Source organism: Melospiza georgiana, chromosome 2 (genome assembly GCF_028018845.1).
Source record: "Melospiza georgiana isolate bMelGeo1 chromosome 2, bMelGeo1.pri, whole genome shotgun sequence".
Taxonomy (NCBI): domain Eukaryota; kingdom Metazoa; phylum Chordata; class Aves; order Passeriformes; family Passerellidae; genus Melospiza; species Melospiza georgiana.
The window spans coordinates 61,203,757-61,330,096 of NC_080431.1; the positions used below are offsets into that span (position 1 = coordinate 61,203,757).

At 42.4% G+C, this 126,340-nt stretch overlaps 2 protein-coding genes across 4 annotated transcripts; one reads left to right on the top strand and one right to left on the bottom strand.

Moving 5' to 3' along the window:
- Positions 1–17,503: 17,503 nt before the first annotated feature.
- Positions 17,504–33,515, bottom strand: POLR1D (RNA polymerase I and III subunit D). Its single transcript, XM_058019158.1, has 3 exons — positions 33,395–33,515; positions 26,786–26,860; positions 17,504–18,851 (listed from the first exon to the last, which is right to left on the bottom strand). Exons 1-3 carry the CDS (start codon positions 33,418–33,420, stop codon positions 18,566–18,568), a joined length of 387 nt encoding a protein of 128 aa, XP_057875141.1. The 5' UTR covers positions 33,421–33,515; the 3' UTR covers positions 17,504–18,565.
- A 531-nt stretch (positions 33,516–34,046) lies between these two features.
- Positions 34,047–93,454, top strand: LNX2 (ligand of numb-protein X 2). Of its 3 annotated transcripts, none has more exons than XM_058045430.1 (10): positions 34,047–34,195; positions 66,483–66,995; positions 74,759–74,997; positions 76,322–76,521; positions 80,028–80,399; positions 81,903–82,049; positions 84,243–84,420; positions 86,134–86,365; positions 88,091–88,249; positions 91,062–93,454. In XM_058045430.1, the coding sequence occupies exons 2-10, from the start codon at positions 66,595–66,597 to the stop codon at positions 91,195–91,197; spliced, it is 2,064 nt and encodes a 687-aa protein (XP_057901413.1). In that variant the 5' UTR covers positions 34,047–34,195; positions 66,483–66,594; the 3' UTR covers positions 91,198–93,454. The 3 variants fall into 3 exon arrangements, with proteins under 3 accessions (XP_057901413.1, XP_057901412.1, XP_057901414.1); XM_058045429.1 differs by lacking the exon at positions 34,047–34,195 and adding an exon at positions 55,693–55,823; XM_058045431.1 differs by lacking the exon at positions 34,047–34,195 and adding an exon at positions 58,619–59,087.
- Positions 93,455–126,340: the final 32,886 nt, after the last annotated feature.

Sequence of the window (126,340 nt, forward strand, 5' to 3'; positions counted from 1 at the left end):
ATTGCAAAAGCAAATTTGTTGTTTCTGCTGGAATCCTAAGAAGGTCTCTGGCAAAACAGGGAATGTTTGTTCAAATATCTAGCAAGGAGAGCTGCAGACTGAGCTGGACTCTGACTAACATTCCCTTCCTGCTCAGCAGAGATTCCTGCTGCACCAGGGCTCAGCCTGGGGCCTGCACGCCTTGTGCAGGCAAAATAGAGAGCCCAGCAAGGACAGTAATAATGGCAGCAAGACCAGAAAGGTGATAGACAAGGAAAGAACTGGAGTTGCTCTATTGTAAGTCTGGGATTATCGGAAAATATTTTTCAAATACATCAGGACCTGCAGCAAATGAGCAGAATGCTCTTGCTGCCCATACAGGACAAGAAGTAACCAACTCAGGCGCAGTGTAGGGGTTCCCATGAGACACTTGGAACACTTGCTAGCAGTGTGAGCAGTGAGGGACTGGAGCTGTCCTGGAGAGGTGTGTGCTGTCCAGCAGCTTGTGGAATACTCCATCTGACAGGTAAGGGTGGTCGCGTCTTATGGTGATGGCTTGTACTAGAAGACTCCTTGAAATACCCTCCAGCCTTATTTTTGTAACCTTTCAGAGTGAATCTGCTTTGATGACTCCAGCTCTCTGAATATCTTTGGTTTTATTCTGTAGAGTCACCTCACACCCTATGTAAGGATGTCTGCAAGGATTCATCCCTCTGAAAACAAAATAGTGTCAAGAATAGGTCTCTAGTATGTGGCAACAACTCAGCTAAATGCAGTAGGTTTGCAACTTCTTGTCCCAAGTCTGAATTTGATTTTTGTGAGCCAATAGAAAAAGTGTTATAGAATTGATAAAGGGAAATAATCTCAAAAAAACTAAATTATTTTAATGGGAGAAAAATCACGCTAAACAGCTCTGCAGTTACAGTTAAAATTCAACAGAAAGTTAATTCATTAGTAAAGCCACTCAAGCTTGACTAATAGCAGTCTGAGCCAGGAAACCTAGTGATTTAAAGTAAACCCTTAGCTGCATGCATAACTTGATGCATATGATGCCAGCTGCAGAAATTGTCATTTCAAACCTCGCTCTGGGTTGGCACAATGGGAACAAATAGCTCTCAGCTGCAGGTGAAGCCTACCAGACCTTTCTCCTCAATCTTTGTATAGTGTCAGTTCTTCTTAAAAAACAGCCATTAAATTATCGCCATTGTCTTGGGGGAATGGTGATTGATGCCTCTTCTTTTATGCTAACTCAGCTTGTCTCTCTGCTCTAAATGGTCTTGTCTTTGCCATGGGTGTTGGTAGCACATCATTAGGGTTTGGTACTGGCTCTCAGCTCGGCAAACAAGGCTGTCAGATGAGGAGGCCATGCAGGATAACACAACTCTCCTCAGCTCTTCAGTGCAGAAGGCCACAGGCTCCCACCCGATGGGGCTCAGGCAGAGCATTTTGCAGGGAATGTCCTTCCCACTGTGAATGTTTAGGTGACAAGGTAAAATACCAAGGCTTTGTGCTCCCGTGGTATCACTTCGGTGTCATCCCAGCGGTCACCTGGAAGGATGCACACGGCAGAGTGGGAGCTGCAGGAACTCCCATGATAGCAGCGGAGACAAACCCAACCATTTCGGGTGTCTATGTTGGCATGCAAGTGGTGTTGCTCTGTAGTTGTGCTGGAAATGTGAGCTGCTCCCAGGTGTGCTGGTGCCCTGCAGAGGATGGCTGTGCTTGTGCACAGCTGATGCTGCTGGTGAAAGTCAGCCATACACCTGCAGAGGAGAGGTGAACAGAGAGGGGAGAACAAGGAGAAAGAGAAAGCTCCAGAGGTCTGTAAGGACAAAAAGCCTGAAGTGCAAACACTGGTACAAGCCCCCAGCAAGCACAGAGGTACTGGTGGCTGTCCCTGTGACCCTGGGTGCTTTGTGCCATGCTGGATTCCCCAGGAAACACAACATGGTTCCAGAGGTGACCCTGACATTTCTGTGGGCTGCCATGGTCAAGACCAACCTCCCTGCCACACCCCTGTGCTGGGCCTGGGCCTGGGCCTGGGCCTGGGCCTGGGACTGAGCTGGGAGTCTGGCCTGCCAGCACTGCACTTCTGCATGAAGAGTTTTCAGTCTGAGCTATGATTTCAGATCAAGTAGTTTTGCTGCGTCTTTCTACAAAGCAAGAGTAACTGTGGTGCACTCACCAGGTGACTTCTGAGAGCAAATTTCTATGGAGGTGTGGGACAATCTCTCTTGACAAGGAGTTTAGGGGGGGCAGGGAGGACAAAGGTAGGAGTGTTTGAGGATACTTTCACTGTGGGAAAAAAATCTTTCTTTTAAGACTATAAATCTTGCAATTAAAGAGCCAGGCTTTACACCTCTCTGGTCCCACGTGTAGCATCACCCTTCACTCACTGGTCCTGTTCCCCCTTTTCATCCCTTACTCATTTTGGTCGCAAGTTCTTCAAGGAGCAAAAGTTTCTTGCAACATATCTGAATCAGCATAACATGCCTCTAGTGCTCACTGCAGGTAATCAGAATAAAATGAGCCTTAAACGCTTTATTTTTTCCTTTCTGCTCCTCAAACAGCCATAGTTTGAATTAACTGTAATCTTCACAGTTCATAGGCTTCAGACTTCCAAGTAAAGACAGCAAGTATTAAAATAAAGAGGACACATCAAAATTGTTACTTAAATTGATAAAAAATCTTAGTCTATCACTTGCACATCCTACCTGGGATGTGTGTGAGGCTCGCCCATGTTTCTGTCCTTTAGAGATGTGCAGCCTGAGCTCAGGGGTTGTTACCAGGGCTCATATTTTTAAGCAGCCTGACTCAGGAGGCAGGAGGCAGCCTATGTGTGCTGCAGCCACCGGAGCATCCAGTAGGTGTCACATGGACAAAATCTCTTTCTCTGTGAACCTTGTTTGAGCCAAAGCTACCCACAGGACTAGTGAGACTGGGACTACTACTAGTGAGATTACTATGGTGTTCAAGACATAAAACAACCCTCTACACAGTGCATAATGTAGTTTCCATTTATCTCAATTTTTATCCTTTTTCATTTTTCTTTTTAGGAAGAAGAGAGATTGAAAACATTTCTCTTGTGCATTGGCTATTGGGTGCAGCTCAGGTCTCTGCATCACAAGAAGGATGTGGTAAAGTCAGAAGACAGAAAAAGACAATGAAAATGACTCTGGTGTGAAGCAGCCAATTTATGTGGAGACACTAAAGAGGCTCCTTGGTTTAGAGGGGAGAGGGCTGAGGGGTTATGTACAAAGTTCACCAAACCACAAATGTGATTGGTAAGGCAAACTTGGAACTGCTGTTCAGTCAGTCCCTTAATCCCAGAGAGTGCTCAAGGAAACTTGAGAAGTTCAATTTAAAGCAGAGATCAGTGCATGGCTGGTAGCAAATATCTGGAAATGGTGTCCAGGGAGGCTGCAAAGCTGAGTAGTACCAGCAGGTTCCCAACTGGATTAGACACACCTGGGAACACCAGGCTCTTCAGCTGGGATTCAGGATGTGTGCAGGTACCTCCCACTAACATCCCATCATCTCTGGGGCTGGGGGTTCCACAGCAAGTGACAAAAACCCTGTGCTCTCCCTCACAGGAGCTCCTACTGCCCACAACAAAGGAGGAGCAGATGGGTGGGTGAGGGATGACCCTGACCCTGACCAGATGACTCTGCCCTGACCCACTACGGTGTGTATCAAGTTCAGCTTCTGCAGTTTTCTTCCCCAAAGGGTTCTTGCTCTCCCAGAGCCCAAGGAAAGCTCTCTCTGCAAAGGGGACCACCTTGGACTGGCAGGAAAGGGGAGCATGCCATGGCCTAGAAGGTTCTCACATCTCTCAATGTGGTCCTGGAGCTACTTTTATTCTGCTCTGGTGGTCAGAAACTATATTCCTTTAATAGAAACATTGTTTTAGAGTGACCCTGTTTATAGTCAACTCCAAACAGATTTTTGCAAATGTTTTCCAAAACACAAAATAATCAGTCTTCTTTGGTGGCATTCAACTCCTTCTTCATCTCATTCCTTTCCAGAAATGTGAGGGCAATATGGTTTCTTAGGATATTCATGGACACAGAGTCTGGCAAACATGTTCCTCCATGAAGAGTCACAGTAGGAGGGATCATCTGGTAAATCTTCAAAGCTCCAGGAATTGCCCAATTGGACATGAGAAAATAGTGTCTCTAAGTTACCAGCTATGACCCAGTCACAAAATAAAAAAAAATCTTGGAAATGTGCAAAGCAATAGACAAGGAATCTGCAGACAATCCAGAGACTGCCCAGTGCTGAGCAGAACGCTATGGGGGAATAATTAAGGCAAACAAAATCCTTTTACAGATAATTTTGCAACAAGAAAATGTCAAATAAACCAGCTCTGTTCAGGACCCCTGTTCTAAATTTTAGAATTTTGATTTTGTACAAAATCAAAATAATAGAAAATAATGGCTCAAAGGGCTGTTTTACATTTGGTTTGGTGGGTCTTTTCCTTAAGTTTGCAATTGCTTCTTTAGAATGAATACTATGTCCTTGGAAGATTTCTGGGAACTACAGAATTCAATCAAAAATTATAGAAACCTTCCTTCGTACCTCCAATTTTCCAGCTAGCTTTTCTGTAAGATGATGTCCTGCCATTAGCCAACACCAAAGACTTTCGATGTGCTGTGTCTGCTTCTTCCTTTCATCTTTGAGATGATGAGATACGTAAAATCATAATTCCGTGAACCTAGAAAGAGAAGCAGAGCCTACACTTTTTTACAGACCTATAGCTACAGGAAGGGTATTTAACCTGCTCCTGGACTTGCTTTTGAACCCTTAAACTCATCAGCGGTCCCATATGAGCTGCTGTGTTTACTGAGTTGATTCATTTTACGGACTAGAGCACTGGTTTTGCATCAGGAGCTGGATGCATCCTGCTGGAAGCTCCTCAGAAAGCATTTTAACTTCTTCAAAGCTCCTGAGAGCATTGCTACTCCAAGTGGCCATGAAGACTTCTAGCTGTTCAGAGGGAAAGAGGGAAAATGGTGGGTGTTGGGATGGCCAAACTTTGGCTGAGCAGGAATCCAAACATAGCACAGGCTATCATCTCTCTGCTCTTTCCTTTTGCTCTCTTCCTCCTCTTTCCCCTCTTCTTATACTCAGAAGATATGTCCCTCATCTCCAAAGGCACCAATCCCCTCAGCCTTTAAGGTGAGTGGGGACCCTCTTGGTGAGGAGCTGTTTTCCCTGGTCCATGGGCCTAGTGCCTTGCCTGTGAGAGCCCTGGAAAAGTCAGGTTTCTCCACCAGGTTTTCTTGGTTTACTCCAATTGGATTATGGGGACTCCTGCCCTGTCATCACTGCTCCTCTGTTCTGCTTTGTGTTCATAGGGCTGAGCCTCCAGTCACATAACCCAATACCTCTAGGCAGCTGAATCTCCTTCCCAATGCCAGTCATGAAAACAATTTGTTTCTGGAAAGTTGTGCCACCAAATACTTGGATCTTGCACGATAACTTTTACTGACATTATAAAACTGCAGATCTTCTTAAGGCAAGTTGTTTTTGAAGATCTGTGTGGCCTGTCATTTGACTAAAGTTCACTCTCATGTTTGCAATTTATTTTTATGTCACTCCACTCTTCCCTTTGTAAATAAACCATGAACCTCTGCCAGGCAAGCAAGGTGACTGGTCCAATCCAGATTCACAATGGCATTCCAGGGGAAAGACAGGGACCTTGGCTTCTGCTCCTGACCCCATCCCCTGCCTCTGGACTGCCCCTGCCAGTTTACAGTCAGTCTCCCCCTTCTCAAACCCACAACATCAACTGGGTCAGCCACATGCAGAAACATCTCTGGGTCCTTCTTACTAGGGCTGAGTGAACCTCCAGGTTTTTGTTTGGTGTCTGAGTCCATGTTGAAGCCTAAACTGAGACTTAAACCTATGCTTATTCTCTAAAGGCCTTAGGTTTTATGCTGTGTTTCCAGGCAGACCAAACACTAGGCATAAAATTTGATCTCCAAATGCAGAAGGTTTATTTCCTGTTACAGTAAAAGCTGATCACTTCTTTCTCCCTGATAGTGTGGTTGACCCTGAGCATGTCAAGAGTCTAACGTAAAGCAACAAATCTCATCCCCGCCTGTCTGTGTGCTAAAGAGTTTTAAATATTATTTATCTGCCCCTGAACTTTGCTATGCCCTGTTGAACAGATGACTGGGGGCAAGAAAAAAATGGCCAGTGGGACTGTCTGCAAGCTCCAACTTTTTTTGTCCTCATTTAAGAGAGGGAAAGCTCTGATGAATTCCATCAAAGCTCTTGAAAAAACTGGACAAAACTGCCACTCCAGCTATAGCCCACACTTCAAATGGCCGTGAGATGGCCTTTTCTGTACGTTACATAGTTCAAGGAGGCAGTGAAGTGCTCAGTGGAAGATTTTGTATGGGAACTTTAACTTCCCATTCCATTTGACTTTTGGTCTTTAAAATACAGGTCAAATCAATGAATTTAATGAAGGCCGTGGAACACAAAGGCTTTGCCTTGCATTTTGACCTAGATAAAGGAGAGTCAGTCCAGGTCAAAAGGCTTTAGCAGCACTTTAAGTGGTTAGTACACAAATGTGACAGAGTGTTTAGACTCTCGGAGACTTGCAAGACCCAGTGACAAGCCGTTAAAAGTATTTGAAATAGCTGCCTGAATGAACTTTGATAAGGTACCGCTATTGTCTTCCATTGTCTCTTTCTTTTCATACCAAAACACCCCCAAAAGAACAAGAGTCAATGAATGTATAATGCAGTCCCACTTTTACTGGATTTGGGGCTTCTTTTGGCCCTTTGGACTTTTTTTGTGAACGGTTTATGCCATTTTCATTCATTTCCTCACATTAAGCCTTTCTCAGAGGCCAGTGATTAATGTGACTTGTCAGTAAGAGCTTTTAAAGTGCAATGATACTTTCAGAAGCTATAACATGTCAATCGAATCTAAGATTAAGAACAAATTAAGAATAAATTTACTCTCAGTGAACCTTCTTGAGGGATGGAGCTACCCTATGGGAAGATGGTGGTGGCACTTTCCAGCTCTTACCTCTCAGATCCAGACATCTGAGGCACAGCTAGCTCAGAGCAGCAGACCTGTATGTTAAATTCTGGATTCATACCTATCCCCTTTTTTTTTTGTGATTAAACAACTTGGTGAGACCATCAGGCACTTAACACACGTTCACACACTCTATGCCGGCATCTAAGTTAGGTGTTTGAAGTCAGCTTGTTGGTAAAGTTAAGTTTCCATCATCAAAAATAAGTATATTTCAGTGGTGGAAAGTGTACTGACAGAAAGCACTGGATCTGCCAGATCTGCCAGAAAGCAAATCTCCATTTAAATATGTAATTATTCTTCATTAGCAGAAAGCATTTGTCCAAAGAAAACTGGTAAAATGTGTAACAGTTCATTATGCAGAACCAAATTTGTCTAGAAAGACCAAAATCCTAGTTAATTTGTGCAAGGCAGAAAGGTTCAGTTTTGTTTTGCTTTTCAATTTTGTTGTAAAAAGTCTGCTTCTTGAAAGCTTTCCAGGCCAGAGATCAGGTTCCCCCTTTATAATAGGAGCTATTAATGCCTGAAATGGGCCACTCTAAAGAACCACATGTCCGTTTCACATGGTTTGATAGCTCCAAGATTTTGCTCACTGTGCTTTTGGGACTTTTCTCAGTATTCTCTATAGTGAGATTTTTATTGTATTTTACTCTTTTGTCTGGTTTTTGTGTTAGAAATTTTTCCCTTATTCATTGACCAGCAACTTTCTGTCACCCATCTTTGACTTTTCTTCTTACATCTGCATTAAAGCTGTCATTTACTTATGCTTTTTCCCCTCTCTCCATATTTGGCAGCAAAAGCCTTCATCAGCTTTTATCCCTTTTTGTTCACATTATGACATAACCTGCACAAAGTGGCACAGCTCCCCAATTCTTGTATATAAAATTTGCAACATTTTTTGAGACGGGTCAATGCCCATTTTTGGGATCCTTTTCTTTATCTGAGTACCGTGTTAAAACTTTTTGCAGATGTGAGCTATTCAGGAGCAGCCTGCGGCTGCATGCAGAGATGGGGAAAAGAAGAAAAGGCCTTCCTATTTTGTGATTGCCATAGTAACTCAAACATTGCCAGGGTGTTTGTCGGTTTGGTAGGGCACAGCCAGGGAATTTTATTTCCTGTGCAATCAAGCCCTCTACTGGAGATCATGGCTTGTATGACACAGGGTTACAGAGAGGACAGTGGGCTTGTTAGGCCTGGGATTAAGCATTTCACTTTAAAATAATACCCATTTGTATCCATTTTGTTCAACATAACAACAGCTGCTGGCCTTGGGATGACAGGCTTGCCTTTTTAACCGGAGTCTCGTATGACATTTATGAATGAGACAGACTCCATTCATTTTCACTTTGGATTCACACTGGTTATTTTTGGTTTTTTTGATTCTTCCTTTCTTTAGCCATGTGGTCATAGTCAACATTGTTCCTGCAATTACATTTGTGGTTTATGAGAGGGCAAAGTCTAGCCTTATTCAGGGTGTCAAACTGTGACTTTCATCTGTGGGGAAACAGGTTAAAAAATAAAGGAGAAAGAAGTGAAGAAAGCATTTTATGTCAGTATAGTGCAAGCTTTCTATTAAACCAATAATACAGATGGAGAAAGAAACCTTCAGGTGTAGATTTTCTTCAGATCTGTACAGGAACCGCAGACTGCAGGCAGAAAAGGTTTCTGTCTCTTTTCCGGGTCCTCTTGTTGCTCCAAGAACTTCCCAAGTGTCCAGACTGTGACAGACACCACTACTCCCTGCATGCTGCGCTTTGCATGCACCCACCCATGCCACTCTTTACACCTATCAGACCATTAAAAAAGCTCTCGCCCTCCTCCCCTCCTCCCCTCCCTCCCTCCCTCCCTCCCCTCTCCTTTTCTCTCTCTCCCCCTCTCCCTCCCTCCCCCATAGTGAGCTTCAAATTTTTTATTCCTGAATCATAAGAGAGGTTCCAAACTAGGTAGGACCACAAAGTTTCCTTCAGTGCTGGCGACTGAGGGAACAAAGAGGAAAACCACTTTGATGACACCAGAGGGGCTACAGTCTGACTTAGACAGATTAAGCACTTGCTTGAGCTGATGTAGAATGAATAACAAAGAAAAGAGTGTACATTAAGATGATGGAGTGGCTGATCTTCTGAAGCTTCTATTTTCCATGATCTACCTGCTTTCAGATTGAAAAGTTGAAGATTAATATTCAGCTATTCCCCTGAAGCAAACAGGATTGTAGCTCATTGCTATTTCTTTAAATATGCTTAAAAACCTGGATCCAGATCCCTCAGTCCACAGTACCTTAGAAGCCTGACCATGCACATTACCCATTAACTCACAGAAAACCTTCCTCAAGGCCAGCTTTCCTCTGCATCACCCTGCTCCACTTTCTGCACTGAGGTGGCAAAGTTAACATGGAGATTCCTGAAGAGGCTGCCCAACATGTCCAGCCCTGCTGATGTGCTGCCCACCACTGGGGCTGCAGTCCATGGATGGGGCTGCAGTCCATGACCTGCCCTCTGAGTGCCCACGGCCCACAAACCAATACTGTGACCACCTGTAACTAATCACACACAACAAGGCAGAACATCTGGAAATACCATCTCTTGGACTGAGAGCAAGACCCATCTACACTGCAACCCCAATTCTGCCCTGAGATCAGTCCAGTGATCTCAAAAAGGCTCATATGCATATCTTCCTTCCCAGAGGAAGACTTTCTTCATTAGCATAAAGCTGTCCACATTCTGTGCTCTTGTGGCCTCTATATTTTACCAATAAATCAGATTTCCCATTTCATCTCTCTCTTCCTCCAAGCCTAAAAAGCAATCCCACTGAGAGAGCCACCATTAGTAAAACAAAAATCTTTATGTTAGCATAATTGATGATCATAGTATTCTTTAAATACTTTCCCATTTCCACTACCAGGAATTCTTCCTGTCCCATTACAGCAGGTACAAAATATTAGGGAGTTGGCATGCTTTTATGATGTTCATTACCTACAACAGTGAAATCAGTCACACTGTTGCCAGTAAGCAGTTGAACCAATAACAAATCATCACAGTGTGATGCTTGGAGATACTCATAACTCCTTGGAGATATTCACAAGTCTTCTGGACATAGTCCTGGTCAACGAGCTTTGGGTGGCCCTGCTTGAGGAGGTGGTTTGGACCAAGTGACCTTCAGAGATACCTTCCAACTTCACCCCCTCTGTGATGCTAGGCTGAATGCTGAGTGTCATAATAATGCTAAAAACTCTTTATGATATTGATGAACTAATGTAAATAGCCTTCAGTAAGGAAAGGTAGCAAAAATAAGCAAAGGATATTGAACTTAAAGGATAAAATAGACTACAAAACAGCTTCACTTCAGACTTGCACCAGCATAAATTCACAGTTATTCGTTGGTTTATGGATTTACACAGATGTAAAAAAAGGAATCCAGACCAAGTCTGGTAGTTCTGAAATAAGGTGTCTTAAAGGTAAGTTAAGTACAGCAATACATGGAAAACCATTTTTGTGGAAAACTTCACTTGGAAGCCATTTCACACCTTGCTTAGTTACATTATTTGTAGAAGAATTTACCTGCTTTTCCCCCCACAAGATGCTTAATTTATAAACTTTACAAGACCAAGCAACTCAGAATATTGTATCTTTATTCAGCTGTTTCCATCATGGTCAGACCTATAAACACAGCTCTGGTTTAATGGGATCATGGTCGTTCTTGCAAGGGAGTTGTGACTCACTAGGCAGCAACTTTGCCCATCTTACAGCATAGGAATTAGGATGGTAGAGGTACACATTTGCCTTTAGGTTAGAAATATTAAACTTCAGGGAGTGGCGACCTCTGAAATAGAGAGGTTATATGCCTTTTATATGAATTCCCAAATTTACCTACATAAAATACCTACTCAATTCCAGAACTAAATGATAGGAAAAGCTTACTGAAATAGCACAACACATGGTGTAATCTGGTTCTAGGAAGAACATTGATGTGTCTCAGAGCTTGTTTGCAAGGTTTACACATCTTTCTCACTACAGTTGTCACATTAAGGTTGTTATATAACAGCTAAAATACACCTCTGAACTGGGAAAATCAGTAGACTGCTATTGTAGCTCAGATATTTTGAACTTAGCAGAGCTTAGAAGCTACTTCCATGTTTTTATCCTTTGCAGAGAGAAGCTTGCTGAGGGATTTAACTGAACCTCAGTACAATTCTTCTCTGTGTTATTGCTTCACCAGGTACTTTAACATGATATAAGCACAATGAAAGCTGAACAAAACCTGCAGCCAACTCCTCCTCAGCAAGGTACACCGTGTACAGCTCCATTGCTGCTGCTGATGGAAAAGCATGCACAGAGCAGATGCCTAATGGCACAGGAGAGAGGAAAAGAGCTTGTGCTAGCCATGGCACGGCTGTAGTTGGCTCTGGCCCTGGAAGGGTTAAATGCTTTGTGGTGAGGTAGGACAAACTTCACTTAAACTCAATTCTGTGGCCAGTCCGATTGTTTTGACACCTGCACTATGTGAGGGATGGCATGGTCTCCTTTGTGGTGCATAATGACACATCTTCATTATTGTTCTAATACTCTGAAAAAAAAAAATCCCTAATCTTTCTGTGGTGCCAGTGACTGTAACAATGCCGGGACGTTTTATTTTCCTGCTTGCTCTCTCTTTCCCTCAGCCCGCTATTGTTGCCATAGCCACGATGGTGCAGTACTGCTGGTTCGGGGAAGTTTCTGTACTGTACCGCCCTGAGCTTATTGTTTAAATCTGTATTATTCAACTGTTCTGAAGATTTACATTTTTAATGGCTCATTTATGTAATCCCATAAATAAAGTAGCAGAAAAGCATCCCACACAAATGAGTGAATTGGGGTTTGAAAAAAGCTGCTGAAGCAGGTCACTCAGGGTCTCAGCTGCGGGGCCTTGATTGGTATCAGCGATATAACCACTGTGGCAATGGACTTAAGACCACCCAGTCAGCCCCAAAATGGTGCATTACCAGGGAATAGTGGAATAGTGCTATAGTTCAATCTCCCCTATTTAGCAGGGAGCAGAGTTCTGCTGCAAAAACCATTTCAGCCTCAGCCTCATTTACCTTATAGCTTTGACAGCTGCACCTCTCCCGCCTTAAAGTTTAGATGATTAGCTTTTCCCTCCTTGCAGCTGATGGCGATGCGGTTTTTTTTCTTAGCCAGTATATTCCTGAAGGCTGATAAATTCTCTCTGAAGAGCCTGTGAATTCAAGCACCTGTCTGAAGAATTTGTTTTACAAACTGAGCACTGAGATGGAGATACTTTCTAACAATTCTAAGCTTCTGTCCAGGGCTCCCCTTGCTGGCTCCCTCCACACACACAAATCTTTCATGAACTGTAAACCCTCTGAGCAGGGCAAGTCTATTTAATTAGTTGTGCTAATAAAAAGATGGGGAAGATATTTTGTTTCCAGTCAGTTCTCACCCTTGAAAGTTGATTTTTGGTTGTAATCTCACAGAGCAGCCTCGGGGCTGCTGTGCATTTGGGATGCTCTGCCTTGGGGCATCCGCTGTGGCTCCCGAAGCATCCTGCTCTCCAGGACAGGTACCAGCAGCTGCCTGCATGGCTGGCACCTCGCACCCTTACACTACTGGGCTGAGTCAGTAGGAGAAACCCACCTAATCCCAGATTGTGACCCTGGCACAGCTTTGGGCGCACCAAAGCCCCGGCCCAGAGGGTGCCAGGCTCAGCGTGGGCAGCTTGCCTGGGGCTGCCCCATTTAGGGTGCTACAGCCAGGCAGACGTGAGGTGGCATTCCAGGGGCTGCAGGATGAACTGATGTCACTGAGAGAGGTGGTCCTCAGCACACGTCCTCATCATGGGACAGCCTGGGCTTCAGGGGAGCTCACATCACAGCAAGACTGGGTAGCTGGGGCAGGGGGACAAGCCTGACAAATGGACAATGGACTGGCACTCCTTGTCACCCCAAGAGCTCTCCTGGGGACCCCAGTTGGCACAGCACACGTGGAGAACAGTTTGCTCTCCTATCCCCTCCAGGTGGACACCCCTACATCCGCAGCAGGGAAGCTTGGCAGAGGCACAGACTGAGGCCCTGCCACGGGCACACCCACCCCTAGGGCCGGCCATTGCCCACCCCCCAAATGGTACCGACAGGTAACAGTGGGCACCATCCTTCCCCTGGCAGCCAGGCCCCATCCTCACCGTGCTGCTCCCACACATTCCCTCCTCCAGGAGAGCTGTGGGAGCGCACGGCTGTGAACACAATGCCAACCTGGCTCTTCCCAGGGCATTCAGGACAAGTGCCAGCCCAGGCACAGGCTGGAGGACAGACAAGCACCACACAGAGCTGCAGTGCTGTGACCTTGTGTCCAGCACCCCACCTGCAATACCTGGCCTGCTCAGACACACCAACGTTTCCCTTCACAAGCACAAGCATTCCAAATGCAAAGAACAAGGTGTTATCTCTAATTCCACAGCGAAGCAGCTCTTCACAGAGGTGTATGCCTGCAGGAAGCTCTGCCGGCAGATAAACTGCAGCGATCCACAGATGAGGGGCAGACAGACAATAGCCCTTCCTCAGTTTACCTGCTGGATCTTGTTCTGCCTGGCTGCATGGAGCGGAGTCAAAGGAAGCTGTTCGGAGGCAGGGAGCAGGCAGCAACACAAAGGCAGGGAGAATACCAGCCAGCCCAAAGGAACAGTGGGGAAGCTGGTAATTGGGCCATGTGTGTTTGGCTTTCGCCAGGCTAGCAGGTTTGTTTTTCCCAGGCTGGAGCCTAGGCTGAAAGAGACACGAAATTATTAAAGAACTCAACCTAGAAAGTATAAAAAAAAAGGAAAAAATGTTAGCAGCAACGGCTGGAGGTGAATCTCAAGTAACGGGACTGCAGTGGGGGCTCACCATTCCTTTCCAAGGGCATAGATGCCTGGGAAAATATTTTCAATGGGCAAAGAAAAATGAAGTTTAGATAAAATTCATTCCAGTTGACTTTTATTGCTAGTTTAACTCACTTCTTAGCTGGGAGCTTACTCCTGCTACAGAAAGGTAGAGCTGTGCCTTCCTGGTCCCTTTCTTGTCACAAGAAATTTCCTGCAGAGATCCGGGTCTAAATGAGACCTGTTGATGAGGCAGATGCAGAGGCACCCTCAGATATTCCCCCACAATGGGGCTGATCCTCAGTCCTTTTGCCAGGCAGACATTGCAAGGAGCTGTGCATCTACCTGCAGGTCTGCAGCACTTCTGGCAGGCAGGATGTGTGCAGGAGCTCAGTGCAGCAGAACTTCCCTGATACACACCAGCTGTGGGTTTACTCATTGACACAGCACCAGCCACTTCCCTAGGAGCCTGGGCTTTCTCACAGAGATTTACCTAACTAGACTGACTCAGGTGCTTGCCATGAAGGAGGTCTTTCCAGTAGCCATGCCCCACACAGCATCTTGCTGGCGTCCTCAGGGAGGGAGGTGGAGAGGCAGAACATGGGAAACTTCACCTTCCTCTCCTTGGGGCATCCCCCAACTTAGTAAATGGACACTAGGAGAAAAAGAAAGGGGTAAACTCAAACTTTTCTAGACAAAACATATTCTGTTCTCCAGGGACTTAGCAAGTGCCTCTCTGCATGGAGGGGTTCAGAGAGGTACTGACCATGCAGCACTGCCTGGAGGAGCAATGGCAGGTAGGGAAAACTGCATCTGAATATAATACACAGAATCAAGACAAGGTAACAGCTCATGTAGGGCCTTGGTTTTCCTTCATGTGTTATACTCCTTTCTTAATACTATTATTTTTTGACTTAAAAACCACTTCATTACTAGTAATTGTCAGTTGTTGCTTGTCTTGATGGATTAGTTGCTTGCTGGCATTTTTCTTTGAGAAATTTTAAATGACAAGCATTAGGCAAACTTTCATCCCTCATGTGGTTCTTCAAGAGACATGAGCAATTCTTTACCAGGAAAAGCTGGAGAATTCAGAAGGCAGAGTCTCAAGCTGAGCAGAATGCCCACTCAAGTTTCCCAAAATCAGACTTGGTTTTAGTTACACAACTGATATTGAGATGAGTGGTCATATTGCTGCTGCAGCACCTTCTGCAGGCAAAATTTTAATGCTTTCTTTTAATCGGAGCTATGTGCTCTTTAATATTTACTCTTGATTATTTCCTATTGACAGTCACTAAAACAAAGTGTATATTAATGCAGACAGGAGTTTCATTCATAGATGGTGAGCTACAACAGGATTATTTGCGAGTGCAAAGATCACTCACATGAATAAAGATTTGGTGGATCAGTGACTCCACTGGTAAAATGACTAAAATCCTTCTTCAAACACAATCCAGATATGTTTTCTTGCTACTTATCCAAACAAGTCTGCTTTTGTGCTGTTCCAGCTTAATTAACTGAAAGCACATAATTATTAGTGAGAGCTTCGACAGGACAGGAGAGGAAACATGCTTCTTGGTGATCAACTTGCAGCCACAACAAAAAAGAACCCAAACCAGCTCTGTGCAGAAAAAGCAACCCCCTCCTGCTACATTATTCCATTGATCTACAAACATTTACATCTCCTTTGTTAACTAGTTTTCTGTAGAAATTTCATGATCACTAAGGAACAGTCTTTCAACTGCACCTCAAGAAACTTCTGGTTTAGAGTGATGCAGTCTAAAAAAGAGGCTGTGTTTTTGCCCTTAAGTTGTGTTACACATGAAATCTGTCAAGCTTTTCTTGGACGTTCAAGATTCATTGTAAATAATTCAAATTGGATTTACAAAAGAGAGGAGGCTGTACAATGAATGCAAGAACTGCATGTTACTATCTCTCTGACAGTCAAAACTAACAAAAGCATTTCACGAAGGCTAAATAAAATTTTTTGTCCTCTTTCACATTGTTTTGTGATCTACATTCAGTACCAGATTGACAAAAATGAACATTTGGAGGATTTCTATCTAACATAATAATAAAATCTAAAGAACAAATAGTTCTGGCTATGGCAAGAGAATAGTCTCACCTGAATAAACTTTATCCACATAATGTGCACTGAAACTAAACACAGACAACACTGGTAGGTCACACATTAACAAGAAACACCTGCGAAATATCGCTGCAGCAACACTAAGGTAAGGTGCCTTCTCTTCCCATGGGAGTAACTAGGGAAGCTGAGACCAAGAACATACTATTTATTTACATATTTTTTTAAGGACAAGACACTTCTACAAGTAAAAAGTGCACAGCAGTTAGCAACACATTTGGAAAACTCATGTACAACTCCTAATTTTCAGGGTTAAATCCTATCTTTAGGTAGCCTTATAAACATGATGCTGGGGCTGCACAATATGAGCAACTGCAGACAAAATACAAAACTGGCTTTGTGCACCCAAATTCTTATTTAAAAAAATCACCGTGCTCCTTTCCAAGTTTACCTATTCTGTGATTCTATAAAGAGTTGCCTTAAGAACAGTTAATGAGCAGTGGAGGATTTTGTTTTTATTAAGTACACTTACAAAAGCATTATAAGATGGAATTAACCAATGCAAGATTAATAATTAGTCTGTATTCTGTAAGTCAGAAAAATGTGGAATTGAATTTGAACCTACCACCACCACCAGCGATGAAAAGCTTTCTCCAGTTATCAGTGCAGGTCATGTCAGATCCTTTAGCTGAGCATTTCCAGTGTGCAAGCATTATCAGCAATCCAGACTAATTCTGAGAGCATGCTATAATCAGTTTCCCTACCTGAAAGCCTGGCATAAATTAATACAGCATCAACAACAGCCCTTATCCCAAAGTGGTGTTTGAAGGCCTGAGAGTTGAAATCTCTCAGGACAGCATATACCAGCACAAGCCAGACCAGCAAGAATTCACAAAATTTTTTTCTGTGGATCATCTCCAGGCCAAATTCTGACCAATGGTGAGATGAATTCTCTGCTTCAAAGTCATATCCATTCAGCAGTGTCACTGCAGCAGAACTCAGCCAGTGTTATAGCTGCTGTCCTTCCAAAATGGATTATTAAGGAGTGCACAATAGTGATTGTACTCAGCAGAATAAGAACTGCAAACACCATCTGTTTATTTACACTGAAGACAGTCCTTGTATTCTCCAAAGATACTACCTTTTCATTAATCCCACTTAAATAACTGTAAATTTTCTGAAAGGCTAAGAGGTCTAATTTAGTGCTGTGGGTCTCGCAGGGAAATCGAGGATCTGTGCATAACTCCTCTGGGGAAATGTCCAAGTATCCCACTTCATTGGATATGCTGACCCTGCCAGTGTCCAGCGGGCTCAGCGGCAGTATTTGCGCCTTCCCGCTGCTCAGAAGAGCAATTCCCAGCTCCCGCAGCAGAATCCAGCGGAGCCGCCCCGCTTTGTCCCTCGGGAGCTCGGGAGAGCCGGCCCGGTGCCGCGGCGAGGCGCGCACTCGCCTATAGGTGGCGCTGTTGCCCCGGCTCACCGCGGAGCCCCCGTCCCGGGTAAGAAACCATTAATTGCAGTAATTCCGCAGGGCACTCGCAATGAACGTCTCCGATTTTATTGTCAACACACTCAAAAACAAACCTATGCTGAAAACAATTATTTCTGAGAACAGCAAAATACAAAATATTTTACGTAGAGGTTTGTTAATGTAACACAAAGAGAAGTGAGACGTAGAAGACGCCAATGGGTATCATTTGTGCTCATGGTCACAAGAACTGTACCACTACAGAATTGTCACATAGGCTTGGAAAGTGAGCATTTGACAGTTTAAGCATCACCTCTGTATTTCTAGAATTACATATTTACTTGGAAACTTTCTAGCAGTAGACAGGAAAGATGAAAATTTTGTCTTCAGGGTTTGTTTTGAAAGCACCATGACAACAGACTGTTCCAACTACTTCCTTACAGAGGGAAGTCTAAACAGAGACAATTATTGCAGTTGTAGCTTTTTAGGGGTAATGTTTATTGTTATCTATGATAGGTTTGTGAATACATTAACAAGCAAAATCAGTATTTCCCAGCAGTCCCTCTTGGAAAGCAAAACCAGCATCACCCAATTTTAATTTGTTCTTTTTATATTAAAGACAGCAATCTCTTATATTCTATACAAAATGCATATGCTTGGCCAGGCACTGACCAGCTTTCTCTTTTTCTAGATTCTAATCCAAATAAGCAAAACTTCTTTATTGGTTAGCAGCAAAGAAGTTCTGCAAACTTCACACAATAAATAGAATTCTGCTTGATTTAAATTTATTTCCAAAAGAGTGACATGACTAAATGATTTGTATTAGACAGTGACACATGTATCACACTCCATCACCAAGACCCTAGGCTTAGTCAGAAGGGGAGAGAGGAACAGAGTAAGGGAATGTCTGTTCTAAAACAACTGAAAGTTTTATGCTGTACTTTGCTTTTCTCTTAAAGGTCCCAAAGAAAAGTTTCTAAAGCTACCTCAAGGTTACTTCTCACACAGGCAACTTGGTTGAAAACTCAAGTTTGAACATCAACTCTTCTTGAAAAACTGAGACACCTCTGTTTTCCTACACTCAGTGACATTCCTGACTTGCAACAACACATACTTGTCTCTCTCCTCTCCTCTCCTCATCGCTTGCTCGATCGCTTTTCATGTTTATCCTTGGTGTGCTGGTTCCTGCTTTGGTGCCTTGGAGGAGAGTAGCTGATCCTCCTTCTGGATTGAAAGCTGGGTGTGTACGGGTGAATTCTGCGTTTCTTTGGTTTTTCTTCTTTCCTGCTTTTGCTTGGCTCAGACTCCTTATCATCTTCCTTTTGCTCACGCTCTTGGTCTTGTTCTTTTTGAGATGGCAACGTGTTTTTGATGGTATTAATAAGAAATCTTTTATTTGTACCAGCAAGAGGACATTTCAACCTGTAAAGACATGCAAAAGTCATCAAAAGACAAGGTAAAAACATCCCAAGACAAGTCTGAGATTTTAACTTCAGTGATTTTAAGACAGGTTTGTGATTTTGGCTTTCCTTGCATGCCACCTAGTGTAAACTCTCAGTACAGAAAAATAAGTTCCAAATCATCACCATTCTTTTGTCTTACTCTTTATGGGAAGAAAATTATTTTACTTCAAAATTCACATGATTTTCTCAAGGTAGTGTGTGTAGGGGGAAGCAAAGGATACCAATATATTTTAAAGTTGATGGTGCCTAACTTAGGTATTCAGAAATCAAACATTTAGTAACATACCCTAAGTCAAATCAGAATGCCTTACAGAGATCATGATCTTTTAAAGTCAGCATTATCTAGTGAACTGCAATATTCAGAAAGTAAGATACACATGCATGAGGAACCCAAATAGCTGTAGCATAAACATATACATGAGACATACCAATTTAAACTTATACTTAGCAACCACCAAAGTGTTTTATTTCTTTTTCTTAAATAATAAAGATACTTATCCAACTACTTTCTGCTTTGTTTTTACTTTCTCCTCTTGCAGCTTAACACTTTTGCACATAATTTATCAGCTAGTTTTAGGAAACAAGTATTGTAAATTTCATTTATTTTGCGGCTATCAACTGTACTCTACTTATTCCCAATTTATCACCTGTTAAATAATGGAACAAGAAAAAACAAGCTTAAATACATTCCTATAGAAAGCAGAAATCACTCTGAAGAGTTTGTTTATAGTTGGACTCACTGTGGTGTTTATCTTCACAGTTTTGAGACAAGTTACAGGATTCCTTTTAAAAAATCAGAGCTGTTAGAGATCACAGCAACTTACTGAATCAATCAGTCATGGAATCCTAACACCACAAAGTTAAGATCATCTACTTGAATATTTTGTGTAAGTGTAGAAATGATACCCAAACTACTCAAAAACCTTTGACACCTCTAAACCATCAGAACTATCAGAACAACAAGCAAACTACAACAAAGATCACGTATGATCATTTAGCACATTTCATGACTCAACTGGACATGCAATTTACCATGTGGTTTGGTTCAGGTCTACCTACTAAGCATTACTGATAATTGTTCTTGTGCTAAATCCTTCAAGAGCTTAGGAGAGCAATTTTAGAAGTATACAGCCGTGCTGTTTTAATTCCACTAGGTATTTTCTGATACACTTTACTGCATAGAATTTTAGAATTTTCTAAACTTTCTTCATATAAATCGACACTATTTTTCTCAAATCCTGGTTTTAAATAAGTAAGATCTTTAATCTAGTATATCTCTTTTGTAAATTAGATAAATAAATGTCAGTAGAACAGGGTTTCTGTTTGAAGCTACACAAGATGAACATGGTGCTGAACAAGTCATGGCACAGGTTACACTCAAGACATAACAGAAACCAGCCAAAATTAAAGTCCTTTGTATGTCTTATGACTGCATTAAACTATTGTACCTCAGCATTTCCTACCAAGGAGGGCAGCCTTCTCTAGGCTGCATCCAGGCAAAATCCATTTCACATTTGTTCTTCCTCTTGCCTTTTCTTAAGAAATGCACTGATTTAAGCACTAATATATAGTGCTAGAATGAGACAGTCAATTTAACCTAAATAAATCCATCTGGCTGAAGCATTTATTTCTTTTTGACACTAAGAGTGCTGCCTGAGCTATACTAAGAATGAAAATTGATGAGAAATGCTGGACTTGAGAGTCAGCTAAGAGATGTCATTAGTTTACTATCATATTGTGATTAAAGTGAGCCACCAGGCTTTCATGGAGCAGCAGTAAGTCATGGCACTGAAGAAAAGCATTAGTTCTTAGTTTTATTGACTTCAGACTTCAACAAAGCACATGTTGCCTCTAAATCTTCAAGCAAGCAAGATGTATGGTGTGTGCTATATTACACACACAGAGCACAAGTTCACAAATAGCCATGGTATATATGGAACTGTGAAGACTGAAAGTGAACTTTGATATCTTTGAGATCATCTCTAATGGTGAGGAAATTGCCATCTCCAAAGGCCAGGCTTGGGTTTGCTGTAGGGCCTGATCCTGCAGTGCTCAATTCACAAACAGGTTTGCCCTCAGGTGAGTTCAGGAGGGCTGGGAGGCAATCTCAGCCTGGGCATGGCGGAACACAATGCTGCTGTGACCAGCAAACAGTGCCACAGAACTGATTTGAGAAGCTTTGCTTTTAAACAAACAAACCAACCAACCAGCAAAAACCAAACAAGTTAAAAGAACATTAAAGTTCTGAAGTGAAATCTGCCCCAAGCAGGGCTGCAGGCATGTGTGAGGCAAGGACACAAACTGCAGTGCTAGAGCCTTCCTGTCTATCACACTCCAGTTCTGTAGCAGTCTTCACCCATTTTAAGGTTCGCTTTCTGCTCCGCATGCTCCAAAAGCTAGAGCAAGCTATTCTCTCAGACAGAATCTTGCCTCCCTCCACAAATAAATCTCACACCACTCAAAATCTCTCCACTATATAATAACCAAGACAATGCAACACAATGATATTGCCCTTTAAGAAAAAATTAAATCACTCATTGTTAATGTAGGTCAAATATTAACCCTATTTTTGACCCTTTAAGTCAATTTCTGTGCAGTAACACAGAATTTCCAACCAGTGCCTGCCATCCCATGCAGCAGTGCAGTTCAGCACAGAAATGTACTATACAAGTTCCTAACAGTAAAAACATGCTGACACCCTTTAAGACACAAGAGCACAATGCCATGTGCCAGTCTTGTCTCTGCGGAGTAACTGGACACGCCAAACAGGATTGGCGCAGTCAGCCTTACCATACAGATTAAACCCCATCTTTCTAAGAAAAAAAGTTCTCTACGGATGAACTGACAAGTACATTTCTACCATTTCCAAACTGCCATGGAAAAGATAGTATTTCATTAGAAGAGTGACTGAAGAGGGAGGGGAAACGGCTAGAGGTTGTTTTGCCAAACCAAGTAATCTGTGTTGTTACCCTGTTATGGGGGACCTTACAAAAGAGGATGCCTCAGAGGACACTGAAAGTTTTGAAATACGGTCTTGGCAGCCAGGTGCAGCTGGCAAGACTTTGTAGGATCATAGAATCTGGTTTGGAAGGGACCTTAAATATTGTCAAGTTCCAACACCTTTCACTAGATCAGGTTGCTCAGAGCTCCATCCAACCTGGCCTTAAACACTTCCAGAGACAAGACATCCAGAGCTTCTCTGGGCAATCTGTTCCAGTGACAGCTTGAGTTAGGATGTTCCCTGATTACAAGATTTAAACATATTTTTTTCAATCTCTATCTGTACCCTGTTTCTCCTCCTCCTCATATTCAAATGAAAGCTGAGGGGAATCTATTGCAGTGTTCCTGCACACAACACCCATTCAAAGACAAGATGCAACACAGCACTTCACAGTTTCAGTAGCATCATCATTTTGTATTCTGCTGTACTTCTAACAGATTTGGTATTGAACAGAAAGCTATCTACAGGAATGAAAGCAATTTTAGGATTGCTTTACACAAAATAGACTTTAAAATAATGTAATGCTTCCAATTTTTTTTAATTGTAATTTCATCTGCTCTTACAATGCAGAGCTGAACAAACCATCCAAAAATATCATGTTTTCCAGTTCTTACTTTACATAAGCTTTTCAAATAAGATGAGAAGCAACATTCAATTTAGCTTTGGCTCATGTTATCAGCATCTCCGAAGATCAGACCTATACATTGGAAAAAAAGGCATCTAGAACTTTTTTCACACAGTCACTTTTGTGGCATTTTAACTGCCTTTTTTAGTTAAAGCAGAACAACTGCTTAAAATGGGACCTAACTTCACTGCTATAAAGAAAGTCATGAATTACGTACATAGAACCAAGAGAAACACTTCAAAGAAGCTGAATGTTTGGCTTTATTTTAATTAGAAACAATGGAAACTCCCAAATACCCTATTTAATCTATGTCCAATAGCCTCTGATGAAACAAATTTATCTAAGCATTTCAAATATTCTTCGACTATTTGTCCAAAACTCCTCACCCTGGATCCAACTGATCCTTCAAATGTTAGCTTCCAGACAACTGCTCTGCTGTCTTTTCTCATCTCAGAAGTTCCAGCACTACAGCATCATCACTAGGATTCAACCACAGATTCTGCTCTGTTCTGATTAACATTTCCAGGATTAAGACACCTTCAGAAGAGGGTTCTTCCTTACCCTTCTCTCACACATTTCCTTATTTGTGATTAGCTGTACTAATGCTTGAGCCAGACACATTAGCAGCAGGATCTACATCATGTGTTATCATAAGGATTCAGGAGACCCCCCATCCCCCAACAAGAATCACCCCAGCCACAGAGTACGTACAGAAGGAACACTGCAGGAACTAGAAATACTGCACTGCTGAATGAAATCTACAAATAAGAATATCTGGCATTTCTTGGATTCATTCACCACGGACCTACATACTGCCTATCTGAGCAGTCCTGAGAGTATGGAGGGCAGTGAGCTGAGATTCTTAACCAACTAAGAGATCATGCAGCCCTCCAGCAGTACTGACAGTTGCTCCATGTCCAGAGAGCCTCAAATAATTTCCCTTCCCGAACAAAGTCTTGGCAAATATCACTGCCAACGTCCCTGCTGGTTACATGTGCCAAACTGGGGCAAGCCTTTCTTCCACGAGCCTCTAAGGTTGCAGCACCTGCCCATGTCATCCACATTAAACTTGTAAGACAATGTGAAACCAGCAACACATTCCCAAACTAGAAGAAATATTAACGATACTGCCCTGTATTTCAAGGTTCAGTCTTTGTATGAGACTGGGCTGCAGGTTGATGGCTTTGTGCATTTTTTTTTGTACCTGTCAGCTAAGCTGGTTTGGATACTTGTATTTTAGGCTCCAGCAACCATCATCTATCTCAAATTATGAGACAGCAAAAGGTTAGGCAGGGGTTCTTGGGGAACTTTTTCGAACAGTGTACCTGAGCTATGGAGAACTAATCACTCTGGACAGTAAAAGAGCCATGGCTTGAACCTGAGAGCAGTCCCAAAACAGTGCTGAGAGGCTTGCTGAAGGCTTTGCTGCCATCAATACTCACCAGGAGACACTACTCCTTTGTAATGGTATGCACAATATAGTCACCCCACCCAGAAATGCCACTTCTCCACATACCTCCCTTTGACCAACTTCTGTAAATGCCACTGACTCCAGAAATGTATTTCCCAGTATTCAACAGCTGCTGGAGAGCAACATAAACTGGAATCAGTGAAGTATGAGCAGTAGCAGCCTCTGCTTCTCCTTACCCAAAGACAGATGGCAGAACAAATCTTTTCTTCATAGGTTGAGCTGCTTCAACTTTCCAGTGCCAATGCAGGACTGATGGCCTTACACTAGATGTCTCCAGGGTGTGTGCATCTCTTCTCCAGGACTCCTCTGACAAAGGGCTGAGGAATCCCAGAAGTCCTCATGAAACACACCTGTAAGCATTTTGAGTTTGGCAAGGAAGGAAGGTTTTGTGTTTCACCTGTTAGCACCGTGCTTTTAGACAAGCTGGTGATGACCTTGTCTTTGCTTCCATCAGTTATGATTTCCTCAATCTGGTCTACTAGTAACACATTTTCATGAGCTAACTGCTCTGCTAATTTCATTTGCTCATTTCATTCCCAGAGCTCTGAGCAGAATTTACTTTCTTCTCAGTAGTTTACACCTTGCAAGGTTACATCTCAGTCCTGGATGTAATCTCTGAAGCCCTTCAGGATCAGTAACACTTGACAGCATTTTGCTGGAGTGTGATATTCAACTGAGCATAGTTAAGTTTTCTTCCAAATATCTTACCCATTATATCTCCCATGTGTTTGTGCAATACTTAGCTGTCGGGCCAGTTCAGAAGCACCAGAACTGCATAACAGGGCACAAAAAAATATTGAAGAGGTGACAGCAGTGGCAGCTTCTGTTCTGTCTGTTGTGTCTGCAGAACTGGACAGCAAAGACTTATTGCCTTTGGGGGGGCTTTATACTTTTCTTTCAGCCACATACTAGCTTATGCCAAACCCTACAGCAGTAGATTTGTCAACAAAAGGGATTACTACCAGTCTCTCTAAGGATAGATTCAGTGAGATAAAAATCCCTGAAGATGCAATACGTACAAAGAAATCATCTCTAAGAATATGATCTCCTGAGATGCAGAAGAACTACCTTGAAGAAGGTACTACTGAGCATATTCAGAAACAAAGATATTCAGCAAATCACTTCCTAGGCGCTGGGTATGGGCCCCTGAGGGACACAGGGCACTGTAGGGATGGATCCTTTGTTTGATCCAGTACAGCTGCTCACTCAGTACCTCTGCAGTGGAAAGCACTTCAATAGACTCAGTTCAGGGTATCACCATGCCAAGCCCTGAGTCAAGAGTCAAGAGTCTTCTTCTGTCTTGACAGTCCTTTCCTCCTACAACTTTAGCAGAACCCTGACCTAGCCAGACACCATTAATCTGAACCTGCTCTGAACAACAGGACACCCTTGCCTATCCCATTCCCTGGTAGGCCCTGGGCATCAGGTTTCAGCAAACTGCATTCTGAGCTGATTATCATAGCCAGCTGAACAGGACCACTATCCTCTTACAAACAAGGAATAAGAAGAAGCCACATTCAGGAGCAGATGCCCATACACTCTCCTGGCAGGTATTCCAGACTGCACAAGTGGCAGCAAAATTGTACAGGGGCACCTGAGTATCTCCCTGCTGAAATCTTTGGTTTCCATATCTGGAATCAACTTGCAAATTCAGAGTAACTGGATGCAGACATCACTTGATGGTGCTAACTGTGTGCACTGGGTTACCTGGCCACATGGCTAGGCTGGCAGGGTCAAAGCACGGTGGATCAGTACAGCTACAGCCACTCTAGGGGATTAAACCAATTAAGCTGTTTTAACAGAAAGGGAATGAACTGCATCCCTAGAAGAAATACTGAGTAAAACGTACACAAAATCCCAAACCTGTTTGAAAACATAAAGGAGTAACTATTTTTTTTTTTCAGCAAGACACTATATCAATCTCTTCAGAGCTATTAAAACAAACAGACAACTGAGCTGAGACCTTAATGAACAGGGCAGGCTTATCTCTTTGTACTGTTGATGGAGGAACACTAACCTTTTCTACAAGTGCATTTAGTGCACTCAACTGGTGCACTACTTGTGTGAATGTTCCTAGATCCAATGGTTCTTATTAAAGTCATATACATTATTTTATGATGAATGACCCTCCTCAGCATGTTATTACTTCTCTAACTGCAATTACATGCATTACATTCCGTGTCAATCTAGCTGTAAAATCTGGAATACTGCATTGAAGAATTAATGTTGTATTTAAGATTTAAATACTGTGATTTTTTCCCAGTTACTATACAAATAAGCCCATGGGTTTTAGGTTTTTTTAGTATTAAAAAGTAACCCTCTTCCAAAACTGGATTATACTTTGGAGTTCATTGAGTTCATTTTGGCTAAAATTTACATATTAATTGTCTAGTAAAGGATAGTTTGTTGTTTTATTAATATAAGGCTTTAGCTTTCTTTGTCAGGTTATGAATTCTTTTCACTTAAAACAGAGTAACCCAGTAATATGCGGCTGCTATGTAAGTACATGCACAAAGACTCATGAGATTCCAACCCAAACTTTGCAATTCCATCTATCATAAGAACATATTCCCTATTTTCCAATTGCTTCGTCTTCAACACATTCAGACAAGCAATTTCCTGCAGACAGAATTTACCTGAACTTCTTTCTTATTTAGACTGGAATTTTTGCCCAAATATGTAGATGAGTACAAATTATTTAAACATGAAACACATAAAAAGGTAGAGACTTCTGTCACACATTAAAGACAAGATTTATTTTGGCATCACAATTCATCTCCTCCTGGCACAACTTACCAACCCATAGCTCCCATGGTTTCAGCTCTGGTTCTCCCACGTTTTGCCTCTTTAAGTAATTCTTCCACAGCCTTCCTGAGTAAGAGAAAAAGGAAAAGGTCACCACTTGTGGAACACAAGAACTTGCCACTTTATGCACTTAGGCAAATAAAACAGATAGCTTTATTCACTGTAGTGAATTAAGCAATAAAGAAGCTACCAAAATCACCTTGACTTTTAAGATAATTCAAATTCCTATGCACCAAGATTAAAAGAAACATCCTGAAATATTAAAACCAACTAAAGGTGTTGCAAATACAAAAACTGTAACACTGAATGAAAAACAGGGCTTGGGGCACTTCAAATCCCTTTTAAGCATACTTCTGCCTGTGAGCACAAGCTGGGTCCTATCATACCACAGGCACTCATGGAAAAGGAGTATCTCCCAGGTACCTTCTCCAAAATGGCAAGTTCAGCCATCAGCAACCTCACCAGCTACTGGCGCCTTCCCAGGTAAGAGAAGCAGCGGGTGTGGGATGGCTGCTTGCAAGAACACCAAAAAAGGGGTGCAAAACACAGGCTGTAGCACTGGAATATGAGAGATGTTGCATACACAGGCCTTAATGAAATTACAGCTTTTTTTTTTTTTTTTCTCCAGACCTCAGAATTTGCTATCTGAGCATCCTGAGCTAGGTCACAGCGATCACAGTAGGAACACAGGGCTTTTATAGAAGCTTGTCCTGAGCCTTCAAACAGCAATGTCAGACAAAGGTGAGGAAGGAGGGGAAGAAAGTGTCTGACTTTTAATTACCAGTTACCAAACTTGGTGATTCTCTCTTTAAGAAACCTGACTGAAAGACTAAAAGCCTGTCATTATTATTGTACTACAAAATCTGTAACAATTTCTAATTGAAATAAGAAACCAAATAATCTGAGCTACAAAGCACTAATAAAGCCCACACATAGGTATTTTAAACAGCTATGATTCAGTTTTAGGGAAAACATCATAAAAAATTAATATGGTGAGACCAATTCTATTAACTTAGGCAGGAATTACATGCCTTTAAGTATTTGAGACTTTTTTTTGTTCTATCAAAGCTCAGACTGACTTGGCATCCACCTTAGCAGCCTTCTAGTTCCACACCTTCATTATCAACCATTGTTTCCTAATACTCTTCTTTCAACATTGCCCTTATTCACTGCAGCTTTACAAAGCCCTTTCAGCTTGCACAGACAAATGAAATGCAATGCCCATGTCCTCTCTGAAATAATGTTTCCACTCACTGAACTTATATCCTCTACACAAGCAAGCCAAAAGCTACGCAAACAAGTTTTTAAAATTTGCTTTTATAGGCCTCGTGGGACTCCACATTCCTCAGTCTCTTCATTTTTACAGCTTGGTTACAATACAAACAGTTCCATGGCTGCCAGCTTCAATTCTAAAGGCAGCAGCATGAGCAAAGGGAATGCAGCATGTAACTTTCACATGAGAACCATCCAAACACTGGGAGACTGATAGGAGAGAAAATTAGGGACAGGGGCACATTTAAAGAACTCTGTCATCATTCTGACATGTTTTATAGCAAGCACCACTTAAAACTTGCTGTGGTAATTATTTTTGGGCAATCAAGTTGCAGAATTGCAGTAACATGAAGGTACAAGCAGTGATATTTTTATCTTCAAGAGTATGTTACAAGACCTATTTACATTTCTGAGAGATTAGAGTTTTTCCTCTCTCTGTATTCCAAGGTTACAGGCAAAGCTCCCATTGCATATATCTTAATAACCAGCATCGTATATGCATGTGTCCAAATAACAGAATAATTCCTAGTCAGGCAAAATGAAAAGTATTTTCTATTCCTCAGTCAGGGGAAGAGCTTCATAATTATTTTCCAAAAGGTCAAATGGATAGACTGAAAAAATGAATAATTGGGATTAAAGAGGTATGTCTGACAGTTACAGGCAATGAAAGCACCCTGTTATTACAGAGACCACCCATGGTTTGTGATTGCAGATGACTGTCAGGAGAAGACAGATGATGCTGGATCTGACAGCCGAGAGGCCAGAGAGCCACAGCTCCATGTGCAGGTCCAACCAGTAGCAAGGCTGAAAACCAGCTCCCAGGAGCAGATGTACACACCAGGCACATACACTGCTGGCCACATCCATCACAGACAGACACACAGTTTGCTCAGACCCACAGCTTCATCCTGCTTCTCTCCAGCTGGATATGGGAGGCCCCAAATCTTCAGCCCAACTGCACTGCCCGTACAGACCATCACACAGGGCTGACTGGGACACCCTGGGCCCCAGCACCCAACCCCACTTCACTCTCGCCTGTAGAGACACACCAGCACACGCACACATCTCACCCCTAACCCTACAGTCTATTCAGCAGCTGGGCAGGACTCCCTGGGGTCCCAACAGCTAGCTCCTCCTGCCTCACGCTCCAGCTCTCTCCCTACTCACCCACTTACCAGCTATTCCAGCTTGATCTCCACCAACAGCCACACGGTCCCTCACACACCCATACTTGCTCCAGTACGACAGCACACATAAACACATGGTCCCCAATCCCATTTCAAGGGCTTACATTTGGTTTACTCACTCTGTGACATGTCCCCAGTTGCCAGCACCCAGGCCTCCAGCCCAGGTCCAAGCCCAGCTGCTGGCATCCAAACCTTCACATGTTCCAGCAGCTAGCACCATGGACATATGGTCCCTCCAACCCACAGTCTGACTGTAGCTGCTAGCACTAGGATGTCCCTGTCCCCTCAAACAGTCCTTCACCCAAGACAGAGTTAGAAAGGAATTTAACAGAAGACAGGACAGACTGCGATGATTAGGCACAGGGCATGGCCAGACCAGAGTACCAACCAGCAGCCTATACACACATGACCAGAACTTTTTATTCCCTTGTTCCTTTATTTTCCCACTCTCACTTCTCCCCACATCACTAGAACTTCCTGCTTTCCCTGTCCTTGGTTTCTCCCCTACACATCCCACATCACAAACAAGTGACTGAAGACACTGACAGTGTTATTTAAAATTAAATCTCATGTGCTGGTCCTATCTGCTCACCCTTACGAAGAAAACTGATGAAAATGAAAGTCAGGAATAAAACCCAGGGCACAACTACAAGGTGAAGAATGAAAAGAAGCACAATACACCACAAGCTTCCTGACATTTGCTGAAAGACATCCCACATTGGGGATGTGAATGCTCTCATTCTTTGCTGATCAGGTTTTGTACCTATTTAAGTATTCTACTTGCCAAGTCTTGTGAGTGCTATTTGCAGCACATTTCTGTGCTGATATTCTCACCAGCCTGAGTAGTGAACGTAGCACTCCATTTCAAACATCAATCTTAGCTTGCAGACCACTTTTTTCTTTTTTTTTTTTTTTTTCACCAGGGGTAAGGAATACTGAATCCTGACACTTGACTTTAATAGTTAAAATCAATAGTAAAAACCATTAATTTTCTCCAAGGCACAAAGCTTGCTTGTTAAAAAGTGTGGCTGGGCTGCCCATGCAGCAAAAATATTAGATTATTGATTCTCAACTCAACTACAGGCCTCTTGTTACAGAATTATAGCATTCTTTGTGATTCAGAGCACCATCTCCTTCGGAAATAATCCCAAGTAAATGATGCTCTAAATAAGCTTGGCAGGTATTTCTAATAAAGTATGATATCCAAGGCTGTGAAATATTTGTAGCTACTGAGAGACAGAATGGATTATGGAAGGATATGGACACACAGTATAACAAAGCCACTTCCTCTGTACTTGAAGAGAAATGATGCATCTTCTGTGCTTCAAACACACAGAACCACAATGACAATACTTTAGGAAGCAGAGGGGGAAGAAATATTTCATTTTTTACATAAGAATGAAAATGGTGACCTCCATAATATGAGTGTATATTTAGTTGAAATATACTAGGAAAGTCACTTACAGGTGCTTGCAGAGGAAACAAACTGAGCAGCTCCTATTAGCTAATTCACAACTTTTCCCACCTCCTTCTTGGCTCATAACTTCAAATACCATTAATCATATGTTAACATAATTTAGAATTTTCTTAAGAATCACATGGAACCTTAAGGCTCAGGGTCTTCACTGATGTACCAGCAAGTTCCCAGGGGAAAATCTCAGTTCATACTTCCATCAATGGTTATTGGGTAAGATGGAGCAGAAGTAGTAGTTCAGTAGAATGTAGCAAATATTACTGTTTTACACATCTGTGGTATTTACAGCTTTTAGAGTTTTAAAATCCACAGAATGCAACAGTCACATGGGAACTTAAAAGTTAGTATTCAGCTTCTAGGAAAACCTCACTTCATATTAAAGTGAGGAAAACATCAAAAGCAAGATCAAGTGAGAGTCAGACACAGTAAAATTGAAAAATATTATCAGGCAATGTGGCAGTAAGGATAAAATAAAAGAAGCTAGATGAAGGGACTTCTCCCTAGATAGTAACAAAAATATAGGGCGACTGACTTAACAGATCACTTTTTAGAATACTGGGACACAAAATTCATTTCTGACCTGAAAAGTGCACAAAAATACTACATTTCTTTTTCCCTCATGGTAAATTAAATAAAAACCACATGTATAAAAACCTTAAGTTTTTATTTAAGATCTGTGCATTGCAGGACAAGCCTGAGTTCAGAGACAGACTACTAAAAGTATTCCACATAAACCCATTTTTAAATGCTAAAAATCCACCTAAAGTAGTTAACACAGTGGCTACAGAACAGAAATGCTATTATTTGTATGTTAACCCATATTATAAACGCATATTATAAAACCCTTAAAATTTATAAGCCTAAACTACCATTGCTACACTACTCACAGGAGAATATGATCAGTAAGTTATTGAATATGAATCTAAGGCATAATGTTTCTAACCCAAAGGACAAAGAAAGGTCTGTGTTAGGCTGGAAGGGCTCTGTACTGAAGACTGCACAGGGAAGCACTATTTGGAGAGAGTAATGCCAAAGCACACCCTCTAAATGCACAGAGCACAAGCTCAATTCAGGGTGCTACCACCAAATCGAGCTGGTATGAAAATTTAAGGTGTGGAAAAGTAACTAATGATAGGTGGATCCAGGACAGGAAGAGCTAATTGTCAAGTGCACTGCATTGTGGTTGTAATGTGTTTGGGGCCGACTAAACACCCTTTGAGGTGCACAGTGACACGGACTGGTGACACCAAACAGCTAAACCCTGCTGTGTCACTTTGTTAAGTGACACTGAGCTTATTATCTACCACGGGGCCACAGAACAGGAGTAGCAAATCCCAACTTGGACTGAGCCTTCGAGGAAGGGTAAAGCTTTGAATGTAGTTCCTGGGAAGAAGAGCATCAGTCAGGAGGTGACTGTGGAGGAGTCAGCTACAGCTGGTGAGGTCAGCTATGCCCTGAATGCCCAGAGAACCCCCGGTCCCCAGCATGGCAACAGCAACCACCAGTCAGCATGGAAGAACAGCGGCATAGTTTCAACTCGCCATGAATAAAAAAGGTTTAAGTTTGGAATGGCAGCAGTACAAATAACATTCATGCATACACAGAAAGAAGCTTTAATTATTAAACTGATGATCTGAAAGCAGAAGTAGCTCTGGAAGAATTAAAAGCCTCTTAGAAAGCATTAAGCTCTCTAGCCCTTCCACTGTCTCAGTACTATTGCTTTTGGCACATTTCAAATACCTGCTAGATTTAAACAGAAGTTATTTTCAGTAAGCATTCCCAGATATGGTTTCCTAGAAGTTAAAGGAGAGAACCATGAGGAGAACAGTTCAGTATGCCTCTGGTCATCACTTCACTGTAACAGTTGTTTTAAACAGCCATAAGGAAAGTGAACAACCCAGAAATAAGCAAGCAAAAAAAAAAAATTCCCATCACACAAATAGGACTATTTTGCAGAACATTTGTGACATAAACATCAAAAGTCTATTCCTAAAACAAAAGCAAGAGAGGCCTACTTTGAGTATCCAAATACAGAAATCAATGTTTTATTCCTCAGTGTTTGCTTGGGAGCAACTCAAAACATGCAGCAAGAAGAATTCACTGATCCCAGCGAAATGCCAAGCAGAAAACAATTTCATTTTTTGACAAAATAACTGCCAAGCATTTTGTATTTTTTTTGATACAAAAATACAATTCTAACAACTGGTCAACGGGCACATATTCAGCACTGAAAAATGAAATTCCTAACAACATAAGGTGTTCTGGGATTTTTATAATTTATTTTGCCAAGTACACAACAAGATCAAATTGTAATAAGGAGTGAACCACCCAAGACCTTCCAATCTCGATTCTAAGCGACAGCAGCACGCAGCCAAAGTTGTGTGCGGAAGACGCGGCCGAAGCAGCTCCAGGCCGCGCACCGTGACCGCACACGCACGGCAGGGGCTGGCTGGGGACAGCGGGCACAGCCCGGCGGAGCTCGGGCCCGCTCTGCGGCGCGGTCGGGCCGGGAGGAGCCGCCCCCGGCCCCGGCCCCGGCCCCAGCCCCAGCCCGGCGCTGCCCGGGCCTCGCGGCGCGGGAGGCGCTGCCGGGCCTGAGCAGCGCAGCAGCCCCGCAGAGGCCGCTCGCTCTCGGGACCGCTCCCCGCGCTGTCGCTCGTCCCTCACCTCTCCAGCTCCGGGTCCTCCTCCATGGCTACCCCACTGTCCCCCGCTGCGGCTCCTCAGGGGCCGGCCGGCGCCATCATCCGCTGTCGGCCGGGCGGGGCGGGGCAGCGGGGCGGGCGTAGGGGCCGGCGAGGACCCCGGCGGGAGGAGCCGGGGCGGTGCGAGCCGCGTCCCGCCACACCCCGCGGGGCACCTGCGGTACCGGCGGTCGCGCCCCCGCCAAAAGGAGAGCGGGGGCGGTGGGCTCCCTAGCGGGCAGGGTCCCCTTGCACCTAAACAGGGCGGGGGAAGCAGGCACGGGGCGGTGACTGAGTGCCGGGAGGGCGGGAGCGCCGCTGGGGCTCTTAGTCACGGAGCCGCCCGGGGTTTGTTCCTCGGGCACGGCCGCAGGGCTCGGGCAGGCGGGGACAGGTCCGCGGGCAGTCCCGGGCGAGCAGCGCCCCACCAGGCCCCTCCTCCGCGCCAGCCCCGCCCGCGCTCCCCACCGCTCCGGGCTCCGCGCAGCCGATCAGGCGAGCGGCGGGGACACCCCGGCCCGGGGCTCCGCCGCGTCCCGCCCCGGCCCCGCTGCCATAGGCTGCGGTTCGCCCGGCCCCGCGCCCGGGGCCGCCGCCGGAGTGGCGGAGCGCCGCTGTCACTTGGGCCGCGCCGCTGCCCGCGGCGGGGGGCGGAGGCGGGAGCGCCGGCCCGGCCCGGCGAGACACGTTCTCCAAGTGCTGCTGCCCGGAGTTTGCTTCCCTTAAGGCGGGGCGGGCGCAGCCGGCGCGGCTGAGGAGGAGAGCGCTGCGCGGAGCCGGCGCGGTGAGTAACTTCCCTGCCCCGCGCCGTGCGGGCGGCTCAGCCCCGCTCAGCCTCCCTCGGTGGCAGCGGCGCGGGGTCCCCGCGGGGGCGGCGGCGCCGGGCTGAGCCGCTCTGCGCGGGCAACAAGTACGGGAGCGGGGCCGGGCCCCGGAGCCGCCGTGCGGGGCTGAGGCGGGAGCCTGGGAGCAGCGTCCCCGCCCTGGAGCCCCCGGCTCGGCGGCGCCTGCCCCTGCAGCGCGGCTCTGCGAGGCTGAGCTGTGGGCTCGGCTGCTGGAGACCCACTCGGAAAGCGCCTGGTTCTGGGTCCCCCGATGCACCTATGCTGCTCTCGTGTGGCTTCATTAAAGAAGCTCTTTTCTGGCAAGGAGTCAGATTACTGCGTGCGGGGGAGGCAGAGGAACAGCTGCGAGCGAACCCCTGCTGCAGGAGCGGGTTTCAGGTTGTGTGTTTTACAGCTGCGCCAGAGGAACTCGGGGCTGCCTGCGAAATGCCGCTGGAGCCCGTGTGGTTCGCAGCTATTTCCAAACGTTCCGTCTAGCCCTCGGAGCTCTGAGCCACGCTCCCTGGTTTCTCCCATCGATTGTTAGCTCTTAGCACTGAAACGTGGTTAGAAAACTTTTAGCCTTTTATATTCCTAACAAGGCATACTTTAAAATTGTCATTGCACTTTCCGGAATCGCACTTGGTCAGCTAACGGAGGAAGCCGTTCCTGGAGCTCTGGTAGGGCTCAATCTGGTAGTCTCTGGTGACTTTTCTTACCGTGTTCATAATGCGTAGTGCTGATTGCTTGCTTCTCTAGAAATCTATTAAGTACTTCTGAGCTTCCTTTAATTCCTCTTTTAATGACATGATTTAGGGGTTTGGGTTTTGTTTGTGTGCAGAGTAAAAAATGGCTGTGAAGGATTAGTTTTGGACTACATTTGATAGTCTTTGGAAATAAATTTCCAATCATAAATACTTTTGAACTTCTGTTCAAAATAGGAACTGGTCTGAGCTGCACTCTCATTAAATAAACGCTTTGAATTCCTGATTTTATTTTTTTATTCCTCTACCCTCTTCTTCTGGCTTTGTAATGCTTTATTCTAAGCTGCAATCCAGCAGCAGATCAAGGAGGCTTAGGAAGAAACATCAGATGGTTTTGGTTAGTGTCCCTACCACTTGGAAAATAAACATGTTAGTACCATATGCTGCCCTGAGTTTATTAAAACAAATTTCCTCAAAATGGAAACAAGTTATATCAGTGTACTTGCTAGAACTGTAAGACCTAATAGGAGTCCTTTTTAATTACTCTTTTTTTTCTAATTATCACATCACTGAGTAAGAAATCCTCTCCCCTAAACACAGTACAATATAAAATTACTAACTCCGGAGTCAGCAGGCTGCAAAGAACACTATTGTGCCCAAGTAGATTTTTTAAAATAAAAAAAGGTTGTAATACGTTTTAAAGTACTTGTACTGTTGCAATTCTAAAATGTATGGATATTAAAACTCATAATTTTCCCATGAGTTTGCAGTACTGAATTTCTGACTGTACTCACCCTTTACTTTGCTTGGTGACTTCAGCAAGAGGGAGCCCAGGGCCTTGGACTCGGGTCTGAGATTTGCTAAGGTAGTATCTTTTCCTAACACTGCACCTGAATTTTCTGTTACCAAAACAACAAAAAATGTGACGCTTTAGGGACAAAACTTTGCAAGAGGAATGTAAGCCGGTGATTGGGTGGAAAAATACTGTTCTCTTGAGACGGGTTAAAAAATAAGCTTACTAAAACTTGTCCTGCCGTAAAGGGTGGCTTTGACATTGCAACATTTGGCGTTTGTTTGTTGTGCAATCCCACGGAAGCACTGATTACCTCAGTGAAAGTTTCTTTTTTTGTAAGCCTTTACCCATACTGAGTGTCTCAATCTTGGTATATATTTATGGGCCTGCATTACTAAAAAACAGCAGAAGTTCGTTAGCTACTAGTTAAAACTGTATATCTGCAAATATGCCAAAATATCCTCCTCTTCTTTCATCTCCTTTTTTTGTACTTCTAAAAAATGTTAACATATTTGAAAGCAACTGAGAAGAAGTTATACCAGCAATATCAAAGTGAAATGTGTAAAGATGTAATGTGTACCAGATAATTAATATAAATTATTGCCTTGCATTAGCAAAATGCTGCTTCCTTAAAGAGCTACTAGACATGGACAGCTGTAACTAATAAGAAAACATCATTCCTTTGGTGTTAAAATGCTCCCTGGTGTAAAAGGCACCAGGGGAAGCTGGTTGCTTATTTGACATGCCAGTGACTTGTCTCTGATATTTGAAAATTCTTTGTTGATTTCGTTGTTAAAAGCATTTTTAATGTGACACCATTGAATTGCATGCTGTTAAATTGCTTTATTAGGTCAGTGGAGTTTGTCCTTTAGAAATTGTAGTGCCTTTTGAAGAAGAAAATGTTTTTAAGTGTTAGTATTAAGTTATATAATTGATAGGTCTAGATTTCTATGGAGCAATAAAAATTAATAATATTGTGGAGTGGATGTTTTTGGTTCTAATTCTGTAGATATTTGTGCTTTCATATGCCTAATTTTAAACATCCAGGTATTTCTTTTGGAATGACAGGGTCTGTTCTTAGGCTTAATGATAAGCCTACATGTAAATGTTTTTGAGGTTGAGATTTATGTTAGCAAAACTCACTAATTTTGCTGGGCTGAAGCTGTCATGTGTTTTCACACTCTGTATCCTGCATGAGATAGTGTAGGTGGCTGATGGGACTGGGCTGCCCCTTGGCATGTGTGGAGATGCCCCCAGCCCTGCTGGTGTGTTACAGGGCATATCAGTGCTGTACCCGAGCTGGCTTCATCCATGCAATGAGCTCTGCAGTACTACAGACGTGTCCTTTATTTCTGAAGCACTTTGGTGGTACCAGAGATGTCAGTCCCTTATGTTCCCATAGAGAGTTATTTCAGCTGATGTCAGTTTAGCAAGTAATTTGTGGGCTGGAACAGGAGTGGAATCTCTTGCAGAGTCTCTCCTGCTGAGATCTGTGTTAGGTGGTGAACACAAAAGCCAAAGTGTGCAGCTGTTTGATATAAAGTCACATAACTTGTGAGCAGACAACATTTCAAATTGCTTTGCATTTTTTCCATTCATATAGTGGGAACTATTTTTTGACATGGAAACTTGGGGTAACATAGCTCAATATTTGCAGTCTCATTTTGCTTCAAGTAAGCAAGTTGATATTGCTCTGGAGTTGTGGCATGTGGTTAAGAATGTCTAGAATTTTCATACTGTCATAACAATAAACCAGATTAAATAGGGTAGGAAAGTAATTATTAGATTATAAATGAGTCAGATCAAAGTTATATGGAAGGTAATTTTACCCAGGAGGAGTTGGTTCACTTTGGGCTGGAGTGATAGATGTTCTATTTTACCTGGCTGTTTTTCTTTTGTTCCACAGAAAGGAATCATTGAGTCATCACAGAATGGCTGGAGTAGAAAGGGACCTTACAGATCATGTAGTTTCAGTCTCCCTAGGAAGGAACACCTGCCACTAGACCAGGTTCCTCAAAGCCTCATTTTGAAGGAGGTGATCTTTGACTATTAACCAGCTTTTTTGGGCTCCTCTTCCCTTGAGGACGCAATCCCATGGTGCTCAACCAAGCAGATCCCTGGAGAGGCCAGTCTGCTTTTCTGGAGCCCAGGGTGCTGAGCCTGCTGTGCTCCCTGCTCACTGCCTTAAGGTCCTCAAATGCCACCATTCCAATGTCACTGCGGCCAAGGCTCCCCACTAGTTTCACATTCTGTACCAGACCCTCTTTGTTGGTGATAACAAGGTTCAGCATAGCACCTCTTCTTGTTGGCGCTTCTGTCATTTGGAAGAGGAAGTGTGTTCATATTTAATTGGAGAGATTTGACACATTTAACCACTTTTCATGGACTATACAAAGTTTTTCAGAAGAACAAAATGCAATTTGCTTAAGTAGTATATCCAATATATGAACTAATCCAATTTTAAAATGATGTAAATGGTAGTAATAAGTAGTTCTAGACAATGAAACAGAAGGAACTATGACTGCTCTTCCTTTTTCTAGCAGTAGAGCACAATGGAAAGTGGTCCATGTTAAAGGAGAACCCATAAGTGTCTGGGCAAAGGGAGGGACCCAGTAGTTGCAGAAAGACAAACCAGGACCTTTGGGTTGTGTTGCCTGGAGTGGTGTAGTGCTGTCGGATATTATTCTGCACAGTGGGGAAAAATGAGCTACATGGTTCCTGCTTCTGCTTTGTACATTCCTTGCAGTGGGAGTGATTTTGAAGTGCAGTACAGGCTGTGTTCCCCAGCCCCCAAGATCACACTGCTGCTGCGTGTTCCCATGACCTTCTCCAGAGAGGTTGCACAAGCCCAGTGGAACATGTCGGCACGCCTGTGTTGTATGTTCCCAGGGGCTGGCTCTTTAGAAGACAACTGGGAGAAGGCACAGTTTATTATTGGGTTCAAGTCAGTGTTCTTGAATGCTGACATTTTTATTGACTCTTGCAGCTGTACTCGTTGTGTAGTTTTTTATGTTCTTAACATGTAATTTTTGCTTGAATCTGAGATCTCTGCCACAGACAGCCCTCTCTTACTGCAGTATCATTGTCAAAAACTGTGACCTCAAAAGACCAAAGAATACCTGTGATGGAGGATTTTAAGCTCTTACCTTCCTGTGGCCTTCTTTGTTCTTCAGATTGGTGCTAATCCTTGTTTCAGAGTTCATAGATAGGAGGAAGAAAGCTGATACAGCAGAGGTCTTTTGGCACAACAGAAGAAAACTGAAATTCAACCAAAGCTGATGGAGGCTGACTTGTGTACCAAAATCAGTTTGTGGAAAGCTATTTTCTGTGGTTGCTGTCTTGTGCTAGGACAAACTGTTGTGTTCTGCTGCAGGAATGTTATGTTTGCTCTGAAAGGCTTTGGAAGGACCAACCCAGGAGGCTTCTATTGTGATACAAAGCAATGTTGCAGAATCCAGGTGTTGTGATTTTTCTGGACATTGAGTTTTGGTTGGCATTCCCAAACAAGATCTTAATTTAAAAAAGCAAACAAAAAAAAGCTTGGCTGGTATCAGTGAGCCACCTTTGTTAGTGCATTTTACTTTGTCATGAAGTGAAAGCGCTTTTGTCTACATACCTCGTAGTCCCTACATGAAATGAGCTGTGGCATAGTGGCAGTAGAATGGAGCCTGTGGTGGAGGTTTCTGTGGCTGTGGCCATGTCATCCAAATAATTCCTCTAACTGACCAGCAAAACCAAAAAGCCAAGAAGAAAGCCAATAACCCCTGCAAGGCTCTTAAACTGACCACATTCTGACTTCAACACAGCTGGTTCTTCCAGTGCCACCAGTAACAGCCTGCATAGAACAGCATGTTCAAAGTCCATCCTAGGGCCAAGTAGCCTCCATCTAGAGTAAGTCACATTCCAAGGAGCAAGCTGGAGACCTTAAAGTCTGCATGTGCCTCATGGAGAGTGCACTGAATATCTGTGATAGATTAAATACTTAAGTATGCATCTTATTAAGTTGCCTCTACATGTTTGGAGGTTAAAAGTTAGAGAAAATAGCCAAACCAGCTACCACTATCGCTGTTTCATGCAGAGGAGGATTCTTTATTGTTAATTCCAAGTTCATGCGTTTATTTACCAATGGCCCACCCTTCTTTGTCTTCTTCCCTCTTCTTACTTGGTCTATTGCCCTGGCCCATGTCATTTTCTCTTGTGTTGCTTTTTTTTCAATCGAGTTGTTTAACACTTGTTTATAACCAGAATGAATTAACTGTGAGTGAAAGCTGGTCAATGCATCACAAGACCATATAGATTCTGATGTGTTGTGTAAGCATTCTGGTCATGTTGGAGAGTTTGCCATGAACCCTGTCCTGATGGAACAGCTCTGAGTACCCTTGGCGCAGTGCATGTGCCCCCCAGGGGCTGCCCCAACTCTGAACTGAAGTAACTTGTTTTTTAAACTTCTCGAAAAACATTTGCAGTCAAGCTTTTTCCGGAGCAGGTTGATGAGGGTTTCCTAATGTCTGGCCTCTTTTTCCTGTTTTTATGTCTTGTTTGTTCTAGAGCAGTTTTCTCAGCCTTTTATTGTTATTGACAGAAGCTAATGAAGGCTCACCCAGTTCCTGCCTTTATGTTAATTAAAAATTAGTACCAGTCAATTCCTGGTCTATTTTTACAATTAGTCCATTGTTAAACTGTCATTTCAACTTCAAATGAAAATTGAAGGTTTAAAATTCACAGGGTTTCCTGCCTAGTATTAAAACAGTATTGAATGCCTTCAGATTTTGGGTTTGCTTTCTAACTATTTTAGTCCCTTTTAGACACTAAAGGTAAGGCTAGACTCATTCAGATTCGATTAGGCTAAAAATACTTGTGGATCTGCCATGCATTTCATGCAAATATCTTAAAACTGTGTATAGGTTAGGTCTGTACATGCACGTAAGAAAGCTTCAAAAGAATTCAGTGACAGCTCCCAAATGTTTCTTTTTTTGAAATCACCAATGAAAAAGGTATCTTTCTACTTTGTCTGGCAAAGTAACTACTCTTCATTCCTGCTATCGGGGGGTTTGCTCAGCATGTCTGTTCAGCACTGATACTTTTATATTCTGTAGCTGGAAGGGACATGAACTGAATTGGACTTCACCACATGCGCAGCCACAAGTATACCTATCGTAGTGTATTTATACAGTGTTGGAATGATCCTGCATAAAAAATCTATAAGGATTTACTTGTGAGGAGGCCTTTTTTCCCCACTTTGAAATCCATTTTGACTGTAGCTGCTGACTTTCTATTGAATGTGGCTCTACTGCTTTTTTGCAGGGAAAATAACTTTGCGGTGAGGCGAAAGTGAAGGTGATTCAGTGGTGGTAAAAAGGAGAATCAGCAGCACAGCTTGTCTGAGCACTTGACCTGAGCTGTCTTGCCGTGTAAGCAGAAAAAGAGAATCTGTGGGAAAATTAACACTAAAGTGAGTGGTAACACAAGATTTTGGGTTACTGGAGTGTGAAATGAAAACTGTTAACAGTCCTTTCTTCCGCAGTAAGGGATGTGTGCCATTGACCAGAGAAACGCTGTAGAAGTGTAATGCTTTGCTAACTCATATTTTGAAAAGTTTGGAAAGCTGTGAAGCCAGGAAATGTCCAGAAGTGTTGTGCTGTTACGAAGGTGGAGATACTTGACTAGGAAATTTTGAGTACAGCTTGGCTTGCTTCTTTGCCTTCTACAAACAATCACATGTCAGTTTCACAACAGGTGAAGCCTTTAAGTAAGCTTCAAGTTCAGTGAAAGCAATTTATTCCACAGTGATGTCACTATTGTGCTGAGATTTTTATTTTTGCCTCAGATTGTCAAAGAGGAGAGAGTTATGTTTTAGCTGATACTGACTTTGAGGATAAAGAGCATGGTTTGTTCTAATGTGTTCTTATAGGTGAGTCTGTCCGTACCCGAAAACCTGCTAAGCAGGTTAAGTTGATAGTCAGGAGAGAAGAGACTTCACTACAATGCACCCATGTGTGTTAGCAGCAATTGCTATCCTGCATATATAATTTTTCAGGTGATGTATCACATGTAGAGTGCTATTTTGCCATCCCTGTAGCTTGACCGTACAATTGAATCCACAGCAGTGACTCCATAGGGCTCGTCATGGGCATGAGAGTCCTTTTGCTTCTGCTCCTAAGGAAGACACTGAATTCAGCTCAGTTATGATGATAAGGTTACAACAGAGCATCCCTGATGGGCTTTCTTTGCTAAGGCTCCATCTAATCGATGCTTGTGCAGATCTGATTAACATTCTGCTTGTCATTGAACTGTACGTGCGGGTGTATATATATAAAATTAATTTCTGTACGTGAAGAAGTAAAACAGCATAAAAAGGGAAAAAACAAGGGAAAGAACTGTGCTTTCTCTTTTCGTTCTTTTCAGATCTTAGAAATTCTGCCAGATTTAGCTCTAACATTAAGTATTTTTATGGAAGAATGGAAAAGAAATACAAATTATTGATGCATGCAAAGCCATGGACATTAGTGAAAGACATTATAGGAATATGATATAGGATGTTTTTACCAATTGAATTATTGTTCAATTCTGTAGTTTTTACTTTTTAGCTGTCAGTAGTTACAGCAGTGAGGAACTTCAATCATGCACTGTTTAAATAGGAGAGCAGTACTGTTAATTGTCAACACTGATTATAGAAAATGTCAGGAACAGTTTATGGGTTTCTTTGTGGGAATTTTCATATAAATTACCACACCAAAACTTCAGAACACAGTAAATGGGTGATGGAAAAAGAGTAACCTTTGTAAGATAAAAGGAGTTATTTTCTTAATTTTCCAGCTGATGAGTAAACATGAAAGGAAAGGCACCAAATTGCTTTTGCTATCATGATATATTTTTCTCAGTCTACAGGTTGTTCTGTCCTTCTTTAATATTAAAGTTAGTTTTTTGACATAAAATTATCCTGCTTCTCAAATTTGAAACAAATTGGAAGCAATTAATAAGTGAAATAATCAAGCAGTCATTTAATCAGAGTTAAAACTCTATGTAAATATATTTACGTATTTATCTATGAAATTGCATTTAAGTATAGTGATAACAGTCTTTATTAGAAAGAGTGCTCTGATTTAACACAAATTGTCAAGGATTAGGATTTAATAATGAATTAATTACTGTTTCCTGTTTGAGGGGTGACATATTTTCCCCAAAGATTTTGCTTTTAGTACTACCATCTTTTTCCCCAGATGTTCTCGAATACATTCTGCATTGTTTTAAAACAACTCTAATCTTTAATACGATTATCTGTAAATTTCCTTTGTTTACTGAGGGATTTTTTCAGATTATCAAATCATTTTATATACAAATCCTCCTTTCCTTGGTGCATACCGAAACTCTCTGTGGCGCACCCAAGGCAATGCCCCAAATGAAACCAACTGACATCAATTATTGGTGATTACTCTGCCTGCTGGGAAGTGAAATCAAGTCTCAATTCAGGATTTGTTTCAAACACAGGGTAATGAGAGCAGGTGCAGGGAGACGCTGGAGCGTGTGCATTGATTTGCAGGGTAAGCATAGGCAGGTGATTTATGAGTACATGGGGTTGAGAAGAGAAAATGGTTACAGCCAGAGTTGTCATTGCTTCTGGAGAACTTGGGTGACATATTTTCCTGGTACCAACACACCAAAATGAGAGGAGCTGTTCTTTCTCATCACGGTGGTAATGTTGTGTTACACTGGGGCATGTGATAGCACTTAACAGAAGGGCAGAGCCCCTCTGTCCCTCTTCATCCCACCTAAATATGGCCTGATTTAATTTGCTCTGGCTCCATCAGGCTTCACAAGCTGTAACTGTACTCCCTATTTCTCATGCACCAATAACTGTCTTTCACTGGGGTTTCCTAAGTGTGAAATCAAGTAACTTAGCAGTGGAAGTGTGCTTAAGCATCCTTTATGCCCCTCCCTTTTGTGTCTGTCCTTTGTGTGGGATTGAGTTGCGGGGGGAAAAAGATTCAGAACAGAAACCAGCAACTGAGTCACGACAGAGGTTCAGGAGAAGTGAGGGAAAACTGAAAGGCAGTGGATAAGCTATAGCATGGCACTTCTTATTTTTCTAAATTACCTCCATGTAATTGTAGGCATAGTTTACATGTAATTTTTGACATAGTCTTTTTAATGCAACAGTTGCTGCAACTACATCATTTGTAAAATCCTTATTGCCTGTGAGGTTTAGAAGGAGCTGGAAATACTGCCTGAGCTACAAGACAGCTTAGAGACAGCTGAAAACTGTATTATCCTTTGGGGAAAATAAGTCTGCTTGATTTGTTTCTGGAGGACAAATAATGAGTGCGCATTTGGGTCCAGCCAGATTTCCCGCACCACAGCTTCTTTCCAGTGCTGGCAGTTCCTTATGGGGCTGCCTGGGTTCCCCTGTAAAGCATTCACTCTTGCATGTTGTTTTGGTAAGCTGTTTTTCAGGCTTTTAGAACAACAGACAAAAGAAGGGAAATACATGTTTTCAAAATGCATTCAAAACTAAGTGTGGAATTTCTTGGGACAGAGCAAGCTGTGCAGAAACATAAGCATTTTTCATGTTTGAGGTTGTCAGAATCTGTTGTAGGAAAAAAGGTCAGATATCAATACAAGAGTCTGATATTTCCCCTTCAGGACTGCCCCTCCATTTTCTGGATTCAGGAGTTCCAACTCCAGATGTTAGGCAGGAGTAAGAAGTAAGCGAAAAAGGATGCATCTTCGAAGGACAAAGCAGTGCAGTGAGAGCTTCCCTTGTTGGCAAAAGCCTGAGTAAGCAGGTGGGGCTGGCAGCGTGCCCTGAAGGTTAATGCAGTCGGTCACCAAGCTGGAGGGGAAGGTGAAGCCCTCACTTGTGCCCAGCTTCTCAAGAAAGGTCCTCTGAGTAGACTTCTGCTGCCTCTCATTTCACCTTGGGTGCTGGGAGAAAGAAATGGTAGCTAGGACCGAGACAGGGCAAGGCTAAAAAAAGCCCACCCAAAAATCAATGTATATAGTATTGATGGCATTTAGAACCGTGTTGGTTTCTTTCTTTCTTTCTTTGGTGAGCTCCAAGCAGCAGCAGCAGGGCCAGCGTTTCGTTTCTGCAGCTGAGCTGCCCCAGTGGGCTCAGGGGCTGCTGTCTGCCCACCCAGCCAGCCCAGCTGCCTGTTGTGCTGGCTGGGGTTTTATGGTGCCCCTGAGGCTATTCCTGGATGACAAGTCTGTATTAGAGAAATATTTTCTTTAGTGCTAATGCAGGAGCAGTCTAGCTGAGCACAGACAGCGGTATTGTTAATTTTCCAGGCTGTTGCTACCTTACTCTCAGCCGTCCCTAGACATCCTCACCATTTTATGTTTCCTCTCTAATGGCATGAGCCAGGATGTCATAATATTCAAAATCAAATGTACCAGAAAATATAATAAATTAGAGTTGGGCTAGCAAAGTAATTGAAGAATAAACTGAATTTAAACCGAACAGGATTGTGTTATGAACTGATTGCTATTCACAAAATGCACCAGAGGAGTGTGACTTCATGTAGATTTACTATTGATGGCAGCGTTTCCTAGATGGCTATTGGCAATAAAGAAATGAAAACGGTGTGAACTTTTGGGTTAGTACCAGAACATAACAATGCAGTAAAGGAAAAGTACCGTTCTCGTCACACTGCAAAGTGATCCTGGAAGAAAAATTTTCCTGTGTTTTATTTATTTATGTAAGACATTTATGTGTATTTAGAAATCCTTGAGTTTATAAAAAGGGAATACAGGCCTTGGCATGGACATAACTGAATTTTTTCCCCAACTCTTGATGTAATTCTTCTGTAAGAAAATACTTAGAAAATGTAGCAGTAGAGTGGATCCTCCTCAATTCCAAAAATTGAGTTTAAGGATGTTTGATGTCCTTAAGGAATTGTAAAATTGTTTGCCCAGACAGTTTTACAGCAGATAGAAAATTCTACTCATAGAAAAATACACGGACTATTTTCTATTTCACTAAACCGGGTAATGTACATACATAAGGCATTTTAAAAATAACCCTTCAGCTGTGATGCTAGTAGAGACGTAGGGAGATGGCATAAGATCTGGATTTGTGAGCTACAAGTTATCTGAGCTGCGCCCTGTGTTCTTCTGTTCTCTGGAAATGTGAAATGAGATAGAGCTAGTGAAAGGCACCCTGAGGGTTGCTGGTACAGCCAGAAGCCACGGGAAAGCCAGTGCAGGTGGAAGCAGTCAGCAGCAGGTACGTGCTAAAGCATAGCGAGTGCTGTCTGAGCTGCTGGGTTGAGGAGTCTGCGTGGGCTGTGCGAGAGCCAGCCCCGTGCTGAGCAGGCCTGTTGATGTTGAGGCAGTCAGACTGCTGGTGTGCAGAGAAACTGAAAAACCATGCTGGACAATACTTTATTTTCTACTTATTCTTGTTTTGAGAACACAAAAGAAATTTTGTAAGGATGAGATTTTTGGGAGCAATGATCCAAGCTCAAGGCAAGACTCGTCTGCTTTCAGAATTATGTGCTGTGGTGGAATACCAGCAAATGGAAGGGCTGTTCAGTGGTAGAAACTGAACGAGCCTTTGGTGGCAGTGGGGACAGATGGGAAAAAGGCAATATTACTGCACCAAAAGAATTAATTTTGTAATAATAAGCAATATGATTTGTTTAATTGAGCTCTTCTAAGTTTAAAGGTTTAAGTTGTGTTTAAATGTGAAATGGCATTGTTTATTTTCATTATTCTTGTAAAATTTAAATAATGTTCTCTACCAGGAATGGTAATGAAATCCATTTGATTTTTAAACTAATACCACAGAATGGTAAAAAAAAAAGCAGCTCTTGTGAGTTAAATACTTGAATATATACAGTAAGGTTTAGCATTATTAAACTAATTCAAAATGCTGTTAAATCCCTTGATTTAAATTACTTTACTGTGCCATGACCTGATGGAATTAGAAATTAATCCAGAAGATGCAATTAATAGACTACTTATATCTCTCATGTAATACTTAAAATTAATTATTTTTCTATGTGTTTTCTATTTTGATCACTTAAGTTATTTCCTTGCATCCATCCCATATCCTGTAGAAGTAGGCGGAGGGATCACCTCCGGAGGGAGGACAGACATCTGCTGTCTGTCCTTCTGGGCTGACCGGCGAAATAGGTAGGGCCAGTTTCATAAACAAGCTGCCAACAACCTTGGCTCTCTCTTCAAACTTGTGTAGGAGAGAACTTGGGAGAATGCTGTTATAAAGGAAAAAATAATCTTCCTAACAGTAGGGGGCAAATAGGCAGCATTTAACCCACTTTAAAAGGAGCAGGCAGTACAGGAATTCCTACAGGAAGGTTTTGAGGAAGGTAGCCTTCAAGATCTGGTATTTCTGCTTGCTGCAATGAGAAGTTCTGATATTTTGTGAAAAATTAAGAGTTCTTCTGTGCTAGTGAGGACTCCCTGTTAATTTCCATCTGTCCTGCATCCCAGGTGACTTTTGGTGAGTTAACAAAACACTGCTTATCTTTGAGAGCTTTCCCCAGTGGAGCGCAACACTTGTAACAAGTGTTGTCTGATTAAGGTTTTTTCTAGCTGTGGTCAGCCCCTTTCCTAATGCTTTTTACTTTTGTTGACTTAGCACATGGAGTCTGTGTGCTATGGGTGGGCTCTTACTGCAGTAAGAACACCGGAGAAACTTTGAGTGCATTTGTTAGGGAGAAGTATGATAGGTAAATGGAGTTCTTTCAGAGACTTGTGGAGCATGGTTTACTTTCAAAATATGCTGGTGGTATGGAAGAAGGTAATTATTTTTTATGAAGTTCATTTCAGTAGTAAACACTAGAAACAACTCAGTTTGAGCAGTCCAGATTGTTTTGGAAGCTGCAGGCAGTTGAATGATGTATTAGAATTTAAGCAGTGTATTTTTATAACATTTAGAAGCAGAAAATCTAAACCATTTTCAGAGGGTGATTGCATCCTGAAAACATGGACCAGTTATCACGATTAACCATTGGAAAACACTGTTGTGCTCAATCCTGTAGTAATGTGCCCAAAAGTCCTTTGAGGACCAAAAGGAGTAGTAACAAGAACCCAAAGGTGCTGTGCTGGGGTATGGGGCAGTACCTGGGACCTGCCAGTTTCTGATGTGAATGCTTTCAGTTAACATGTGAAAGCTGGAAGGACTTTGAAAAGAAAATGTTTAGAAAAAAATATTAGAGGATGCTTTATGGTATTTATTTAAGAACTCTTCTTTCCTCATCTTATTGGTAAGTAAACCATAGTGCATAAATGTAATGGAAACTTTCATAATTTAAAAAATATGTTTATGTATCTGGTGGCATCACTGATGGGCAGCTAATCAATCCAGTTAGATATGGCTGGTAACAGTTTGCTACAGAGTGAGTAAATATCATAAATACCTAATGATGGGAAACTCAAGAACAATCAACATGATCATCTAATACTACTATGTAAAGATTTCACTCTTGGATCCAGAATTGCAAAGTGTGTATTTAATGTGTACACATGAACTAATCACTTCAGGTAGTTCCAGTGTGCAGTGATGCTGTTTGGATCAACCTTTCATGCTGCAATTTCTGTTGAGGAATGCTTTTTCTGTATTGGATGGGCAGGGAGACAATGTTATGTAAAGTCATTGATGTCATGGCATGGTGGCTGATAAAGCGGACAGGTGGGATGAGAGATCTGAGACTGATGTGCAAGACATCCATCCTTGTGCACCCTGCTGCTGGGGTGGTGTTGGACTGCTCAGGATCATTGTGTGGTGTGTTGTTCAATGCTTTAGGGACAGCCTTTTAAAAATCTGGCAAGTCAGCTTTGCCATGGAGACTTCTATGCCTGAAGAATCTTTTCAGTCTGTTATTTTAAATTATGCATGCCCCAAAGCAAGTATAAGTCATAAAATCAGAAAATACCAGGGTGGAAGGGACCTCAAGGATCATCTTGTCCAACCTTTCTTGACAAAAGCACAGGCTAGACAAGATGGTGCAGCACCTTCTCCAGATGCATTTTGAAAGTGTCCAGCATTTGGGAATCCATCATTTCCCTGGGGACATTATTCCAAGGGCTGATTGTTCTCATTGTGAAAAACATTCCTTTTTTGTCCAATCAGAATCTTCACAGAGGTAACTTGTACCCATAAGCCCTCATATTTTCCATATGTCTCCTTGTAGAATAGGAGTCTCCAGCTTCTTTCTAGCTACCATCTAAATACTGGAACATGTTGATAAAGTCTCCCCTAAGCCTTTCCTCAAGGCTGAACAAACCCAGTTCTCTCAGCCTCTCCTCATATGGCAGACTTTGCACTCCTTTGATCATCTTTCCCCTCTCTGGGCCTTCTCCCATTTCTCCACATCTCTTTTGAACACTTCTAAGTGTGTCCATTAGATAGGGAGATGAACAGCTCATAAATTCAGATGTTGCTCTGTTTCATGTTCAGTCAAATAGACTTTGATGGTTTTAATGTAGCAGCACAAAGGCATTTTGAGTTTTGTGAATGTAAAAAGGAATATTAATTCCAGCTTTATCCCTGAAAAGTTCAATGAAAAAAACAGGGAAGAGCCTTTCACATGTTTCACTGTGTTCTTTTCCTACCTTGGTAAGAGCTGCTTCTCTTTTTCCTTTACAAAGAATGTAGTAGCTGAAAGGAAACTTTCTTCATGTGAAAGAAAAGAACGAAAATGAGAAAATGAGTTTAGAAGATCATCAGCAGAAATATTTCATGGGGTTCACAGAGGGTCTCTGTACAAAAATGGGAGAACTACAGATATGAACCAAGTCCCTGAATGAGGCAATGGTTTGTTTGAAATGGCATACCAGTAAAATTCTTTTTTTTTTTCCTCTCACCTCTTGTACATTTCTGAAGAGGACATAGAAAAAGCCCATCAGGAAGTTCATAAAGGTCAAAACCTTTATGATTGTCAGCAACTTGGAAAGTATTGGGTAAAGGCAGTAAATAAGTGGGGTATACAGTGACTGTATCGTGGGCAGTATGTTGTTCTGTTGCACCTTACTAAGTTAAAATGTCATGAGTTGAAAATGTGTTTCCTCATATTTACGCACAACATAGACCTGCACAATTGCTCAGCTAAACAAACAGGACATTTTCAATTATAAGGTGCCATTACCTTTGTGTGTTCTTGTCATTTATGAAATCAGTGGGTGGTTAATTAAATTGCTCCTTTGGACTCTCCTGAAGGCTGTGTATTAATTATATTTTAGTGGTAGTGTGCACATTTCTCAACTTTTTAATGAGGGTAGAAGTTGTTTACCTCTTCCTTTGTGAATGCTTTTTTTTTTTTAGGTTGGTGTAATACGGGGTTTTGTGGTAGCTTTTTTTCTTTCTTTCCCATAAATCTCATTATTCAGCTGCTCTTTGCAATCATGTGGCATGCCTTAGTTTAAATGAAATCTTAAAATGTTAAATTTCATGTTGCAAAGCACTACTAAAGCTGCAGAGTCTGTGTGTTAAACTCCACGTTGTTGGAGGGAACAGGTTCAACACTCAGGAGAACAGGCTCCCTTCAGCCACTCAGGTCTTTTGAAAGCAGTTCTGGGGCTCACACCCAGAATTCTTGTTCAGCATGTTGGCTGAGCAGGCAGATTTCAGCTTCCTCCTCCTTTCCTCCGTAGAAGGAGCAGCACTGATGCTTGTGAGTGCAGAGGGAGGCTTGTGGTGGCAGTGCTGGGTTGGGGAGCAGCTGTTGTGTGGCAGGGTAAGGGCTGTGCTTACACCCCCTTCCTTTGCTGTGTGGTGTTTCTCCATGCTGTTCCATACAGCTGAGATCCTCGTGGTAAAAATCGTGCTGTCCTAGCAAATGCCATTTCCAGCTATGACTTTAATCAATGACACGTGTGCTGAAGGAAGCCCATGTAGGTGTAGTGCTGATGTGCTCACAGAGGATCACAGTAGCTGGGATTGGTTTGTGTTGGTTGGTTCTTCAGTTGAAATGGGGTGTACAAGTAGGTGTAAAAACCCAAAGAAAACGCCGCTAGCCTAGCAGAAGTATCATTGACATTGTCATTTTAATGCTGTTGGAAATGTCTCTAGCAGAGGTCAAAAGTTTTTTTAGTGCCATGCCTTTGAAATACCATCGCAGATTTTATCTCATGGGAAGGAGCAGAATGGGCCTCACTTCTGACTGGACAATTTATTTAACTGGTCTGATGGTCTCACCAGGGGTGATGTCTCATCTAGGCCATGCAGCTCTTCCATGAAGCAAAATGACATAAGTCCTCTTCATTATGCTGTTTATCCAAGCCTGTTTGTTTAAAGCCACACCAAGCCAAGAAGAGGCAGGAAAAACAGATTTGTTGCTTTTTCATAGGGATGATTTACTTTGCAGTGATATTTTCTCAAGTGGAGGACATTATAAAGGCCACCCTGAAGTCTTCTGAAGTATCCACTGAGACCTCAAACTGAACCCTTTGCTGCTGGAGAATGCTCTTCTACTGCTCATTTATCATGGTGCTTGTAGATTCGGAGGGTTTTTTTCATCTACTTCATGGAACTAAGTGAAGGAAGAGGACAGTCTTTAGGGATAATTGTGGTTATCACATTTAGCTGGTTGTCGACTCTCCTGTGTGTAATTTGTGTAATGTCCAATATAAGGGAAAAATAATACTAAAGTATTCAATTTGTAAGTGGAGTTACTAGACTTTATAAAAGCTGCTGTGGAAGATAGTTGTAGTTTGTGGCTCTGCAAATAAGCATGGTTTTATAGTATTCAAAAAGCCAGAAACTTAGTTAATTTGAAAGAAAACCATAATAATATTTCCCCTCCTTTTTAATCAACAAAAGTAAAGCAATTTCAGGGTGTAAAACGGACTTTCTGTGTTGAGTACACCTCTAGTATTGAGATACTGAATTATATATGGAAATTGAGACTTTGTCAGAAAGTATGTGCAGTTTTGAAAACAGTCTCGGTATTCCACTTTGATTTTTTTCTTTAAAAAAGCAAAATTTTCTGAAATAGAGGAGTGGAAGAAAGAAGAAGGATGTTACATAATCCACTTGGTTGTTTTTCTTGCAAACATTTTGTTGCTTTACATAATATTTATAGCATATAGAACGACAGGGACTGGAAATGTCCCATGTGTGTTGTAAAGCCACTGTACACGCAGAGTTACTGTAAGGATTCCTGCACAAGTCATTCCTCTGTTCTGTGGGGTGTGCTTGCAAAACTGTGAGGTGCTACGGGGAGTAGCAAGGTTTCATTATGCATTCACAAGAAATGGCTGGCAACATATTAGGCTGCAGTTAATTTTAATGTTGAGTTTAGATTTTGAAAAGGACACGGTGTGAGAGTGCGCCTGCAGATCTTCTACATTGGCTGCTGCTCTGGTTAGTGTTTGCTGAGCCACAGCTGTTGGGGCTTCACTCATATTCGTGTGAGGTTAGGTGATTAATTTACTGCTTTAAGGAAATCAAACCCTGAGAGCTGCTTAGTGGCTTTAGGAGGAACTGGTCCTGTTTTAATTACCCATTGGTGAATTAATTTGTGTATACCAGCATGCCGACAGCCTTTTTCCTTGGAGTTCCCTGTTACCGTGTGATATCCCCTCCTCCAGGAGATCAACAGTATATTCTTCTTTTCCTGTTGGCAGGTGTTGTGTGTTGCCTCCTCTGGGATGGAAGGCTAAGAAATGTAGACTAAAAGGATGATGAAGGGAAGGGGCTGTCGTGCTCTGTGTTGCAGGTTTTGTAACAGATCCTGGGTTCTGGCTGCCAGGGAATTGTACCGGGGTGTTTCCAAGGCTCTGCTCGGCATTTTAAGGATGCTCCTCTTCAGAGGCTGGGTGCCGAGTCCTTAACTGCAGGTTAGACCCTGTGATGAGAATGACAAACAAGAAATGAGTGGGATGCTTTTGATTTGGCTTGCTTCAAATGCATAGGCTATTCATACACGAAGTGGAAAGTGAGTCTCTTTTAAATTAGCTGGTTTGTGCTTTTTGATTATTTTTTAAAAATTTCTTTTTCCTAGGCTTTTTCCTAAATTATGTGGTTCTCTGGTATGTTTTGGTTTTTGTTTTTTTTTTAACAGGCTGGTGCTTTGCAAAATGCTGCGGTCAGGAATCTGGATTTCACTTGACTAAATACAAAGGCTCTTTCTGGTGATTTGTATGTATGTGTGCGAATTTTTTAAGATTAAAAAAAATTATAGCTAGTGCAGTTTTAAAATTGAATTTTAAATACACATTTCATGCATTACGTGAGGTAATACAAAGATAAAGAGTATTTTTGTAGTCAGAATGTGAGAAGAAGTGAAATAAAATGAAACATTTATGCAGATACAAGCAGAGGTCTGTGTACCTTCTGCCTGAAATTAAACCAACGTCCTCCTTTCTCATGGCTATTTGTATTATTTATAATTGCATGAGATGTGTATCGAGAGGGTCCCTGGGAAATAAGCTCTTAAATGTGAAAGCTCTTTGGTCTCCTAGGATACGTATGTAGTAATAGTTGTGCAGTTATCCATAAGGTTTTCCATTGGGCATCCTAGAAACCCTGTAAACTTCCAGGTAGCCTTTATTAACCACCTTGCAAAAAAAGGTTGCTCATTTTGCTAGGCACCGTGCAGAGCATGCAAACTTTAAGTAACACAAGTCCTTTGATTAAGACTTTTTTAAAAATTAGGAAGGGATGACATACTTCTGGAAAACAGAATGGCAAACTAAAGATCATTCAGGCATTTGCTCCTTCTATTTTCACTAAATCTGTTTGCCTTTGGGATTTGTTGATGTCTACGAATTTTGAAAAAACTTCATTTAATGTTTTCAAGTGGAAATGTTTGTCTGAAAGAGTAACTCTCATTTTGCTGTTTTTCCAGGATTTGAGGAGGGGAAGTAAGGGAAGAGAAAAATGGGGGAGCAATTAGGGTGTCAGGTCCGGCTGTCAAGCATTGTTTTTTTTAAGTGAAGATTGGAAATTGTTGGAGAGGTTCAGTCATTTTGTTGGTGACTTTTCTTACTCCAAGTATACTGTGTATAAATGTTAAACCTAATTATTTGGGATAAGGTTTTATAGCAACTTCATTGCACACTTTGGCCCCCAGTTTTCCACTAACTAGGAATCTCTAAGCCAAAGCACCCCCTTGGTTGCATTTGAAAGTTTGAAGGGAGTCAGGAGGCCAGTGGAAAACAGGGGTCACCAGCCAGCCAGAGCCTCAGCAGATGTGCTGTTCTCCAAATTTCTCATCTAGAAAAATCCCACACCTTTTATTATATATAGGAAAGCTGCAGTGATTTATTTTCATGTACTCAGTGGAAACAAAAAGAGTCTTTGTAAACCCTTTCTGGTTTAGATTCCATTTAGTAATAAGGTTTGGCTAAAGCTAAAGCAACAGAACATACTTTAACAACAAAGTATCAGTTCAGAATTTAACTTAATATTCAGTTAAACTGGTCTGTGTGGACAAGCACTAAATCTGAGTTCATACATTTCTAGTCCTGAAGTTTACAAAGGGAAATATATGCAAATTACTCCCTTCAGCCAATGTATGGTATATTATTGTAGTAGCTTTCCAGTGTAACTTCTTGGTTCCATGAGCAGTTTTATCTTTTCCATCTTAAAATTCTTCAGCTAGCATAGCCTTTACACAACTCTGTCATCTCTGTATCTTTTATTTACAGTGTCATGTTGCCTGGGATATTATCTATTATCTTATCCCATATGACTGATATTAAAAGTCAGTGTTGCTTGTAGTTGAGTCTCCTGCTCTTAAAGCAGGTTGTCTCATTATTGAATGAAACTCTCATCATGTTCTTGCCTGGACTTCTGGTTTTCACGTTGCACACAGAAAGGACAGGATAAAGGCTTTTCATTACTGTGTTTGGCCTCCTCTTGGTTCATTAAATTGAAATTACTAGTTTTTTCACTCTGAAAATCAGTGGAAATCAAGGCTGTTCTCTTACTGCAGTGTTAAACAGTTCTTCACTGATGTGTGAAAAGTTTAGTTTCTGACCCAAATGCCTGAGCCTAGGTGGAAACTGGTAACTGTAGAGCAAACTATTGTTTGCTCTACACTAGACCCTGTTCCTCTGAGTCACTGCACCACTCTGAGCTTGATGGTAAGTTTGAGTTACTTCTTAAAAGCTCTGGATTTTACAAACAGGAAGTTTGCAGTTACTTCTGAGTAACTCATTGAATCCTTGTTGCTGCTGATAGGAACAAAAAAGCTTGGAAGTCTGCTATTTCCAGATACCCAGTTGCATGCTAGGCTTGTTGTGTGAAGATATCCTGGCCTTATAAACACAGCAGCTACTGCACCTGCCTCTGTACGAAGGGTAGGCAGGTGTCTACTGCCCCTCTGGTCCTTGTGTTGCATTTCTGACATCCTACAGTCTTTGTGCACAGTACTGCTCCCTTTTTGAGGAAAAGAAATAAATCCCATGGGAATGTGCATCCTCATCTTGGAGACACCGTAATACTTTGGGATTGGTTGCACAGCTCCCAGTGGAGCGGGAGTGCTGTCTGGGGTGGTTTCTAGCTTTTGGACAATGTAGCAATAAGAAAAAAAACTTATAAAGTTTAAAAAAATGTTTCATGTAAGTATCTGGCATAAAACATGTGAACGTGTTTAGTATGAGTTGGGAGTTTAAAAAAAAGTATGGAAATAAAAGGTGGTTTGAATTTTTTATGTCTGTGAACCTAGCCTAACTTGTTGAGAAGTGCTTGGTTTGGGAAAATGAGAATTGTGGTTAGGGAGTGCAAAGAAGATGGATACTCCAGAGGGTGAGTCGTCTGCCTTTTAAAGACCTTTTTCCAAAAGCACCGCTAATGAAGTAATATCCTTCAAAGCAAGACTGGTATTTTAAAAGCTAGCTCTTAAGGGTTGAATACATAGAATAAATGAGGAAGCAAAAATTGTATCATCCCCCACAGATGCAAAATTTCAGCCTGCTGAGAAGAGATTGGACAGGGAGGAGGAGGAGGAGAAGGTTGGCTCCTTCCCGATGTAGCATGTTTTTGTCAGTCTCTCTTGCTGCATCCATTTTGACTGTGGGTAGAGAAAAGTGGTGCCTGAAGTTAGGAATCTGAACTCTTCAGCACACTACTCCTTTACCACTGTCTTCCCAAAACGTGGTGACTTGGAATTCCTTGCTGATGTGAGTAAATGTCTTGTATGTATTGTACAAATTCATTGTTAACTATCTTAAGTGATTTGCATTTTTCTTTCATAATTTCATGTCTTTGGTTTTTTTAACAACTTGGGGTTTGTCTGCCAGATGAGCGTAGCAGTTGGACTCCTGATACCTCCCCACCCTAGCAAACTTCTGAGCTTTGCCCCTGTTTGCTTGTAGCCTTCTGTGAAGACTTAACTCTCTTTTATTGAGCAATTTTTTTCTCGTTTATTTCTTGATTTATAGTTCTATTAATGTATCTCTTCTCTATAATCTCTGCATATGGCTATCAATTTGATGTTTTACATAGATGCTGCCAGTTCCTTGTTTTTAGTGTCATTTTTTTCTTTAGTTTTATTTTTTGCTACTCACTTAGAAGATAATTTTAATTTTTTACCTTTCTTTAGGAATATTACCTTTTCGTAAAGAGAACAAGATTACTGAGGAAAATGGACAGAAATGCTGTAACAGCAGCTCAGCTTTCCCTCTTCCACATTATTCATTCTGCAGAGGGGAGTTAGGAGATTGCTGTTTAACATTTAGCCCCTGTCACTCGTGTGAGAATACATAGCAGGGCCGGCTGGCCTGCTGTGTGTGTGCGCTGCTATGCAGCTTTGCTAAGATTTCTCACTTGAATCTTAAAGAACGGTTTCTCAATAGTGTTACAACTGAGGTAGTGGTACAACTGAGGGCACTAACAGGAGTCAGAAAATGTGCTAAAGCAGCCAAACTCTGCACCTCAGGCAGGTAAAGAGATGCACCCTAGAAGCTTCCCTATGTAATAGCTAGTGAAATTCTATTTTTTAACGTGTGTGTGTATATATATATATATATAACATGCAATCAGCCAAGCTAACAGGGAATGTGAAACAAAATGCTGGCAAACATGGTTAGGGAGTAGGGAAGTGTTTTTAGAAAAAAATGCCTGTTTTTTTCATTCAATAACTGTTGTCTCTACTCTTTCTTGGTGGCTGTTTAATTACAGGGGCTGAAGTGGAGAATATATGATTCCTACAGCAGGACTAAAACAAATGCAGTCTTTGCTTCCGTATTACTTGTCTGTCAAATATGTATAACCAGACTGGATTTTACATAGTCAACTCAATGTCCACTTCCTTTTCTGAATCCTGTCTGGAGGCCTCAGATCAAGCAGTAGTCTACACTGTATGTAAAGACCTGTTTACATGCAAAGTATTTAAATGGGCTTTATTTAAGATAATGTTTGTATATATTAAGACTACAACTTCTAGATCTAACATGTTCTTATTATGTAAATTTTGCTGATGTGTGGAGCCATTTATTTTCAGTATCTGTACAGAGTACATCTGTTGCAGTATGACAGGTAGCCTAATTGGAAGGTCTCAGTGTAAAGGTTTTAATTTATGAAAAGCATCCTACAAAATAATATGAGGGTATTTTGCACAAGTCATGTTCTGCCTTTTTTATGTCCCCAAAGCTGGGTCAGGCAGCTGGCTCTGAAAAGAATCTTTTTTCACGTATCAGAAGGAAAGTTTCTCCTGGAAATTAACTGGAAATCAAGTTAGGTACAGCAGTAAAGTGAAATGTCTTCAGCAGACTCAATAGGGAGAGGCACAGCCATCATCCTGAAGTGTTAAGAATCAAATTGTCTTTATTGTGGAGTTAATTCAAGTGTCGGCTAGTGCATGGCATCCTAACATAATTCCCAGGCACGAGTAGAGACTGCTCAGCTAGGGCAGTGAATGAGTCACCTGCTTGCCAGGGGGTGGCCAGTGCCAGCCCAGCTTTCCCTGATCCTGGCTGTGCTGGGCTGCAGACCAAGTGGGGCAGTTGTGGTGGGGAGTCGGTCACTCTGCAGGCATTACCCCTGCTCATGGGCAAGTTGTAATTAGGCCTGTGTGTAGGTAGCCTCAGTTCAATACTCTCGACTATGGGCTCAAGAAGGCTGTTGTTTTCCTCTTTCCTTTGAGAGTTCTGATGTGGTGATACTTGTTTTATTTCATTAGGGAGAAAATAAGCAGTCTCTAGGCAGGGCAGACTGGTTTAAAGGGTTGCCTTAGCTCACCAAGTGGTGTTGCTTAGCTGCTGGGGTTTGGCAGGTCGAGGCTGAAAATTGAAGCTGCAAGCTCCAGACCAAGTCTAGACCATTCTCTCTGCTCTTTCTGCTGAACTTTTAAGTTTCTTTCTCTGGCCATGGGTTGTCATGGGTTCTTTGCAGGCCATGGGCACTCACTCCTGCAGAGGTCTCTGCCTCCTTTCCTGTGGGAGGAGGACAATGTATAGCTTACCATTTATCTGAGCTGTCTCTAAACCATGTCCTCTTGGCTCTGTCTTGCACAGATCTTAGAAATGCTTGTTTTCAAAGAGACCGGAGGTTTTTGTTAGCTTAGGAGGTAGCTTCATTTTATTCACTCTATGTCTAAGCTAAAAAACTGCTTAGTAACAGCATAGTTTACCTTTGAAAATAGCTTTCCCCATCACTCAAGTTGTGATTGATGGGGGAAACCAGCTGTAACCAGTTACGCAAGGTGGCATATGCCTGAAGGAAGAGATGGGATGGTGTTTCTCTCTGAAAATAGTTAAGTCCTACAATTTAACTATTCAGAAAGTTCTTTTATCCTTTCCATCCCTCCACCTCCAGCTTCTCTCTGTCATCAAAGCCATTTCATGATTAATCCCAGTGCCGTCTCCCTGAATTTCCTCCGTGCACACCCGTAGGGATGGGGGTTGGTTATAAAGAAGTGCGGGAAAAGGGAGCATAGCTCTTGGATTCCTTTATTTCCTTTGAATCGCTACTGCTCCTTAAAATTTGAATTAATCAAATCAAATTCTCTCTGTACATATCCAGGAATGAGCTACGTTTAATCTAGTTAAGTGTATTCTGTTCATCCACAAAAGTCCCTGTTTCAGGGCAAAGTGCATAGGGGAGGGCTTTCCAGAAGGTTTAGCATCTTGATGGACAGCTTTCTGCTGCCTTCATCTCTCCCAGCAGAAAGGGTGGCACATATGGCAAGGGCTGGTGGACAGATTGCGCGGCAGAAAATATCCATGGCGGATAAGCAAATGTTTTACTCTTTCTTGCTCTTCTCCTCTGCTCCATCAGTGAGAAGAAAGCCTCACTAATTGTCTTCTTGTCTTTTTGACTGTTGGGGTACTTTTTTCACTTCCACTGGATATAAAGGCCCACCTGTTACAGCAGCAGAAATTAAATACTGCTTTCCTTATTCTTTTTGTGCTAGGAAGGAAATTTGTCTTCAGGTCTCCTGGCAGGTAAGTCTGTGTTTTTTCACTTCTATTTAATTATGTTTCTTTATATTTACTTTTTCACTGCTGCAAAAATCCAGAAACAAGTTTAGGTACTTGTAAGGTTCTTCTAGGTTTTTTTAATGCACTTAGGCCTAAAACCTGCTCTATTGTTGAGAGTCCTGGGAGCATCCTTCACTCCCCAGGTGCTTGTCCTGTGTTGTTCCTAGCATGGGGTGATTTCTGACACAAAGCGGGGTTAGCCCCCAGAAGCAGGCACTTCACTTTCCACTTAACAGAACATTTAGTGTACGTACAGAAAATAGATCTTGCAAACTCTAAAATGAGCTCCTACCTTTTGTCTTACGAAGCATGATGGCAGGGAAAGGCAAATACTTGAGCAACACTTTTATAGGGTGGGTAGCAGTGCCTGCTGAAGAGATGGTGCAAGTTCAAGTTCTTTCATGGTGTTTGTGCTCCCTGCAGACCAGGACATCTGACTAGCCATCCAAACCTGGGTGGCTCTAATCTAGCTTGGCTTGTGTGTCATATTTCCTCCTTTTTCAGCGTTGCTCTTGTTCAGTAGGACTATGCAAAATTTAGTCTGTAGATGTGTAGCTGTATCTTTGTTTGAGATTCATACTTGTCTCCTTTTCTTCTATGCTGAGATGATTTATTGGATATAGCTCTGTATTTTCTGTAAAGAATGGGTATTTCATTGTAGGAACCTCCGTAGAGTCACAGTCCTTATCTTTCCTGTCTCATTTGAGACCAATTTGACTAAAGTAAAGCTATTTTAATCTCCTGGTCCCAAAATAGAAGCCGTTCCATTTGTGCCATAGAAGATGGCTGCAGCAGGATTTTTGCCTGCTGGAGCAAAACCTTCTGCCCACTTGTTTTATCTCTGGGCACCGAGTCCCGCTTTCATCCTGTCATCCCCTGATGTCGAGCAGCCCTGGCTTTGAGGTGGTGGTTTTGGGAGGTGGGTGTCATCCGTCATCTCTCTTAAGGATGGTCAGTCTTGTGCTGCCCCTCGGTTTCCCCCTTCCAGACGTGCCTTTGGTAGCTGAGGTCCCCTGGAGCTCTGCAGGTGGCTGTGGGGCAGAGGGGAGCACAGGCAGTGCTGCTGCGGTCCCGCAGCCTGGCAGCGTCTCACGCCCCTGTGCAGCAGGGACCCTTAACGCTGTGATGGTAATTAAAGCCCGTAGCCCCCAGTTGCCACAGAAACGCAGTGCTCCACAAATACAAAACACAACTTACGGTCCTGTTCATTTTCCCAAATGCTCCTTATTTGTCAGATTTAACCAGGGTTTCATGTCTCGTCCTTGAAAAACGCTGGACTGTGAAAATACCCAGCAAGGGAGTTTGTGTGCACTTTTTTTTTGAGGAATTGCATATAAAAATCCTCACCCCTGGGGCAGGGAAGGACAATCATCACCTGTGACCTCTTGCCTTTGCAGTGATGGTGCCACATCAACACCTGGTGTAAGGATGACTCCTTGTCTGTGAGGGCATTCCTTTGATGGAACAAAAAGACCAGCACAGAGGCAAAAAATAATCCCTGGAGAGATGGTTTTACTGCAAGCCCAGCGTTGCCTGGTTGTGGTTCAGTGAAACAAAGTCACCATTCAGGCACAATATTATTTAGTTTGTATATAAAAATTGCAGTCATTCTGCTGAACAACTTAAAAACATGGAAGAGGTTGCTCATCAGCACAAAAAATAGGTGTGTTGGGTAATCGGCATATGGGGCTGCAGCGATAGCAGAAATTGCTGTGCCCTGTCCATCTCTTGTAGATTTTTGACTCGGAGCTGCCAGGTGCCATGTTTTGTCATAACTTTAATTTGTTTGCATTTTCAAAAGAGGAGGAGTCTAACAGGATTATTGCCTCATAAACTTGGACAGGTATTGAATCGGGGTCTGGTGTTTGAAGGCAGTGCAGCCTTTGGATATCGGTATAATTTATGTGGATTTTGTTAAGTCAATACATGTTGCTAGTACTACTTCACTTGTTTTCTATATGGCTTTAATATTAAAGCAGAGATTGTATCTAATGAGCTAGGTCATGCTTATTGGGAGATGGGAAATAGCACTTTTCCCCTATAGTGATGTTTGCTAGCTTTTTATTCTCATTATGTTTTTTTATTAATTTCTTGTGTCTTTTATTCTTTCACTTAAGCTAGGGTCTGCTTTGAGAACCGTTACAAGTCATCAGCCTGATGCTGTAATTCCTGTGAAGAATACTGCACTGGGAACTAAGAACTAATGTTTAATTAATGTTATGATGTGGTTTTAAGCAATGGGTTTAACCACTGTCTAGTTTTTCTTTCCTGGGGCTTATGTCAAACACTCCTGACTGCTCAGAGATCCTGTTCACAGCCATGGCATTTGAATAAAGCAGGGGAATTTGAAAATTATGAGACCCTTCTTAGCTAGCTTAGGCAATCAGGGACTATTGTCCATGGAGAACAGATTGTGGAAATCCTGTGACATTTTAAAATTAAGCCAGCCTTTCCTGAAATCCAAGATGGATGACTGTGCTGTTGTTCAGAGTTATTGATTAGTGTGTGTTAGATATTACCCCTCAAGGTCAAATCTGCCAGGCCAGGACTGCCTGAATTTAGGGTCACATGAAATCTTCTGAATAGCTGTTACAATTTTTTCCATATGCTCCCTTGCCACACTGGAGAGGAATAATGAAGGGTTATATACTGAGGTGTGCCTGTGATTCCTGAAGCAAAATTTTGGGATCTCATCTCCTCTGAGATGAAGAGAAGAAGCAACCAATACCCAGTGGCCTTTAATCAAAGGGAAAATACAGGTGGACAATTTTTCACTTGCTGCTGGTTTAGATTACACAGAAGAAATTAATCATTGATTCAGTGGTTAGATAGATCTCAGTGCAAATGCATCCCCCTGGTTAGAGAGTTCTGGTTAGAGGTGCAGAACTGAGATTTGCATCCCAGCCATTTTGGGATACAGAGACAATAGAGTCCTCCAAAGAAACACAGGTGTCATTCATCTCAGGGTGTTCTTTTGACATTTGCTTTTGCTTGAGAAAATTGAATAGGCAGTTGTAAACAAAATAAAAAATTGGGATGTATTAAAGGTCATTTTAAAAGAGATTAATTGTTAAGATGGATATTTTGCATAGTTGCTTACTTCTGGGGTATACTTGGGTTTTAGGTAAAATTTTGAACAGTCAGTTAATGGGCTGTAAATCTCTAGGATTTTAATAAGATAATTTAGAAATAGATTGCTTAAATCTCTGAGAGCATTAATTGCAAAATACATGTTTCCATTAACTTCAAACTGGAACTAGTGTTAACTATTTGTGACTTATGTAAAGACAACTACAGCTGAAAGGTTAACTTACTGCTAGTTCCAGTTTGCTTGTGATTTTCTTTTTTTTTTTAATACCACCCTTCAGACAGAAGGAATAATGTTATGAAATCTGATGTAGGTATAAAGCCTGACATCTAATGCTTTTGTAAAAATGTGTTGAGCTTCTCCAGAGAATGTTCGTTGCATCAATAAATGAGAACAAGAGGAGACCTAAGGATAAGGCTATCCTTTTCAGTCTAAAATCACTCTTGTGCCAACTCCACTTAAAAAACTAAAATAAAAATTTGCACATAAAATTTGCAGTTGGGTGTCCAGTCTTGCCCAGTTCCCAAGTGGATTGTAATTTAAAACTGAAAGCAGGGCAGCACCTGCACTATTTGACTGTTTTAATGAAGTCCTGGGAAAATTATTTTCTAGGAAATTATATGACTTGAATAACAGGCCTGGCTGGCTCTTTTACCCACTTCATATTTTTTATAATTCTGGTTATTTTTCCTGTTTGCAGCTTTCCTGGGCTGTTATCATCCTGTGGAGCTGGTTATCTTCTGTGATAGGAGACAGAAAATAATATAAGGGATGCAGAAAGAGGGTTGAAGTAGGGTATTATAAATGGCAGTGCTCTGGTATTGTGGATTTCAGGGATATAGTGCTTTACATCAGGGAAATTTAGACCTGACCTATCATCCCAGCTGTTGCTCAGACCACAAACTCTGTGTTTGTGAGCTTTGTAAATAAACTGACATTTTGCACTGGGAACAGATGGTAAACTGTCTTGAGGTCAATAATTAGGCAGCTACTGTATATGATCAATAAAAATCGTGGTGATTGTTTCCTCAGTCAGGGAACGGGCTTGCCCCAGGTAGAGCACAGCAATGTGAAAGTAAAGAAATCTTGATTTTTTTTAATTTTTTTTTCAGGTGGTGTCTTTATTTAGGTATTTATTTTTGTTGGTTTAGGGTTTTCTTTGTGGTGGCAGTGAGATTTTTCTTTTCTTCTGAATCTTCATTCTGTAATGCACTATCCCTTTCTTCCGCAGCTCTGCTGGCAGAGGGGTGTGGAAGGGTGGTCACATTAGCTGCAGAAGAGGTGGTGGGCGTAGCTTATATGGCATTTATTGATGATTTGAGTTACCAGGGCAGTGGCAGCACTGAGGCAATGTCAGCTGCCCAGGAAGAGCCTGTCTCCGGCCCTCTGCAGCAAAGCACATCCTGGGTTTGTCCCTGCACCAGCAGCATTCAGACCCTGGGATGGGTCAGCCATAGGAACAGGTGTGTCTGCTCACCTCCTGCAGTGGTGGCAATGGAGTGACTGCCTGTGTCAAGCTCTTGTGATTACAGTAAACAGATCCTGTCTCTGGGTATACCTTTCCTAAGACAGAAGGCTTGCAATTGTAATTTTTTGCATGGCAGTGAATGCCTGGTTGCTCTTCTCTGATTTTACATTTTGTTCAAAATTTAAAGGAACTTGTTAAAATTTTTAACACAAAAAAGGATTAATTTCAACGTCCTGAAAGAGAGGTGCAGATTTGTTTGATCATAGCCAGTTATAGATGTCAAACTGTCTCATGGGCATATTTACTGTATGACGCTGACTCATGCTGTGTCACAGACTGCCATGTGAGTTACATGGACTTCAAGGGATAGAAATTCTAGAAGCCTTCAAGGAGATCAATTTGGGATGGTCACACTCAGGATTCCTGACTGGATCTCCATTACAGTAGTGCACAGAATGATGTTGGGTTTTTTCATAGCCTCAATGATGGTCTTCGACATGCTCATGGTGGGAAGTGGAGGGGCAAGTACCACTATCCACAGGACTCAAGGAAACAGCGTGAAGCGGAGGCAGGGCATGTTTAGGTTGGATATCAAGAAAGTTTCTCACCCAGAGGATGAATGAGCACTACAGTGGTATCCCCAGGGAAATGATCACAGCACCAAGGCTTACAGAGTTCAAGAATGCTTTGGGCAAATGCTCTCAGGCACATGGTGTGACTCTTGGGGTGTCCTGTGCAGGGCCAGGAGTTGAACTTGATGATCCTGATGGATCCCTTCCAACTCAGAATATTTTGTGATTCTGCATATCAGGACTTGGTTCTTTCTTGGGTTTTTGGTTGGTTGGAGAAGGAGGAAGAGTCTTGGTTGTAGTCAGTAGTAGGTACAGGTCTACACTTTGGGCAGCACACATACAGTGGTTTTTGCTGCCTGTTCTGTGTGTCACTTTGCTGTGCAGGGCCTGTTGGTGTTGCAGGTACCCCCAAGTTCAATACAACTTGTGCCATGTGTTCCTCCCCTGCCTTGACTGACAAAGTAATTTGGTAAAGTCACAATTCAATGCTGTGTTTTTCTAGAACATTTATCTGGTTTATTTTGCATTACATAAAGACCAGCCATTAGATGGGTCTCATCCCTTCTGCGTTAATCCAGCGGCATGAATGCAGCGAGAGAGAGCTCTGGTCTGAGCACGAGGGCCCTGTGCGCTGCTCTCCTTATCTGCTCTCCAATCTTTGAGCTCTTACATAATATATTTAAGACTGTTTTTTGACTAATCTCTTTTGGGGTCTCATTTTGCATTCTTACTCTCCAGCAACAAAGAGCTGCTATGCTCTTCCCTTGTGAAATCCTTTCCAGAAGGTGCACATTATCTACTACAAGACAGGGCAACGATGAGCATCAATTTCCATGGCAGAATAGAAGCCTGGATTACAAATTACTATTTAATCCTTTTTACGTCAAAGGATATAATAATCCTTGTAAAATGTGCTCTAAGTCTTGTGCTCGGCTGTGTGAGGTTAAGGGGCAAAAATCAAAATAGGGAATCTCGTAAAAAGTAAGATATGAGGAAATGTGTGTGTTCAACATGAACTTTAGAATTTGTTTAGAACTACATTTCAGCAGTCAGAAATAAAGATGATGGGCTGATACCTAGACTGCTGGTTTTCATTTTTCTCTATCTTTTCTACTACTTTGCTAGAAAACAGTCTCTGTCCTGAGTGTTGCTTGCTGAATTGCAGTAAAGAATTTAGGTACAAGATAAGCATTGCTCTAATTTGATTTTTTTATCCCCCCACAAGTAAGAACATTTACCAAAACTAACAAATATGGAAGTGCCTTAAGACTGTGAGAAAATCTCTTTTATTTTCTAAATCATCATGGTATGTGCGTCAAGCAGTGTGATTCTATAAGGGAGAGAAGGGTAAATAAGGTTGGGAGGGATAAGGATTTAGTGTTTAAAATTGCAGACTGATGGCTGCACAACTTCCTGCCCAAGCAGCTATTTTAAGAGGGGCAAAGTTTAATAACATAAAAAGTTTAGAAAATAAATCCCATGGTGACAGACCTAGAGTCTTTTCTTGCCACACTCAGTGTGCTATAACTTTGTTAGGTAAAAAGCAAAACAAGTTAAGTTGTTTGAAACCAGTAATTTCATATGGTTAGTATTCCATATTTTTATTATTGGCCTCTGTACTAAATCAGATGGGGCATACTGGATAGAATCTGTCCTTCTTACTGTGTAACAATCCACAGAGGAAACCTAGAAGTAAGGTTTGCAATATTTGCAATATTACTAATGGAATGAACTGGGCTAAGCTGTTTGCTGTTTTTTTCAGTGCAGTGTATTTAGAACATTACTAATAACCTAATAATCTGTATAGTCAAAATCCAGAAAACCGAGTAGGACCAGATTAAAAATGTTATCTCATACTAAAGAACACAATTATTTGATCATATGACCGTCATTCCACGATAGGGTATTTTTTTTGCCAAATGCTAATTGCATGCTTCTAGTGTGACAATGCATAATGTGGTGTCCTTGCTGTCATAAAATGGTCATCTTGCAGGTGAAGACACTGCACTGCACCAGCTCTTATGAAGCCATAAAATGTTTTGTGTTATAAAAGAATTCGTATTTGTAGATTTTTCGTTGTTGTTCTTTTCTTTGACAAACTTACAGAAAACAGAAATATTCCCCTGATCTGTCTTGTTGTTGTATTTTGGGAAATCCAGAATGAAATGTTTTGAAGAGAACTTCCATATTTCCTGCAAAATGAATAATTTCTATTTCTTTATTTGTTGCAGAAAATGACTGAAGAGCATATATAAGTAACCCTGGAAGAAGTTGCTGCTCTGTGAGCTTTACATGAGCATCCCCATCCTATGAGAAGGATCTGTCAGCCTTCTTAGCTGTAAAATGGGGACTGCAGGTGACGACATGGCTGCAGTGGAGCAGAATGCCTCTTTGAACCCTCTGTGCTTTGAGTGTGGCCAGCAGCACTGGACAAGGGAGAACCATCTCTACAACTACCAGAACGAAGTGGATGATGACTTGGTGTGCCACATTTGCCTTCAGCCCTTGTTGCAGCCGTTGGACACTCCCTGTGGACACACTTTCTGCTACAAGTGCCTAAGGAACTTTCTGCAGGAGAAGGATTTCTGCCCACTGGATCGAAAAAGACTCCATTTTAAACTCTGCAAAAAATCCAGCATCCTTGTTCATAAACTGTTAGACAAGCTTTCTGTTTTGTGCCCCTTCTCTTCTGTGTGTCAGGAAGTGATGCAGCGATGTGACCTCGCGGCACATCTTAAAAACAGGTGAGCGCTGCAGGTGCTTGTGTTGCACTTTCCCTACACGCTTCTTTGTGGCCAGTTTGTGTAGCAGTAGAAATTGTGGGCGGGAGAGGGGGAGAGAGTTGGTGGTGGCTTTTAAATTCACAGCAGAAGACCCTAGAAAATGGGTCAGTCAGTCTGTAGCTGTGCACAGCAATGCACTGGATTACCCCTTTTTCGTGCACCACACCAGAAAATAGTGAAGTCTGCTTGGTGGTAGCCATGGGGACAATGACGTGGATCATTAGAGGTCTGAAGAAAATTATTTATCAAAAAAATAAAATACTGTGTCAGTTGTTTACAGTAGAGGGAAAAAGGCTGAGGGAGTGGGAAAATTAGAAATGTGCAAACTGTCTGCAGTAGGAACAAAGGAGATTGAGTTCAGATTTTAGGGGAAAAAGCTTTATAACAGTCTGGCACCGGCATAGCTTGGTTAGGGAGCAGGTGTCCATTCCCCATTTTTAGAAGTGTTTATGAACACATTAAACAAACTTTCATCAGGAGCAGTAACATCAGAATTGATTCTGCTTTGAGATAGGCAGATGGACATGGTATCTCTCAGGATTGATAGACCTTCTCTGCCTGCCCTCAGTCCAGTCCAGGGACACTGGTGACCACCCAGACAGATTCATTTGAGAGGTGCGTGGACCTGCTCTGTGGACTTGTTTCCAAGTCTTGGTCTTTGTACCTTTGGAGACTCTTGCAGACCATCTTTGCATGGAGAGTGGTGTTGCAGAGGAGATTGGGAGAGTGTGTGTGGTGCAGGTGTGCCTGCAGGCAAGTGCTCTGCCAAGAAGGGGAAAAGGGCAGAGACCCCTGCCTTGGCAACTATTTGTTCACACTCATATTTCCAGTGTGCCCTCTTCCTTTTTCCACACATCCTGAAGGCTTCTGGGGATTCAGAGGCTGGGAGGACTGTGGGCGTGCAGAGCATGCCGCAGCCCTGTGAACTGTGGTGAGTATGGAGCTGCCTGGCTGGTTTTGGTTGTGGTAGTATGGTGTCCATGTCAGGGAGGCACAGGGGCTAATTAGGAGCCTTTCTCTCTAGGTTTTTATCATCTTCTTTTTTGTAAATTCTCCATATAGCTTCCATGTTAGTTTAAGCACTTGCTTGTGGTGAGTAGTTTCTGATCTATACGATGACTTGAGGGTGTTGAGGAGGCCTAACTGTTTTATGATTGTTTTATTAAAAGGCAAAATTTAACTGATTCGATTTTAATAAAATGCAAAATGCTATCAAGACTACTGCTAAATATCTAATTCATCTTCTTCTTTCCCACTGTCATATCCCTCACCTTTTCAGTCCTTTTTCCTTAGCTGACATAGTTTTGAATGATATTAGAGCTGTTTAGAACGGGGTCATGCAATTTATTTGTACATAGAACACTATGTATGTACTTTTTAAGTACACATAAAAAATCCATTTACTTCATGCACAGGGTTATTATGGAATTCAAGTGATCTGAGTCACAAGCTTTTTCTGTTTGTCGGCTGGAAAAAGCTTTCAGTTGCAGAAGGCTGCTCATTTTCAATTCCTTCTGTTCTCTTGGTTATCTTGGCTGATATGCATTTTGAATATATGGTGATTTACAGTTTTCAATTAAGTTTATTTGCAAACATCTGAACCACCTATAAATTACCATTGCTGGCATAAATGATGGCAGCAACTGCATAGTTTGAATTTAATTCTATATGGATTAATGAATCCAGTAAACTTCTACTACTGATCATTACATTTAGGAAAGAAATACAAAATTGAGTATTGTTTTAATTGTCAGCTTTGATTAATATAAACCAGTCACAAAAAGCCTTTACATGAGATGGTTTGTGTTTCTGAAGAAAGCAGTATGGTTGGTTAATTTTCACTGTCTAAAACCCTTCACACTAGGGTTTTCCAGTGGTTTTTTATTAGCTTCATTTGAGCATAAAAGCTGGAAGAAAATGTCGTTGTATTCACCAGGTGCCTCAGAGTGTAAGGAGAATTACTGTAAGATGCTCCCACAAGGAGATGAGAGGCATCAGACACAAACCTGATTACTTCACAGTCACTAATTGCACTGCATGATACCTCATTGCACAAAGAAAATATTCTTGATTTCTCAAACTCTTGAGTTTCATTACATTCCTTGCAAACTTGGTTTTTAAAGTTAAACACAGTGCATATAATATGATTTAAAGGGAAGAACCATATGAGTCATGTACTGTTTTTCAGTCACTTGGAATAGAAAATTTGCTAGTGTTTGGTAAAATAAGTGTCAGTTTCATTCCCTGGAGTTGTTTAAGGAAAGACTGGTTGTGGCACTCAATGCCATGGTCTAGTTGACATGGTGATGTTTTGTCATGGATTAGACTCTATGGTCCCAAAAGTTTCTTCCAACCTAGTTAATACTATGTTTCTGTGATTTCTAAATATGAAAGGTATATTTATGAGAAGAAAATCTGACAAAAAGTTAATGAGATTTTCTGTGTATGATTTTAATTGAGTTAATTCTTCTGGGTTATTCAGAAGTGAAAGAAGTCTATTGTATTATAATGAGAGGGTTGAGTATTGTGTTTCTTGCTTTTTAGTTGGGCTTTAGCTGTTGCCTCCAGTATTTCCCTATGGTAGCTTAAGTTACCAATGTGGATGAAGACATTTTTCCAACTGGGTAACATTGCAGATAATTTTATGTCAAATTAAGTTTGACCTTTATATGGGATTGCATTTTTTTGGAATTGAAGAAACAATTGAGCTATTCACTGGGTGTCGCTCAGCATGCTTAATATATGGATTTAGAGTAACAAAATCCATGGGAAGACAAGTTGTAAATATACAGAGCTTCATCATTCAAAATCGTGGCAATCCCAGTTATTTGGTGTTTATGACAGTGCTGGTGAGCCCTGTTCTTCCCACGCTCTCCCATGTTGGCACTGTCCATGCCTGGCACTTCAGAGCACCAGAAGTGAAGGGGATCTATGGGATTTAACCCTCTTTTGAATAAGTGGATAGGCAACAAATTCATAGTCTTTACATGCCATATGGACTCCAGCCATTGCTGGAAAGGCAAACAATCTCTCTCTGGTTGTCCTGTGCTCTGAAGCCGCTTGACTCCTTGTAAACTTCTGACATTGTTGGCTGGGAGAGAGAATTATGCAACAAAACCACTCTTATTTTGGCTTAGTCTTCTCTGATTCCCAAACCTAGATAACTCCTGGTGCCTCATTTTCCCCGCTTTTTTTTCCTTTTTTTTTCTTTTTTCCTGTCAAAAAAGAAACTAAGACCCAGACACTTAACTTTCCAAAGCCAGACTGGGTTTTACTTCGAATTGCAGCTGTAAATCTTACCAGAATTACTGCTTAAGGTCACTTTGCTGGCAAAGTTTTATGAGCAATAGCAAAGGCACTTGGATTGCTTCTTTGCTTAAATACAGCTCCTGCTTGGGAAATGATTTAGTGCAGCTGGTTTGAGGTTATTTAGTGTGTTTGCTTTTATCAAACCTCTAGACTGTACAGAAGCTGATGGCATAGGTTACAATGAATTCTTTCTTTTCAGTAGTCAGTGAGCAAATGTGTTTTTCAAGCTCCTACTGTTATTTCTCAGAAATACCCTGTAAACTACATCTTAATTTTGTATGAAAGCTCTTTTTATCAGCAGAGAGGGATTGCTGCTAGTGTTCCAAGAAGTCAGCTTTTAAATGAGAAATCCAGCAGACTTGGCTGTAAAAAAACCACAACAAAAACCCACCAAACAAAAAGATCCATTTTTCTTCTCTCTCTGATATGAATTAAGAAAAATTGAAGGTAAAAGCTATACTTTGTCACCGTCCAGAACTGAGCAGAAGCTGGTACTGAGGAGGGTAGAGGAAGAAGCTGAATATAAGCAGAAGCTGATTTCACATTGCTAGAATAACTGCCCTTCAATCTTCCCATTAAGTAACATCACTCTGTTGCTTCAGCTGGGTAGTTGTACTATCACAGAATAGTTTGAGTTTGAATCTTGCTCTTGAGCACCTTGATTCATTAAAGAAATTAAAGAATTTCTAAAAATTCTTAAAATAGTCCTCCCTTTGTTTTTGCTCCTAGACAAGATGTTCTGGCTTTATAGGTAGGTATGAAATACCATTTCTCTAAGTTTGAATTCAGCCCTTATTTATGCAATTTGTTTTATGAGATGTTTTTATGAGTAAAGGAATCCTATCTTTAAAGCTTGTTTCGATCATGAGATGCCCATCTTTGTCCATAACATGTTACAAGATTTAGTCCAAAATGCTCTTTATCCCACATATTTGGTGTTAGTGAAAGTGTGCACCTCTGGAGATTTATTGGCACTTAAATGTTACAACTGCTGTATGGTTTTGCTGTTTGTGAATAATACATTCTTACTGCCAACAAATATCTTTTTATGTTGCAAGTGGAAAGAAAAAATCTCCGTATAGATGTGCTTGAGTACCAATACAAGGCTTTGCTGCTTGGTAGGTGGCAAGCTGTGTTTAAAGACCTAGGAGCTGGCATTCCATGAATTAATGTCTCCATTAGACTGCTACTTCCCTGGCAATGCAGTTGCACTGTCCTAGACTGAAATTCAGAGTCTATTACAATTACTGGTTAATTGGGGGGGAAGTCTGTGGGGTTTTGCCCTTTTTTGCCTCATACAGTGCTGCACAAAAGGGATTCCACTGAACTGAGTAGGTGTGCTGTTTAGATTTCTTGGTACTAGGTTTTGAAATTATAATTAAACATCATTGGCCAAAATAAACCTCAAATCTATTTGTATTTTGTGTGATGACTTTCATCAGCTGCCAGGTAATGATGGGAGAATGTGCTGTGTGAGGGAGGGTGGAGGAGGACCTGGCTGTGGTTTAGGAGGCTTTGACAGAAATAGGACACTTCCAGGGATGAGTTTTGTGCTGTCCTGGTTTGACACAGCTTTAAAAAGCCCAAAACTCTTAAGGTGTGCTTTGCCACCTGGTGCAGGTCCTTTGGGCTCCTCAGGCCTTGTGAGATGGCTGAGTCAGTCAGCAACAGTGCAGTGGTTTGTAGGAGATACCTAAGGAAGTGTCTGGCTCACACAAGTAGTCCAGTAAGGATGGACTCTGCTGTCAGGCTCAGAGGGATTGATGCATGGTTCTGTGGCAGTGTTGGTTTTCAGCTGTTCATTTACCTCTTTGCTGAGAAATCACCACTTCTATAGCACAGCAGTTCAGGGACAGCAAGGACACACAGCTTGGGGTGGTTTTGTCCTAAATTCTGGAGAATCACTGCGGGAGAGCATGTCTGTCAGAGCTCCCAGCAGACAAAAGGTTTTCTCTGCAAGAGCATTTACCCCTTGCTGTGTTGCTGCAGAAGTGAGTGATGTTGGAAATTGCTCCTTTTTTTTCCCCTGTTGCCAGCGTTAAGATTTGAGGAACCATGAAGCTAACCCATCAAGTTAAATTATATTAGAAATACTGAGGGAAGTGATAGCATCTTTCCTTTTCTTGATCTCTTGGGGCCATTGTTTTGAGGTTTGCATTGTGAAATGATCAATGATAGAAATTTCCTGCTGATTTTCACATGTAATTGTGTGTCTCTGGCCACCAGACAGATATATTGGCTGATCTGTCCCACTATACCAGTGGTTTTCTGTAGTAAATACTGTCTGGGCAAAGCCAAGAAATAGGGTTATGTTCCATCTTTAAAATAAGAGAAACGTTTTCACAAAGCAAAACCTTTCAAAAAATTTTCATCTTTGGTGCTTACACTTTCTTAACTTTGAAGAAGAAAATGACCAGCAGTTGCTTTGGGAAAAGCCCCAAGGAATTATTTCTAAAATGCATCATGTCATAATATGAACTGTCTCTAATGTATGTTTTTGTGCATATTTCAGGGCATATTTGGGTTACCTTTTTCTACTCTTCTAAACATGGAGAACGCAAAGGGGGACATGAGACAAGGGGAGAACACATGGTGAACTCCTCTGGGGAAGCCTTATAGCCTTTAGATACCTTTCAGTATCTAAAAGGGATATAAGAGCTGGAGAGGGATTTTTTGTAAGGGCATGTAGTGATAGGCTAAGGGAAATAGCTTTAAACAGAAAAAGGATAGATTTAGGTTAAATAATAGGATGAAATTCTGTACCATAAAGGTGGTGAGGCACTGGAAGAAGTTTCCTGGAAAAGCTGTGGATGCCCCATCACTGAAGGTGTTTAAGGCCAGGCAGGATGGGGCCCTGAGCAACCTGGTCTAGTAGAAGGTGTTCCCCGCCCATGGCATGGGGTTTAAGTTACACGATCTCTAAGATCCCTTCCAACCACAGCCACTCTATCATTCTATGTATATAATTTAAAAAAAAAAAGATATTTTCATATATATATATATCTAATGTTATGTATGTATAACATGGCTGAGGGGTCACAAAAGCTTTATCAATGTTCTTTGGATCTGAAAACTTAAAAATCCATGCTGAAGCAGTCTTAACAATATAATTACCAAATTACTTTTACAGAATGTCAGAATAGAATTGTGATTCTCAAAACATTCTGCTTTAATAAATTAGGATGTCATTAGGCTTCTGCTGTCTTTTATTCTGTTAACACATTTCTTCTCTTGCAAGAATAAATAATTTCTTCTTTGGTTATAGCAATCTGCAAAGTTCCCAAATGCTGAATCCTTCCAAAAACATGGTTCCTTTTTTTCTGACACTGCTACAGTATCAGTAGGCAGTATGAGCATTTTTGGGTGGTCAGTGGCTTCAGAAGCAGGAACTTTAAGGATGTCAAATTCTATAAGATGTGATTTATTAGACACTGGCAAAACTGTCCCTGAGACAGATGTAAGATTGGTGTCCACGTCTAATTATGTGCACATAAATGCAAGATGATTCAATAAATGAAGACTTTCCATAAATTTGCAACATTGCGGCCCTTTTTTTGCAATGAACTATTGTAGGCTTTTAAACATAAGCAAAAAAAATATTGCATTAAGAGTAATGGAAACTTTAAAAACCGAGTTTGTAGTGAAAAGCATCAAATACTGTTGCATAAGGGAAACAAAAATTGCACCTCCTATGTCAGAAGTCAGAAAGAAAAAACAGGAGACAGGATGGAGATGAGAACACCTTCTGTTGGCCCAAGAGACAAGTGATGAACAGAGCTGTTGTGCTAAACCTCTCATACAGACTTCTAGAGAAGCAGAATTTTATTTTGGTATTATAACAGTTAGATTGCAATTTAGGGAAAATTTTCATCTCTTTCCTCCTTTGAATAAGCCCAGGAAACTATGATGCTTACTTCTTTTGGCTTACTAAGGGGAAAGAAGATGGTTTCAGTAGGTCTCGAGTTATGTCTTGGAACAGGCTTCTTATATACATTTTTTTTGACCATCTTTCCAGCAAGTTATTTTCCAGAAACTAAAATGTACAGAATCCACCTTCTAGTGGAAGTTGTCCCTGTCCATGGTAGAGGGCTTGGAACTAGATGATCTTTAAGGCCCTTTCCAACACAGACCATTGTGTGATAACAAAATAAGTCCACATTCAGAAGGTGTTACAGCACATTGAGTTCATGGCCAAAAAACTACCTAGTAGAAGTTTTGTGAAGAAAGCAGTATTTGGGTTTTGTCCACTAAAACATATTTTGGCCTTAATATTCAGTGTGTTTAATATTTTTTTAATGCTGTGTTTAAAGCTATGGCTTTGAAGAAGACTGATTTAACCCAAGGAAATACTTGGGCATTTTGTGCTACAAACAGGGCTGCAGGCTTGAAGCATAATATCAGTGTTGTCTTTACAGGTGTCCTGGGGCTTCTCATCGGAGACTTGCTCTGGAGAGAAGGAAAACGAGCAAGGTGCAAGCAGAAGCAGAGGGTGAGAGTGGTGTGGGTGGGCAGGAGCAGCCCAGCAGTTTGTCTCCGGACGCTGATCAGGGAATAGTGCCAGCCGAGCCAAGCTTTACCTCGCCCGCCCTGCCCGCCTGGACAGACGAGCCCGGCATCGACAATCCGCCTTTTGAGGAGAACACAGCAGCAGACAGTATGTCATCACTTATCCTCCCAAGTCTCTTGTATCATATGTGGAAACATTAGTGGTGTCAGAGCTTGAACGTGCATCTTCATCTTTGGCTCTTGTCTTTTGCAATTTCTGGAGAAATATTAGTGTATTTTGATTATGTGCAAGTTTACAACTGGGATAAAGTCACAGGAAGGAAAGAGATATCTCCGAGTGTGTGCCAGCTACTGTGGTGCTGTATCATCATTTATTATGTCAGGGTGCAGTAGTTCATGTTAATCTGCTAGTGGGACTGGCCTCACAAGTGAGATGGAAGGAGTGTAGTTTCTATAAGATTACAAAAGTTGTTTTCTAAGATGAGATTTGTTTTTCCCCCCAACTGGATCAGCAGCCTTCTCACACACAGAGTGCTGTCGTACTTTAGCAGAAAGGCAGCTGAGTTACTCCTGCATTTGTCTGCACCGAATGAGCTGTAACACCTTTAGCATCTGGGATTTTACAGAGGAAGTGCTCAGCCTTACCACAGAGAAAGGTGGTCCTGTCCCCTTTCTTCTCCTCTATATTTGCCACCCTTTAGCATTCTCCTTTTTCCTCTTTAGTTGTCTCCATGTTTGCTTCAGAAATGGGCTCCTTCAGTTGACCCAGTAACTCAATAGCAGCTCCTCATGCAATTGCAAGACAAAGAGGTTATGGGCTAACCCTTAAAATATATTTTTATTGTCGCCCCCATTTTTTAAGATTTTCTAAGCCTTCTGATGTTGACGTTCTTGTAACAAACTTTCTCACACACTTTCTGTAAATAACTCACTGTTTTGCATTCTTTTATGGAGGAGGAAAAATTTGTTGGACTGTTGGTTTGTCCAGTGTCATTGGAGAGGTGGCACTGTCACCCTCCAATCCACTGTCAGTTTTTGAAAGCTATAAATGCTGGAGTCAGAAAATAAACTTCCCTTTTTTCTTCACCTGGAGAGCAGCGGTGTGCACTTGTGTTCTTTTGTGTCCTATAGTGATGCATTTTTATCATCATCACCAAAAGCAAAGCCCCAGGTGACCCAATGCAGGACATGAAGTTGATTATAAAGGATGGGATCCAAAGGGTTGAGAATATCCTATTCCAATCCAAATGACCCCATTTCAGGAAGCATGGATGCTACTAAGTCACTAGCTGCTTTCTAACAAGCTAGGGGTTTCAACAAGTAGTGGAACTGATCCATTTGCACTGGTTTAGTTTTTTTGTTCAACTGCTGCTTTGTGGCCGGTCTACATTATATTTTGATGATTTATTTTATTGGAAGTGAATGAAATAGAAAAGATATTAATTGTCTTTCTTTTTAAAAATAATTGGCAGCAAATCAACAGCCACCTACCTTGCCTGAAGGAGAGATCACTACTATTGAAATTCATCGGTCCAATCCTTATATTGAATTGGGAATTAGCATAGTGGGTGGCAATGAAACACCTTTGATCAACATTGTCATTCAAGAGGTTTATCGAGATGGGATCATTGCCAGAGATGGAAGACTTCTTGCTGGAGACCAAATACTTCAAGTATGGAACCTAATTACCTATTCTGTCTGCTTGCTTTCTGTTCACTCCTTGCAGAATTGTTGTTAAAATGAGATGGAAGATTTTCCTTGTCAGACTATGTTATGTCAATGTTAGCTTTGCAATTATCAGTTGGAAAGCAAATTAATATTCAGAGCAGAGCGTGTTGTTCTAGCACTTTTGGCTGTCATGCTTTATGTTGTTTGTCGGACCAGTCCCTGGAATTATCTTCCCTCTCTGGCATCTGTTGTCAACATTTAAAATACAAGTTTATTTTTCTGTTTTTAAATGTTGTGGGACTTAGTCCTTATTTCAGCTTTACTCATGCATTCCAAAGGAGCCCAAGGTTATTTCTGGCTAGCAAGTTGGCATAACTTGTCCTATGTAAGAAGCAATTTGTGGATTGTAAGGCTGCCTTCGTCTAAACTGTTATTTTAATGTTGTCTTCCAAAAGCTGAGGCAGTTGACCAGCATCTTTCACTATGTATAAAAGACTCAGTGTTAGACTTTAATGGAAGGATTTAAAGCAAGATGCTCTAAGCATTTAAAGAAAAAAATGAACAAAATGTAAGTTGGTTTTGATTGTGTATTTTTGTTTTGGTTTTAAGTAATTAACCACCGACAATAGAAAAAAATCAAGTTCTATTAATTTTGAAGTTTTAGTTTTTATATTAGGGGAAGGGGTTTTTCATACAACACTAAAGTAACTGAGTGCTACATAAACAGAACAGTCACCCAGCTTCTATTTTTAATCCTTCCACCTGAAACAAATATATTATCATCAATTCAAAGTTACTTCAGTAGAAATGTTTGCTTTTGATCTGGCAGCCTAAGATCAACCCAAATGTAATTGTAAGCCTTCTTCATTTCACTGTTTTGAAATCAAGCTGATAGGAGTAGCTTAAATACAGTAGTTACCCTTGGAATAAAATTAGTTTGCACTTCAGAAAATAAAGTCCCTTTTGAGAAATGTGCCTTTTTCAGCTCTTGGAGTGTAAGCATAGTTGCTGGCCAAGAAAACAACCCAAGAGCTTTCCAAGATGTTTCCTTTTCAACAAGTAATTGCAGACACTGATTGAATGCTGCCTCATTTATTTTTATTCTGAGGGCTCTACTTGTTTGGCAGAATAGGGAGCTTGAGTTCCAATGAAGCTTTGGAAATTCCTGCTGTTTGGGCAGGTGTCAGTTACAGTTTCCAAAGCCATAAATGGCAGTGAATTGACTGTAAATAGGAATTTACTAGCTGCAGTGAGTCTTCCCCTATCAACAGCCTGGCAGTGGGGCTGTCAGATGCTAAGTGGGTGTCCATGAGAGTCCTTCTCTCATGCCAAGGGAGAGATGCAGAGGGTAAAACCTAAATTTTGAGGGGAGATAGAATATCTTTATTTGAATTTGCCTGTGCAGGTGCTGAGCTGTTGTATTAAAATGATCAGGTCCAATCTCCGCCATCTGTAATTAGGTGCACTTAGGTGCAGCTCAGCATGTACACTTCGGTGGGATATTTCTGAAAATGTTTTCCAGGGCTTTTATGAGCTGTAAAGGTCTAAAAGAAAGAGCCAGAAAGGGCTGTGAGATGAAACTCAGCATTTTCTTGCCTAGTCAAACAAGAAGTATTACCCTTTTAAGAGCTGTGGGAACAGCATTTAGTAACAGCTACATAAAAGCTTGTGTTGTCTGCAAGGTGCAGATAGGTGCCTAACAATTTCAAAGTGCTCTACAAATTGTCTTTTTTGTGCTGGACTGTGACTGTAATTCATGTGAAGCATGTCCTAATGAGAATCTCTTTCCCCAAGAAGTGCCGAGGCTGTTTTGTTCTGAAATTTTAAACTGCCTTATAGAGAGAAGAATTACATTTTATTGCATATATTCTTCTGTGCCCTTTGAGTGCTCACATATTTTACGTATTTACTTTAGCTAGCTACAGTTAAAAATAAAAATAGATTTAATTTAAGGGCTCTGATGGATGGGCCCTAGTGGTTTTTGCAGGAGGCAGCTCTAAGTGTTATTTCTTCTAGTTATGCTTGTTTTCCCTCTGCCCAAGGTTACAGGCTGTCTCAGGGCAGTGGCAGAGCACCACCATGGTTCTGTCTGAGCTCGTGGTGCTGCCAGCAGCAGTGGCTTTGGGCTGGAGGTGTCTCAGGGAGGGTGCAGTCCTCCTTCACCCTCAGAAACTACCACAGCCAAGTGGCTCAGCACAGGCTTCTGGGAGCCCCTCAGCTCAGATGTGTAATGTAAATGTGGCAGCTGCTGTACATAGATTGCTTTGTATATTTTTATAATTTTAATATTACTGTTAGATGGTGAGAAGGTGCATGTTTGGTTTTACTTACTTAGGTTGCAATGGGGACTATTAAAAGGCTTAGGTAAGGCATGTCAATCAGTATAGACCGTTTGGTGATAGCTTCTATCTGGGGCAGGGGTTCCTCCACCAAGGCTAAGGATGAAATTCTAATGTTAACTTTGATTCCTTTCTTACAAAAGGAGACAAACACAGCTTTCGTGCTGAATTTTTGTCATACTCCTCTTATCTACCAAATCTCATTGTACTGTCAGTTCTTATTTTTACAGTGCAAGAAATGACTGAAGATTACTGATCTCTGTATGAGTGGGCTGTATAACAAACACTGTTCTTTATTTTAGGTAGAGAAAATTTAATCTGTTTTTCATTTACAACTGAATTTTGGGTGATACAGGTTATAAGTCTGAAGCTCTGGCCTACTTGAAATCTGTGGAAAATCTAAGTTCATGCTAAGACTTGAGAATTAGTCCAACTACATTTTTTTGCTGTGTTAATGAACCAAATTCATTATTCTTGACTTCAGTTTTTTAAAAATGTTTTTTCACATTATGGAAGTAATGCATATTGTAAGACACAGGCTTCCTGCAGAGATTTGGATCCATTCTTTTTATAGCTATTATTTTGCAGTTTTAAGTGATGCTGGGCTTGAAATTGAAAGCACATGCCATGTTCTTGTCCGGGAAAACAAACAATGTAAAGAAGACAAGTGTAGGAGACAAGGAGAGCAAAAACCTTGGCCTGTGATGGCAGAGGGCATTCACTACTGGGGACATGTCACCTTTTTGGGAGAAGGCCTAAAATACTGCTAGGGGAAGCTTAGATGGGGTATTAGGAAAAATCTCTTCACAAAAGGGTTATTAAGCACTGGAGCAGGCTGTCCAGGGAAGTGGTGGAGTCACCATCCCTGGAGATGTTTAAAAGGCATGTGGATGTAGAACTTGGAGACGTGGTTTAGCGGTGGAGTTGGCAGTGCTGGATTAAGACGTGGGCTTGATGATGTTGAGGATCTTTTCCAACCTAAAAAGAAATTTGTAGATTGAACATCCATTGTGAGTTTGCTGGAAAGAATGGAAGATAAGAGAGGAAGCCTAGTAAAGTCAGACATGTAGGTTGCTCCAAGGCTGGTTTTGCAGTGAGCGAATTGACTTTGGGAAGGACTTAACTAAACATGGGAAAACATCCTCGTGACTTCTTTTGCTGTGGTTGGCAGGTGAACAGCTTTGACATCAGCAACGTGTCCCACAACCACGCGCGGGCCGTGCTGTCGCAGCCGTGCTCGGTGCTGCAGCTGACGGTGCTGCGGGAGCGGCGGTTCGGCAGCCGCGCGCACGGCCACGCCGACGCGCCGGGCTCCGCGCGCGAGGACAGCTTCCAGGTGACCCTGCACAAGCGCGACTCCAGCGAGCAGCTCGGCATCAAGCTGGTGCGCAGGACGGACGAGCCGGGGGTGTTCATCCTCGACCTCCTGGAAGGGGGCTTGGCCGCCCAGGACGGCCGGCTCTGCAGCAACGACCGCGTGCTGGCCATTAATGGGCACGACCTGAAGCACGGCACGCCCGAGCTCGCTGCTCAGGTCATACAGGTAATTCGCTCTCCCTGCCTGAGCCCCTGGCTTGGCTTTATTTCTAGAGTCTGTTCCCGGGCAGAACAGCTTGTGAGAGGCCTAAAAGCCTGTGTCAATGTAATTTGCGGTGATTTATGTTTTGAAAGTAAGAGTGAAGAACAGCACCTGCTTTGGCACCTACCAGATGAACTTCACCTCCTCAGAAGTGAAAAATGCATTAGTCTTCCCTGGAATGCAGCCTGAAGGTTAGAAGACAGCTTGTGTAGCAAGGAGAATAGCCTATTGTAGCATACTGCTTAGGGGAGAAGAAAAAAAAGAGGATTATTATTATTCTATTTATGTATGTATTGTATTTTAATCTCTCAGTAAGCTCTATAGAAGTGGACTTTGCTTTTTATTGATTTTCCTGTGCATGGAATTGAGTTAAAACAAGAAAGTAATTTGTCAGATGTTAGAGTCAACGGGTAGCAGCTGGGAAGTCAAATAGAGGTTTTCCATGAGTTCTGCATGGTGCAAATAATTTTCTGAGTGTTCACAATAGGGTTATTTCCAATGTCTGGTTATGTCCTGGACACAAATACTACCCAAAGCTCGTTGCAGCGTGACATATGACCCATCTGTGTCGCCACAGGAAAACCTTCATTCCATGCCTTTCTCCCAGTCTGTAAGGAAACAGATGCAGCACTTTGCTATTTCCTGCTGATGGGAGGTTGGTAAAAATACCTTTTTTTTTAGGAAAGTTGGAATATACCAGTAGTATATTCCTGCAGTCTAGGGCAGTCACCTTTGCTTAAAGTACCACAGAGGCAACTCTGTTACAAAGGAGTAGTAAATACTTGTTTCAGGAATAATTTCAAGTGTTTTCCTTGCAGTGAAATTAAAATAACAGTGATCTTGGAAATTGTATTTTCAGTTCCCCAACTTTTGTATACAGTGATTGGAATTTAGCACTAGGTAACTTTTACCTTTTGAGGTGTGGCTTTGCTGCAATAAAAAGAGCTGATGTTTTATTAACATCTAATAAATGGGTCTCCCAGTATTCCCCAAAATCCAGAATACTATGGTTATGCTCATGGATAACATCTTTCTTGCAGTTGTCTTGGGGAAGTACCAGAGGTGTTCAGAGCTTTTGATCAAAAGCTGCAGATCTTGGTGCTATCACATAGGCATTTCATCCATTTATTGCTATGTGTTACTGGAGTTCACAGAGGCTGCAAATGGAATGGGGTGAATTTTAATGTTTGGAGCTTTGTAACACAGAGTGAGAAATGGTCCTTTGGACAAAGGATTTTTAGCTGATGTAAAGACAACATCAGAGGTGAAGGAGGAATGTTAATTTCCCCTCCGTTTTGGGGGGAATTGCAATATGAAGCAAGTAAAGTAGTGTGCAGTCTAAAAAGGAACTGGAAAACAAGGTCTGCTGTTGTCTTGTTTCACATTCTGTCATATGTTTTCCTCCCTTTCTAATAATCAGTATCCTCTCAAACTTGATGAGATTTGATGATGTAATGTATTCAACAGGCAAGCGGGGAGAGAGTGAACTTGATCATCTCTAGACCCCTGAAGTCACAGACAGTCAGCATTATCCGAGACACTGGGACTCACAACAGCAGCTCACACCAGCACCAGTCCCAGCAGCTGTTTCACAGCAGACCTAACTCACATAAGGTTGGTTCTTCTCCTTCTGAAAGGAAAAAATACTGGTTTACTCATGTGCTGGTGTGGGTAGCAAGGCAAAGCTAGAAAAAAGGGTTATATTATTTTTTATTGTATTAATAAAAAAATGATGATAACTTCCAAGTTCTCAAGTCCTGCATCATGTGTGGTGTAGGAACAAAAGATGCACAACAGGTTTTCAGTATGTTTTTGGATTTGCTGACTACAGTGAAAGAAGCAAGTTCCATGAGTTCATACAGCTGTAATTGTTAGACCTTGTCTAAGCCAGTGGCTGATACTCCTGCATGGGAAGGGCTGTCATTCAATACTGTTGTACTTTCTGTTGCTCTGTGCTGGCTGCAGCCAGGAAAGATGTGAGGTGCCCACCGTCCAGCTTATAAAGAGCATGTTGGAGGGATGTGTCATCTCCTTCATGAATCATCAGTCCTGGCTGCAAGGCTGCTGAGTCTCAAGCAGGGAGAGAAAGGCAATATGAAGAGACTTTCATGAAGCTAGTACTATTTGGAAGACATGCTAAAAAACAGAGCCTGTGCTTGAGATGTCCTTGTAATTAGAAAAATGCAACTTCTCACTCTTAAGAAGTTGATTTTGTGAAATAATGGTGATACTGACCATGTCAACAAATCCACCTTTCCACCAGTCCACTGTATTTGCTTTACTATTTAGCATCATATACTTCTGTTGGGACAACTAACATGCGTTGATAGGATTTTCTTTTAAAAGTGGGGATCATTTCAGAAGAGAACAAATGAGGCTTCAGGAAGGTTGTTTTCCTCCTGAGGGATAAAGGTGAGGCTCCTGAATACCATGGCTACAGCACTGGGCCATACCCACGCAGTGATTAGTTTGTTGATGTCAGAGCTTGAGGCAAGTTTGCATGTGCCAGCATGAGCTCTGCTCTTACCACAGTTGATCCAAAGTTGGATGAGTAGATTTCCCTCACAGATCAATGCCATTTGTGGGCTCTTTTAAAACTGGAAGTCCCATGTAACAGCAAGTGAATGCTTCTGGTATTTTGTATCGTTTATCTTTCTCTCATTAACCTGCAGTTGGCTTTGAAGCCTTGTGGCTTTAAATATGTTTGTATGATTGTGTGGCAGCAGCCAGTCCTGAAGCCAGAGAAATGAACTGTCTTCATAAGCTGTGATGCGTTTACATATAGCTGCTTCCATGATTAATGTGTATGTGAGGAGCAGAGCCAGTCAGGAGCACATGGCATTGGAGGTCAAAGAAGACACTGTTGTCATTTTCCAAGAGAAGGCAGGAGAGTATATACATATATGCATTTTGAAGAATATCCCAGGTTATTTCTTTCATTATTTTGGATTCCTTGCAAGTATTCTGTCAATTTAAGATGCTACTACAAGTGTATATGCAGTAGTTTGAATCTTTTACTTAATAACCTGAGGGAAAGGCTTTGACAAATAAAATTTACTTTGATTTAGATTTAGATCTTTTTTTATTGATCAGAACTGAATACAGGCTGAACTTCATCATTCAATTGTTGGAAAATTTAATATAGGATCTCTTCTTGTTTCAAGCTTGAGTCTTCATTATAATCATTAGGGAGGCTGCCCAAGGTACCCATTACAAGCCATTAGTATCAATTGGCCTTAGTTTGTGCTCTGGGGGTTCTACATACCAGCTGCAAAAGAGAACATGATGCATAAGGGCTTTAAAGAGTCTCTTACTGTCATCATGAAAACACGTTTTCATTTCTTAAGAGCTTCTTTGTAGTTCTGGGACATATTCTACTGACAAATGAAGTAATACTGATGTTCACCAAGACTTTAAAAGATGTTTATCTGGTTTGTCTCCAGACTTTTGACCATATGGTTTTGTAGTGCAGCCCTAAAATTTAGCCTCTTCCAGTGTAGGATATAAACAAAAACTAGAGTGGGATTTCAAGATAGGCCTTTATAAGCTTTCTATCTGTGTTTAAGTATCTACATCCAGGGGGTTTTTGTTAGTGAATTGGGGTCTTTTTTGGAGGAATCGGGGATTTGACCCAGAAGAAATCCAGCCAAAGCTGGTTTCTGGTACTTTGTCATTTTAAACTGTTCCATTAACGTGCCAAAGTGTGGCTTTGGTGTGTTATTTAGTTGATTTGTTCTGGTTTTCAGTTTTGGTTTGCTTGGTTTTTCTTCCTTAGTTTTAACAATGTTATTTTTCCTTATTGAACAGGATCTCTCCCAGTGTGTTACATGCCAAGAAAAGCACATTACTGTGAAAAAAGAGCCACATGAATCTCTGGGAATGACAGTGGCAGGAGGCAGAGGCAGCAAAAGTGGCGAACTGCCCATCTTTGTGACAAGTGTGCAGCCTCACGGGTGCTTGGCGAGAGACGGCAGGATTAAACGAGGTGGGGTTTGCTTCCCTGGTGGCAGGGCTGCCTCTGGTTGCTTTTTGATCACTGTGTTCTCTGGAATCAGGTGGTGTCAAAAAATCTTGTCACGGATGTAGGAAAATGCTTATGGATGCTTTCCTTTGTGATTTAATAATGGAAATACAGTATTTCATGTTGCACTTTCACCTTTTATGGGAAGGGGATTTTTACAGCATGATAGCAGGGGAAGTGGATAAGATCAGGAAATGTATGGTTAAATTCTTTAAAGCTGATGGTATTCCCCTGAGCTGAGGGTCTGCTGTGATGCAGACACATCCTGTTTTCATGTGTGATTTAGTGGGTTGTACCACATCTCTATCCAAGGAATCTCTGCTCCCTGGTGTAATACCTGAACAGCAGAGAAGCTCTGCTGACAGGCTACAGCTCACCCACATAAAATTTGCCCCAAAAGAAGCTTCATTAGTGTTAATCCTGGTTCCCAAAAGCTTTCTTATCCTCTGGGACATCATGAGTTTGCTGGTCTTTGGGGGTGCTGTAACACCTGTCCTTGTTCCCTGGCTTTGTAAAAGAGAGTAAGGAGGCAGAGGTTAGGCTCAGCATAGATGAAGGCAGTCCTGCATAATGGATAGCAAAGCATTTGATGATTAAAATGTATTATGTCATATGTGAATCAGAGACTGCCTTTGGGATCTCTGTGATTCACAGTTCACAGAATTACAGAATGTTTCAGGAAAGAAATTTAGGGAAAAACTTCACAGATTGTACATTTAAAAGAACAGTGTGGGAGCATCTTTCTATGTTTCTGAGAAAGGGAGATTTACACCCACACACCAGCAGGTATGCTTTCTTTTTCTGTACTACTATGAAAAACACACTTGATAGAACAATCGCTATTGTTCTTTCATTGTGTAACGTTAAAGTGGCCGCAGAAGCTACTGGGAGGAAAAGCCTTTCAAAAACTGAGTCTCATATCAAATGTGACCCAGGTGTTTGCACTTTTGCTCTGTTTTTTGTGGCTTTCATTGATGAGACGTTGTTTGAAAAAGGAGTCTGTCACTGGATAGTTAATAACGTTCTTGTTTACATCCTGGGGCTTTTTAAAAAACATAAAACTGAAATTGTGGAAATCTTTTTCTGGCTTTGATATTTTCCAGTTTAGCTTTGTAGAGATGCTTCTTTTCTTTCTTTGAATTAACTGAGTTTTGTACCAAACTTTCCAGTAGTTTTTGAATTCAATTTTCTTCTCCCAAGTGACAAGTTATTAAAACCAGATGAATTAAAGCACTCTGTGGAACCTCACCTGTCTCCAATAATTGGTTACTTTGAGGTGCCTGCATTGTTCCTGCCATCATTCTTCCTTCACTTTTGAAGTTAGGGTGAGCCCAAGATCCTCATGTGGAAACAGTTGTGTCATGGCATCTGCAGTAGCAGTCGCAGCCAAGCTGATGAGGTACTTAAGTAATTTCTATTTCAGATTCTCAGGGCATTATACATAGGAGTCACAGTATTTGGTGTGTATGTGGAAATAAATTACACTGATTCAATTTGATAGAAGCTCAATACATTAAAGTTTCAAACTGACAATATAAAGGCTTCAGAGCTCCTAGTCTGTTAGTTCAGACTGTCTCAGGTCCAAAGATTGTAGTATGGAGTGAGACCCTGGCCTGGGAGGTGTGTGGGTGGGCAGGACTGTCAGACTGATGTGCTCTCCCTCGTGGCTTTGCACAGGTGATGTGCTGCTGAACATCAACGGGATTGATCTCACCAACCTGAGTCACAGCGAGGCCGTGGCCATGCTGAAGGCTAGTGCTGCCTCTTCAGTAGTTGCCCTGAAAGCCCTGGAAGTCCAGATTGTGGAGGAACAGCCCCAGGCTGATGAGGAACAATTGAGTACCATCAGTGAAAATGAATACGATGCCAGCTGGTCACCATCCTGGGTCATGTGGCTGGGACTTCCAAGGTACGGAATTAATTGGTTAAGTACTTATTTAGGTGCTTCGAGCTAAGTCCTGCAAGAGACATAAAGAGGCAGAGACCTGCATAGTTGCAGCACATCTGCCCTTATTTCTACCTGGCCATCTCAGCTGTATTCAGTTGGCAGTGTGCTTAGAAAGTGGGCTGTGAACAGGAGCAATGTTTCCTTAGCAAACTCGAAGATGAATAGACTGGTTTTATCCCTTCACAAATCGTAGTAACTACCCATGTGGAGTCTTCTGTTCAGACAGAATTAATATTTTTTTATTGTTTTATTGTACTGTGACTTTCTGTAGAATATCTAAAATCAGAGAAATTACTAATAAAACCACCAAGTATATATCCAACTGTCTCTTTGCTAATCTGCTACCCAAGTTCATGAGGCCAAATACTTCAGAATATTGCATCAGATTTTGGCCATTCTGACAGACTCTTGACATGTCCTCTGCCAAGACTGTAGCTGTGTAACTATAGGCTCACAGTGGTTTTTTTTTCAAGAGTCCACTACCATCTCTGCCAAACACAAAAACTCTTAGAGATTTGCAGCAAGCTCCCTCCCCTTAGCTACTCTGCAATCTGCTAGACATCACTTCATTTGTACTCCTCACTCTCTCGAGGCTGCAGCTGTAATCTCATTCTGGCATCATTGTTATCAAGAAGAATTCCTTCTGCAGCTAGTAGAGTTGTTAACTTTAGTCAGGGCATGCAGGTTAATTCCTTTCCCTCTGATGGATTTACCAGATCTGTACTTCAAGTGTAAAATCACAACACAAACCTGACTGAGAGTAGAATGCAGCTGAAGATAACAGAGCCATGCATTGGCCCTACAGAGGTTTCACTTTTTCTGAGTTTAACTGTCAATTAATTTATCTTCTAATTAAGTATTAATGAGTAATCTCAATAAATGGCTCTCAGTTTTGGTAAATATACTTCCTTTTCATGCTTTAGCAGCAGTTTCTTTCCTACCTAGTGGTTTATTTCTTTCATGCTACAGATGCCATGTGTGCTCCTAACATTATGCTATGCATTGTGCTTTAAAGCAGTGCCAAACAACCGTAAAGAACTTGGTATCTTCTTACTGAAAAGTTAATTTCTATGTCTGTTTATTTTTTAAGTTACAGTCATTGCCAACTTTACTGGCGAGAATTAATTTTCACTAGGGCTGATAACATATAGTTAGTGAAGTGTGATCTGAATTATTTACATTCTTTGTAATAAAATGGTTAGTCATTTATATTTTTATTACTGGTGATGAATCAGTACAGAGGTAATGAAGATTGTGCATGGGTTTTTAATTTTTACTTAAAGTAGTAAAAGCTTAAATTGGATAGGGGTGGAAGACAAATGCTCTGCATTTTTGACTTGCAGACTGAACACATCAGGTATTGATTTTCCACCCACATTGTTGCCACCTGTGGAATCCATAAAATGCAGTTCTGTTACTGTCAGTTTGAAGAGTTAACTAAGTGTTTAAGTAATTATTCTAACACTGCATTACTTCTTTTAAAGCACTTTTCTGTCTCAAGATTGTGGGATTTTTTGGTAATTGGTTTGAATATTGCAAAATTACTTTGGGAACAGAGGTCTAATCACCTCCCTCCCCTTCTCTGCCACACTCAGCTCAGTGGTAATGGTGAGATAGCAGCTGTTGTGCCTACTGTGGAACCATACATGGCTTTTTCTCTTGTTGTCCTGTGCTTCCATTCGGCAGCTGCCTGCACAGCTGCCATGACGTGGTGCTGCGGCGGAGCAACCTGGGCAGCTGGGGCTTCAGCATCGTCGGGGGCTACGAGGAGAACCACACCAACCAGCCCTTCTTCATTAAAACCATTGTTCTGGGAACTCCTGCCTACTTCGACGGGAGATTAAAGTAAGCCAAAGTAGCAATGGGAGAAATAATAAAAATAGTAATAAAAGCAACAATAAGGAGCCACTTTTAAATAGTTATGTGCAACTAATTGCTTAAGGAGATGCATCTTGGGCTGCTGGACCATGCAGCTCTGTAGTGCATTTCCCTCCCTGATGAGTGGGATGCAGGGAGGTAACAGGGTGTCTCTGTTGGGGAAGGGGCACCTCAGAGGAGATGGCACCTCCTGTGATCTTCCTCAGTTGTGCTGCTGATGTCACCTGCTGTCTCCCTGTTGAACTCCACATTAGGCCAAGAGAATGTGCACTGTAAATGTGCAGAACTAGCTAGTTTTTGTCTTCCTATAAAACAGCTAAAAGTTAGAGTTTCACTTCTGCAAAGTGGGCAAAACTGCTTTATGCTTTCACATAGCCTTCTGAAGCCACTGGAAACTGATACTGAAGATGGGTGCTGCTACTTTAATAGAAGGGCAAGAAAGTACATGATAAAGACTTCTGAAAAGATTAAGGACCCAAGTTCCCATGGCATTACCCTGTCATTAGCTGGCAGGAAAGTCACTGATAAATGAAGCGAGTTCAGCAGAAGCCCCTGAGATGGTGGAGCTGGAGCACTTGCCCCACAAGGAGAAGGCTTCAGGGGCAGCCAGCAGCCCCTTCCAGTACTTACCTGCACATTGTCAAGGAGACAGGGCCCAGTGGTGCAGGGTGAGAGGATGAGTGACAACAGGCACAAATTGAACTAAAGACCTTGAGGTTGGTTATGAGAAGAAACTATTTCCCCATGAGGATGGTCAGGCAATGGCATAAGTTGCATGGTCTCTGCCCTAGGAGGTTTCTGTGACTACTGGGTAAAGCCCTGGGAGTCCTGGTCACAGCTTACAGCTGACCTTGCTTGCAGTAGAAGGTTGGGCTGTAGAGCTCCTGAGGTCCCTTCTGACCTTAAAGATTGTATGATTTTGCTTACACATTACATTTGGATGCAGATCCCAGGTTTGGTATCCAGATATACATCTTAGCCTCATGTACGATTAGTTCAGAACTAGGACGTAAAATTCCCATTAAGGGTTGTTCTCTTGTTCATAAACTTGATTTTTTGTGAAGGTGGTAGTCAAGAATATACAACTTGAAGTTTCATGGCATGATTTTTACATGCAGATTTTCTTACAAAGTGTCTTAAGAAAAGAATGTACTTATGCCTAGAGCCTTGACAGTAATTGATTTTTCAGTTCAGTGACTAAATAAATAAATGAAAAAATAACTTGGCTGAACATAAAATTACTTTTTTTTTTTAAACTGTGGAACAGTTTGGATTAAATTAAAGATCTCAGTTCAACTCAAATTATTTCAGATTAGAGACTTAATAACTAGAAGTCTTTACACAAGTGGAAGTTCAAGCATCATTCCTAAGAAGAGTGGAAGATTCATTATGGTCACATTTACCCCCTTGTAACCTATGGAAAATATGCTGTTGTGTGATAATGTGACGTAGTTCTCTCTTTTCAAATGTCTGTTCTACTGAAAATATGGACTTAAAAATGGGCCATCTGCAAGGGAGAGCCCCTTCGAACCTGCACCTGGAGTTATTGTGGGACAGGTCTCTTCTAAAGCTGTTCCATTTTGTTTAAATTATCTAAATGTTAGGCTGGAGAGGAAGGGAATAAATAACTTCACAGTTCAATAGTTTAGACAGTTTTCTGCTTACATGATCTGTCTGGTGTGATTTTATAGAAGGCAAAATGGCTTCCTTGGAAAGGCTGTGGGAGTGAGATGTCATGCAGTGAACTGTAGCACTTTGGGTTTGGGTGATGGGGTTCCTTGGTTCAGGAGAGAAGGACTTTTGAGTGCACATTTGACTGGTGTTGGTAACTCTGCTCCCTCTTCCTCTGCTCTGCCCTAGGGAAAGTTCAGGAGAGCTTCTTTTTGCCACCCATATTGGTGCCTTCAATACTTGAGAGGATCAGTTTCAGGAAAAGTCCTGTTTGATCTCCAAGTCACATTTGACTACTTTGGGGAATGTCACAGACTCAAGTTGCAAAGCAGAGGTGTCTAGAGAAGGAACATGCTCGAAACAGAAAGAAATAAGTTGGTTTTTTGAAGTTTCTCTTGAGGTTTTAAAAACCAGAACTTAACCCTTTGAGGTCATTTTTCTCAGGGCCAGCAAATGGCACCCTCACAAATTCTGTTACCCAATCCAAAATGCAGAGATGCTGCAATTGAACCATCTGCTGAGGGACATTTCAAGCCAAATGGTTATATTTGACAAAATCATAAGCCACTGAAAACAAGGTTCTTAGTTGGAATGTGGTTGGTTGGTAACCGTAATATCTTTACTTACACCTCCTACAGTAAAGGCATGTTTGGTGTAAATGTGTTATAATCCACACAAACAAACAGAAGTGCTTCTGTCATGCACATGGTATCTCATTTCTCTTGACTCCATTAGGTCTTCCCAAATGTCTCTTCTCATGTTTCTGTACAGGTCAGTTCTTAATGCAGAAGCATATTGGTATTAGAATGGAAATAGAGTGATTTGGGAATTTCCAAGATGAGTTTCAGATTAATCCTTGAACAGTTGGAAGTTGGAAGGGACCTTTAAAAAGTTATCTTGTCCAACACTCCTGGAATGGGCAGGGGCATCATTCAGTAGTAGGACAGACTTCAAATTGAACTGCTTTGGGAACTTTAGTGACACTTCCAGCCTGATGCAAAGGAGCAAAGTACTACCACCCCAGCAGTGCAGTGCTGTTTGTTGGTGTGTGCTAATTACTGCAGAGCAGGTCTCATAATGTGTTCTTCTTTCTTCTTGTGTTTTTTAGGTGTGGTGATATGATTGTTGCTGTAAACGGACTATCCACGGTTGGAATGAGTCATTCTGCACTCGTTCCCATGCTGAAGGAGCAGAGGAACAAAGTGACTTTAACAGTGATTTGCTGGCCTGGAAGCCTCATATAGAGTTGTGAATCAATTTGGTTCAAGCAGCATCTTTTTCTAGATAGCTGGCACAAAAATCTCCTCTTTTTTCCCCCTATTGATACAGCTGGTTAAAAGCAGGGCCAAAACTGCTGTATGTTCCTTTTTTACAGGCCTCTCAGACTTACTCTACCTGTTCTGCCATCCTGAAATAGCTATTCCTGTTTGCTATGTCTATTGCTGACACAAATGCAGATATATTCGAGCTCACAGAGAAACCCCCACTGCACCATGGCTGTCACTGAGCTTTTCCCATCAGGCTTGTAGGGTCTGCAGAAGGACTTAGCTGTTCTTTGGGTTTCTCTGCAAAGTCCTCAAGTTGTGTTGTGATATATAAATGTAATATTCATGTGCCCTCTCTTCCTGGCAAAGAGAACATGTGTCAGTACCAGAATGACACATCTGTCTGCTGCTGTGAACCAAAACCTGTTTCCAAAGGTTACATCTCTTCATTTTGTAAACCTTTCTGGTTTGATCCCACATATTTTGGACTGATTCAAGTATTCCATCTTACTCATCACAAATCAGTTGGTCCCCCAAATTTTTCTTACTAGGCATCAGTGTTCATAGAAAAGTAGGAAAAAAGCCTGATATTACTAGAATTTTTATAAAGTGCAATAATTGGACTTTTTGTTAGGAAACTTTAATATATTACAGAGTTTGTACCCTACACAAGAAATACGGAAGTGATTCCCGTTGCAGTGCTGGCAAGGATTCGTGTGCCCAAGGTCTCCTTTGAGTGAATGGCTTGCAGTGCTTTACAAATGAATGTTTTGCTATGTCAGAGAATTTTGATGAACATTTTTATGAGGATCATTTTTACCGTTTCTATTGTAGTTGTCAGCTCTCTTTATTCAAGTGTGGAAACAATACTTTGACTAGTACTTTCTAAATGAGAGAATTATTTCCAGGGAAAAAAGCAAGCTATTAAGAAACCATATGTTATGGTTTACAGGTGAGCAGGCTAGAAGGAAAGCTCTTTGATTTCAAGTCCAACTGCAAAGTAAGCTGCAAAGTTCACTCTTACGGTCACCTCTTGACAAATGTGCAAATGCCTTGATATCAATTGCTGAAAAGAGCTCTTTTGCATTTCAGGATATTTTTTTTCCCTTTAGAGAGCACCTGCTATTAAGTTTTCAGTAATACTGTTTGTCTTGGATTGTATTTAATATTTTTACAAACCAACCTGTAACTTCTCGACTTTGCCTTTCCATGATATTTGCAGGCTAAGCACCCACTTGTTTTAGAAAAGAGGGGTGGAGCACAGAAAGAAATGTGCTGACCTGGAGCTAACCCTGTGTGTTGTCAGTGTTCTCAATATTTGAAAAGAGCTTCATTTATAAACCAGGTTCCCAGCCTGAACTGATTTTATGAATGACCTCTGTATTGTATTATTAATTACCAGAGAATGTATTTGAGCGTCACAGCATATTTCAATTGTGAAGCATGAACTTTATTTTCAAACTCAGCTGGTGTAATATCGGGGCATATTATCGCATGTCATCAATTCCAGTAGCTTTGTTTTCAAAAGAAATAAAGTTACTCTTTTGCAAAAACAAAAAAAAAAAAAAAAAAACCAAAAAAAAAGGACAAAAAAAAAAAAAGCTAAGAATCTCATATGGTTTTATTCCTCTATGTAATGTATACTATTGGTTTAATTTCATAATATTAAAATACAAAAGAATGTCCTCTCCAGTATATTACTGTAGTGAGAATCCTTGTTTCTGAAGCAAACACCAAATTTATTTGATACTCTGACTAATCAGTCAGAAAAAACCAGTTTTCTCCCATCCCCAGATGGTGTTTAACTGTATGCTTTGCCCTTATGCAGACTTTTTTGTGAAGTACATCTTAGTGTGTAGGCTTTAGGGAAGTTTTTGACATATGTACTAGATTTAGTGGTTTTTATTTTAAAAATTACACTTTTCATTCAAAATCCTGAAAAAAATATTTTTAGATTTTTTTTTTCCTTTTATATGTTAAATGTAGCAAAAGCATGGGTTAGCTTAAACTGTGCAGTTTTGTTTCTGTGTGCTGTAGCTTTTGATCAGAATATCTAAGCGATAAAACTTCAGAATAAATTCACTTCCTGAATCCTCTTTCCCCTTTCTCTTGTAGCAGCATAGTTGGGTTTGGTTTTCTGTGCCTTCTGTTTTAAATTATTTCAATTTTTTTTTTCCAAATATTGCTATCTAATTGTATGGTATTAATGAAGGATGAATGAAAATAAAAGTTCATTCTACACATTGTAATAACTCAGAAGTGTTGTCTCACTCTTTGCAAAAGATACGGGGAGCTCAGTGCAGACTTGTTTAAAGATAATTTTTTCTCTCCTGTGATTTATCATAAATTAGAGTTGGTGAATGTACCATAAAGGCCTGAGGGTATGCTCACCCTGCCAGGGTGACATACCAGCTGTTTAACCATTAATCCCAGCACTGAGAAGTGTTTCTGAAGTGGAGGTAAGGTCTGTGCTTTATGGTACTTTGCCACAAGTAGCGTTTCCTCTTTCCCCCTCCAAGGCAGCTGGTACTGATCAGCTGGAGGGTGTTTTCACAGCACAGACTTGATGCAAGGAGACAGTCTTGCTGGAAACATCAGTTCTACAGCTGAAACTTGAGCCTCCTGGTTATCAGTTCCCATCTCCATCTCCTGCAGGCAAGGATGCTCTATCCTTAGATGTCTGCAATGCTAGACTGAGTCTAAAAACAATTTCTCAGTGATTTGCAGTAAAGATGCCCAGACTCTGTGTTGCTGCTCCTTGCAGTAGTTATGAAGAGTTGAGTTCCTTTAAAAGAGAGCCATGAGAAGAAACCTGCCATATCTGCCAGTAGATTTTGAGGTCTGGTGTTTCTTGTAAGGTAGGAGCCAGACCATCAGAGTTTTGGTTTTACAGACAGATAATTGAGTTCATTGCTGCAGGGGGAGGTGCACAGAGCTTGTGTAAGGTGGTGGACTTGGTCATCTGTGTGCTGGCACTTCATGGAAGAAACGCCTTTTCCAAACAACCCTGGGGATCCCCAGCTAAGAATGTGAAAGAGCTTATTCTGGATCACAGCATGCCAGTAAAGTGAAATGTAGAAAGCTTGTTTGCCATGCTGAACTTTCTCCTTACAGTCATGAACAACTGAGGGGAAAATCAATGCCACAGAAAAATGCAAAATATATAGTAAGAATATATTTTAAAATTCTGTAATAGATCTGGGGTGGATATGATGAAAATCTGAGCTTGGTTCTCAGAATGTGACCCAGACAACATCAGAAGCAAGGCAAATTCCTTTTTTAAAAAAAAAAAACTTACTTTTTACTTCTGAGGCAATTTTAATGGCTCATAAACATGCGGTAACAAACTAAGGTAGGAAGTCCTGATGACTTAAAAGGTATGTGTATGCCAGGCAGGACAAGGGAAAAGGTGGTGTAATGCCAAGGAAGGTCAGTGAACATCCTCATCCCAGCTGTCTCAGGCAGCTTCTAGGTGAGCTTAGGTACCTAAAAAGAGGTTCTTTGCAGATACATAGAGAAAGGAGAGACCTTGCCACACCTGAAATAAATTGTCTTGCTAGTGAAGAACAATTCTTAAATTACATGTTGCTCAGAGGATGAGAAGGTTTTAGACTTTATACTTCTGGGACAATTCAAATAACATTATATGAATAAGAACTCTTACTCTTAACTAAATGTTGATGTTGCCCTTCTGTTTGTTGCCTTACCTCACATGGCTGAGTCTCCTGAATAGCAGCAGAGTATGGATGCAACACCCATGTCAGTGATGCATTGCAGCTGACAGAGTGGTCATGAAATCCCTTCTGCAGAGTCACACAGGAAACTCAGAAATCAAATCAGTTCAAGAGTGGTTACAGACAGCCTGCTCAGTGTCAGCTGTGGCATCCACTGGGCCTGGAGCTGATTAGGAGAAGGAATATGGTTGGGTTTGGGGGTTGTTTGTGTTGTTGAGCTATGCTGGTAAAGGCTGGCTGGGGGAGTCTCTGGGTTGTAAGCACAGCCAAACAAACAGCATGCTCCTCACTGGGCAAAGCCAAGTTTGTGTGCAGAAGGAGGGATGAGGGCCAAGCGCTCCCATCACAAGCTGGGGAGGAATTGGGCATGAAATAGAAGGGCAGAGCCTGCTCTGACTCTAAAGGGCAAATACCACATCTAGGAGGGGCTGCCCCTCTTTGTTCTCCTTCACAAGTAGTAGCCTTGACTTCCAGACCTTTCCTACCCTGGCTTAGCCACAGCAACCAGGTGTAGAGACCCTGTAGAGACCGTGGCTGATGTTCAGAGAGAAGAGGGTATTGCTTTGAGGCCACTTTGCATCCCACAGCAGCCTGCTGTGGTGGCAAATACCAGCTCCACCTCCATGGGAGCTGGTGGTCCTGGTGGTGACCTGGGGGTTTTGGGGGGCCTTGGAGGGAGGTGCTCTGCAGAACAACCACCCCCCACTTCTAAGGTGCAGGGGTTCATACAAACACATCAGGAGCACTCTCTAATTTAGCTGTTCTTGCTAACCCTATGGATCCACAGCACACGGAATAACCTCTGCTGAGCAGGGGGCTTGTCTGCCAAATCTCTTTTTACCCCAAAGCATAGTACATGGTGATGCAAAACCACCAGGCAGCAACACCAAAAATGCCTTTTTTCTGCCCATCAGCAGGCAGCTATTGAGCCTTAGGGCAAGCCTGGGCTTCTGGTTCCACAGCCCTTTCTCAGTGAACAGCTCCACTAAAGCCAAACAAGCTGGGTTTGCAGTTTGGACACAGCTTTGTAGGGCAAGGAATTAAGTACACAATTAAGGAATCAATTTGGTATTTTGTATGATCTGGAACAAACCAAAGTGCTGGTTGCTTTGCTCCCAGGTTTTGCTATAAAGTGATTGTGGAAAGCTACGGAAGAGAAGCCTTTTAATCAGATTAGAATAGATAAAGAGTATAACCCCTTGGTTATACAATTGAGCTTTCTAATCATATTAAACTTTAATTCTGGCATCAGTGCCATATTGGAACAACAATAGCAAAAAGCTGTAAGCATAAAATATTACAGATCCTTAAACATATTACAAAATGTCATCCACTAAAGTTAAAAAATGCTATCGTGTTTGGGGAAATGTGCCAGCTGAAAAAAAAACCAACACCCGCGAGGCTGAAGTCCTGTGTACATGTGCAGATTAAATGCAGCACAGCAGAGGCAAGGCTTGACCTTTTTGTTTCTTACATTTCTATTAATTAAATTGCTTCCCAAGCAGCTACTTCTGTTGTGGCTATTACCCACCTTAGCCCTCATCTACCAAGGTTCTAAGTACACTTAACTCTTTTTGCAATCAGTTAAAGTGTCCCCTGTTGCAGGATGCAGCAAGAGGTGGCTCCTCTTTACTGGCAAAACCCCTGGAAAGAAACATCTTCAGCTCTCTTGCCCCTCCACTGCTGCAGCCAGTGCTCAGCATCCAGCAGTGCTTAAAGCCAGAGAGGACTGAAGCCAAGAGCCAAAGGAAAGGGATGTTAATGCATTTCAAATGCCTGATTTAAGTGGGTTGATTTTCTGGCATCTCTGTGTTCATACAGATCTGAATTTCCTCTGTGAGTCAGGTTTGTGAGTACAAAGGACCTGCTTGGAGTCATGGTCTTGCTCTGAACCCCTGCCCGTGGCTGTGAGTCCTGCCAGGACACCTCCGGGCCGCAGCCGCCTTGAGGAGTCCTGGCAGATGATTGTGGCTGTGCCTCCTTGAGCAAAACAGCCAAGGAAAACTGAAGGTTTTCCTTTCTTCTTCCCTCCAGCTGGAGTTGCCTCTTCCCCCAGACGTGCCAGAGGTGCTGTGCGGTTTGTTTTGATTGAGCAGAGTCAGGGTGCCAAAGACCTCAAATTTCAACCAGGCGGTCCCTTCTGGCTGTGTGTGAGTGTGGCTGGCAGGCCTGGCAGCTTGGCACGGGGTGGTGGCTGAGAGGGCAGCCAGGACAGGCCCGGAGCCACTGCAGCCCTCATGCCATCCTGTGGAGCTGGTCAGGGATCCAGGGTTAGCTCTCCAGACGCAGCAGGTTTTCTCCTGTTTTCACCCCAGGGTGAAAACCACACCAACCCATCTGTGGTTTTCACCTTGGTGTGAAATTTCATTCTGCTGAATATTTTGCACCTCACAGAGTCTTTCTCATCCTTAAACCAAATAGCATTTAGCTTCAGATATTTCTTCCCAAACTTTCCACCATTTTTTCTGGCCCTTTTGCGTATTTCCTGACCACTGTCCCCCTGCAGCCCCTACAACTGCTGCTTCCCTTCAACATCCCCTGGCTGATTCTCTACAACTACCTCAAGTGCTGTTTTCTCCAAGGCATCTTCCAGCCCACTAGTGCCTCCTCCAGGCTCCCAGGGTATCCCTGCCTCATCCTCTGACACCTGGCACACAGGGAGGTGTAAAGGCTGCTCTGAGCTGGGGGTTCAGGGTGGCACCAGGACAACTGCTGGATTTTCTGTTCCCCATCTGGGGCAAGACTGGTTCTTGGAGCTGGTTCTACCACAGCTGGTTCTTGGAGAGGTCCCCCACCTCTGGAGCCCACCCCAGCACCCCACACACCAATGGGCCCAGGCTGGCAGGCAGGGCCCACTCTCTAACAGCCTGGGAAGTTTGGCTCTTTGTGTTTCTTTGTCATTGGTGCCCTGGTAATTATGCACCTTATGAAGATATCTGATGTAATCATACCCTTCTAAAAATGCCTCGGATTAAAAGCTTTTCCTGGGTCTTTAGGTGATGGGCCTGCAATTACAGCAAATGAACTGCATTTTAGTGTTCCATTGAAATTAATAACAGTGGTTCTTCAGTTGACTCTGTGAGTAGTTAATGGAACAAACGGGACGCTCCACTACAATGAGGGTTTTAAAGCTATTTGAGAGAGATTCTGTGTTTCAAATAGGAAAATAATTCTCACGATGCAAAATCACTTTGTGTTTGCATCTTTGAGAAATAATGGCTCTGTGTAGCTTTGAGATGCAACTATTTATCAATAATTGTTTCAATGTGCCCTTCCATCCTTTGCTGCACTGGAAAAGAATGACCTGCAGAGAACTCTGGAAAAAGAAAAACAAGTCAAGGAATTAATGATGCAGAAAGGAGCTCTAGCCTGGGCTGAGCTCCGTGAGGGGGTTTTGCCATAAACCTTGAAAAACAGATTTGTGTGAGTTCGTGCAAGGCAGAACAACAAATATTCTGAGACTTGCTGAGTTTCAGTTACTCCATCTCCGACTCGGCTCAGTTAAACTCAGCCTCTGAGAGCTGGCAAGTTTTGGAGTGCTGTGGTGGGTTGCAGTCCATAGCAGGGAGGGAGGAGCCAGCCCCTCTCCTACATCCCAGTTAACCTGCCCCATAGCAAAATAGCTCACACATTTCTGCTGCATCAGCTTCCTTTCATAGATTCTTGCCAACAGAGCCGAGGTGTGCTTAGTGCATCCTTCTCCAGGGGAGTGGAAAAGCAAGTGATCCCTCTGTCCCCAGTGCCTTTTTCATGTGAAAGGGTGGAGGATGGACCAGGGTCCAGCTCTGCACCTCTCACAATGAAACCAATCCCACTGCTCCTCTGCCCTGGGGATACAGGAGTTCCAGAGCAGGTTCAGACATTCTTCCCATGGATCAGATGTATTGCAGAGCCACCCCATCTTTACAGACACTATTTCAGTGTCCCCAGGTTTATCTCCCATCCACTGAACACCTTTGCACAGTGATCCTGCAGCAGAAAAGGCACTGAGTGGCACTGAGTTCCCTGGGATTGACACCAGGGCTGACTCCCTGATCCTAGTTCCTTTAGCAAGGCAAGAAGAATCCAGAGCATTCCCCCTCCTGCCCAAGCAGTCCTTCCCTTGGGCTGTCCTCCCAGGGTGCAGGCTTGGTCCTTGCTCCCACATGCTGTGTCCTGTCAGGAGCTGCTCATCTGTCAGTAGTGCCTGTTTTACTGCTTTTCCCTGGGTGATGGCATCACCTATGTAAGTTTTACTACCTTCCCTGACATCAAAAATAGTTCTGTTTTCTCAGCTGTCCAAAGCAACCTGAACTGCAATCTAAAGAAACTCTGTTTTGCATGGAGTTATGGAGTTCCTTGAATGAAACATTCACCTTCTTTTTTCCCTTTCTCCTAAAGTTTCTGCCAGAAATACAATAATTTACCTGCCTCCTCAGAAAGGGTGAGAGGCACCAATTTCCAGCAACAACCCAAAATCTCTGGCCTGGGCCCAGAACCACTTGTAACAGCAGTTCTTGCACAATAACAGGTTTTGGCAATGTTTTGCTTTCCCAGCCAGGCTGGATGTGATCAAGAATGAGGATGTGTAACCAACATAAACCTCAGGACATGACACTGTAGGTAGTTTTCTAGCATGTTTATAAATAATATATTTTCATGGCATATATGTTACTTAATGCCCATATATTACAATTACCCATATAACTAACTAAAACTACCTATATGGTGTAGGCTACATGTGATATAAGATAATTACCTAAAGGTTTGCAGCTTGTGGGTGGCCTGGTGGGCAAGACTGAGCTTTGCTTGTTTGTTCTCCTTCCAGACCTGCAGCTCCTCAAGGCACAGCTCTGCTTCCTTACACAGCTGTAAATCAGCCTAAGCTAGGTTAAAAAAAACCACCCACAGACTGCTTTCTTTTTTTTCCTTCTCTCCTAATTCACCTTTCCCTCACTGTCTGTACAGCCTACTTTTCTGGAGGACCAAGATCTCTCTGGGAAGGTCTGACCCCAGCACCCTGGAGCAGAGCTGCTGCTGTGAGCACAGCCAGGACAGGTGGGGCAACCCCAGCACAGGCTTTGAAGGCATCCAGCAGCAATGCTTCTGTCTACACTTATTTGATTTTATGTCTGTGCCTCATTATTTTTGTTGGCAAGGAAGGCACAGGGAGGTTTTTCATCAGGAGTGGAGTCAATCAAGAAGCACCACAGAAACATCCTTTGGCAGCTGCTGATGCTGCAATCCCATCTTCCATGAGGCAGAGGAAATCTTGCCTAATCTAATGAAGTCTGACGTGTTTGCTTTTAGAAAATCCTTCCTTTATTGCTGTGATTGGTTAATTCTGTTAGCAAATACATCACCTACACCCCCATCTTCGAGTGTGTGTCACAGTCTCATGTGCCACACAACCACGCTGCACCTGGGTTATCAACAGGGGATCTCTGTGCTGACTGTGCCTTAATTCGGCACAAGAAGCCACAGCTCCTCAGCTACTGCTGGTGGTCATGGCTGGGGCACTCAAATGCCTGCTCTTGGAGATATAATTACACATAAAACTCACTCCCTAAACAAACTCCTCTGTGCAGAGCTCCACAGCAAATCGACCTTTACACACACGTGCTAAAGTGCTGGAAGAGGAGGTTTAATGCTGCCAGTCCCCTGCTCAGAGCCACTCTGGTGACAGCCCCACAGCCACAGCCCTGCCCAGTGCTGGTGGCCTTGTTGTGGCCATGGGCTGCCCCAGGCTGGACACAACTTCCTGGGCACCAGCCACAGCTCCTTCTCAGGGACTCCAGGTAGTCAGGGTGAACGAGAGGTGAGGCTCAGGCTCATCCTTTGGCTGTTGTTTTCCAAATGGGAGGCAGATGGGCATCTTCCTTGGATTAGGGAAAATGCCTTGTCAGCCCTACCCTTCAGATGCTGCATTGCTTTCCCTCTGTCTCCCATTTCCAGGAGATGCTCACCTGGGCTAAGAGTGTTTGATTACCAATCCTAAGGGTTCTGATGCTGGAAATGGGAAACCTATCTACTTTATCTCGACGTGGAAGGCTGAGCACAGAGATGCATCTTTGTGATGCAAATTTCCCCTTTGTTTAGCGTTATTTTTCATTGTGGAACAGATAAAAGCTAAGCAGGGAGCAAGGAGCAAACCTGGCATGTTGTGACAGGCACTTGCAAACAACAACAAAACGTGCCAATTCCAGCTTCAGCCAGGTGTGTCTTGACTGTCACTCGCTGAGTCTTTGGGAGATTTGAGTAGCAGATATTCTAATTATAAATTCTCAGCCAAGTCAATACATTTCTCAGTACAGAAGCATGACAGACCAAAAAAAAAAGGATTTTCTTAAAATTCAGCAACATCTGCAAAATTTAAAAATAAGCACATCTTCAAAATAAAGTAAATTAAAACTCATATATATAAACCAGGAAGAGCAGTATACACATACAGGGAGACTCCAGGTAAGCTTCAGCCCAGACCTGGAAAGATTCATGAGCCTTGGAAGCCTGGAAAAACTTGTCATTGTGTAATTGTGCTGTACTCCCATACCTAGAAGTAAAACAGAGCTGTGCAATCTTTGGGCTACCCAGGACCTTCATGATGGGGAAGAATTGCAGCAGAGGAATCCACCCACGGTCTGGGAGTGAGGCACAAGGACAGGGATGCTTTGCCCAGACACAGGAGGGTCTCGTGTTGATACCTAATGTTCATACCAGGGAGCCTGGGCTCCCTTTCTCCTTCATGAAGGGAAACTGGCACTTTGAGGTGCTGTTCGTCCCAGCCCAGTGCAGTTGTCTAAACCAAATGAGATGACTCACAGTGTGGGCACAGCTTCTCTTCCCCCCTCTCGTGAAGGGGAGTGAGGATGGGCAGAGCAGCTTTTGCACAACAGTGTCCAAAGCTCAGTGAGAGGGATCCTGCCATAGACAGCAGGGATTTTCCAGTTTAGTCATTTAGTCAGATGAAAAGCCCCTGAGAGGGGCTGCTTTGAGAGCAGCCAGGAAAGCCTGCCCTCTGACTGATGAGGGGCCTAGCTGAGCCCTAAACCCTGATGAACAGGGCCACCATCACACTGTCACAACCAGGCAGCCCTGCTGGGATGTGGGCTTAGAGGGCAGGCACTTACATCAGCCAGGAGCAATGTGATTGAAAACACAAAAATAATGCATTGGTTTGACTACCATGCTAATTCATGTCTTCTCAGAGCCACCTATTGCCTGCTGTACCTAAACTGAAGAAATGCCAACTCCCACCTTGAAGATATTCAGAAGCTGGCTGGACATGGCCCTAGAGAACTGGCTTGAGGTGCTGCACTGAATGACCTCCAGAGGTCCTTTCCCACCTCAAACCATCTGTGATCCTATGAAATAAAATAATTTCATTATTAAAAATAGCACAGAAATTAAGATTGTTCTCAATCAAGCTTTTCGTGAAAGACAACTGAGGTTTTCAAAAATACTTCCATCACTCAGGAGCACTTTGTGTTTGAGATTTCATGAAAATACACTTCCATGGAAGCCTGCCAAGATCCATAGCTCACTGAGCCCTTTCCAGCAGAAAGGATCATCCTCCTCCCACCTGGCTGGACAGGGAGGCAGCACCAGGGCATCATCCTCTCCCTGCCCTCCCTGCCTGCCCCTGCTCCTGCCCAGGATGGGGCCGTGGTGCCAGGTGTCCCTGCAGGGCACCCCGGGGCAGCCAGCCCCACATCTCACTCCTCCCGGTCGGATTTCACACACACCACAGACACCCCGTGAGATGTGCACAGCAAAACCTCCTCCCTTCCTCTCCTTCCATGGCTCTGCACCTGCAGGGAAAGGGGACACTGATGTTGTTTACAGACAAAGGTAAAAAAGAAAGAAAAGGAGCAGGAGGAAAAATAATTCTTCCCCGATGGAAAGCTCTTCTGTTTGTTCAGATCATTACCGTATCAGCAAACCCACATAAAAGTACCGTTAATTTTAATACTTTCCCAAGACTAATTAGGTTTAAATTGGGTAGAAAATATTGTGCAAATAACGAGCCATGCATAAAATCCTCGGCGAAGTTTAATCAGGAGGAGTAGAAAACAGGAAAAATAGTTTTTATTAATGCATTTACACCATCTTAGAATTTCCCTGAATTGTGTTTTACCTTGGCTATAAAAATGAAAACATTTAAATTTCTTTAAAATTACATTTGACTTAATTACAGCCAATCCCTAATACCAGCAAACAACCCATTTTGCCTACTTTTCAGCATAAATAGCCACCAGCCTCATCATTTCATAAAGAGTTGTTTTCCTACATGATGTTCTCTATGTGCAGAATGTTAATAGCTACTATAGCTGAATATGAATAGGCTTTGTAGCTCCACTTGAAATATAGAAAAATGGCCCAGACATTAAAAAAGATAAAAGGGAAAAGGGCAGTAATGAATTTAGAGGAAAATGAACATTAATGGTACTAGCATTACCTCATGTTCCACATAACAAATTATTGGAAATCTGTCAAGCACACCAAATTATCTACTCATCTGCTGTTGTGGGGCCCTTTGGAGCCATCCAAAACCAGCAAAAGCAAGACAATTTAAGCTAATTTTACTATTTATAACAATAGAACAGACCATTAAGATAAATTAATGTCATTATCAAGTTTCTATGAAAATGACAAATACCGCTATTTCAAGCAGCTTTAGAAGCTGTTGACTATAATGAAATCTGCTGTACAGGTACTAAAAAGAAACACTCCAAGTAATTATTTTCTAGTAGCTTGTTTGTTTCCTTCACATTCATTTACTTTCACCACAATTAGTTCTGTACACAATATATGGTAACTAAACAGTCAACACTACGCAGCATTAGGACTAATTAGACAATTATGATGCAGTTTTCAGCCTTTTAGGTCCTAAAGAGAGCCAGGAGTAAACATTTTAGAGGCAAAAATAGCGGCACCGCATCGATTTGCGGGTTTGGAGTTTGAAGGAATACAAAGCAATGCGAGAAATAAAGCCGGGTGAAATGCTTTACACAAACCAGGCTGAAGTGAGATGGTTTTTAAATGATCTGATTGCTGCGGCTCCCAGCACGAGGCCGGACACGGCCAACAGGAGCAGCCTGTTGGGGTGAGGATGCCGGAGCAGGCTGGCTCTGGCTGGGCTGTGGAGCTCGGGGTGAGAGCAGGGCCAGGTCAGTGCTGGCAGCTCACCAGCAGCAGCGGGACACCAGCTGTGGATGGTGGGTGAGAAAAATGCACATCCTGGGAAGATTTACATGTGTTCTTTCAAAGCTTCCTCAATGTGGTAACTCCAGGTGCTTCACACGTCCCGCCCCATCCCTTCAAACCTCCGGCACCACTGCGCTGGACAGAGTCCTGCAAAAAAAATTTAAAAAAATGCAAAAAAAATGTATTTTCTTATTTTCTTACTGCCAGTCCTGACTGTCTGCTTCAGAGGAGAAAGAAAGCAGAAGCTCATGGTGCCTCCTTCTCTACCACTCAGGATTTCCTGGACAAGGCTAGGAAGGATCCATATGTAGTGCAAACACAGCACAGATGCCACTTGGTACAGGAACAGATCCCAGCCAAAGTATCCATATTCAGCTGGATATTATTATCAGCATTAACCAAGTGCACTGGAGGTAGCCATGGAGGGCTAGGTGGAGGCATCATGCTTTCCCTGGCCAGCCTTGAGTCTTTTACCCCACCTCACAGAGGGCAAAAACAGGATGAGGAAGCTTAGCATCCCTCTTTGAACTCCTTTTCACTTTCCCCATCTCTGTAGCTGCCAAGCTTTTATCTGCTCTGTGTGTGCCACTTCATGCCAGCGACATAATGAAATCATTTGCATATTTGCACATAATTTCCAGGGAACCATCTCCAACTTTGAAGCCCCTGTACAGCTGGGTTGTGGGGCCAGAGTGAGTTGCAGGGATTGCTTCCCTGGTGTGAGGCCTGGGCAACAAAGCTCTGCCTTCATCCCTGCCTGGGGACAAGCAAGTTGGGCCAGGAGCTCTGCCCTCATCCCTGCCTCCTTCTTGCCCCAAACACAGCGAGAGGCTGGGCTGGGGCTCCCCAGGCTACTGTGGTGCAAGCCACAGTCCCTGCTGCAAGGGTAACGCTCCACAGGGCAGGCCACACGTGGGCCGAGCTGTGCCCGAGAACTCCCAAGAGCCTGAGGACAGGGTTCCCTGCTCCCAGGGCCACAGTGCCATCTCCAGCCCAGGAACTGGTGAGGAAGGCACCAAAACCAGCTCTTCTGCTGACAAGAAGACCCCTCCATTCTCCTTTTCCTCCTGGCTGTTCCCTGTCCTGCATCTGGCAACGCCACCACGACTCTGAGATATCTTAGTTCGGGTGCTTATCAGTTCTGTGCTAATGATAATGAAAGGTAATTAGTCTATAAAAGCATTATCACAACATTCATTGTTATTGATGACATTTTATTAGTACTATCAGTCAGGGATTTTATGAAGCAGAGGTTTTATTTTTCCTTAATTGGACATTTATGAGAGAATATCAAATCTGACAGTCCATTTAGGAATTTATTACAGAATAGAGAGACTCCAGCTGAAAGCCAGCTTTGGTTTATATGACTAGTTTTGCTCTGGATTTAACAGAAGCTGTGTCTATCTGCAAATTTGACTCAATGCCCCTGTGATGGACTATGCATCCATCAATTTAGGGAAGGCTGAACCATCCACCCTGCTTCTGAAGGCTGGAGATGCTTGGGCTATGCGGGCATGCAAGAGCAAAGGTCTTGGGAGTTCCCGCAACAGGATATTTTCTAATGCTTTTTTGCACAGCAACTGCCTACATGAGTGCTTTAAAAAGTGCTGAAAACCTTCCTAAAGCTCTCCCAGGAGCAGCTGGAGCCCAGCAGCCATCACACAGCAGGGGCTCAGCGAGCTCAGTCGCTCAGAAGGATGCCTGAGCCCCTGGGACCTTCATTTTGGTTTCTGTCTTGCCACGGTCTTTGGCCCTTGTCCTTTGCCTGCACTTTTCATTACCTGGACAGATACTTGCATTGCTCCACCTCAGAAAGAAGCTAAAAGAATTAAAATTCGGCACCTGAAAGGGGTGGTGAGCTGGCTGCTGGTCCCTCCTGCAGGAGCTGTCAGCAGCAGCAGCACCAGGACACTCAGCAGGGTGCGGTGGCTTCGACAGGACACAGCAGGGGCTGGCAGTCCCTCTGGTGACCGGGAGAGCAGCGCCTTTCCAAGGGGCTCAGGAGCAGCTGCAGGGCACAGGACAGCCAAGCCGGACTCCTCAGTCTGCCAAGCCCTGCAAAGAAAAGGCTTTTGAAGCCTGGAACTAGATGCAGAGCAGTAGGGAAGGGGGCAGGACAGCAAGACTGTGTCCAAGCAGGGATGAGGAATTCGGGGAAAAACAAGAAAACATGTCCCCTGTGTGCCTAAATGGTCTCTGCATACCCAGAGGAGCTGAAAAGGGTATTTTAACTGTGCACACTGATCATTGTATCCACTTCTCACCTCTGCAATTCTGGAAGGTGCTCAATATTTAAGAAGTTGCAGTAAAAAACAAAACAAAACAAACTAAACATTTCAAGACTTGGAGAAAACACCACTGTGAAAAACATGAAGGGCTTGTAAAGGATAGTGAGAGCTGACCCTGCTACAATTTGTATGAACTTTTGTTCAGGAAGAAAATAGCAGGGGCGAAGGAACAGACAGAGAGGAGAAAGCCATAGCAAAAACAGAGGAATGAAGGTGCAGCCACACAAATTCAGCCTGGAAGAGGAGCTCAAGCCTCCACCAGCCAGGATGCTTAACCATTAATAACTCTGAGTGCCAAAGGCAATGGCTCTTGCCAGCTCAGGTCTGGGTGCCTGTACCCCCACACCATCACCGGGCTGCAGACAGAGGTGAGCAAGCACAGTGTGACAGCCTGTGACAGACAGGCACCCTGCCCAAGGGATTTGAGGTTCCTGTCTGCCCTTAAACACTGCGGGGTTGTGAGAAGCATCTGCAGGGTGAGGAGCTGGAGCTCACCTGGGCACTCACTGAAAATACACACCAGAAAGGGCTGTGATGGAAATACCACACAGTTTGCCGATTTTTCCAGAATTTCAGCTCTGTAAATCAAATACCCCCTGGGAAGTTTCTGAGAAAGCAGGATTTTCTTTTGTGTGTGGTCCCCCGCAAGCACAGGATTGTGGTGGAGGCAGGAAGGGAGAGATTAATAACCACAGGAGCCAGTTCCGTGCTTAAATACCAGCTCCCCTTGTTCGGCTGCAAGCAGATGGAGCCCCACAGACACCCACACTCCTCGCCAAAGGCGGCGCAGGTCAGCGCGGCTCTGGCAGGCGGGGATGCTGCGCCTGCCGTCGGCGCAGAGCTGCATCCCCAGCCAGGGAGCGTCAGATGCCCGACAGGGACCAGCCCCAGTCTCGCACCTCAGCTGCGCTGCCAGGCGCCTGGGGCTGCTCCCTCCTCACCCAGGCTGCTCTGCATTCTCTTTGTGCAATAAAAATTAACACTTCTTCCGCAGCCACAGGCCCAAGCAGGGGAATGAATATTCTCCTCCGATCCTTCATCCTGCCTCTTGCCAAAACTGCTTTTATATGTGTGTGTGTTAAAGAAAGGGACACAGACAGACGATGGAAAAAGCTGCAGGAGCACTGGTGAGGATACAGAAAAAGACAAAACAGAGCTTTTCGCAATTTCTCCTTGCTTTAGAAGGAGATGCAGGACATCATGGCTGGCTTTTCCCTCCTGCCTCTGCTTTTTGCTTGTGCAAATCCAGAAAGTCCCAGTTCACTTGGCAAGTCCCTCTGCCATGACATAAAGTACAGAAAATTATCAGCAGATTTCCTGTCCATCAAACTGAGACTTTGCAACAGATCCAGCCTGAATAACCCAGAAAACCATGTGGTCACTGGTTTATGTTGTTCTGGACTTCTCTGAGTTTGCGTTCAAGCTTTCCCTCTATACCCCAGAAGCACAGCCTGGATAGAGACAAAGAAATCTCCTCCTCCCACTACCACAAGTATTTTTTCTTTCCCCCTGCTTATAGGTGATGCAAGCATGCCAAGATCAAGGGAATGAGATGGTGTCAAAGTCTGCAGGCAGCCTGGCACAAGGCACTCCAAGGCATGGGCTAGCACAGTAATTTAAGCAGCAGTGAAGTAAAATCCAAAGTCATCAATGTGCACCTTACTGAAAATGGAAGTTTGAGAGCACAGAGGCAATACAGGAGTGTACTCGCAAACCAAAGAGCATCAAATTTGTCCTATAGCATAGTCACATCAGGTGAGTTTCATCAGAACTCTCCATTTTAAGAAGCAGATGGATTTCAAGGACTTTTCCATTCAAAGAGAGCAGGCAGCAGGAACCTCGTGCAGAGCTGACAACCAGCTCAGCGCGGTGCTCAGCAACCTGCAGACATGATGCTAATAGCTGCTTATTACATCTTGCTCCAGGCTGGATGCAAACACTCAGCCTCTTTTGCAGGAAAATGATCCATAGTACAGGCTGTACTAAAGGAAAAGCTGTAGTCTCCTTAATTGTCTCTGAGCATCTCTCCGTCTTCCAGGAGAAATTAACCACCATTCTGTTCTGAAGATGGACAAAAGTGTGTTCCCTTCCATAAAACCAACAAAAGATTACAACTACTGAACTCAGTTTCTCCCCAGATGAATGGATCACCTGGCAGTAATTGGTGTCCCTGCACTGATGGAGCTTTTAATTCCTGCTCCCTCCAGATCAGGCTCCTGAGAAGGCTGCAGAGCTGGGTCTGGAGGCTGCAGCCCACATTTGCTGCCCCTGTGAGCAGGAGACCTCGGAGAGGCTTTGCCATGGAGTGTATTTCAGGCCCAGTGGATGACAGTGGATTGTCCTTTCCCTCACACCCTCTGCAGGCAGGCAGTGCCAGGCTGTCCAAGCCTCCCTCTGGTGTCCTGCTACCATCAGGAGCTTTGATGGCCACGGGATGTCCCAGCACTTCACCCACATTCGATGCCACTGGACTCTGCTGCCCTCAGAGCTGGAAATGCTCTCAGAAGGATCCACCTGGGTGTTCTTGGCCTGAGAGGGATTTGCGGGACAACACAGCCTATTGTGATTTATAGCCAGTTTGGAACAAACTAAACTGAAAAATTATATGGTCCAAGAGGGTTTTGGAGCAGTGTTGGGCGACATGGGGATTATTTGACTTGCTTCAGCAAGTTAAGGACAGGAACTGGCACAAGAGTTGTCTAGAGAAGGATTTTTCTGATGTGCCTTCCTGTGGGGAGATGAGCAGCTCCTGCCATGCCTGAGGGGACCCTGCCCTGCCTGCTTCAGGAGGGACCTGCCATCCCTACCCCTGCAGGGCTCTGCTGGCACACAGGCTACAGACACCTTGGCAAGACACAGGGCTCAGGGGCACCCACAGATGTCAATTCCACAGCTTATCCATGTGTGTGCCTGAGCTCATGGGCAGGGCTGGAGCACCGACCTGTTCTGCCCACAGCGAGGGGGGATTCTGGTGTCTCCATGTGAGACATGGTAGGGCCTTGGAAACGTGGGGAGCACAGAGCATGATTCCTGGGCTGTACACAATTTCAAGTGTATCTGTGTTGTGTACATTTCTAATTGCCACTAACAAGACAATCAACCCATATTTCTTCCCAAATCCATATTCAGCGTTTGCTTTGCTCCTGGTCCGCCCACCAATTGTGCCAGCAGAGTCATTTGTGCAACACAGGGTGAGCAGGAGCACTGTACTTGCCTGGATGACAGATAACCCACCTTTTTGCAAAGTCATTTTTCAGCTGTTTGGCTCAGCAGTCGTGAAGCTGCTTGTGCCAGTGGAGCACAGGTGGTAGCATGGTGGGTGGGCACGAAAGGGCAGGGAAAGGAGACCAGAGCAGCGGCTGATGAGAACTGCCTCCACATGAGGCTGCAGCTTTGTGGCAAGCAGCAGTGCATCTCTGCCCCCTCATTCCTGCAGCACATTCCTTTGCCCACCTGGAACCCTGGTACATCATGGATCTGCAGCAACTATTCTGCAGCCACACTGTGAATTGAGTTGGTGCTTTTGGCCTCGCCTCTAAAAAAAACTCTGCAAAATATTTATTTTTAAACAGGATCAGCTTTTTAGTCACGATTCCCAGCACAGACGTAGGTTTCCCACTCAATTCAATGGGTGGTGTGACATAGCCTGGGCTGGAACAAGGGAAATGCAATTTACAGCAGCTGCTGAGACTGCTTCATAGAGTAACACCATTGAGCACTCCAAGTCAGGACCAAAGTGGGATGTGTGGGTCCACAAAAGACTTCACAACAATAATCACAACATTCTTCAACACCCCCACACCCCTTTAAGCTTAGCAAGTGCAATCTGCTGAATGGCTAATGATGTAAGGCTTCTAAAAGGAGTCTGTGTTTCTTTTAAGATTGGTGTGATAAAAACAAAGGAAGCAGGAGATGTACATTGTCACACTTCATGATGGGGACTGAAGAGATAGACATGGAATATAAATTATTTTGTAATATTGTGGTCCCTGAACTTTATCTCAAAATCAAGTCCTATAAATAATAAAGCTTAATAAATAAATTAATATAATAAATGAGGTTTAACAAATAAATCTTACCAGCTCCAAGTTGGACCTGCTGCTGACCAGGGCTGAGCCCATCAGACACAGCAGTAACGCCTCTGTGATAACCCATTTGAGAAGGAAAATGTTATTTTGCAGAAGCAATTGCAGCCAGAGAAGAGAGGAGTAAAAATGTGTGAGAGAAATAGCTCTGCTGACACCAAGGTCAGTGAAGACAGAGGGAGAGGAGGTGCTCCAGGTGCCAGCACTGAGATTCCCCTGCAGCCTGTGGTGCAGACCATGGTGAGGCAGCTGTGCCCTTGTGTCCATGGAGAATCGGGGAAGAGCTGATGCTCTTTCCCCAGTGAGCCTATCTGCTCACACTGCTGTGCCCTTTCAGCCAAGAAATAAATCCTCTTCTCCCCCACCAGGTGTGTCAGGGTGATGAACTGCACCCTGGAGCCTCAGTCCCAGCTGGGCAGCTCGCCGCACTCTCAGACAGAGCATTTTGCACAGCACCTTTGCCACTGGCCTGAAGGACACAAGTCATGACTAAATCATGAAATGGCAGCTTGAATGAAACATCAATTCACTTTCTTAGAGCCCATTAGTAGCCAACCATCTCCAATTGCAATACTTTGTGGTAATAAATGACAATTAATATCAGATTTGACTGGGAGAAAGATAATTTTCTATCTAAAACAAGGGACATGAAATGAATTATTATGCAGGTGATGCTCAAAGATATGATTTGGGTTGCTCATGGGACCATCACAGGCAAGGCCAGTGCTATCTTTGGTCAGGACAGTTATGGGAGATCTTGAGAAATTAAACATTCAGAGTTGCTACTGCTGTGGATGGAGCCTATGGACTTTGCACTGACTGCTGAAAAGTAATTTAAAACATGGATCTTAGGGCTTTCTTCAGCCAGAGTCTGAAACTCTGCAAGGACTGAGATTTTCTGGCTTCCTGGGAGAACACCCTGTCTCCATGGAGCATCTTTACATCCAAAGAGCTGCCTTAGATATTTCAATCCCCCTTTGCTTTCATCTTACCTCAGGTACAACAAGGCCAGAAGGAACTTTGCTCCACCCACCTTCATAAGTAGTGTTCCCTCTGGGCACAAGGAACTTTGTGCTGTTACCTTTTATTTTTTCTTTCTTTTCTCCAAAAAGCTCCCACTCAGGTCACTCATGAAGAATCTTACAGAAGTGGGGCTGTCACAAAAGACTCTCCTATGAGGATTAATGACTAATCTGAAGTGGTTAAAAGATGTGAAACAAAAGGTGAAAAAGATGAGACAGTTTTTCACAGTGAAGGAGATAACCACTGGGGAGCCCTGCTGGCCAAGATTTTCATAAGTGATTTGGACAAGGGGTGAACAGTGAGGTGACAAAGTTTGCTGATGTTGCAAAATTGCCCGGGAGTAACAATGACAACTGGGTATGAAGAGCTGCAGATGGATTTTATGCTGTGCAGTGACTTTGAGGACAAAACAGGAGATGAAATCCAACACTGAAAAACACCAAGTAATGTGCATGAGGGAAAACAATCCCAACTATGGATGCTCGGTGATGGGCTCTAAATTAGGTATTATCACCAGGGAAAAGATCTTTGAACAGCTCTCTGAAATAACAGCTCATTACTCAGTGGTGGTCAAGAAGGTAAATATGATATCAGGAGTTATCAGGAAGCAAAGAGACAGCAAAACAGAGAACACCATTACGCTCAGTATGGATGTACTAGACCCTGGATATTCTATCAGGTCTGTCTCACTATCCTAAAAGCATGTGCTAGAGCTCAGAAATGATGAGATAAGGATATGAAAGCTATGGAATTACTTTTATGGGAAGTGACTACAAATATGAGAACACTGAAATGTACAAAAAAAAAAAAAAGAAACCTGATATTGATAAAACTATTAATAAAACTATTGATAACATTGAGAAAACAGAATGGCTATTTGCTGCTTCTCAAAGAGCAGGTTTTGAAAGAAACAGAAAAATACTTAAATTTGGCAATTGCCATAAGATATGAGATACATAAAGGCACAGATGAATTGTAAAAGGGAGAAAATACAAATAGCATACGAATAAATCAAACTCTATTAAAAAATAAAATGGCAATGCAATTTTTAGCTCAAGAAAATAGAAGTACACATATCCATAAACGGGAGTGGATATGTAAGTACAAACATGTATATGAATGCACCAACTATTCCAAAGCCAAAAGGGTACAGCAAGGAAGAACACCACGTACTGTCAGTCCATCCTTCTGTGAACACTCACCCTGACCACTGGCAGGGCCCTCTCTCTCCCAGGACTCATTCCCAGGTCCCTCCTGTTCCTTTCAGGATCACTGTCACAGATGTCAAGCACCGTTCTCTGCCCTGGGGTCTCTCACTGGAATTGATTCATCACATACAACTGCTTCCTGGGACACTGGCAGCTGTCTTGAGCACTTAGCAAGAGAAGATGCTTTTGTTTGTGACCATCTTTGTTCACAGAACAGCATCTGTGCGCTAGTAAGAAGGGCGTGGTAAAAAAGAAAAAAAAATCCACAATTTATTCATTTGCTGATTACTCCAGCCAGAAGAAAACTAAATCACAAAATCCTGAATTCTGCTGGGATCTGACAGGTAGAGAACATTGCCTCATTGTCTGTCCTCATTTGGAATCTCGTGTGACAAAATTAAGTCAACAAATACCATGTTTACAGAGGAGCTCAGAACAAAGGATCTCCCAAACACCTGAAGGAGGGTCCCGTTCTCCTTGGACCTGCAAGGGCAGGATTGATGCTTGCAAAGAAATGTTTTAGTGGATGACACACTCTTGGCTTCTGTTACAGCCAAAGTGAGCGTCCTGTTGCTCTATTCTCTTTATGACACAAAATAAACCTTGTGACTGGGAGGTGCAGTCTGGCAGGAAAAACATGTGAGACTGCTCTAATGCATGTTCATTCCTTCCTCGTGATTCAATGGACAGGCCTGGAAAAGGTGAACCTAAAAAAGGACATCGCATTTCCATACTATTGAGGAATGAATAATGCATTGGAAAGCAAGTATAAGCATCATTTCTCTTCTAATCAGTATCTGCTGGCTTGACCCGGGCTGGGTGCCAGGTGTTCACCAAAGCTGCTCTGTCATCACCCTTCTCAGCTGGCAAGGGGAGAGAAAATATAACAAAAGAATTATGGGTTGAGATAAGGGCAGGGAGAGATCACTCACTAGTGACTGTCACAGGAAAAACAGCCTCAGCTAGAGCAGGGGAGGGAAATAATTTATCACAAATCAAGTCAGAGTAGGATAAGAAATAAACACAAATCTTCAAACACCTTCCCCTGACCCCTCCCTTCTTTATCGGCCTAACCTTATTCCTGATATTCTCTACCTCCCCCCGCAGGTGGCTCAGGGTGCTGGGCCATGGGGGCTGCAGCCAATTCACGGGATCTCTGCTGCTGCTGCTGCTGCTTCCTCCTCAGGGGCAGCGCTCCTCCAACTCTTCCCCTGCTCCAGCGTGGGATCCCTCCCTCTGCAGACAGCTCTCCATGAACTCCTCCAGTGTGAGTTCTTCCCACAAGTTGCAGCTCTGCACAGACTGCTCCAGCGCGGGTGCTTCCATGGGTGCAATCCTTCGGGAACAGGCTGCTCCAGCGTGGGTCCCCTGTGGGGTCACAGCTCCTGCCAACAAACCTGCTCCAGCACAGACTTCCCACAGGTCCCAGCCTTCTCTGGTACACCACCTGCTCGGGCTCCATGGGCTGCAGGTGGATCTCTGCTTCACAGCAGCCTTCACCACTGGCTGCAGGGGACTCTTTTCTCTGGTGCCTGCAGCACCTTCGTTCGACCTTTCCTTCTTCACTGGCCTGAGTGTCTGCAGAGCTGTGCCTCTTCTCTGGTTGCTGTTTACTTCTGCCCAACATCTTTTTTCTCTCCTCCTAACTGTGTTATCCCAGAGGCGCTGCAGCCGTCCCTGATGGGTGTCAGGTCTGCCTTGGAGCTGCCTGGCATTGGCTCTGAGGGACATTGAAGAAGCTTCTGGCAGCTTCTCATGGACCTCTCCTGTGGCCCCCCACCACCACAGCCTCACCACGCAAACCCAACACAGTATCATGAAGCACATTACAAATTAACCACTTTCCCCAGACACTTGGTGAATTAAGTAGCTCCAGGCTGGGCCCCTGTCAGGGTGGGCCATGCCATCTGCATTTAGAAAATTACCCATACATTTAGGAAAGTGAAATTCACCCATTAATTAGTCCTGTCAGCATTTTCCCTGGAAACTGTCATTAGCACACTGAGCTAATTACTACAACTAACAGCACTAGTGGGTGTGTGTATGTGCAGGGTGGGGAGGAGGAAAGGTTATTCTAACTAAATAATGGAAAGGACACCTCATTCTTACATTTACATTAAAATCTAAATTCAGAATAACATCAGAATGAGATAAACCTGCCATTTTATTTACCTTCCAAACTGGAATCTTTGCTTGTAGGTGAAAAAAAAAAATTCAAAGCATGGCAGAAATCTTATGAAGATGATAAACCAGAAGGAGCAAGAGTCTTCTAGTTATCCATTCCTACATAACTCTGTGATGTTAACTGTGTTTTGACCTAAGAAAAGGAAACTGAATTTGTGTAATACTACTCATTTTGGTACCACAGCAGTGCTGCTCAGGTCCTTTTCTACAGATATGCTTGCTCAGGATATTTTCCTACTTGCTTTTGTGAAGGCCCTGGCTGGATAGGAGGACTTGAACGTACCACAGAGCTATCTTGATCTGCCCAGTTCCTCCTGAGAGGTGAGCCAGGGGTGAATGTGGTAAGGTCTTGGTGTGACAGAACCAATCAGCAGCATTAACATGAGCCTTTTTCATTGAGGTGTGCATTAAAAGGTTTTCCTTGTGTGTCCCACAGGTTAGGAGCAGCTGTGCAGTCAGGGAGCTGTGGCTCAGTTCATGGACAGCCTTTTTTGATGCCATGGCAGCCGTGTATCCCTGTGAGGAAGGTCACTGTATGAACATCAAGAGAAGCACAGTGAAAACTCCTTGGGGAGCCTGCTGGCTAACCCAACAAGGCAACAGGTGAGCGGGGAAATGGCAGTATAGAGAAATTAAATTACTTTTAAAGGTCTTGGGATAAAAGGAGGCAAATACTAAATCCAGGAATCCTAACTTCTCATTGAGTCAGTGTCATGGTTTTGCTTGGGACAGGGTTCATTTTCTTAGTAGCTGGTACAACCCTGTTTCAGATTCACTGTGAGAATTATGTTGGTAACACAGTGGTGTTTTGGTTGTTGCTAAGCAGTGCTCACCCTAAGTCAAGGACTTCTCAGTGTCACATGCTGTGCCACTCAAAAGCTGCACAAGAAGCCAGTGGAGAGAATAGCCAGGAGAGCTGACCTGAACAGGCCAAAGAGCTATTCCACACCATGGAGCACCATACTCAGTATATTTACTGGGGAGTGGGGTTGGCTGCAGCTCAGGGACAGGCTGGGCATCAGCCAGTGAGTGGTGAGCACTTGAGCAGTTGTGCTGTGCCTCACTTGTGTTTCTTGGGTTTTATCACCCTCTCTCCCTCTCCTTTCTATTATTAATAGAACTAGCATTGTCATTATATTTTATTTTGTTTCAATTATTAAACTGTCCTTATCTCAGCCCACGAGTTCTATTTTCTTTTCTTTCCCGACTCCTCTCCCCATCCCACAGGTGAAGAGCGTGTGTGTGGGAAGGGGAGAGGGTGTGTGTGAAGTGAGCGAGCAGGTGCATGGTGCTCAGCTGCCAGCTGGGGTTAAATCACAACAGACACCTTGCCAGCACACACACACTTGCCCATCCTAAGCATCTCACAATTTTTTTCCTTTTTTAGAAATTCACCTTATGCTGCACGTGGATACAAAGGAAAAAGAATTTTAACAACTCCTCTCCATCACACTCTTGTGGTGTAAATGCAAGTACAGCTGTAACTGCCAGAATTGCCCACAACTTCTCCACGTGGACAGCCCTCCACCTGCAAAATGGGAGCAGCCGGGAGGGGAATGGCAATAGTCAGATCATTCACAGCAAAATACAGCTGGCAGATGGGCACATTATCCAGCTGACAGGCCCAGGACATGCATGGGGAGAACACCACAGCAATACCCAGACACGTGGGCTTTCCAGAGTCACATAACAAAAGAGGGTGGGATCTGAAAGCATTTGGTAAAAGTGAATGTTTAGAGACCCAAATGTCAGAACTGATGTGTGTGCTGGGAACTATGTCAAGCTCCACAGGCCTGCATCCTTAAGAGAGAGGAATAACTGCTGGTCATACTATCCATGGATTGCACAAGTGTCAGAACTGAGGATCCTCTCTTCTCAAGACACTGCAGAGCAAGCACACATTTGTGAGAGGCTGTATGAGGTCACTGTAAAAAACATTCACCCCAATTAAACTTCATTTGCTTTTACTAATTTCACTGTAGTACAGTCCTTGTAACTATAACTATCCAAAGCTCTAAGCAAAGATTTGTGCAGGTACATGCCAATGAGCACCTCAACAGTCCCAGCTCCCCAGCACTCTCCTGCATACATAACTTTTCTCAAGCCTTTTACGCTTTCAAAGTCAGTAGGACAGCTCCTATATGTAAAGCACAGAATCAGACCTTAAGTAATGCTTTGGCAGCCCAAAAGCATTTTCTATTTAATAAAGACTAGGAAAAAGTGCTTATTTTTCAATTAAACAAAAATACTTTAAATAAAATCAGGTCTCTGACCTCAAATAGGGAACTGGATTACTTAAACTTGCTAGGATTTTCACTTGCACTTCCTGGCCTTCTAATACTGACAAATTTCTGCTGCACTCCTCTAGCAACAAATTGATTCTCCTGTGGCTAAAATAATTGTATAAATAGGGTTGCTAATCTTTCAGCTCCTTTCAGCTGATTAATACCAAGTTGTAGAGATGGTGAGTTCAGCTTGTACTTGTGTAACAATATCTATTAACTTCTGCCCCCAATCTCTATGTGAAGATACTCCAGCAGAGAAGTAACACGAAATAAGCGCAAGGTGCAAAACAATTCTGGTGTTGAAAAATGAAAAGAAGAAAAAATTAAGGAAGAACTTAATCTGTGTCATTCATGCCAGATGGCTGCTTATTTAAGTAATCAAGTTAAGCAAGATGTATTTAGGACTATCTTGTTTAATTTGATTATTTAACTGAATAAACTGCCTGTAAGGCAGTGGGGTTTTGCACATATAATCAGGTCACATTCTACTCTGGTTCATATTTGCTGATTTTGATATGGTTAGTTCATAATTTCTCTATGTAGCCAAACTGTTTTGCTTGCATGAGGAATGTTTTAGATCAGATGAGAATTACTCTGAGGCACCAACTGATATTATGTTAATGCCTAGCAGATTAATGCTCCAGCAAATTTGCATATAATGAACACAGATCACAACCCTTTGCTGAAGTGCACATCCCAGTGTGCCTGCCCCAGATAATGGGCCCTTTTCCTATCAACAGGGAACTGGGAAGGGAGGAGAAGCAGGTTCTTTAATTCCTCTTTTATGCATTCAACAAAACTACCACCATAACTGCAGAGGTATCGAGTAGTTGCTGCTACAGGAGTGATTATGCAAATGACATTATGCAACTGCAGTGACTGAACTAACACCAGCCTAGGACTCTACATTTGCTCAGTCTACAGCAGCTATTTCCAACCCATATAGTCTTCAACAAAGACAAGTGCTTATATGGTCAATAAACAATGATGTTCTGCCCTTTTTCCTGGCAAACTTTGTGAGCAGTTATTATCTAGGGGTTGTCCAAAAATTTTCCACTGAAATTGTTTTTATGGAAAACTTCAAGTTAAAACTGAATAGCTTTTCTTTTTTTTTTTTTTTTTTACTGAAAGGATGTGTCCTTTCTGTGGAATATTGTCCCCCTTCTGTCCCAGTGAATTGTGTCCCAAACAAAGCACATTTCCATGGGGATATGCTATTCTAAATATTCAGAGAAACTCAGAGTGGAGATCCTTTGAGCTGAGTGGGTTGATTTACCACAGGGTGGTCAAACACTGGAACAGGTTTCCTACGGAGTTGGTTGGTGCCCCAAGCCCCCCAGTGATCAAGAGGAATTTGGACAATGCCCCTAAAAAGATTCTTTAACTTTTGGTCAGCCCTGAAAGAGGTCAGGTAGTTGGACTGGATGATTGTTTTATGTCCCTTTCAACTTAAATTATTCTATGCTATTATTTTCTATTTCTATTCCTATTTTATTCTTTTCAGGGCTCAGCTCAACTACTGAGGCACAATTTACTGAAATTAGTAATTGGTGTACCTAATGAAATTTAGTTCAGCCAGAAAACCCAGCCTGCAGAGGGCAATGAAGGCATGAAGAGCCTCAGGGCACTTCCATATCAAATCACTTGGCTCTACACTTTGACAAAATATGTTCAAGACGAAAAGATCAGTAGCTTTGTCCTCTGTACAAAAATATACTGATTGCCAGCCAAAAGCTAATTATTTAATTTCATTGACTATATCCAAATTTGGAAATTCTGTATCCTTTTTCTCTTTCTCCTGCAGTCAGTTTGCGGATGTGGGAATGTGGAAAACTAGGTTCACATACCTAGCCTGGAGCAATGAGAGACCACAAATTTTGACATGAAGCAAAAACTTGAACCTGTCTTTTGCTCCTCTTGAGCAAAGCCTTTGGCTCCAAGAAGATGTTACATTATATACTATATTTAATTTTATCAGAAATACACCAAAGGATCTATGATCAGTACAATTAAAACAAAATAAAATACATTGGGACAGCCTCTCTATATTTATTCAGATACTTCTTACCTTTTCTTGATATAAATCACTTTGCTTGGTTCATGACTGAGGGGTTTTTTACATAATTAGAAGAAACAGTTTACCTTTTAGGGCATCAGTTAATTATACTTCAAGCTCACAAATTACAGTTGTTTTTCATTATCCACATATGGAACTGTAAAAGCAAAGCAAATGCTACTGTTATAACACAGCATTCCTCTCCAAAGTTTACAAAAGCAGGGTGAGCTAATGGAAAAAGAACCACTAAATAAAGCACCAACTGGCCCGGTTTCTAGGCTTGCTTTTAACTTTTTTCCCTTTTTTGGCCATTTCAGAAAAGATACTGTGATTTCTCCCACTTTATTTTTAACCAGACATGAAATAGCTAACAAGAACTCTTATCTTTTTCAGAGACATGTTGAAACACGTTAGTTCAGATTAATGAGATTTGCATCTTAAGAAAATTATTCCAGCTCTGTTGCTCTATTTCCTTGTAAATAAGCAGACAAACAAGAAACTTCAGTTTCTCTATGTATGCTCATGCCCTTACTTGTTAGAGCCAGACACTAAATTTATACTACAGTGAATACAGGGAAACATTATACCGCATTATAAACATTATAATACTGCAGATTTTTTAAATTTTTTAAAAAATTCAGATTTTTTTAAAGATAGTGTTGTGATCAATAATACTTAGGGAACTTCTTATTAGCACATTTTGCAGAATGATTTTCCTTCTACAAATTTAAAGAGAATAAATGTGAGCCTTTACAGTGTGAATAAATGCTCAGTCCTTCTAACACCATCTACGTTTGATGGTTACTTGGTCTTCACTGAATATGGGAATAATTTGTTTGATTTCTGAGTACAATTATGTGTTCTGATGCAGAGCTAGTTTCTGAACTCCTTATAAAAACAATTACCTCCCGCTGTTCTTTAAAGAAAAAAATATGACTCATTTCTGTGGCTCCATCATCCATGTTTAATTTATGTAAATAACTTATGGTCTGATACCATGTAAGCATCACTGGCATATGAATCCAAATAAATATATTAACTGATTGGAATGCAGAGTTGTCTCAGCACAACTGAAGTGCTTTAAAATTATTAACAAGTCTTCAATGTTCTATTCAACACCAGATTATTTTCTTATATTGAAGTGGACTGAGCTTGTAGGACTGTAATTGCTTCTAAGAAAATGTATACATAAGGGTCTCCACCCTCCAATTAGAATGTAAAAGTAGAATCACTCAGGTCCTGCTGATTCCTGAACTGATTCACAGATAAGTAAGGGTTTTGGTTTTTTTTTCACCCAAGTTGAGGTCATAGCCCAAAATTCTTAGTATACCATTGGAGCAGATGACTCCCCTGAGGTCCCTTCCAACCTAAATCATTCTACAATTCTGCACTTCTATCACAAAGTATAAATTGTCTTTAACAGCCCTTTCTCCTGAAGCCAAAAACTTGTTCTTATAATCCTGCATTATGTGGGGGGGAGGCAGAGGGGAAAGGGGAGAGAGAGTACCAAAGTTAAACATGAGGTAAAGCACGGTGGGATCTAGGACCACAACTGTACAAACTCTAGGATCAGACAATTTATGCAGGATGCTGAAAGCTGACACAGCTGTGAGAGGTTTGCTGTAGATGCTGTCTGAGAGCACACCTGATATAAAGACAAAAGACACAATGCTGTAGGAAAATGTGAAACACGAAACTCTGGATGATGAATTTCCCTATGGATCTCATGGAAAAATCCAGTCTGAATTCTGGTTGGAACAGGAGGAGATGCAAGGGCAGACGTGGATTATTGATACGAGTGCTTTGTTGCTGAAGGATGTAATCTTTTTCCCAAGAGCATAGTAGTGTTTTTTATATGACAGTGACATCTTGGACCAGATAGTGCAGCATATACAAGGGAAGTTGAACTCAAAGAACATATCCAATTTTGCTGAGATCACATTGCAGAGCCTGTTATCCTGGCACTGGACCCCATCCTTATGGGGATAAAATAGAGGAGATTTCAGAGGTACTGTGTAATTAAGTCTGAAGGAGGCTTTGTCCCTAGTCTCAGGCACATGAACTACACCTCCACAAAAGAGCAAAATTAAGGAAAACCTATCAAAAAAGAGTAAGATATATAGCAGCATGCTGGTTTATAATTCACTTTGAAGAAAATTAGGCACTGTGAAGTACTGAAGTTACCACTGAGATTTCAGGAACAAAAAATACGTTATCAATAATCAGGAAGTATGAAATACTATAAATCATTATTTTCTGACAAGCCAGGGATCAGAATTTATGTTTTTTCTTGTTCAAGATGCTACAGAAAAAGCAGGCAGTTGGGCAGCAGGCAGGAACACTCAGTCTTTTGAAGGAGTTTTATTTTATTAAGGTTGTCAGTGAAACCCTGAGATAACAGGAGAGACCTAGAGAAGTGCTCAGTGCAGGATTTCTTTATGGTTCACTCAGACAATAGCAGTGCCTAACCTGAGAGCACAGCTGCATTCTGATAGCCATGGTCCAGGTGTATAATTAGAGAAAGACACTGCAAGGAAAAAGGGAGAGAGATTCTAAGAGAGAAAAAAGATGAGAGGAGAAGCACGGGGATGAACAGACTTGTCCAAGGTCACAGGGCACGTCAGCACTGCAGACAAAACTCACATCTCCTGACTCCCAATCCAAGAATCACCCCGACAACAGAAGCACGACACAAAAGATGTAGCTGAACTTAAGGCTGTGTGAATCCGGGGCTCTCTGGGCTGCTCCAGCTCTCCTTCTCTGCTGCTCCACCATTAAAAGCAAGCTATGTTCACTCACTTGTAACAAACAAATAACCTTGCTTCCGTGTCTGCAGCCATCACCCTCACAACTTACTTTGCAATTCTCCTCCCCAAGCTTCCACTCAGCCTGGATTGTTTGATGCCTGCTGCTTTTGTGAAGCTTTTGAAATTAATGCTTTAAAGCCTGTAAGAACAGCTCAGAAGAAAAAAAAAAAAAAGAAGACAGTTTTACATTTTTAAAAAGATGCTCTTATTCTCCTCACAGCTGAGTTTTGGTGGCAGCTTGTGAGCAGAATAGTAAGTGGGAGTTTTTGTTGTGTTTTTCCAGGCCAGTCTGTCTGGGCTGTGGAGATCCATACTTTTCTCATTTGTTTTTCACTGCAGTTAGGCCTTTCAAAGTCACCTCTTCAGCAGAGGCTGCCCCTGTGTGGACCAAAGAGAGGGGGTACACAGTGCTCAACTGGTTGAACTGGATTGTGCCACTTTCCCCATCTTTGGGGACAGAGAAGGCCCTGTATTTCTCCAGCTCTCTCTTCCCCCTCTCTAGTCCTTAGCCAGTCAAGAGTCTATACACCTGCCTGTACACCAAACCTGTGCAAATGCTTCTGCCTATGATCTACACAGACTTTCTCCAGATGTGCTTGCTGTCCCTTAGGGAAGAATTAATTCTACACCAACAAAAGAGCTTGTATTAACTGATTCCAAACAGAACCCTCCCAGAAAAGTCAAAGTGATCACGTGCACCAAAAGGCATAATCCAGCCCTCTGGAGAGCAAAATCAACTCTTGGTTCTGCAGCTGGGAACCCACCACTAGCCTGAGTTAACACCAAGTGGATTGGGAATTTCAAGTCCTTGTCACACTGATAACAACACCACAAATCAGATAAAATAGCTCCTGTGAGCAAATGAGCACTGACACAACCGATACTTGAATTTTTGAGCCTTGTCTTGTCAGTTCAGAGCTTTCTTACCTTCTACAGCAGATCTACACTACCAAATATCAAAATTATAGATCCAAATCACCTCAGCATGTTCCCTACATCTCTCAATTGCTATCAAAATGCTCTGGCTCCTTCTCCCATCTCAAAATCCTCCTCAGCCTTACACATCACCCATGCAGCCCCTGAGCAGCTGGCAATGCAACAGACAATGTGGACTGTAGCTGATCATGGCATTATAGAATTATGGAGTGGTTTGGGTGGGAAGGGACCTCAAAGATCATTTAGTTCCAACTCCTCTGCCGAAGGTAGGGATTCTACCCACTAAATTGTGTTGCTCAGGGCACCATGCAACCTGGTCTTGAACACTTCCAGGGCATCCACAACTTCTCTGGAAAACCTATGTCAATGCCTCACTGCCCTCTTGAGTAAAGAAATTCTTCCTAACATCTATTCTAAATCTCTTATTTTAGTTTAAAACCATTCCCTATGGCCTGTGTCTATCTGCCAGTGTAAAAAGTAAACTTTTCTCTTTTTTACAAGTCCCCTTTAAGTACTGAAAGGCCACAATCAGGTCTGATAACACCTGTGTGCTACCTGGGCAGCCCACACACGTTTACAGCCTGGTCAGCTATATGAACCCCTCTGACAGAACTAGACACCAATCTGAAGGTCTCTCCACGGTTTTCACAAAACTTGACAGAAATACATACAGTCATTATAAATGTACAATATCTTTGAGGCTCCTATTTCTTTGCCAAACTGGGCAGAAATGTCCAAGCAATTAAAACTGCCGAGAGAACTTGCAGAAAGACAGATGGCTAGGGAGACAGGATGATCACATAAGCTTTTTTTTTCCACTTGAGGAAAACACATTAAAAAGAAAAAAGAAATCTACCCAAATGCATTGTTTGTACTTATGAATTGTTATCAGACTTAATTAAATTTTGATTTCAGTTCTTTCTTTGTATCAGGATAGAATAACCAAAAAATTAGTGATTTTATTAATTTTGATTTTTAAAAATTAACAGAAGATGATCCATAAAAAAGTGTACAAAAGTGTGAAAAATGCTACTGAACCTTTTAAAAATTATTTTTTTCAACAATTTTCAGAAAGATGTAAACTTTCTTCATTTTGCATTCCAAGAATTCAACTGAGAACCTAACACTGAGCTACACTGAATGCATTTTCTAGTTTCTGCTTCTTCACTAAACTGGGAGAAAAAAAACCACAAAAACCCAGCATTGTACATTATAGACTAAAATATCTTGAAGGGAGATGATGAAGACTGTTGTTAAAGGCATTTGACTTTGATCATCTTTAGAGGGTGATAAAAAAGAAAGTAAGATTACCTTGGGAAAAAATACATATGAAATCAGGCAGATTGTAAGGCTTCTGATAAAACACGACTCTTGGCAAGCTACACTGGAGAGAGGAGAAAAAAAAAAGGCAGTTCCTCTGTCCGTAATGTGTATTTTTTTTAACATTTACAAATTATTTTTGACTTAACCACGCAGGGAGCCTACTTTCAACCCTCAATTTGAAAATCATGGAGGCTTTATAAAGTCTTCCACCTGCATCTCTTTTTTGCATCACAGTTCTTTATCCTCTAAAGGATGAAAACCCTGGCATATAAAAACTTTGTTAAGCTGTCACTATCAATAGAGTAAAAAAAAATAATGGTTGACAAAGAAGAAACAAATTGCATCTTCGAATAAGTTTCCTTCATGCTCTTGTTAAAACCTATAACCTCTGATGTTAACTAAATTTAACCCTTTCTGACCCTTGCGGTGGCCCTTAACCTTTTCTTTATTCTGCTTCCTGTGGCTGCTGAAGGAAACTGGCCCAGTCATTGGAAAAGCGCTCTCTGTTGCACACAAAGCCCCAGCCTGGCTGCTAGTCTGTCAGGAGGGATAGAATAGACGGGGAGGTCAGCACCTGTGCTGAGAAGCAGGTGACAGGGAACTGCTTGGACCATTCTAGGGCAAGTTGTAATAGTTTCTACCCTTTAAATATCGCACTGTAGTTTCGGGTATTCAAGGCAGCGAAGTTCACATTTTCTTTGTGAATGCAGACTTTAAACAAATTAATCTATTGCTGTTCAACTGACTGTAAAATTAGTAGATTTACTGTTGCAAAAAAAAAAAAAAAGAGAAAAAAAGAAAAAAAAAAAAAAAGAAGAGAGCTTTCACTTCCACTTTAATAAGGTCACGGATGTGTCCTAGGCTGCCAACAAAAGCAGCTTTTAAAATCTTCGCAGCTGAACCCAACAACTTGCAAAGGCTGTAGAACAATGTCTTCAATGTACAGTGAAAACTCCTCTCCCTACAGTCAAGATGTAAAACTAGACAGTTAAAAAACTTTCTATACTGTGAACTTTTAACTCTAATTGCATCTCACCCCAGGGACCCACAGGCTTGCTCTATGATTAACATTTTAACAAATTCAGTCAGCCTTGCTTTTCAGGGAGTAAAATTGGTTCTTTGCCTGGATTCAGTAATTCAGCCCAAGCAATTTAATGGCCGAGCATGCATCTTCAAAAGATTTATTTTAATTCCCATAACAGGGGTAGATTTCAGAAATCAACAAAACTTTATCTGATTCAACTATATTTGTATATTCTGTGCAGGACATCAGTTAGCAGTGATCACTTACCATTCACTACAACAAAATTTTGGGGTCTGCTTTAATTTTTTGCTGTCTCTTGCTAGAATAAAAATAGAGGAGTTTGTGTAGGAAGCAACTTTCAAAAGCTGTGGATGGAAAAGGAGTAAATGAGCTACTGCAGATCCAGAAATCTGGACCTACTACACACCCAGAATTTCTGTGTCCTTTAAATACGTGTTTACTCTGACGTGTTCTCTGCCATATGGCAATGCTCAGCTCAGCACAAGGAAGTTTTTCATCTGAGTTGTGTGCAAAGTCTTTCATAAACACTAACGGGGAAAGGAGCACTAAGGAGTGTACAGGGGAGGCTACGGCCCCTCTCTGAGCCAGGGTCTGCAGGAACACACAGCCACGATTATAACCAGCAGGAAGGTGGAGGGGGGCCACGCCAGCTGCCAGCAGGATGGGGAGTGGGCAGGAGTAAGGGACTCTCTCCAAGTCTTCCCCAAAGCTTCCCTGCTGGATTGCCCTGTGAAGGAGGGAATTGCACAGAAAAAGCAGGAAAACAGAGGTGCACAGGCTAAGCAGCCCTCCAGATGCTCAGTGCTTTTGTAAGCACAAGTGTGCAGGAGACTAATCGCAGATTTAGTAGTAAGAGTGAAAAACCTGCTGTCCCAGGGCTACTGCTCCATGTCCAAGTGTCCCAGGCATTGCATAAACCCAAAAATACCAGTAATAAACTCCTGATTATCTCATTTGGCACTGGA

Bases quoted from the DNA above. Each gene is read 5' to 3' on its own strand.
- POLR1D (XM_058019158.1), bottom strand. From the start codon at position 33,420: ATGGAGGAGGACCCGGAGCTGGAGAG. The intron at 26,861-33,394 runs GTGAGGGACGAG...TCTCTTACTCAG, and splicing joins GAGGACCCGGAGCTGGAGAG to GAAGGCTGTGGAAGAATTAC. The intron at 18,852-26,785 runs GTAAGTTGTGCC...ATGTCTTTACAG, and splicing joins ACCATGGGAGCTATGGGTTG to GTTGAAATGTCCTCTTGCTG.
- LNX2 (XM_058045430.1), top strand. From the start codon at position 66,595: ATGGGGACTGCAGGTGACGACATGGCTGCAGTGGAGCAGAATGCCTCT. The intron at 66,996-74,758 runs GTGAGCGCTGCA...TTGTCTTTACAG, and splicing joins GCGGCACATCTTAAAAACAG to GTGTCCTGGGGCTTCTCATC. The intron at 86,366-88,090 runs GTACGGAATTAA...TCCATTCGGCAG, and splicing joins ATGTGGCTGGGACTTCCAAG to CTGCCTGCACAGCTGCCATG.